Source organism: Diabrotica undecimpunctata, chromosome 5, assembly GCF_040954645.1.
Source record: "Diabrotica undecimpunctata isolate CICGRU chromosome 5, icDiaUnde3, whole genome shotgun sequence".
In the NCBI taxonomy this organism is placed as follows: Eukaryota; Metazoa; Arthropoda; class Insecta; order Coleoptera; family Chrysomelidae; genus Diabrotica; species Diabrotica undecimpunctata.
The window spans coordinates 114215565-114324434 of NC_092807.1; the positions used below are offsets into that span (position 1 = coordinate 114215565).

A 108870-nucleotide genomic window follows, 5' to 3' on the forward strand; every position below is an offset into this window, starting at 1 on the left:
TATATGGGACTTAACCACAATTGATTGTAATGAGAAATAAATTTTACATGTTTATGTTTTGATCTTTAGATTTTGATCCAGAAAACGTTTTTGCTTTTTTTAATTCATTCCTCGACTTAACTGTAAACATTTTTGAATTTCTAATTACAATTTCTACAAATTTCTAATTTCTCATTGGTTTGACTAGAAGTTTCATCAATTTTACGGGACATTTCCCTGATTATTTTCATAAGCACTCATCTGCTGACTGGAATTTGACTGTCGTATGTTGTCTCCATTCTCGATTTTTTAAAACTACTAGAACCTTCCGCTTGTCACGCAACTTCTTCACTATAAAATGTTTTAGCAACATCGTTGATCTGAGAGTCGCAAATTTTTAAAATAAGTCATAAATAGTCTGTACCGAAAACCAATATATATATATATATATATATATATATATATATATATATATATATTTTCAAAAATGACAAGGTTTTTTTAATTTGGCTAACGTGCTAATCTGACCCAAGAACCTTTTTCCGGGCTTAGGACCGGCAACAAGATCATTGAGGTATTATGTCAATGATCCTGTAGGCGGAGTTAAAAAACCTGGACTTAACGAGATGCAAAACTACTTCGCTAAAATTAAAATTTTCAACAAAAAATAAAATAATACCTTTAAAAAATTAACAGAGTTTTATAAACCTGTCTATATGTTTAATTTATCTATCTTAATAGAACTATTTAATTCGTATTACTTGAAAGATATCATTCATATACTAAAACAGACAAATTCCGCAGTACTTCCTCAACACGCCAATATATTAACATTATAAAGACTAATCTACGGTATAAAAGATCTAAATGAAATTAAACGCCTCTATAAAAAAAAAACGAAGAAAAAAAGTGTTGAAATTGCTAACTTGCTGCACAATTAACTTCCAATATATTATATTAAACGTAACAACGTGACTAAAATACAATGAATGACAGCACAAAAGACATATCAAAGATATAAGGTAAAAGTAGAACTGACAATTAACAAACAAGAAAAGAAATTCACATATTTAGAAGACTTAGAATAAATTGATAAAAACTCTAGAAAACTTTTCGGATTTTTTTCGGAAATGAAAGACACTACACAAAGAGCTGAGATAACTGATATTCCAAAAGTTTGGTATATCGACGTTCCAGGGTTTATCACAAAATAATTTTACCTCTTACACATCCTTACGTAAAATTTATTTTGATAAATTTAAATTATTTAATTTGATTTGAGCAATTTTATACATATTTTGCCTTTTTGTTAGTCCTTATATTTGTTTAGAAATACACTTCTTGGAGAGAATAGTGATACATATAATTTGTAATAATTCTTCAATAGAAGTAGCGCTATCAATAACTTCGAAAAAAACAATTTGTATGCCACTAGAAGACCAACAATAGCTCAGAATGGTCATCAACATTTCCTGGAATTTAGTGCCTACAATTCTGATACTCTGGCCTTTTGGCTTTGAAATTCTGATAGAGGTAATGGATTTTGACAAGAGCTATGAATCATGCTGATGCAGTACACAAGTTTACCTGTTATTTACAAGGTCATAGCCTTGTCAAAATCCATTACCTATACTTAACTATAGAAAGGTATAGTATTCTGATACTTAAATCAAAATTAATCGAGGAACTTTTTGTATTTTGTTATTAAATAAAAAATAAATGCTCTTTTGTGTTTTTATTAATATCGGTAGATAACATATTTTGTACTTTAGGAAATAAAATAAATAAAACGGTTAATATAAAAATAATTGCATATAAAAATTTCGTTATTATATTTCTATATCAACTACAGATTGATTCTATCTACTACTACTACTATCAGTGCTTTCTTTTCTTCTTTGGATACGTAAACATTTCTTGCAAGGTACTTGTCTAGACCAACACTTCATATGATAGCAAGTGCCACATTTATCACATCTAGACACAGATCTCATCTGCCATGGGAATATCACCTCATCTGCGCCACAGAATTCGCAGATAAAGCCTCGAGCTAGGCATAGCTACAACAAAACAAATTTTAAATAACAATATTACTAAGTAGGCAAAAGCACAAGCTGTGTTGCGAGCTGTTAAAAACGCGAGGTACTAAAGATGAAGTAATAAAATAGAGCTAGCGTGCAACCCCACTGGTTTGAAGTATCAGTTGTGTGATGTTTTAAAGCATACGCCTATATATAGTAATAATATACATATTATCACTTGTCAAACCAGTGTCGTTGCGCGCTAACTCTAATTTGTTTGCATTTTGCCAACTCCAGTTTGCATTTTTCCGTAAATTTATAAAAATAAAAAGTTGTATTAGGACAATTTGGGAAGAAGTTAGTCCTTTTTTAAAATGACAGCAGTTTTGATTTAACATACTTTAAGGTTTTAATGTACAAAATTTGAAAAAGATTGCCTTTTAATGGAATCGTCCACAAAGCTTCAAAATCTGGTCCTCACAATCAGCCAGCTTTGAAACTCGCGACTGACGACTTACTTCTCGTTTAATATTGTTGACAGAAGCTGTACATTGTCGAAACTTATCAATCAAGTGCTGTACGTATAGGTAGATTACATTTTTGTTTGGGTGATTTTGATTAAAAATTCTTGTCTTTGGCAAAATTTTTATTACAAAAGTTAATGGCAACTATTTCAATTCTTTCTTCTTTGGTTTAAACAATTCTGACAGTAGGTGAACCCGATCTTCTAACAACAAATAAGTTTATTTTGATATTCGTTCGGATGTTCTTTTGTTTCTACTATGTATTTTCATCAATTAACTTGAAATTACTTTGCTTGAAAAAACTACACTTTTCTGTTTTTGGATTTTTGTCAAAACATTTTTTTTTGCTTACTTTTAGGGAGAGTACAAATTTTCGTTACAATATTATGTACCCGGTGTATATGACAAAAAAAAATGAACAAAATGGTAAGACACACTGGAATATTAAAAACAACTAAGGGGTACAGAGGAAAAACCAATATAGTCCAAAAATGAAAAAAATCCGGTTTACCTTTCCACACTTTCTGTTTGTCGTGTATTTTATCTTGACAAATCGTCAAGGGGAACAATAAACGTAGTCCTTAGATATTCAAGGTTTTAAATATCTATTGCAGGGGAAAAACCAACACAGTCAACATGAAACATGGAAATAACCTACACAGTCCATAAAATTCGTTATTACTTTCACGCAGGTCATCGCAGCTGTGTTTATTAGTTGTTGCTTCGACACGTTTATTCAAGCTTGTTAAGTTGTTAAGTATTCAGTTTTAAGAGTCTCTGTTAAAAGTTTTAGTGTTTTAAAACACATGGCCGTCTTAGAGATGTTGCTAAGAAGCTATGAGCCTCGACCTTTGAAACCGATCAAGACCTTTGAAGACTGTCAAAGTGCTTTCAGAATATTTCTATTGCCGAACAAAGTGATTTAATAAGACAGTTTAATAACATTGGTCGTGACAATGGCAATTATGCCCAAAATATTTACTTATCTGGACTTATCTTATTACGACCTTTGTTTCAACAAAGGCCAAGGAAAAACGAAAAAGATGCTAGATTGAATGAAAGCTTCTACAAATAAAAAGTAAGAGTTATTAGAAATGGCAGTGCAGTAGAGGTACCAGTATGTTTTAAAGCGTTTCAATCACTGTTTGGAATTAAAGCCTTCCAATTACATACAATAACAACATATTTAAGAACAACTGGCAATGCGCCGATCGATAGTAGGGAAAAGCATACCAATAGACCTCATAAGGTAGATCAACAAATTAGTGAATTGTTATTGCAGTTTTGTGGCTGATTACAGGGACGTAAAACGCACTACAGTTTGAAGGACTCTGATAAACAGAGTTTACCTCTCGGAAGATATGAACGTTAAAAGCTCCTTGAATTATTTTGGACTAAATATCCCCATATTGAGATGTGTTATGAAACATGCAGGCAAATATTTGTGTGAGAATTTAACATCGCCTTCGGTTACCCAAGAACTTGAACGTGCTGTTGGTGTGACAAGCAGAAAGCCAAAATTATTGAGCTTGACAGGAAAATTGCCGTTTCAAGAGTTGATGAAAAAGTAAAGATAGATAACGATATCAGTAAGCTAGAATTTGACAAGACACTCCATTTGAAGATGGCCGATTGGTTTTATGAATTAAAAAGGCGAGCAAAAACTGAAGCTAGAAAGTCATGAACTATAGAGACTATCGCTATAGACTTCGGAAAAAATCTCCCTACTCCGAATCTAACTTCTGCTAAAGTGTATTTTAGAAGACAGCGGTCATTCTAAATTGCGTTTCAATTATGTACACGTACACGTTGTACATCGCAAAAAAGGGGTCAGATGACGTTGCCTCAATGCTCTATCATTTCTTTAACACCTACCTGGATCCTGCTGTTAAAAAACTTTTTGTTTGGCGACTCTTGCGGAGGACAAAACAAAAATTACACTATCATTCAGTTCTTCCACTACGTAACTGTTACACGAAAAATATTTGACACTGTGATAATTACTTACCCAGTGCGAGGCTATTCCTTCATGCAACCGGACAAAAACATGGGATTGATCTACAAAACTGCAAAGGCTGAAACACCTAGTGCGAGGCTATTCCTTCATGCAACCGGACAAAAACATGGGATTGATCTACAAAAGTGCAAAGGCTGAAACACCAGATGGCTGGAGAGAGGTTGTAGAAGCCGCGCGAATCAAACCACATCTGTTTGTTATTGAATCATGTGAACAAATTACGTTTAAAGAGTGGGGTACAAATTCGTTAACTGCTTCGATGACGTCGTTTTCTATAACAAGTGGCCGTAGTATTTGTGGTTGCGTACCTATTTTCATCTATTTCGTTTTGTTGGTGTTTATTATTAAACCCATTTTTGTGGCCGCTTCCTTTAGTGCTACATACGCCTCTCGTGCTGCATTTTCCGTTCTCCCAACAATATTGATATCAGCATATGCTAGGATTTGCACAGATTTGTTATATATTGAACCGGTAGTTGTGATTTGTGACGTACGTATTACTTTTTCCAGAGCTAGATTGAATAGTATACAGGAGAGTGGGTCTCCCTGACGTAGCCCGTTATTTGTTTTAAAATATTCAGAGAGTTCCCCCTGGATTCATACTCTGCATTCAACTTTTTCAAGGGTTAGTTTGGTTAGACTTACCAACTGATTTGGTACTCCTAGGTCTATCATTGCTCTAAACAATTCTCTTCTATTTACAGAGTCGTAGGCTGCCTTGTAGACTATTAATATGTGGTGCATGTCTACACCTTATTCCAGTGTTTTCTCTAGAATTTGTCTCAGGGTTGAAATCTGATGAATTGTTGACTTACCACCTCTGAAACCAGCCTGGTATTGTCCTATTATTCGCTCTGCATGTGGTGCCATACGATGGCATAGTATATTGGAGAATATTTTATACGCTGCATTTAGGAGCGTAATTCCTCGATGGTTAGAGCATTCAAAGATATCTCCCTTTTTGTGTATGGTGCAAAGTATTCCAATATTCCAATCACTGGGAAGGGACTTCTGTATCCATATTTCTTTTATAAGCTTGTTGTAGCGCTATTATGATATCGTGGCCACCTTCTTTATATAATTCCGCTGGGAGATTATCTATTCCGGGTGATTTGTTTCTGGCTAGTTTGTTTACAGCGTCTTTAACTTCCAAGATCGTTGGTGGATCCTCCTCCCTCTCGTCTGCTCCGCTTACCTCACAGCTTTCGTGTTCCGGGTTTTCTTCTTCTTCCTCTATATTAAGTATCTGGTTAAAATATTCCGTCCATCGGTTTAGTACGTCTGTTCTTGTTGTTAATAGATCGCCATTCAAACTTCTACATTGATTTGTGTTTGCCTTAAATTATTTTCTGTTGATGTTAACTTTCTTATAGAATGTTCTGAATTCTTTCTCTCTGTTGAGGTTTTCTATATATTGAAGTTCCCTTTTTAGGTGGTTTCGTTTCTTCATTCTGTGTATTTTGTTTTCTTCTCTTCTCTTTGTCTGGTAATTCTCTATACTTGTTTTAGTTCGACGGGTAAGCATTTTTGCATAGGCTTCATTTTTTTCTGTGTGTTCCATTAATCTACGATAGTCGATATCTTTCTATAAATTGTTAAGAAGTATATTGTTTATGATATAAAAGAACATGCTTTTAGTTTTATGATTATTCTCAAGCCGTGTTTTGCGATGAATAAATAAATAAAAAGTACAAAAATAATACATAAATAGTGTAAAGTTTACAACGCTTTTTAAAAAACCAATTCAATTACTTTCTGAAAACAATGTTTTAACCCCAGCATCATCTTAAAGGTGCAGATTTTCTAGGAAACACTACCCTACCTGACACTCGGATGTATGTTTGCAACATATATCCACGAGAAATTTGAGTTTTATGATTAATTCTCCACTGCGAATTTTACATAAGTCATCCATAGAATACATGTCTGGGTCTGCCAAAGATGATCCCATACTTTCTTCTAACGTTGCCCGAATTCTGTAAAGAAATATGCTCAATAAATTTTAAAGAATTATTCAGAGTGATGCTAGAAATAAAATAGTTATAATCGTTTTCATCGTTCTTGACGTGTGCGTGTAAAAACACTTGCAATAAGTTGTTTCATCTGTCTTTCCTTGTCTAAGCTCGATTCGTTTACCTCCTCCAGTGGCGGAGCAAAATGTAGCATGTCAAACGAAATAATAGTTATAAAAGAAAATTATAAATTATTTTTCATTAAATTTCTAATAACGGAATATACGTATAAATTGCGAAGAAGTATTTTGAAATATACCCAAAAAAGTGTTAATTATTTAACCCACTTTAATTAAAAAATGATACAGTTTTTTTAAGTTTTAAGCACTGTAGCGATTTCTGAACTGTTACAACGTACTGACCTTGATTAATTAGCTAATCAGTCAGCGCCTTCACTGGAACTGTCTTCATCATTGGAATCTTCCGCCAAATCGATGATAATCCTACTTTCATTTTCATCATATGTGACCACTTTTGCCCAGTCGTCCTGAATTAATTTTTCAGTATGGTTAACACAACTCGCCCACACTGCAGGTGTTGCCTCAGCTAATGCATCGCCCCAAACTTTTTTCACTGTTTCATCTCCACGTCCATGTTCTCCAATATGACGATCATATTATTGTTTAGAAATGCCCCAGACCAACTCAATCGGATTATATTGACAGTGATATGGAGGCAATCTCAAAACCTGATGCCCATGTTCTTGGAGTAGCTCGTCTATAACGTACCTGGTATTTTGTGGTTTATTCTGGCGACAAAGACTCAATAGCTCTGCCTTGCCCGAATCGGTGTCAAAAATTATTTTTTTTCGCTCGTAACCATTCTTGTAAGTCCGATTTTTTCCAACTGGCATTCGGTAACTTTTCTATTAAAGAGCTATGGTATGAGGCATTATCCATAATAATTAGAGATGGTTCCTCCAACATTGGTATCAGCTTTTCGGAGACCCACTTTTTAAAAGACTCTTTATAAGACTCATGATAGTCTGCACTCTTCGATTTCGTAGAAAACAGTAATCCAGCATCTTTAACAAATCCTTACCTACTTCAGGCATGTAAAACAACAAAGCGTTTACCTGTATTTTCGTGTCCTTTTCTGATGCTTTTCACACAGTCATCTTGCCAAGTACGTTTATATGCCCCTTTTAGGAATATCCATGTTTCATCTAAAAAAAAACGAACTGAAGTGGGCTTGGACTTAAAAAATTTCTCATATAATGCCTCAAAAAATACAGTCGTTTGGAGACAATACATGGTTTCTCACAAGCACTCGTCTACTATTTTCTAGTTTGTATGAAAACCCACAATTTTTCATAAGACGCCACAAACTTGTATCAGAACCGTCATAGAGATGCTAGTTTCTTAATTGTGTATTTAGAACTTTAATTGTAACGTGCTCTCCTTTTGCTTTCATGCCATACAGTACATTTCTAATCTCTCCTTTTATAGTATCGCTGACATCATTAGTCTTTTTTTTGTACATTACGTGACTCTCCTGGTGTAGTAAGAGCTGCCCCTGTCTTGTATTCACTCTTTATTCTTGTCACTGTGCGAAGACTGATTTTCAAAGCGTCCGCTACTCGTTCATGTACCGATGATAACGAAAGCAAAGGTCCGTTGTTTTCTTTTTCTTTTTTAAAATACTCCAATAAATGAACTACACATTGTCGCATTTCTCCTGTTATCGTTTTTCCCGGCATTTTTTTTATTAAATAGAACAATAATTAGTTATTCACAACAAAAAATAATAAGTAAAACTGTTCGGAACAAATTCCAACAATGACTGACTAAAATCGACTAAAACAACATAAAATATCAATGGTAATTGCTACAATTATAAACCTATTAGCCAGCTCATTCAAGAACAATGCCACAAGTCATTATTGCAATGAGTATCGGAAGAGAGAGAGTTAATTTATAATAAACTGGAATTTTTAAGGTGTCGAGAGTATTATTTTATGTAATGGAATTCCACACAGTAAGAGCTCAAACTATTAATTAATTAAAAACTGTTTACTTATAAAAACTATTTCATCAGCTACTTCAAACCTGCACAGATCAGGGTAACATGTTATAATAAAAAAAAAACACGTCACTGCCAGCTATCTGTATTCGTAAAGAGGCCGAACTTATCACCGACACCGTATCGGCCAAACGCATCGGTGTTATTGCTACAATACTGGGAGACGTGAGTGGTCTGTTAATTCCCTTCTCATCGCACTTTACCATGAGGAACGTGACTCGCACAATTGAATTACGCATCTGTGTATCAGAGAGAGACGAATATTAAAAATTCCGTAGTAGCTTATTTCAGGCACACGCCAAGAACGATGAAAACGAGTATACTAGTAAATAGTCACTGGTGAGACAGAATTAAATGAAATATTTTAAAACATATACCGGTCATTTCGTGAGGCTTTAAAAGAATATCTGTAAGAGTTAAAAAACAACTTTCATTTTATATTCTTCTTAATTTTTGGCAGATATCGTTTAGATCAGTGGTATCAAACATTTTGTGGCGCATCGCCCTTTTCATTTTCATTATATGCCTAATTTTAATATTAAATGTAATGTAAATATAAAGCAATTGTATTATTTTAAACAATTTTACCGGCCACTCTAACACATATAATGAAGTGAAATAATTAACTAAGATTATTGACGCACAAACATTTAAAAATAGGAGTATCTGTTTACATTTTTAAAATTGGACTCTAAAAATGAATTTTTGAGAAGCTGAGCAAGAAAACTAAATCCTTTCTCAACTACATATATTGACGGGAACGAGATAAGACGTGGTTAAGTTTTTCTCTACGGTTGTGAGTCCAAAAAGTTCACTTACGCTAACTCGTAACACGATTTTCGCCTCACAGTCATAATTCAGATGTGGAAACTCCGTCTGCAAAGAGTTATTAATCTTATTCACAACTTCAACCGAGAATGGATCTAGAATCCAATCCGGACTTTGTAACTGCCAAATTTTGATTATATGTCCGTTTTTAAGTGATGAAGTAAAAACTAAGATTTTGCCTTTTGGGACTTCAGGAGTCTCGTTAACTGACACTTTTTAAGGGCCGGAAACTGAATAAGCTCTTTGTAGCTCACATATACCTAGTGAACATCAAACTTGGTGATGAATGATGAAACAATTCCTTTGGCCTTGATAAGATTCATCTTGTTTCCTTAAAGCCTTATATTGAGTTCGATAATTTTTTCAAAAATATCTGTACGGTACGGTAGTTCCAACCTGTTGAGAAACTCAGAAACGGTATCAAATAATTCGAAGAAACGGCGTAAACAGTTTTTTTAAGAAAGCCACCTCACGGCCGTGTGTAGAAGTAAGAGTTCGAATTCCTCATCATTTTCATGGCAAATTTTTCGGAACATACGGTCATTGAGGCCTTTGATCTTTTTGATACCAGTAATAACCAGTTGTAGGATATCATGTAGGACACTACTTAATTTTTTGGCAGCTAAATGTTGACGATTGGTACAGTGAATAGTGATGATCTCTGGCACTGCTTTCTTAAGCTTGGCTAAAAACCTAGGATTTGGCCTCGAATCAACACAGTTTGTTTTCCTAAAAATAATCATGTACCACTTTAAAAATCGACGATTCTTTCGTATCTATTCTAGCAAATATTTCCTCAGTAATTTCCTTTTGTTTATTGATAAATCTCACATAAAATAATACAACTACTAGAAGTACAGATATACGACGTATATGCACAGTGAAGAACATCAAGAACTGGGTAAGAAATAGAAGAATAGAATGTAACGATCATATAAGCCGAATGACAATACATAGAATAGTAAAGACGGCAAGGGACGGTTCCTCAATAGGAAGACCACGAAAATAATGGAACGACAACTTACTGGAGGCACATTGAAAAACAGACAGAGTTATGTCTACATAAAAAGAAAAGGAACTACTTTATGATCAATTAAAATTGAATCATCGATCTACAAAGCACATTTACTTTTTAATCAACTTGGTGAGTTCGGATTCAACGTCCGTGGTCATTTTGTCAATTTGCCAGGAAATAATATTATTGCTCAAAGGAACCGATAGACTTAACTTATTACTAAGACCTAGCTTACTAAGGTCTAGCATAATTTCAACATTTTTTTCTGTTAGCCGGTAAAACAAGAGTTTCGCCAATTGTGTGAGATGTGCTTCACCTTATAAGAAGCAAGAAGACTTTTGTCAAGATCGGCTGCTCGTTTTTTAAATAATTCAATCACATTAAGCCGTTAACAGCTTTAGCTTTGAGTTGTTGAAAGTAAGAAAGTTCTGTACTCACTTGTCACTGTGTACTCTTGATAAATGGTCTTTCATTCACGAAAGCTTCATTGCTTCATTACTAGTCAATGTTTTATCGACTAAATTCATGATTGTAACAAAGAAGCTATACACCGATGTGAATTTAACCATAAATAATCAGCCAGTTGAAAGAGTTGCGTCCTACAAATATTTAGGGGTTAGCTTCACTGATACTAATGACCAGGCAAGAGAAATCAAGAGGCGAATAGAGATAGCGAGACAATCGTTTGTCAAAATGAAAAAGTTCCTGTGCAGCCGGTACATAAATATAAACTTAAGAACGAGAATGTTAAGGTGCTATGTTTCTCCGTTCTGCTGTACGGCATGGAAGCCTGGACACTGAAAAAGATAAACATCAAAAACATTGAGGCATTCGAGATGTGGTGTTACAGGAGAATGTGGAAAATACCATGGACAGAAAGAGTAACAAATCAAGATGTTCTGCTGAAGATGGGGAACTGAGATCTGAGTGAACTTGACCTGATTATGGGTGTAGCCTCCCTTACATATTCATTCTTCATATCTGCCCACGATTGTCTAAAATTCGCTTTTCTGTGCCATGTTGTACCGGTTTGTTTCCTTATGTCATAGTCTTATCTTAAATTTGGACTTCTTTTTGGTCTCTGGATGCCTCTTGGATACCACAGTGTAATTCTACTGGACCAGTTATTGTCAGTTCTTCTCGCTAAATGTCCCGCTCACTGCCATTTTAGAGATTTAATTCTATGGATTACATCAATAACCTTGGTTTTCTGTCTGGTCCATTCTATTCTTTTTCGATCTCTCTTTGTTATACCTAACATGCATCCATTGACCTTTGAGTGACTTTGAGTTTCGATATTGTATCTTTTTTTAATGTCCAAGTTTCGCAGCCGTATGTCATGATTGGTAATATACACTGATCGAATGCTTTTTTCTTCAGGTTTTGATATAAAATCGACACAGAAACATCTAATATGACATCAGTCTCGTAAAGTTTGAGATTTTGGCAATATATGGACGCTATCATATGAATGCTGCTTGCATTTGAAGTAAATAAAATAAATTTAAATCGATAACACATTCGTGCTCTGATAATACCGGTTAGTTGAATTTGATAGTTTTAGAAAAAAAAATGTACATTTATTTTAATTCTGCAGAATGTTTTTCATATTTCATTTGAATCCGTCTTGTATTTATTGCTATTACATTTTTACAATAAAATGTAAACTGTTTTACTTACTGTTCTGCATATCTACAGGTTAATATAAAGTCTTTTAAATAGTGCAGACCTAATCTTAATTTTTTATAAAATTCGAGACTTTTAGACATTTTCCCTATATTCTTATTCACTGAGAATATTCTGAACAGAGGATCTGTATACATTTGTTCCAACAGTCGATACGAAAACGTCGATACAGGATAACTGCAACAATAAAATATGATTTTTGCATATTTTAAATAAAGTAACTTGAGCAAAAAGGAGTAAGAGTAACATTTATTTTTTATTTTCATATATTTACAAATTCTCATCAACCCAAAGGTTATTAGCGAGAAACAAATCTTTACAATATTAAATATTAGATATTTACAAAATTAATGGCCTTTAAGTAATTTAGTATAACTGTGAAGAAACAATTTGCACCAAGTGCTTTCTCGAAACAATTATCTGCTTCTTCATTACCTCGAATTCCAATATGTGTATATTCCAATATTTTGTATATCTATAAGGTTTTGTTTGATTTTTCCTAAAATGTGGATCAGTCAAAATTATGTATTTCTGTTGTGGTGATGATATATATGTGAGTGCCCTATATATGGCATATAGTTCTTCATTACGAATACTGTAGTGTATTGGCAACCTCTATTTTTGGCACACATTAGAAGATATAACTGCTGCTCCCACAACATCTGTTGATTTTAAAGTATCTGTATATATTTGAGAAAAATTTGTATAGTTTGATAATAAGTTTTGCAGATTTTGATGTATTAAATTATGGTTAGTACAGTAAACGCCGCGCATAGGAAAATCCAACTTCGGGCATGTGGCGTGTGCCAACTGTATCCGAAGAGGTGGACAGTAGCGTGATTATGCTTTTTACATTAATTAAGGCACCGAAAGGTTAACGCTGCACTACTGACAGAGTGGATAATTATGTCAACAAGGCGATCGGATCAGATCGACCTTCGTAACTGGCGCCTACTGCAGTATGAAGTTAAGGTAGTTATTATTTTAGGTATTCCCGATTTCCACGGTGCAGCAGGTTCTAAACTAACGGGAAAGCAGGGAGGTAAGGTGATGTTAGAGATGAGATCCATTTTGATTCGGTGGTATAAAGGTTTATGTAGATGTGATTTATTGGAGAAAAATGATGATAATAGATTAAGGTGATCATATTTGAAGGTGTGGTTATTAGGATTTGCATTTTAATTAATTGCGTAGTTTAACTTTAAGTACATTTTTCTCTAATAGAGTGATGGTTCAGCTGCTTCGCAATACAGGCTTTCTATTAATGTGGTTCTGAAAGCTCCCAAGATAATGCTGAGTGCAGTATTGTGGATTTATCTAAAATTTTAAGGGAAGAGCCTTAGCCTATGAATATGCTATCGCACCATAATCTAATTTAGATCTGATTAGTGTTCTGATTTCCAAAACTTTTACATTTTTTCGAACTAGGGGATTGTTATACAGATCACAACATTGTTTTATTGACCATACAACACAATGGCAATCGCTGTGACATGTTACACGTTTCCACCTCTGTATTCATTTCACAGTAGGTACGAATTGTCGTAATTCTCACATTGACATTAAAAATTTCAAACGAAGTTCTGAAAGAATAAACAAATAATTAATAAAATGTCTATTACGTTGTATACCGTCCAAGAAAAAGTGCAACTTGTAACATGCTACTTTCAGGGTCATTCGATACGCGAAGTAATTGATTTATTTATTATTGCCTTCGAAAATAGACCCTCCCCAAGTGTAACAACCGTTAAAAATATCATTAAACATTTTTAAACTACGGGATGTGTAAACAGTTGTAAAAAGTGTCATGAAGGTAATGAACCACGTGTTAGACCGGTCGATGAGGAGCGTCAAAACAGGGATATTGATATTTGTGCTTTTGTGGAAACTAGTGAACCCTGCAATAGTGTACAAATTGCTAGGGAAGTTAACGTGAATACCCGAACTGTCCAGCGAGTTCTCAAAAGAAATGGGAATCACTGTTTTAAGATACAACCAACACAAGAACTGTTTCCGGAAGATATTTTTAGGCGGATGGAGTTTTCTGAATTTATGTTAGATAAACAGAATGAAAATGTACACTTTTTAAAACATATTTTATTTCCTGACGAATCTTTATTTTCATTACATAAAAAACACAATCCATCTGTTCCAAGGTATTATTCTCGGAAAAATAAGCACCTCAGTGTAGCAGTGCAAAAGCAGCATCAGGAAAAGTTAAATGTTTGGACTGGGATGTTCGGTGACCATATTGTCGGTCCATTTTTTATCGATGGAAACCTAAACGGGCACATACAGAATGAGATCATTCCGGCAGTTCGACGCCTTCCCTTTAATTTTCAGGAGGTTTATTTCCAACAGGATGGGTGTTCGGCTTGTAACTCTAGAGTAACTATTGACTTCCTCAATCAAACGTTTCCTGATCAACTGATAAGTACACGTGGTACAATTAAATGGTCCTCTAGATCCTGTGACTTAGCGCCTAACGATTTCTTTTTTTGGGGTTTTCTCAAAGAAAACATTTATAGGCATCAGTTTGAAAGGGCCACAAACCTAGTCGAATTAAGGGCAAAAATACTTCATTTCTCTGCAAGCATTACACCAGCCCTACTCCAAAATATGAGGAGAAATCTGTATGACAGACTTGGTTACTGATTAGCACAAGTAGGTGGAATATTTGAGCCCTTAATTAATTAATCTGCTTTCCTAATTTTTATTTTCTGTTAGGTACATTTTACGAAGTTTGTGGGTTCTTAATTAGGTAGTATTTTTATGTTTAAGTTTGGAAGAATTTTATTGTTTTTTTTTTATTTAAAAGTACAAACGATTCTTATTCTGATTTTTTTTCTTCTTTCTTGTCTATTGTTATAAGCTTTGTCTATAAAATTTGTACAATTTTCAGTGACAATAAAGCATATTACTTATTTACTTACTTACTTATTTGTATTGCTATCAAGGCTAAAAAAATTAGTTTTAGAGCATTATAATAAATATACTCTAGAGATGGGATTGCAATAAATCTTAATTCCTATGGCCAACAAAACAATGTTGTTATCTGTATAGTGAGAGTGGAGGGTGATTTTATATTATTATACGACAAAAATATGAATGTATTGAGAATGAATACCTAGAATGTGAACTCTAAATATGAAGCAGATAAGAGGTAAGGTCTGCAATGAAGTTCATTATAATGTAGTAAATGAGACAAAATAATCTGGATTTATCGAAATCCACAGATTGGGTGATGACCTTATGGTTTAAAGTGAATCGTTGTTCAGCGATTCATTTTTTAAGTTTATAAATAAAAACGTCACTGAGTACTAAATCAGGTGAGTATTATGGGTGTGATAATAATCCAAATTTCAATTCCCCAGTTTTAGCTATACGCGTGTTTGTCTTAATGAAACATATTTTTCCATTTTTAAAGGACATTCTTCCTAAGTTTCTTCTCTGAACCGTTGTAATAACGATAGATGATAGACTCCGTTTAAATTAAAACCATCATCGCTCCGTCCGTGTACGATAAGAATGCTATGCTTCCCTTATCGGTCACTCCTAGAGTGCCACATTCCGTTTTTTTCTTAATTTAAGTTTATGATCCTTTTTTATATTATATTTTTATGTCTACGATTATTAGATATTTTATTTATTCTATTACTTGTACCCCTTTTGCTTAAATCTTATTTCTTGTTACCTTTTAAAATCCCATTTCTGAATGACTTTTGCCGGAATGAGAGCTACCTGGTTTTTGTGACATCCCGTACAAAAAAATCTACCTAAATATTCGCAATATCGAAATCGGGATGCGTATTTTGGTGCTACTCGCATGCTACATCCAGCACATCTGTAATTCTGTTTCGCAATGATATCTTTCCTTCTACAACAAAAACATAATATTAAAAAAAGATAATTATATACAATAACATTTTTAGATGATAAAATTAAATCAACGCTGAAACGTATGAAAACTCTTCCACGTTTCAATTCTATTTTCGTGTGACATCTCTTATATTATCATGAAAGATCATGAAAGTAATTATCATGAAGCTAAGATATCGAGTATGCGATGTTCCATATTATAAACCTTCCAACTCCCTCTCTCTCTCTCTCTCTCTCTCTCTCTCTCTCTCTCTCTCTCTAATGGCGCTACAGCTCAAGTCAGATGCCTCCCCCAGCATTCCTTTCATTGGCTGCTCTTCTCCAGTTATCCACCCTCAACATCTCTTTAGCACCGGTCTTCATTTCGTCTATCCACCTCTCCCTGCCGAGCGACGTCCCAACATAGTTACAATAAGCTATACTAGGTGTTCTGTAATTATCCATTCTTATAATTTGACCTGCCCAGCGCAATCTTTGTATTTTTGCATCATTAGCTATAGAAGGTTCTTTGTAATATTAATATAACTCATAGTTGAATTTTATTCTTAACATCACATTGTCGCAAATCGGTCCCAATATCCTTCTCAATATCTTTATTTCAAAACTATTAATAAGGTTTATTATTTTTTCTGTAATGATCCATGTTTCTGCACCGTATGTTGCTATTGGTCGTATGATGGTTTTATATATTTTGAACGTTACTTTATGGATGTCTTTACAACCAAACACCTACAACAGAGAGAAGTATGCTTTGTTAGCAAGCATTATCCTTTTCCGTATTTCCTCCTCCTCCTCCTCCTCGCTGCCGTTACAATTTCAATATTTGCGTCGTCTATTGACAAATTTTTGAAGTTTCAAATTTCATACATACAGAGTGGACGAAAAGTCGCTTTACCGAAAACAATTTAAAACAAAATTCAATTTCAAAAACATAATTTATTTCAACAAATGTTCAAATTATTTACCTTCTTGTTCAATATATACATTACAGTCAATCGTCAAAATTATTTTCAACTTCAGACAGAATTACGAACGATTCTGAAAATTCCACTTTCCTGTCAAAATCATCTTCATGTAAAGCTTGCAGAAGTCGTGGGCAGTAGCTTCTCAATTTGAACTCCCTCATTATATCTTGAAGACTTATGTCAAGGCATAAGCAGCATGTCCAGTTTTAAAGTCCGTCTTCTGGTAGATACGGTGGAATTTTCAACAACACTTTCCGCAACTAACTGTAGATTTGCTTATGAACGTGAAGTGCGTGGACGACCACATCGAGGTAAATCAACAACATTGACAGTGCTCTAAAATCTCTTGTTTAAATTAAATAAGGCCTGCCGTGTTGGCGGCACAGTTTTCGGTTTCTCCTCAAATAATTTTCTTACAACAGCGCTGTTTTTTTTTTATAATGGCGGTGTAGCCTACGTCTACACTAAGCCATCGCGTTCACTCTTTTCTTATTAAGTTATAAATATATTCTAATATTTTCGAAATGGCACTATTTTCAGTAAAGCGACTTTTCGGCCACCCTGTATATTAAATACAGTTGGAGCCAGTAGATCTCGCTGTTTTAGCACCTTAGTTATCTAAATTTGTTTTGGACTCGAACTTAAGCTTGTCTGTGTGTCAGTTTGGCTTGAACTAATTTTATCAGTTTCCTTGGTATACCAAATTGCCATAGGCTTGTCGAAAATCTACAAAGATTCGGTACATACACATATGTCCAAAAGTTTGGAATATTGGAATATTTCATCTTTTTATCGATTTTTATATATAAATTCTTCTGAATAGTTAAATATAATTTTGTTTTAATTCTCAACAATACTAAATAAATCTTTAAACCAGATAAACGATAAGCAAAAAAATGATTTATTCTCTTGGAGTGAAAAACTTACAATGTACAACTTACATTTAAAAATAACTTAGTATAGAAAAAAATAATTTTTAATAAAACTAATAATTAGTATTTCCTCCATTTGTCTGTATTCATGCCTGTAGGCGATTTGGCATGCTGCCGATTAACTGGTCGAGCTGGGCTTGCGAAATTTTCTCCCATTCTTTACGAGCAGCATCTTTTAGTTCTCGAAGTGTAATAGGGGGATTGTTTTGCTTCTTAATGCGTGTTTTGAGAATGTCCCAAGCATGTTCAATAAGTTTCATGTCGGGGGAATTCGAGGGCCACTGTAATGTAGATATTCCTTCTTCTTCCAGAAAATTGTGTACTGCTGGTGTTCGATGAGGAGGTGCGTTGTCATGCATAAACACAAATTCATCACCTACTGCCCTTCGGAATAGACGTACGACAGGATTTAAAACTTTCTCGATGTACACAGCATCAGTGGCTCTTCTCTCTAGAACCAGCAGTGGCGTCCGTGTACCACTCATAATAGTACCCCAAACCATAATACTGCCACCTTCAAATGGGACACGCGGTTGGGCTGTTTCTAATCGAGCTTGTCTTTCTGGGGCCCTCCAAACCAGTGTTCTTCGCGAATCAGATAGCAAGCCAATTTTTGACCCATCAGAGAACATCACGGTATTCCAGTTAGGACCATGATACACCATTTCTATAGCCCATTGCAACCTTACTATTTTGTGTTGGTAGGTTAGTTTAGGAACACGTAGCGGTCTTCTACGATACAAATTTACCGCATTTAGTCTGCGTGTTATTGTTTGGCGTGAAATATTCAGTATTTGAAGCCTAGAAAGTTCTCTGGATATATCACTTGTAGATTCCAGACGATTTCTGCGAGTTATCAATGTTATTTGCCCGTCTTGAGATGATGTTGTATATCGACTTCTACCACTTCTGGGACGATCCTTGACGTCATTTGTATCTTAGAATTTTTTTTTAATTTTCGATACAGCACTCTGAGTAACATCAACAATATTCGCGATATAACTTTGACTCAAGCCCTGTTGTAACCAAACAATTACTCTAGATCTGTCAAAATGAGATATCACGTTTATAGGCATTTTTAAACGGCTCAATTAAAATTTAAACAGAGACTGAAATAATGCGTAAATACGCTAATCAGTTAAATGTGACCAAAATCATACAAAAGCGAATCAAATTTTTTATCATTTTCATTTAAAAACGCTCTAGAATGAATATCAACAACAGTTTTAAAACCACCATAGGCGTAGATACATTATTTGTACGTATTCCAAACTTTTGGACATGTATATATATATATATATATATATATATATATATATATATATATATATATATATATATATATATATATATATATATACCGTGCTTCCAGGTTTTAGCGAACATGTGTTTTAAGTTGATAGTCCTGGTCTGAATCTGGCCTGGTAATAATTTATGATTTGGTTCAATCTTCTTGTGGATTTGGGCATAAAATTGCTTTTTTCCTGTCTCCTGGAATTTCTTCTATGTTCCACACGTCTGTTATTAGTTTATGAAATCTATCTGTCAGTGTGTGTCCTCCAATTTTGAGAGTTTAAGCTGGTATGTTGTCAATAGCTTCAATGCTTTACTGGCATCCATTATTTCCTGTCTTGTGGGTAAGTATGTTAATTCTATACTCTGGTTCTCATCTTCTGTTATCTCAAAATCCGCCACTGATGTATTTTTTGTAGTTACTCTGTTAACAGATCCTCAAAGTAGTTTTTTCAGCCTGTTTTGATTGCTGCATCATATGTGCTTCACTATTTCTAAAAATATTAGTGCGTGGTTTATGTCACTCTCTGTAGAGGGCAAGGAAATGAATCAGTAAAGAGCCCAATGCATTATGAAAAAAGGAAAATGCATTTAACAAAATGCATTTCGAAGTGATGAAAAATGATAATCTAACTTGTAATTCGGAAATAATCGACGGAAATGAGTTCAATGTAACTACTCGGGGGTTTTGGGTTCGCTGAACACGAATATCATGACGGCAATGGCCTCCGAGGTATCTGGTGTACCTGGGCCCCGTCTCCTAGAGTTTTGTGAAAATTCGATACAAAAGCTGTACAAACTCGTTCGGGGGGTTTTAGGGTTGTGGAACACTAATATTATGTCTTCTCCTTTAGTTTGATGGATATTAGATATAAAATCAGTGCACACTCGTTACTCGGGGGGAGGGGGTTAGAGTCGCTGATCACGAATATCAAGACGGTGATGGTCTTCGACGCCCCTGTTGCCCAGGACAGGCCTCGCCTCCTGGGGTTTTGTGGAACTCTAATACAAAATCAGTGCAAACTCGTTAACTGCTGGGTTTTCAGTTACCTGACTACGAATATCATAACGGTGATGGTCTCTGATGGACAAACTACAAGAGACCAGACCTCTCCTGTACCGCAGGTGCTCCGCAAACTATAGACGACATTATATTAGCCCAGCGACCCCAAAAACCACAGAGCAAGGAGTTTGCACTGATTTTGTATCGAATTTCCACAAAATTCTGGAAGCCAAGGTGGGCAGCAGGTACCTCCCACATTATCTCTGATATAATATTATTGTTTAGCGATCCCAAAAACCACCGAGTGACGAGTTTACACTGATTTTGTATCGAATTTCCACAAAACTCCAGGCCCAGAGGCCGTCCTGGATATTAGTGTTCAGCAAACCCAAAAATTCCTAATGTAATGAGTTTGCACTGATTTTGTATCGAATTTTCAAAAAATTCCAGGAGACGAGGCCCTAGGTGCCACGGAGAACATCGCCGTCATGATATTCATGTTCAGTGGCTACAAAAACCTCCGAATAGTAATATTGAACTTATTTCCGATTTACAAATTTATTTTTTTTCATCACTTCGAAATGGACTTTGAAAAATGCATCTTCCTCTTTCAAAAATACAATTTTATTCGCAAAATTTACTGACACTCATACGAATCGAATACAAAAAGTTTCATTGAGATCCATCCTACTGCAAAAATTTGGTAGGTTTATTGCTTCAGAGGCGGTAAATCGACAATTCATCAGATTGCAACACTGAGATTAGAACAAACACTGAAATATGGCACTGATCCTCATCAGATATTTATAGACTACAAAGCAGCCTACGACTCTGTGAATAGAAGAGAAATGTTCAAAGCAATGAAAGAGCTACCAAATCAATTGGTAAATTTAACAAAACTAACTCTTAAAAAAGTTTAATGTAGAGTACGAATTCAGGAGGAACTGTCTTTTCCTGTACTTTAAAACTGTATTTTAAAACAAATAACGGGCTGCGCCAGGGTATTACAGGAACAATATACAGGCTCTCTCCTGTATATTGTTCAATCTGCCTCTGGAAAAAGAAGCTGTATGAGAGACGTATGTAGCATTAAAAGAATCAGGTACAAAAATGAGTTTAATAATAAATACCAACAAAACGAAGTATATGAAAATAAGCACGCAACCACAAATCCTACAACCACTTGTTATATAAAACGACGATCGAAGCAGTGAATGAATTTGTACACTGGGAACGATACTACCGCTGAATTTGCAAGGCCAACAGATGCTATTTTGGGCTCAATCTCCGCCTTAAATCCACAATTATATCGAGAAATACAAAAATAAAACTTTACAAAACAATAATACGCGCAGTCCTAACATATGGATAAGAGATCTGGCCTCTAACAAAAAGTAATGAAAACATGTTTTTATGTTTCGAAAGAAAAATACTAAGGCGAATCTATGGAGCAGTGAATGACAATGAAGTGTGGAGAAGACGATAAACTTCGAACTCTATAGAATATACCAGGAACCAGATATCGTAAAACACATTAAGATAGGACATCTGAGATGGATAGGACATGTAATGCGGATGGAACAAAATGACCCAGCTAGAAAAATGCTCCTCAATAACATGGATGAAGACATGAGAAATATGGTATTACGTGCTTGGCGGAGGATGGTGATGGCTAAGACCCACGCTTGGTTGTAAAGCCAGAATGGTGATGATTATTGCTTCATTGCCTCGTCTACTGAGTTGTTTATTTACTTATAGGAATTTATATGCTCCTCTAGTGTCACCCTGATTGAAATCCTGCTTCATTTTTTTAGTATTTGGTCGTTTTCATATCTTTTCTTCTGCATATTTTGTCTGCCTTTCTTCATTCTTCTTCAAACTTTTCGCGCATTTCTCGTGTTGTTCTTTCTCTGTTGGTTGTTTGACCATTCAGTGAGAGCCATGTGGCCTTGGATGTCTCGTTTAGGGAAAAAGGTTGGGCTTATGATCAGTCCCTTCTTGCTAGCAGCTAAGTCTACTGCATTCATTCTCATTAGTTGTATCGTAAAGGTTATGCTTATTCTTACCCAAGTATTCGATATGGTTTCCAATCTTAGCATTCCTGTCTAATATTATGATTTTCATATCATTTTTTTGGTGACTGTACGCGGTTTCTAGATTTTGATAAATTATTTCTTTTTTTTAGGTCTTTTTCTTCAGTAGGCCAGTCAGTGAATGTGATAATTGTAATACATATTAAAGAACTTTGATTTAATTCTTAATTTTATTCGCCTTCTAATTTAATTTTATTTAAATTGAATATTGTTGAGATTATTCTTCCCTACCTTCTTATATGCCAATATAGGGCATATAAACTGTACAAACTGTTTTTGAACAACGGGATTCATTCCTACATATTATTACCAAACATATTATTATTAAGTTTAAAGAGAATTAAGAATATATAATTTTTAAAAGGAAATGAAATGCTACTTACATTGGAGTTGGATGTAAAGTAAAAATTATCTGTGCTCTAGGTGGAGCCCATTCTTCAGTACCTCTTAAAGGAGTTATGTGCTCATCAGCACTGTCGGGACTGACGGGCCAACTCTTCGGTAATGGTAACAATGCCTGAGGAGCATCTTTTTCGGAAACAAGCCATTCCAAATCAGAAGCTCTAAAAATAATAGTTTAAAATTGCATTATATAAGAAAACTGTATAGGTTATAGGGCTAACAATCTCATAGTTGGATTTAGAAGTTTAAAAAAAAACAAACTGAACAAAAATTATTTTCTAATAGTAGTATATATATATATATATATATATACATATATATATATATATATATATATATATATATATATATACATATATATATATATATATATATATATATATATATATATATATATAATATATACTTGTAGTGATAGCCAAAAGTCCCCCTCCCCTCTCGTATCTTTTGAACGGTTAGATTTATAAATTGTGAAATTTGGTGGGAGGAAATAAGTGTACGTAGGCTTCTCAATTAGTTATAACAGGTGACGTAACAGTCATCGGTGAAATTACAGAGCCACTGTGACCGATAATTTAAAATTAGAGCTTGTGACATGTGACACTCGTTTGAAAGGTATTGAAAATACCTATCCAATGATACTAATTTTGTTAGGGTTTAAGCTTATTTTGATAAAAACATTAAATAAATACTATTGCTAAACTCTTGTTTCTATCTTCTATCTATATTCTTCGACAATTCGTTGTTTCAAAATGTTAATACTGGCTGTGGCGTAAATCTTAGATGTCAAGTACCCCCACAGAAAAAATCTAATGGTGTAAGATCCAGTAATCTACGTGGCCATGCTGTCGAACCTCGTCTTCCAATCCATCTACCATGATATTCTTTATCTAGGTAACGTCTTACTGAACCATAATAGTGTGCAGGAGCACCATCTTGTTGAAACGTTATATCCAAGTTGCCGAATTCATCTGGATTATTTTCCAGAACTTGAAGACTTAACGGCTCAATGAGATGTTTTGTAACATCTCCAGATATACTTCACCGGTTAAGTTAGCATTGAGAAAAAACAGGCCCAACTATGTGGCTTCCCAAAATACCTGCCCAAACATTTACTTTTTTTGGAAATTTGTTTGTAGTTAATACTCGGTATACTGTTCTTTGACTGATTTCACGGATAGACGAACTTGGGATGTAGAGGAAGTAGGGTTCACTAACATTTCTACAATTATGTAAATTTTTTTGTCATCACTAATTATTGGTCGACCAGATCGTTTAACTTGTTGAACACTACCTATTTCTTCGAACATAGGGCGATCCTGATACCTCTCATTAAAAAGACGTTTCGCTGCATGGAAATTGTTTCTACATTCACCAATTATTAAGACAACTGCTACTTTGTCGGCTACAGTACTTACCATTCTGCCTATGTAAACATTCAAACGTCTCGTTAAACAACAATTAAACTAAATATTCAAGGTATAAACACTTTTGCAAAAACTTAAGCAAAATAAAAACAACTAGAAAATTGAAAAACGTCAACTTTTTTGACAAATACCCAAAGGCGGACGTTAAAATCTTTATTAATTAAATGCGAAACTATAATTTTAGTAGTTATTTAATTTATTCATCAAAATTAGCTTAAATCCAAACAAAGTTAGTATGGTTGAATAGGTATGCTCAATTCCTTTCAAACAGATATCACTTCTGCCAATCGGTCAGATTGGCTGTGTAACGTCATCTATCAGTATTATGTCAGCTGTTATGACTAGTTGGGAAGCCTACGTCCATTTATTTCCTCCCTCCAAATTTCACTATTATAAGTATAACAGTTCAAAATATACGAGAGGGAGGAAACTTTTGGTTAGCACTGTATATTTATAGGTAGACTATGGTACAATTTAAACTCCTTACCTCGGTAACTGTTTATCACTAAATTTGCTAATAAGAGAGAGAGCAACTCCTTCTGCAGAGAGTATGTCTGAAGAACCATCAGGAGCACCACGAATATTTCTTCTCATAAGATCTGCTTCAGAGTAGAGAGATGCCATAGACATAGAGAGACCTGAGTTTTCCTCCAAATTCGAAGTTTCATTTATTTCGAGTTCTTCTACATAATCGGAGCTAGAATCGTCTGTTCCGGAGGCTGTTGAAGAACAAGGGCTTACAGTGGTGGTTGCTGGAAAACACAAAGGCAAAAATACTCAAGTATCTATATGGACGATTAAATTTGCAAAAATTGTTGGCTAATTTTTCGAAATACCTACAAAATCAATGTTTATTTAAAAACTGCATTTTCTAGTTAATTTGATGATGCCGATTCGATTAAACGAATCCGAGACTAAATCCCGAGATATCGACAATCAAAAACCCTTAAAAACAATCCGGCCTTTACATGCTCTTGAGTGGGCTAGAACGTAAACGTTAAGGTCAAGCTGGGCCTAAAATAAACAGGATGGATTGTTTTTATAGCCTTAAATAAACTAACCTAACTAAACCTTAGCTAATCTCACCTAACCTAATCAAACTGACATAGTCCATTGCTAACACAATTTCATAAAAACAGAGGATAAGCTGCTTAAAAATGAACGAGGTCATCAAACCTAACCTAATCTATCCCAACTGATCCCGTAGAATCTAAACACATTTCTAGGCGTCGATCCTCATCTTCTTTTGTAACTAATCAAGCAAATATTGACGTTTGAGGAGGGGCACAGGTTCGTCTTGATCGAAGTCATAGCATATACAATATAGCAAGGTAACTGATTTAGGAAAAATAGTGAGAGTATTGCGGGACGACTGCGATTATTAGACCAGTGGGGGAGGGGCTATGATGTAGCGGAATTGTGCTATCCACGCCATTATAAATTGCATTATAACCACGCTCTAATCATCTGGCGTTTTAAAAATAGGATATAAAACAGTGGGTTGTTAAAATGAAAGACAATAAAATGTATTCATCCAAAAAATCAAATTGATACTTTCTGTGGCCAGTTGAATGTTATTAAGTAAGATAAATTAAATAATTAGTTGGGAAAAGGGAAATTAAATGAAGAATCATTGATAATTTATTTTTATCAACGCTACATTGAACATTTTACGAACTTATGAATAAAATATGGTACTACATGCAAAGCTGCCTTTACGCTAAACATCTTTTTACTCTCTTTTAGTAGACGTGGCAATGAAGCAGTAAAAAGTCCAAAATCTACCAAATTTTTGCAGTAGGATGAGTCTCAATGAGACTTTTTGCATTCGATTCGTATGAGTGTTATGAAATTTTGTGAACAAAAAGGATATGAAATGAAATTAATTGAAATGGTCCTATCCAAAATTATTGAGAGACTTATAAAAGTCCGACTTACGTCCTTTCTCGTTGAAAACAACATTTTATCACGAAGTCAATTCGGCTTTTTATCTAATAAATGTAGCACTAAACAATAATCTTTATATTGCCACTGTTTTTTGTGACTATGTCAAAGCATTTGATTGTATAAATCACGACATTTTGATAAAAAAAAACTAAATTTCGAAGGTATTTCTGTGAAATTCGAGGTATTTCTTTGAATTGCTTCCAATCTTACTTGAGGAATAGGAAACAACTAGATGATGGTCTTCGATGCCCCTGGTCTCCAGGACGCGCCTCGTCTCCCGGAGTTTTGAGGAAATTCGATAATTCAAAATCAGTGCACACTCGTTACTAGGGGGTTTTTGGGGTCGCTGAACACTAATATCATCTCGGCGATGATGTACGAGGCACCTGGTGCTAGACGGGCCTCGTCACCTAGAGTTTTGTGAAAATTCGATACAAAATCAGTACAAACTCGTTGATCACGAATATCATAACGGTGATGGCATCCGACGCACAAACTCCTCGATACTAGCTCTCTCATGAGCATAAGGCGCCACGGACACCATCGCCGACATGATATTAGTGTTTAGCGACCCCAAAAAGCCCGAGCAACGAGTTTACACTGACTTTGTATCAAATTTTCACAAAACTTCAGGAGTAGAGACCGTCCTGGGCATCAGGTACCTCGCACAGGATCGCCGACATGACATTAGTATTCAGTGATACCAAAATCCACTGAGTGACGAGTTTGCACTGATTTTCTTTCGAATACGAAACCCGTCCTGGGCACCAGATGCCTCGTTGACCATCGCCGACATGATATTAGTTTTTAGAGACTCCAAAAACTCCAGGAGACGAACACTAGGTGCTCCAGGTGACTCAGAGAACATTGCCGTCATGATATTCATGTTCAGTGTCCCCAAAAACTCCCGAGTAGTAATATTAAACTCAGCTCCGTCAATTAGTTCCGATTTATAAATTTATTACCAATTTTTCATCACTTCGAAATGCACTTTGGAAAATGTATTTTCCTTATTCAATAATGCAATTTTCATTTCCACATCATCATTTTTATTCACGAAATTTCCTCACACTCATACAAATCGAATTCAAAAAGTTTCATTGAGATCCATTTTACTGCAAAAATTTGGTAGATTTATTCATATTCATTATCACTTATATCTATACTCACCTATAGATGTAAGTCTTTCATGCTAGAATCAAACATATTTTAATTTGATAATTCAATGACCAAAAATATTATTTCAGACGGATTAAATCAAGAAATGAGATAAAATTATGTATAATAACAAAAATTCCATCGATAAATTTAAGATTTTTTAGCATTTAGCGCAGCTAGAACTAGAAGAACGCAAGGAAATAAATTAAAGTCTCGCCTCGATATTAATGAAACAAAGATAAAACAATGGGATGTGGCACTCTGGGAGTGATCGAGGAAAGGAAGCATAGCTTTCTTATAGTCTACACACAATGGAGCGATGTTCGATTCGATTGTATTTCATTTTATGTAATTAATTTAACTTTATTAAGAAACACGCATGGGACTGCGTTTACTACTCCAGGTAGTATATGGTCGCGCGATCGTTTCATTTTATCTTTTCAGTCGCTTTTATTTTTGTCATACCTGTGCGGGATCCACCGCTTCGTCCGTAGCCCGCGAAAAGAAAGCTATACTTCCAATACAGGCTAAAAATGATGCAGATCGGCGAATAAACAACTACATGTTAACGATCTACGAAGAGATGTGAAAGAGAAATTAAGATACCTCGGAGCAAATTAATATGAGACGATCAACTGTATACACGCATTACAAGTTCTAATCAAGAAAAATCGAACAATAATGTTAATGCAACTTTTAGAGAAATCTATAAATCAATTAAGAAGTGACCAGACTGAAAATGCTTCCAAAAAATAAATAGAAATATTTACTTACTATCGGTTTTGCCATCGCTCATCAAACTACAGGACAATGATTTTTTCTGCTTCTCCAAAACTCGTTTAGTTCTCCTTAGCCTAATCTTCTGTTTCAAATCCATTATCTCCGGATCACTCTCATCCATCTGTTCTTCAGCTAATCTAAAACTTTTCTTACATCTAATTTGTTCCATAGCAGAAATAATAGCTTCCGAGACACTAAAATGTGCATTCTCTCGATCCAACTCTGCATTGGCTCTAGCAAATTGACTAGAAGTTAAAAAAGACATTAAGCTTTGGCCTTTGACTGGTTTGGGAAAGTAGCCTGTCGCCATAGGAAGGACGCTCATTCCACCATCTTCGATGAATGTTTTTCTTGGTAACTTTTTGTAATCTTTTTCACCAGACATAGGCAAAAATGAGTCTACCATTGACAACGGAGATTGCGATAAACTGAGGGGTGATTTGGTTTTCATATCAGATGTTGATGCGGTAGAACTAATTAATTCATCGTTTATTAAAGTGGTTCCACTACTTTGTGAGCTGCTTAGTGAGGGTGTGTATTCAACTATGTTTAAATTATCTATCAAAACATGTTTTAATCCAGAAGCTTTCGGTAAAGTATTTTGTTTTATTTTCTTGGAATTGGACTTTCGGGGATGAGGTTGTAAGGTTTTGTAATCCACCTATAAACGATAAATATGATTTTGTAAATGAAAAAATACTGAAAAAAACTGCGAATTTTAATATATTTGACAGGTGACAGTTAAAGCCATTTTTACATATTAAGAAAATATTTCATTTTGTTACATTTTTTTCAAAATAACATATCGTGAGACGAACCTATTTATTTATGTTTTAATATATTTAGTATTTTGTTCAATTTACAGTTTCCCACCTATCTTTCTATATTTCTGAATCGGTTTCAGGGACTTAGTAAATGCAGTGGCATTGCTTTAAAAGAAAAAAATATGTATTTAACATGTGCGAAGTACCTACATACTAGATCGGTCGGCCACTATAAGAGCAGCAAAAGGTTATCTTCAAGGTATTTTAGTAAATAGTGAATGACGATCTTTTAACAAAACTTAAATAGGACTTCAACAGAAAAAGGACTTTCAATAATTCCTAATACAACGATACTGGTTTAATTTACAAATAGGACGAAATTAACAATTCGATTTCCGACCATGAATGGAACAATACAATCATCCTCCGAAGAGGTTAGGTAGCTCGGAGTTATCCTTGAAAGAAAACCTAAGACTTCAACAGAAAAAGGACTTTCAATAATTCCTAATACAACGATACTGGTTTCATTTACAAATAGGACGAAATTAACAATTCAATTTCCGACCATGAATGGAACAACACCATCATTCTCCGAAGAGGTTAGGTAGCTCGGAGTTATCCTTGAAAGAAAACCTACGTGAAATGCTCACCTGGCAAATATTGTCACTGAAGCAACAAGATGTCCCGTAGGCTTTGTGACAAAACATGGGGTCTGAAACCTAAAAGAATGTATTGGTTATACATAAGTGTTTTCAGAGTTATAGTTACTTATGATGCACTAGTACAATCGAACAAAACGCAGCAAAAGGCGATGGTAGACTTTTAAAATGTGCAAAGATTGGCATGTGTAGTAATCACATATGCAATGCGATTGTTCTTCACTATCGGTGGCTTAGACATAATGCTGATCCTCCTTCCTCTTATATACATATATTGTAAGGAGGATTGCTCTAGTGGAGAAGTGCCATGTAGGTACAGGATTATGTATATTGGAAAGGAACTACAACTTTAAAGGGATTTTATTGTTTCATATGATCAATGGACCGTCAAATATAAAAAAACCGCAGAGTGTTACTATTTATAGGGGTGTGTTTTTGAGAAAGGGGTGAATTAGTCCTTATGGGGTGAATTTGGGTGAATTCAACAGAAACATCTACAGAACAGTTATTCAAAATTAAACTTCCGATCGCAATATCACCTTTTAAAGTCAAAAATAATTTTTTTTTGACAAAATTATATTAGAAAAAAGGAGCAAACAAACAGTAACAAACGCGACTTTTCTTTATTGTCCCATAACTTTTTTCCACGGGGGTATAGGTATAGGGATTACTTTACATAAAAAAAAAACTTATATCCTTTCTCTACAAAGTGACGTTTGGTAGACATCTTTAGGATTTAAAGTATCTGAGATACTTTATTTTTACACCCCATTTTTGGGCCATTTTCTCTATTTATTCGCAAACATTGTTCTATAACTTTTTTCTACGCAGATTGAGGTATATACATTTAGGTATATGCATTATCAAATAAAAAAGGAAGCTCATTTTCTGTGCTTTAAAATAGTCTATTGTAAAATATTGTAGAACTAACGGTAACCAAGATATGGTTCGGCAAATTGTGATGCTTGCAACGATTTGAATATACCTAAATGTACAAGGAAAGAATACTCCAGTCGTCAGAGACGTTAATGTCACTGAACGTCTAAAAATCATACGAACAAGCTGAATTTTGCTAAGAATGACAATTCTGAGACCCCAAAAAAGTTTGCCACTCCTACCCCTGGGCTTCCTCCTAAAATTCCCCCTCGTATGGGTGGAAAAACGGAAAACATCGATTTACCAAGAATATATACGCCGTAAAAAACATATTTCAATCAAGAAATATAGCTGAGATAATTTTTAACAAAAATGTTAATTAGCACTTTTTGTGTAGAATGAACTGTTATCTCAGAAAGAACTCTTAAAGCAACCAGCGATGTTAAATGTTAATTACGCACGCGAAATCAATTTTAAATATAATTTGTATCAACTCGACGGTAAAAATTCGATATCTTTTGATCAGAGGGTCCTATCGACAAAAATTTAAAATGGTTTCAAAGGTAAAGCGTGCAGCTTACGTACAAAATTTTTGCATTTTACCGCAAATGAACTCAGTTTTTAAAAAGGTGTTAAACAGGTAAATAAACGTTTCACGATTTTAACCATTTTTTACGATTCTCATGAAATCAATAAAATTTGTCACTGATATTGACTGGGTATCAAAAAACTCTGATCAAAAAATATCGAATTTTTACCGTTGATTTGATGGAAATTGTATTGAAAAAAATGATTTCGCACGCGTAAAAACATTATTTAAAATCGCTCGTCGCTTCAAGCGTCTGAGAGACCGGCTTATTCTACACAAAAAGTATATTTTGCGTTAAGATAATCGTTAGTTTATAAAAAAAAAAGTATTTTTAATGCCGTAATATAATATTAATTTAGAGCTTACCTTTAACAGGGATGGGGATATCTTTTTTGAATGGACGGGAGTATTGGGCATAGTTTTACTATCTGAACATGGCCTCTTCTTAGTAAGTCTCCGCTGATCTGCTAGCAAATTAGGCATGCTGTGCCAAGTTCTTATTTTACTTCGAATGTTGATTTTATTTGTTGCTTCCATTAATTCATCACTTACACTTTGAACTGTTCTTCTGCGAATATTTATTTTTTCAGCATATATCTTCTGCATGTGATTATCAGGAAATGATGAACATCTTCTATGAACTTTTAAGAATTCTTTAGGTTTTTGTAGAAATAAATAAGGATTAATCTCGGACATCAGACTAGCTTGGTTTCTCTCCACAGCTCTTAAACATATCAGAGTAGCTTCTGCATATTTTTCTTGAGTAAGAAAGGCATAAGATTGGTAACAATTTGATAAGTGTGTTTTATCAGATAGCAGCCATGATAGTTTTTGTGACAAAGAGTGGTTTTCTAGACTTCTATATAACCAAATAGCTGACTTGTCGTTTTTTAGATGTGGAGGAATATGGGGACGGTACTCACAGTCTACAGACAAATATGATTTGGAGGTTTCTGGTTGCAACCACTCTAATCCTTGAATGAATTTATAGTAACCAATCTCCTATAAAGAAAATATATAAATTAATATAAAGAATTCAGACAATGAAGTGAGCGGAAATGATACAAGGATAAAAAAATTTGACTCAACAATGACTCCAGTACTACATTTTGTCCCAAATTTACTTCAGTTAGAATTATATGAAGAATTGCTGTCAGTGTGTATACATTTTAGTTTTTTGTTGTATATCAATTTTACAACTATATTATAACTTCTTTCTTCATTCTAGGGAAAATTTTTTGTTGTTTATTCTTCTTCTGAGAGAGTCATAGTTACCGGGTCTAGGGGGTTGGTGAGCTCCCCAGTCACCAAAGTTCAGTGTCTTATTTTTCTAACAGATGGAGCAGCCTACTCCAGTACCTCAGCGTGATTGTAAACCCTCCAGTTACACCGGCCTCTGAAATAAAAAAAAATGCGGCAAGCATTGGAACAAGATATCACAACTTATAGTGTATTTCTAAGAGAAACTATGACCTTATCACTATGCAATGTTCCGGACTAGGCGAACATGCCTCTTGTTTTGACAAGAGGCTCTTGCGCAATGGGCGGTATTAGAAGTCTGGAAACCACAAGTAAACCCAGACCCCCTACCAACTCAACAAATCCATGTCAGCAACCTAAACCTGCCCCTCCCAGATGGTGAAGTCTGGGGATTCCTGAATGTGAATGAAGAACTGATCAGTCAGTTGGCTGGTATATTCTGTAGGACTCTAATATCCTTATATGGCCAGGAATCTGTATCGTTCATTAAAGTGAAATCCTCTAACAACAACCTTGTATCGCAACATTTTTAAAATTAATATTTTCAATATGTAATCTAAGGGTTAATAGACTTTGTAGGCAATGATTAGTTTAGAGCACTCAACATAACCAAATATATTTTCCTCAAGGTAACACTATGGTGCCATTTTTTTTTGTAAAATATGTATATGAATGTTTAAAAAATAAAGTTACTTTTAGAAATTATAATTTGTGTTATGAGAAACTACAAGTTTTGAATAAGTATAAAACAGCATTCATAAATATTTTCTGTTACTTTAAATGCAGTTAAATATTATTTGACAGCACTTTTCACATCTTGTCTATTAGGACCTTCTTATTATTAGGTGCGAATGGTCAACCATTTCTATTATATACAGTAATTTAATTAACACTATTTATTTTTGATATCATTTTAATTAATTTTATTGTATATGCAATTAATAATTATCTTTAATTTAATTAAAATCTATGAATTTTTATATAATTTCAATGCGTTTCTATAATATTATGTGACAGTATGAAAAAACTGAAGATATGGCAAGTCTGACACTATTTAAACTTACATTAAATGTCAGATATAAGCTTGGTTATGATTGGTGCTAAACTAATCATTGCCCGACTTTGCTATGTAATTAGTTTCAATTACTTATTAAGATGTTTTCACTGATGATGGTCTGATAAGGCCGAAAAAATGTTCTGAAATTTTTAATCCTTTTGGATAACTTCAAATTTTAATAAATATATTCCATTATAGATCAGAAGTTTTTACTTCATTGTAAGTTTTTTTGAGAATACATACTTTTTTTTTTAAAGATACTTTTATTTTAATTGATGAAGTTTTATTTTCTTAATAAACTGCATGTGAATATTTTTTTGTTTAAATACTGGGCATGAGCACATAACCTTGGTTATACAGTAATTTCTAGCCACTGAAACACAAATTTACATGACAGATGGGACTGGGATCAGCAAACTGAGTATACCAGTAACATGTTAAAAAACTGAACTGTTATGGAGAGACACACTTATAACCATCATCTTCAAATAGCATTGGACACTTTAAAAAATTATTCAATTTACAAATAAAACCTAAAAGAACGGATTGATTAGATAGTCTAGTTCAATCAACATGTAGATTATATTGTAAATTACTTCAAAATATAGGTTAAACTAGAAGTAGGTAGAGAAATCTTACTTATATTGAGTCCATAAAATGAGATCATACAATTTTTGTTTAAAATACATCTGTGTAATATACTTTTAATAGCATTAATAATAATAAATTTCCTGTACACATAACAGTTCCAGTAACATATTTCTATCAAATTATCCCACAATCATTACTATTATTTTCTCTATTAGTTCACAATTAACAGTTTTTAAATACTGGTAGTCAATTATCATATAAATGACACAACTTTTAATGGGGACAAATGATTTAGTAACTTACATCTTCGGAACCTTTATATCCGTGAAAATGAAAAAGACAGAAAATATTTTATTTCACGTTCAAAGCGTCTATGTACCTATTGATACGTATTTCGCTTTAATAAAGCTCATCAGAATAGTTATTCATAGCCGTTCTTAACGTGAAAAATAAAATTCTCTGTCTTATTAGAAGTAACAATAACATGACTTCGTTATGGACGCTTAACTATCTTTCGTTTCGAAACTATCTTACCGATTTTTCTTTATATCCGTGTTTGAATATTTTATCCACTATATTATGAAACCTGTTTAGTCCACCAAAAACTGACCAAACATTTGCCACTTGGGTCATTAACAATCCTTCAACTGTGCTTTTTAAATCTCTCAGTAATTGCTGATATTTTAGAGTATATTGTGATGATTCGTTCATTTTTATATTAATTATAATTTAGGAACTACATATATTGGAAATATTAATGAAACATGGTAATTACTACTAATCTAATTTCCTTTTTGTTTAAATTAAAAATATACTTCTCAACTTTCAAAACACCCATTTTTGTTTTGACATAGAACTGTCACTGTCACTCTATTATGATGAATCAGCTGTAATTAAGGCATCTTTTAATGACTAGTTTAGAGTTCAAATAGAAGTTAAAAAACTCCAAGCTTTACATGTTTTGATTTATTTTCAAGTTGTAACAAAATTGTTTGTACATAACTTGTTTGTTTCTGGTATTAAGTCTATTAGTACAAATATAATTCTCAGACAATTTTATAAATATAAATTGTTTTATTAAAAAATGCCAGGGTGTGTCATATATCTCTCATATGTCTGGAAATATGTCATAACAATAACTGATAACAAGACAAGATAAAAATGTTATGATTAGTGTTGTGAAATATTTAGGTCTACAGATTATTTATTGGTAGTAAATTTAAAATGGAATCTAGAGAAACTTCTGAGTTACAACAACTAGTCTCCAGTGATGCAGAAAATGAAGATAGTATTACTCAAGATGAACATGAGAGCAAAATAGTTTCCCCAGTTAAAAGCAGTAAAGTGGTAATGCATTAAAAGGATTAAAATTATTACTTTAAAATTTTTGTTAATCTCTCTTACACCTGTCCTAATACTATTTGTTATTTCCTCATTCCTCATACATATCATTGACAATCCTGGCATAATTACCAGGACTCCTTTCTTATTGAACATCCATCATAAAACCTCTCAAGAGGAAGTGAAGAAGAATCCCTCTTGAATACAAACAATTCATCAAGATAGACAGATAAGTGGAAAAGACAAATTCCAAAATAACTAGGTGGACACAAATTGTGGTGTGTAGAGAAAAGTAATAATAGAAGTGGAGAGATGTTAGTTTGAATACCAATTGATTTTATCAAACATGCTTAGCCGATATGTCAAGAATAGGATCTAGGTATTTAAAGAGAAGACAGTCAAGAATTTAGATGAATTAGGTGGATCAAATCAAAGCAACAATTATTTGTGGGTTTCAGGTTTCAAGGTAGAAGGATATTGAATTAATGAAAAGGAATTGTCCTGGCAAAACAGGAGTAAATATTAGAATCAAAACAAAAGCATACATAAAAACTATATTTTCAATTTAATCACAGCAAGTTCATCATGTGTATATTGTTGGATTTATTTATTTATAAACTGTTTTTAAACTTTCAGATATCTTCTTCGGGTAATACAAGCAGAAGTTCTGTAGTCCATAGTGCTAGAAGAGGGGGGAGTGGAAATGCAGCTGCAGGTTCAAAAATTACATTTGTTAATGAAAGAAAAGTTAAAGAGGGTGCCAAACCAACTACAGTTAGAGCTAGAAATCCACATAAAGGTAAATTAATTGGAATAATGATTCCTAAAAAGGTATAAGCAAAAATATTGTTGAAATTTTTAAACTATACATTTTAAGACATATTCTGAGTAGACCACTCTTATTGAAATATAAAAGGTAAATTGAACTTAGAATCAAGTTTTCTGTTTACATTCTATTATACATGTTTTAACCCTACATTGCGCTATTTTTTGCAGTTCTTGTGAAATTTTACAAAACAGTTATTATTTTTGTTCAAACAAAGATGTACATCAAATTTAGAACATTTTATGAAGGATACTGACTTACAGGTTGGTAATTTATACCTGTGTCTGGCTTCATCATATGTAGACCAGTGACCAATGGAGTCAGTCCTGATGTCTTTTGTAAACGAAGCTTATGTAAACGATCATGATTAGGATGATCTCTTGGTACCATCAAATTATTGTCATTAAAATGTAAATATTGACAAATTTTTTCGAATCTTTTTTGAGACATAACTTCTTTTATCTGGGGAAGTCTGAAAGCATTGGACCAGTAGCTTCTAACGTTTGGCATTTTTACTAACGACATGAATATACAAATGCCAACATATTGTTTTATATCATTATTAGTAAGCATCACAGGTTTACTAAGATTAATTTGTGTCGAATACAAATTAAGATTGTGTGGTGATTTTTTCAAAAATACTATCATCAAATAAATACTTCAAGAAGCTATAAGATGTTGACAGGTTAAGAATATTTTCAGGAAGCTCGGAATTTCCCCTGAAAACTGAAAAGTCTTAGTTCGGAATTAAATTTTTCGTAGGCCATATTATTTTTGAATACTTGTCTTTCAATTCCTGTGCTTCCTTTTTGGTATCTATGGTTCGATAGTTCACCATCGATCTCATCCTCACTATCCGTCAAATTGAGGATTGCTTCCTCAAGTTCTTTTTGAGTAAGAGGTCTGAAGCAGCGAGACATTGCTAAAAACCTACAAGAAAGTATATTTAGTTCAAGCACAAGCAATTCAAAAATAACCCACAAATATTTCAAATACTTACACTCATGCGCAATGTGTCAGATATATAACAACCTATTTCAATTCCTTTCTTAGCCGAAATATGAATAGTATTTTTTTTTAAATAAGAAAACGAAAGAAAATATACCTACCTTATACAAAATAGATAAAATTCCAACACAATATCTGGTAAATAAACCCCACAAAACTAAATTATTTGCACAAGCTTTCGCACATGCTAATCGTGTAAATGCTGATGCAAACAATATGGTCCGTTATTTCATTGAAAACAGCTTTAGACTAAATTCGACATTATTATCATTATAGATAAGGTTGTAACAGAATGTACACACTGCGCAGGGTAGCCTTAAAGGTATTTAAATTGAAAATAACTGCTTTGAAATCGAGACGTGACATATCTGTTACACTGCGCAGTATAGGGTTAATATAAACTGATAACAGATTCAGTTTTGAATGTATTGAACACAGTTTTACATGAATAAAATGAAGTCAATATATAGGACATTTCCTGTGAAGTGGACAATAAAAGTGGTCATGAAATTTGTTCAAATTCCAGTCAGTTGTACTTCTATACTCCAGAAAATATAAAATGAAATAAGTCAAATGCGTGAACTCCTAAGTTATTGTATCATTTAGTATTGTATCTATGAGTTTTACTAAGAAGCGTGCCAGTAGCGGAGAATTTATTTTGTCTAAATCTAACATCTAAATTGTCTAACATCTAATATATATCAATATAATCTAAAAAACGGGTGTGGCAGTCCAGTGGGACTGCCGGTAGAAGTTATACTTCTATACACGGTTCGCCGTTAAAAATTTATATAGGAGTCAATCTGCACAATCATTACATATGAAATGCTATAGGTAAGAGAGAGCAGAAAGAGAAAAAGAATTAGTTATATAGGTATATGGTGCATCGTTTGCTGTATATAAACATTTGACCTGTAATAGGAGTATAGTAAATGAAGGATTGTATCAATATTTTAATGAAAATATATATTTTTATTTTTATATATGTATAAAAGGAGTTGAATGCAAAAAAAATTTTACACATACTCTGCAGTAAAATTCATTGTTTATTTTGTAATAATATAAAAATTTTAATACAATAAATACACTGCAACATAATTCAATATAATAATACAATATAAATTAAAATGTAATATTCATAAGTATTTAAAACTGCCAATATACATAACTTACTTTACGAAGATAAACATAACATAACATAAGATATACATAACTCTGCAGTAAAATTCATTGTTTATTTTGTTATTAATATAAAAATTACAATACAATAAATACACTACAACATAATTCAATATAATAATACAATATAAATTAAAATGTAATATTCATAAGTATTTAAAACTGCCAATATACATAACTTACTTTACGAAGATAAAAATAAAAAACCAACAACTCGGATTATGTTGTAAATTTTCATTTTATTTTAAAATTTATGTTTTTTGCGTATATTACATATATTTAATAAGATTAACGTGTGGTTTTTAAATATTTCAAAAATAAAAAAAGGAAATTCATAATTGGGATTCGAACTCACAACCACCAGCGTATGAACCAAACACGTAAAGGATTTGCCAATTAGACATGACACTAATGGATTGCAAAATTGACAGTTCTCGGTAAAACAGTGATTATTTTGAAATACAAAAGCCTAAAATAATTAACGTTTAATTTTAAATAATACAAAACATATCACATACATAATAATATTAATACATATTATATTATATATAATATTATATATTTTTATATATACAATATTATATATAATATTAAATATATATATATATACAAAAGGAACATTTTTATTCTCAAAAGAGGAAGAGAGAGAAAATATATCTTCTGTCTCTCTCTTACTCATTATCTTACATATGTAATGGTTTCACAGATTCACTCTCATGCAAATTTCCAACGCCGACCGTGCGTATAGAAGTATAACTTCAAAAAAATTCGGTCAGATTCAGGAATTCCATCTTCTTAGTGTTTCTTGCTGTTCTGTCAATATATTACCATCTTTATCTCTTTACATCTCTTGTTTGAATTCTTTTCTGCTTTTGTTCAGTTTCTGGTAACATTTTCTTGTCTCTATTGGCTCACTTAGTTCTTGTAGTTCTTGAAATTCTCTGTTCATATTTTCTCACTTCTTTCTGTTTTGGATTTCTCTTCTTCTTTACATAGACATTTATATTCCTCCTCTGATTGTCGAGTTATGTGCACCTGCTGCATCAGTAAATATGCTCTGTTTTATCTTTGTTATAATCGGACATTCTTCGCCAAAACAATTCGTTTTTCTCCTTTGTTTACCTTCCATGCCTAGTAATTCGTCAGCTGCTTCTTTCATGATTCTATATAATTCTTGTTTGGAACCTATTTCCTTTTTTAAATGTTTAAAATTCTGGCCCTTACCCTACTTTCGACCCAGTGGTGATCAGTATGCGTGTTTGCTCCTCTTCTGGTGCAGCATTATATTCGATTGATATATTGAGTCTACAATAGCATACGGGGATAGATTGATATTAAACTAGCCTTTGATAGATAGCGCTACTTGATACCTAATTGGTTTCGGTGTTGACATTTGCCATTCATGACATGACCTCTGTCAAAATTTTAAGTTTTAAAAACAATTAGTTTGGTTTTTACAGCCGTCAAAAGCAAGCAAATTTTGTGTTTTCGGAGAAATGGAAAAAGTCGAGTATCGTTCGGTGATTAAGTTCCTCCAAAGGGTAAAACGAATGTGCAAATCAAAGCCGACCTGGACAAAGTTTATGGTGAGGTTGCACCTTCGTTAGCAACAGTAAAATTTTGGAAAGCTGAATTTGTTCGTGGTCGTACGAGTGTTTTTGATGATGAGCGTCCCGGGAGACTAAATAAAGTGATCACGCCAGAAATGATCAACAAAGTCCATGACATGATTATGGCAGATCGTCGAATTAAGCTCCGCGAGTTAATAGAAGTCCTAAACGTTTCCTACGAATGCGTACACAACATCATTCACCATCATTTGGACATGAAAAAGCTATCCGCGCGATGGGTGCTGCGTTTGCTGACAATTGATCAAATGCAAAAACGTGTGACCACTTCGGAGACGCTTTTGGCGATGATACGGCGCGATTTTTTTCGCCGATTTATCACCATTGATGAAACCTGGGTGTATTATTACACATCGGAAACCAAAGAACAGTCGAAACAGATACCCAGCGAAGGGCATCATCCACATCGACTACTTGGAAAAAGGAAAAACAATCAATGGTGAGTACTACGCAGCATTATTGGATCGATTCGATGCCGAATTGCGTCGAAAACGCCCCGGTTTGGAACGCAAAAAAGTGCTCTTTCACCAAGACAATGCACCGACTCATCGATCGGCCGTCGCCATGGCAAAATTACACGAATTGGGCTATGAATTGGTTGAACACCAACCGTATTCCCCAGATCTTGCCGCCAGCGATTTTTTCCTGTTTCCAAGCCTAAAAAAATGGCTCGGAAGACGCCGTTTCGCAACAAATGATGAAATCGTCTCTGAAACTTCGGCCTATTTTGAAGAGCTCGAGCAAAAGTACTAATCGGATGGGATAAAAAAATTGGTCAACATCGTCTTACTAAGTGTATCGAGCTAAAAGGGGACTATGTTGAGAAATAAATCGATTTAATTCCAAAAAACTTGTTTTTTCTATCAAAGGCTAGTTTTACATCAATCCACCCTCGTAAAGATAAGGAAAAGTAGAGGACCCAGTACTGAACCTTGTGGTACTCCGCATACAATGTTTTTGTGACTAGAGTCGTAACATTTGCTCCAATTATTTCCTATTCCTCAAGTAAAATTGAAACCAATTCAAAGAAATACCTCGAATTCCATAGAAATTTAGTTTTTTTATCAAAATGTCGTGATTTACACAATCAAAAGCTATGGCATAGTCACAAAAAACAGTGGCAGTATAAAGATTATTGTTTAGTGCTGGATAGATCTCATGTAGTACAGAAAACATAGCATCGCTGGTACATATATTAGATAAAAAGCCGAACTGACTTTGTGATAAAATGTTGTTTTCAACGAGATGGAAAAAATTAGAGATACGTGATGGAAAAAGTCTGCTTATAGATGGAATACTAAACGATACATTGACAAAAATAAACGTTTTTATTTCAACACAATACAATTACAATAAAAAATTTTAATACCAATAGCTAGTACTCTTTCTATTAATAGACTAAATATCCTTCTGAAATAAAAAGGATATACTAATTTGAATATTTTCCATCTTTAGGTATACAAGTCAACTTCCGCTTAGTCGGCACATTAGTGATTTGAATGAAAACGTTTTATAAACTAGATCTAATATATTATTATTTTTTTATTATTAGCAGAAATATAATATTCTATTGTTACAATGTAAAGTGACCAGCAAGGAAACAGATTTTCTTACGCGCCACCAATCTAATTCAATATTTCCGATAATTCATGATGGGCACGTGATTTCGGCTACAGTTCACCACTTACGGCGCGTGATTTTGGATGACTAATTTCATTTTTTATTTAACAGACTATAGATGGTATAAAATTTGCACTTTAACCAGTACATCGCTGTGTCCTTTTTGCCTTACAACCGGCAACATAACAAAGTGATAAAACATTTATTTAAATGAAAATATTCTTCATTTTAATATAATGATTTTAAAGAATTATTTTTTTATGTAGCTTTAATTTGCTTTATATTTAGTTTTTTTTGCAAAATTTTTATTTGGACTTTTATTATACTTTGATTATTGCATTATGTACACATATCTTTAGTTTGCAATACATATTTCTTTTAATTTTATTTTATTTTGGTTTATTTCTTTTTCTTTTATTTTTCGTTTAGTAGAAAACCCTCATAATTCAGATACTCGTCATCATTCTTTTGTCTCCCAAGTTCCCGACGTGCGACATATGGAGAGAGCCTTGTTGGGACTTTTGGCAGACTTTCATTCTGGAAAGCTGCGAGCCTTCGGCAGTGGTTGTACCATGGAGCAAATGACCAACATTAGAGAGCAACAAGAAAAACTTGCCAAGCTGCATTTCGACCTAGCTTCCGCCACTGTGCCTAGTTTGAATGAAGAGGACATTCAGAAATCGCAGAATACCATGAGCCAACTTATACAGAGGTTAGAACAGTTAAGTGATTCGATTGAAGGGTTGCATAATACATCCAAGAAGTAGTTTTTCTTTATAAATATGTATAGTTCCTTAGTTAATCTTGCCATTTATGTGGATTTTATAAAACACCAACTATATTTATATGGATTCATTCTCTATTAAATTTTTAAACATGCAATGCAAAAACGTCCAGCGTCTGTTTGATACCTATCACCTAAGATATTATTAACAAATGTTTAATGTTCACTAAATATTATATGAAACGAAGGTCAGGTGCTAATAAAAATACCGTTGTCACACAAATTATTGAGCGTGAAAGGAATTACTAGTCTTCAATACAAAAAAAAAATTATAGTTATAATAATGTATAACAAAAGATATATGCGAAAAAATGAAGAAAGTAGAATATGACAAAGCAATTTTTAAAATATTTTGAGTATAACTGCACTTTGTTTGATCATATTTGTTCCTTCTATCTCATTTAAAAATCAATAAATGACCAAATTTACTTCTAGGGGTCATTTAACGACAACACATGAAATTTATTAGTCTTTCCCACACTCTTTCTGTCATTTATCCCACTTCCATAATTCTATTTAATAAACCTGTTAGCCAACGTGTCTCTCCACTTCCCCTGAAATATCATCTGGTCCAACTGTTTTCTTTCTTTATTTTTGGAAGGGCTTGAACAACTTACCTCCTTTGTTATTTTGGTGACCATTGCTGTTACTGTCTTCATTAGCTGCATTGGGTTTCGGTCAAATTCTATATTTAATAAACTGTCAAAATACTTTTCCATTGCTTTTTGACATCCTTTGCGTGAACTAGTATTATATTATTTTCATTTCGGATGCATTAATCTGATTAAAATCTTTTGCTTTATTTGCTCCATCTTTGGCTATTTCCTATTGTCTCTTCATTCTCAAACTTCTTTTCTGGGCTCTTTCCAAGTATTTCTGAAACTGTTTTTTAGTGGCATGTCTGAGTTAATTATTATGTGTACACGGGATTAAGCCACAATTATACACTTTTTTAAGCCAAAAGCATGGCTGTTGCCTAAAAGACTTTTACCAAGTAAGTCAACCGTCAATTTTGAAAAATAACCTCCTCAACAACTTGTTGGTTATACTCTTTTCACATAATTCTTAAAACTTTCTCTTAAATCTTTTTTGAAAACGATTTCTGGAGCGGAAATCGAAACGTCAAATGTTAGTTAAAAATGTAATTTTCATTACAAACAATTGGGGCTTAATCCCATATAAACATTTATATTGGTGTAATGCTGTTTCTAGGTACTCATAAAAATCTTCAATTTCTTCATCCGAGTGGGTAGTGGTTGGAGCATGTCTGGATTACCTTAAGGTTATATCTTGCATTTAGTTTGAATATGAGGTATACAATCCTCGGGCTTTTCTATTTTGTTTGTATTCTGTGTATAATGAATCCTACTCCACCATTTCATGTGTCCTCTTCTCTTTTAAAATGAAATGGGTATCCTAATTTAAGAGTAATTTGGGTTTTTCTTCGTCTTATTTCTGTGTATTATTTTATTGTTTTCAGCTCTTCCTCTAATTCGATCAGGTCCGATATAAGAGTTTTCACATTGTATGAAATAATATGCATTTGTTGCTCTTTATAGTAGACTGATCTTCTTTAAGTATTCTTAGCACCCTCTGCTCTAACAGCTACCTTAGTTGAGGGGTGTTGAAGCCGCCGAACACTGAAGGGCGTTCAGTCGTTTCCTCTTTCATGGAAAATAACTTTTGGAATCTTTAGAATTTAAAACATTGCACTTGGTTAGTGCGTGTTGGTGAGGTGGTTTGGATGTGAAACGGTTTGGGTTTAGACATTGTTTTCAAACTTTTAATAGAAAACATTTCGTGCAGTATAGGAAACAAATAGCGAACGAAAAATTGCAAATGACTGGCACAATTATTGCTAGGTGATGTCAAAAATGGTAATGAGGTAATTAACATTGTTATGCAGGTTGTGTGGCACATTATTAAAGTGACAAGAAACATATATATTTAGAACATTTGCTGTAAAATATCCAGTGGATTAAGGATGGACCTCAAATATATTAACTGATCATTAAAAAAAATGAGACCTGGTAGAAGAACATCGTGGCTATTAAACTCGAACACAAATATTTGATAAGGCACATGAGGTAAACTTATTTCAGTAATTTACACAAATTGCTAAAAGTAAACACACGAATCTCGCGATTTCTTGTGGAGGAATGACAAGTGGAGACATTGCCATTTTACTGGGTTATGCCTAATCATAAAATCAACATACTGTAAAAAGCTATAATAAAACTAAAAAATATATATAAAAATTGTATTTTATTTATTGCAATACAAACTTTATTTTGTCACTATTATTAATTATAATGAATCCAGAATTTATTTTATTTATGTATATATGTTTTTAGTAAAATTTTACATTGAGGCTTTTCATTTTAATTCATGTACCCTTTTAACATAAATTCTTATGTAATAAAACTAATAAAAAGTCTTTCAATTATCTTCTTCCTCTTTGTGCTGGACCAGGATCTTGTCTCCTATTTTCTGAAATTAAAAAACAAATGGTTATTTTATATGTACAATAGAATCCCACTAATTCGACACCATTAAAAACTAGAGACTGCTGGATTAGTGGAATGTTCGGATTACCAGATGATATGGAAAAATTCACAATAAATAAAATAAAGCAATTCATCAAAGTAAAAGCTGCATATAAGTATTTGTGTTAATGTTCTACAACCTACAAGTTTTTTTATAACTGTAACATATCTCTTTCATAGGTAACTTGATGACATCTGATCCTCTCCTGGTCAAAACTAACCTCATGAAACCTGCTAAAACAAAGAATATCTGTAATTTGTAGAACAGATTATCATAAGGCAAATGGGGAACTATTTCGCTATGACCCAAAATATTCTAGAGTTAAGTAAACTATCAACAACTAATGAAATTGAGACAGGGATTTCACAAATTAAAACTCGTCTTCAAGAAGCTTTCTCTCTTATTATTCCAAACACCAAATACAATATCCAACACTTCCTCCTAGAATTCTCGCTAAAATCTAAATTAAGTGCAGACTCATCAGAGAGTATAAAAAATATCGAGATCTCCTCGTCAAAACAGAACATAACCGTCTCTCGGCATCGATCAGGTTGAAGGTTAACAAGCTGAAACATGAAGTGAGTTACTGTTGGCCTGGACTACCGAGATTGTGAAAAATTCTGGAAATAATTCAAAATCCCAACCAAACAAAAAAAGCAAAATGAGTTTCCAGCTGAATTCTTAATTTGGCCGGACCATCTAGTTGGTGATCGTCCTCTTCATCTTCTCTCCGGAATGTTTCCAGAAACAAATCTCTCCAAACTATTGTCACCTCTGCGAACCATGTGACCGAAATATTGCAGAATATGTTGTAGACATTAGATTTGTAAAGTCACAAAAACTAAACTGGCTTGGTCACCTAGAAAGAATGCCAGATAATCGAGCTGTAAAAGTAGTCCAGAGATGGAAGCCCCAAAGAAACAGAACAAGAGGAAGGCTCCGTAAAAGATGGATGGACGACAGAGAGGGATCTTAAAACCATGAACATCAAGCAGTGGAGAAGGAAAGTATCCGACAGGGCAGAATGGAAGAACACTGTTAAGCAGGCCAAGACTCACAAAGGGTTGTAGCGCCATTAGAAGAAGAAGAAGAAGATGGTTAACAAATGTTTTACCAAAATAAAATTAAATTAAATAAAAATAGATAAAATTATGTTTAATTAAATAAAATTAAATAAAGGTAAGGAGAATTTAATAGCATTAAATATAATTAAATAAATTTAAACAAAATTAAATAAAATTTGTACTGGGCGACCTCTTTTTCTTCTTCCTTGGGGATTTCACTCTAGAGCAGTCTTTGCAATACTGGAATTATTTTTTCTTAGTGTGTGACCAATCCAACCCCACTTTCTGGACTTTATTTGATGTTCTACCCTTTTTTGCTCAGTCAGGTGTGGTAGATATTCATATAGACATTTATTAATAAAGACCTGCAGTTTATCTGTAAGAGTTTTTGTCACTTTCCAGGTTTTACATCCATAGCGTACAACAGACATGACATTGGACTGGAATATGTGGATCTTTGTCCTTGTAGTATATTCACCAGATCTCCAAACAGGGTTGAGCATGCTGAATGCTTGTTGAGCTTTTCATATCCTCATACGAATGTCATCCTCTGTACCTCCGCTTTCTGTTATGATACTTAGAAGATACATAAAGTAAAATGAGTGACTGTAGATGGCAATTATTGATTGGATCTACCATCACATGTGACTGGTAAAATCACTAGTAACTAATAGTTAAATTGTTTTGTGTAGCTACATTCAGAAAGCACCTGTGAGATCTTTCATCCTACATGGTTATAAAAGTATGTACCTCATAACTTTATTATTATTATGGCAAATTTGTTATTCTTTGTTATCTTGTATTATATTCTATGGGTATGAATGCAATTTTATAACCTATACACAAGGCACCAGAAGCAAAACCAATTAGAAAATGTGACTTTAGTTGGCTGACATTTGACTTTGAAATCATATTTTTCTACCCATGAAACAGGATTTTCAATGTAGAGATAGGAATACTATACTTACTTGAACTCTGCCTTTCTTAATGATTAAATTAAAACATAATATATACTTACTTATTCTGGTTTCAGCCGCGCTAGAAGCAGTTACAAATGTTCGTTGCAACTTTGATTTCTTTTCCTCCCTATAAGATTTTGCCACATCTTTAGAAAGTTCAGCTATTCGAATCATTAATTTCTGAGGATACCTAAAAATCACAAATTGTTAAATGAATAATTTTGAAACTTATCTAACTTACATGCAACCCATAAACTCAATGTTGGTAAAAGCCTTTCCCAAAGCAACTAAGTAGTCTTCACTGAAGTTGCCTTTATGGGCTTCAAAAAACATCTTCCTTAATTCCCAGTGATGCTCTGGTTCTGTATCATCCTTATATTTGTTTATGTCCCAGTCGGTTGGATACGTCTTGGTCATTCTGATTTTACAAAAATATTAATAAACTTATAATTTTAATCAAATAACATTAAAATTCAAAACAATGTGGATTGCTTTCAATTGGTTTGTTTTGATGTGTTCATTTTCATGTATTTTTGCTGTCATGCTGTCTGTCATTAGTCATATGTCAGGAGAGATGATTTTGTCAAAAATGTGGAGGTCACACAATCGATGCACAATAATTACAAAGTAAAAGCGGAAAGTCACAATGGTTTGGCTGTATATAAATAATACCATAATATAGTCGGTTCGCTATTCCCAGTCCGAACTGTCTAGTGAATTTAGTAATTATTTTTTTGCGAAGGTGGAAATTACTGTACAACCAAGCACAAGTACTCATAGCCAATATTAATAGTAAATAAAATAATAATAAATTTATTTATCTGCACCATATAATAAATAGTTATGTTAAATTATAACAACTAAAATATTTTTTTTAAATATATACTACCCAAAATTTGATAGGTTTAGTATACACTTCCACTATTTAGAATAATTCTTTTTTTTAAGAAAGAAGTCTTCAATAGTAGGTTACTTGAGCTATTAATACTGAGAAGTAGGAATTGTTATTTTGTAGGTTTCCGACAATGAATCTGTCAAAATATGCCCGACCGAGCTAAGCGAATGGAGTATACCATAGCCATAGCCGACTGATGTTACGATCAAAGAATAAAGACGCTTACGATGTTACCCTTTCGAGCAGGGAAGATGTACAATGTATTGTATGTTCCCACCATGATACTATGACTAACAAGATAGGATCTTCCCGTAGCACAAAATCGGTCGTGTTCGCGCATGCCGTCATTGGAGATCAGATTTGAATTCTTGTTAAAGTTAAATGGGATTTTTATGCATTCTGTGATGAAATTATTTAATTAGCAAAATAATAATATTAAATAAAGGTTTAATAATTACAATAATCGTACACAAAAAGATATCTACAAACTATTTAATAAAGATTATTTATTGACACATACAAAAAACTGACATTACGAACATGCAAGTCTCCAATTACGTCACGACTTATGCGCAATATCTTATCTTCTTAATCATAGTATCATGGTTCCCACCACAAACCATACATACTCTAGGTATGTATGGTTTGTGGTTCCCACTTCCCTTTATGTTAGATCTAACATAGAACTTGTCATTAATGTATTTAAACGATGATTTAAATCATATTTAAATTCACACTGATTTTCATGTAAGAAAAGGGTTTCTACATCTGTTTACGTTTACGTAGCTAGTTTCAAATACTTTTAATGTTTCTTCACTGCTAATACTGGGCCGAAAACGATTTAAAGATTTGTAATCCTTTTGAATAAATTTTTATTTTATTTTTAGTAAACAATTAATATACCATTATGCATACGAATATACGAAGTTCTTAATTCTATGTAAGTTGTTTATATTTTATGTACAATATTATTTCTGTGATTTTATGAAGCAAGACAAATAAGGTTACACTATTGTCGTAGAGATGGCAGCGAAAGTTGTTTCAATTTATCGACTAATGACGTGAGGAAGCGAGGAAAATATTGGGTGACCTTGTAATGTTTGTAAATAACAAGACACGTTGAGCTGTTTTTGTGTTGATTGAGTGCTTTATTTGCAAGTTTTAGAAGTTGTCTTTAGAAATTAATTACCACAATGAATTTTGAAGAAATGGCAGTCATCGAAGAACACAGTGTTTGCGTAAGTTAGCCATGACAACTAGTTTTAAAGTAAAAATTAAGTAATCATTTGTATCACACCATGGTCTGATGATATCTAGGCATGCTCGTCAACATTCTTTTCTCGTTTGTTTCAGTAATCAATAATTTCTAATATGATTTTGGTAGTCATTAAGTAGATATAACAGTAATCAAATTCCTGTCTATAAAAGTTGTTATATTTTTGAAAAATTCTATTGGCATTCCAAATTAAATAATTTAAAGAGGCACTGCTTTGGGTGATAGCTGTAGTGCGCATGCTCGAGAGCAGAACAAAATTTAAATTGAACTGAAACTGATAATGATTAAATTATGTCAATAAAATATGTTTGATCATCTAGTAAATTTGATAACATGAAAAACTAATATAAACAATTGAAAATACCCATTGTAGAATTGATATTTTCTGAAAAAATAATTGTTCTGGTGTCAAAGCAGTATTTATTTAATATCTGTTAGAAATATGGGATAGATTCAAATTTTTTATATTTTATACATAATACAGAAAAATTGTTACACGTTTTCTTGATAATAGTAAATAACCTTTGTTTGTAGAATAATAAAGTAAAAGGTGTTTATCAATGGACTATATTAATGGTTGAATAATATTATACTATACTTACTTAACTTTTACTGTTAATTGAAAATTGTCTGAATCATTTTATGTAATTAAATTGCCATTGGTTATATTTTTTAAAAGGATGATGGTATAATATATTGAATATTAGGGAATTGTTACAGGCAGCATGAAATGTGGAAGTGATTCTTCTATATGTATGTTTCCTCTGCCTCAAATTATTTTTCCTACACTGTCGAGCATAAAACTAGTTATATGTAATTAATAAATATTTTGAAGATATTTTAGAAATTTAGGGGATTGTAAAATTCTCCTCTAACATTAATTTGCACACACTTCATTAATTCCCATTTTTAATGCTTCAATATCTGTAAATATTTGGACATAATAAATTTTGCATTTTAGATGCCCCCAGATAAAATAATTGTTTGATCCCAATCTCGGATCACTTCTACAGTTAGTCCAATCATATAATTATGAAATGTATTTTTAAGAAATTCCTTAATATCCTGACTATTGTGTGCAGGGCAGCCATCCATTTAAAAATGGCTTCTTAATCTCAAGTTACTTTTGCAAGTCTCTGTAAAATCTCTTCTTGTAGCAAGTCAAAAACTTTTCAGAATTTAAATTTTCCTTATGAAAAATGGTCCAATAATATTGTGTTAAAATATTCATAACCATACATTTATTTTTTAACAATATTGGGTATTGTTTCAATAGTATCCTCAGGCTTTGTTGTTGACCAGGTCCTATAATTTTGAACATTTGGTTCATTATTTAATGTAAATGTACACTCATCGCTAAACAAAATTTTTAAAGAACAAATTTCTGCTTGCATTAGCCTTCTCTAAAATTTCATAACAAAATTCTGCTCCTCTCTCAGCATCTTCTCTTAAGTTCTCAATGACATTGAAATTTCTAGGAGTGGAATTCATTTCTTTTCAAAATTTTTAAGGCTTCCAATAAAAATAGTAAATTATGGTAAAATGTCACAATCAAAATAGCTTCAGGTCAACATTAGGATAAAGCAAATATACATTTTGTTTAAATAATGAAGAAATGCACAGTGAACTTCAGTCTGTTTTATTTTACTTTTTTACAGCCTGTCTGCAGACGAACAATGAATTTCTTTGGTATTTTGACTTGCTTAGTTGAGATAGTCGAACTTGAAGTTGAAATATTAGAACACCTACATAATATAACCAATCACAGAAAGCATTTTTTGTTTCTGTAAATGTTATCGTTTATTATCAAAATTGTGTACACTATTTAACAAAGATTTGAACTTGGTTCTGTTTTCTTTCCAAATAATGATAGTGATAGCTGTTGCAAATGCCTTTAATGAACCAAACTTGATATAATTATATGTAAATGTGATAATAATCTAAATCTTTAACTTAATTGATTATTAATAAATAAGTTTATTTTATTTATTATGTTTGTGTGTTTTGTTTATGCACCTGACTGTAACCAATTGGCCAATTTTATTTTATTGGATGCCCGAAAGGCCCCTTCTCCAAACAATCTGTATACAGCAATAGAGATGTTGATCAAGTGTTTTCTAAAATTTTGGAGCATTTAAGTAGTAATATTGCTGAATAGTGTACACAATTTTGATAATAAACAATACAGTTTACAGAATGAAAATGAAGCACTAAAATATTTCCTAAAGTTGTTAAAATTTTTATCAGTTAACCCTGAGTCTCCTACTTTTTGACAGTTACTTACCAACAGTAGTTTTAAGTTTGCCTTATTTTATTTGTTCATAACTTTTTACAATAAGCTAAAAGCGTCCTTTAGAATACCTACAGATCCTATTTTGTATTTAAAACGAAAACATTTGAAAGACATTTGAAGTATTACACATCGGCTGGTAACTACGGTTGTGAGTGCAAATTTATGTGGTAAGTATAGGATCTACTTCAATACTTGGGATTTGGGATACTAGGATTTGGTGATACCGATCAAAAATACCACAGGGAGACTATGGATTAAGTAACTATTTTGATAGTCAGAGCATTTTTTGCATCAATAAGAACAAAACATGGGCCCACCCTGTATATATCTATTCCATTTTCCATTTTAGTTTTCTCAATCTGCTAGTGTTTGGTTGAATATCGTTGGTAATGAATTTTCTCTTTTATATTTTTATTTTAGCATTTATTTAAGCACTTCTTCTTCTTAGCCTTCTATAGTTCATTTTTTTACATAGACCTCTCCTAACTTCTTCCATCGATCTTTATCTTGGGCAACATTCTTTCAAATTGTTTCGGTTAGTTATTCTTTTTATGTCCTCTACCCATCTCATCTGTGGTCTTCCTCTTTGTCGTCTACCTATGTAAGGTTTCCAATGTTGTATTGTGGCATTACAACATTGATCTTTTTGTCTAGCTGTGTGAAATGGAAAGCTCCATTTGAGTTTGGCAATTTTTGTTGTGATATCCTCAACTTTTGTTTTTGATCTTACCCAGTTGTTCCTCTTTTTATCTGACAGTTGTATACCTAACATTGCTCTTTCCATTGCTCTTTCTGCTCCAAATCCTGCCCATCCAGTCATAATCTTCTAGTTATTTCCGCACCTTGATTCTTTTTGTCAAGTTTCAGAAAATGTCCTAGGTAGATATATTCTTAGACTTGTTTTATCTCATTGCCATTATATAGGCATACCACAATCTAGAATGTGACCGCGAAAGCCAGCCTGTTCAACCGGTTCGTAATTATCCATTTTGTAAGTTAACCGATTGTTAATAATTCTTAAAAACAGTTTGCATACTTTAGTGAGCAACGATATAGGTCTACAATTCTTTTGGCCACATTTGTTCCCTTTTTGTGTAAGAGTATTACTAGACTCTCATTCCAGTCTTTAAGGATTTTGCTATTATGGAAACATATTAAATAGCCCTGTTAGTATAGGGATTGTTACTGTCTTGCTTGTTTTCAAGAGTTGAAAACTCTTGAAAACAAGCTCAAATTACTTACTCAATTACTCAAGAACTAGTATTCGGCTAGTTGTTTATTTTATACTCAGTCAAAGGCCTTCTTCAGGCCAATAAAGCAAATTTACGCATATAGTGTGTCATCCATAGTGTCATGTGATATCTCGTATGTCGCTATCCGTTCATTAATAACGAAGATGCTGTGTGGTGTCCTTTTGGCAGCCTTTGTTTTCTTTGTTAGAGTTCGATCAGTGGTTTATTTCGTACTCAGCCTAAATCCTTTAAGTCAGTAAATTAAAATTTGTCTTATAATAAATCTATTTTTATCCATAGTGCCCTATGATATCTCGTATGTAATGCCATTTAGGCATTCAGGGTAGCGAATATGGTATTTCAATATATTCCCTACCTCTTCTCCTTTCCAATGATGTATCATACGTCACGATCCGACAAACTATTATACCACCACCACAAAACGCTGAAAATGAAACTTAGCGTTTCCTTATGGAATTTTACATGAGAAATGAGGCAGAAACGGTATCCCTTTTATGGGTATATCTTTTGTTATATATATATATATATATATATATATATATATATATATATATATATATATATATATTATTTAATTTTATGTAATTCTGTTTAACTTGATTCAATTTTATTTAATTCTATTTAGTTTTAATTTAATTTTATTTTATTTTGATAGTAAGTGAATGTTTATCTTACCCAATGATAAATTATACACATAGATCTTTTTTTACAATAATTATAGTACCAATAGTTTGAGCAATTTTGCGAAAAAATTGTAGTAAAATTTCTGATTAACAATATTTGAATCATCAATTTGTAGAATGAATTAGCAATAAATCAACCGTATCGTTTCAAGAATAAAATATGATTGAAATGTCAGATGTTGGTAGGTCAAATTTCTTTCCTAGGTGGCGTCGTTACCCTACTGGGTAAACAGTATGCCTTGTCGTCCTAGCCTTTTATATAGGTAGCTAGCGAGATTGTGTGATATCCATATATTTAAACTCCATCACTTGTTCTATTGTCTGTCGCTCCATCTCCAATTTACATCTATTTAATCTTATAACCATGCATTTTGCCTTTTTTGGTGAAATTATCATTTTAAATTTTCTGTAGGCTATATTAAATTAGTGAAGCATACATTGCAAATCATCTTCGTCTGCATGGCAGACTGGCTGAATCGTTGGCTCAAAGGGAGAGAGAGAAACGGCTTGAGCTGTAACATACTCGTTGTGTATATATTTATGTATCTCTCTTGCGTACAATAAGTGGATAACGTCCGGTAATTTGAACCTGTCAGGTCCGCGAAACATAAATATGCCCGTTTGTTGTATTTTAGTTATTTCTCTTGCACTTCTTCTTCTTCTTGATGTGCCTATCCGTTACGAATGTTCGCGATCATCATGGCAATCTTTATCTTATCTGCAGCAGCGTGGAAAAGCTGCACAGATGTTGTATTGAACCAGATTCTGAGGTTCTTTAACCAAGATATTATTCTTCTTCCTGGACCTCGTTTTTCAAATATTTTTCCTTGCAGGGTGGCTCGAAGGAGAGTATATCTGGATTCATTTCGCATAATATGTCCGAAGAACTGTAACTTTCGAGATTTGATGGTGGTCAGTACTTCTCGATTCCTATTCATTCTTCTGAGGACCTCCTCATTTGTGACTCGGTAGTCCACGGGATATTAAGCATTCTCCGATATAGCCACATCTCAAATGCTTCCAGTTTTCTGCACATATTTTCGTTCAAGGTCCACGATTCAACACCATAAAAAAGGACAGAGAAGACGTAGCAACGCAGCATTCTTACTTTTGTATCAAGAGAGAGGTTGTGACTCTTGAAGATGGCCCCCATCCGATTGAAGGTGGATCTAGCTTGCACTTGCCTCATTGTAAATATAGCCTCGGTACACGATCTTCCCAATCTAAAACTCTGTTGTTGTTCTGCTAGTATTATAATTCATTCAGTTTATTTGTTATCACTTTGGTTGTCGATATTAAGGTTGTGTTTAATAGGTTGATTGTACACAGGATACAGGCTGGTTGGTTTAACTGGGAGCGAATGAGCGGGGTACTCTGCGATCGAAAAATCGGGAAAGCGCTGAAAAGAAAGATATACAAGAGTGTGGTGAGGCCTGGGTTGGTGTACACTGGTGAAGTGTGGCTTGTAAAGATGATTCAGGAAGGAAGATGGAGTAGCTGAAATGAAAATGTTACAGTGAATGTTGGGTAAGACTAGAAGGGACAGTATCGGGAACAACTTGATTAAGGAAAGAGCCGGAGTGGGGTGACTACAGTCACAAAAAAGATTCAAGAACAAAGCTGCAATGCAATGGTCACGTCTGATTATAGAAAAAGACCGAAGAAAAGACGGAAGGACTGTGTGGAAGAGGACTTAAAACACAAAAGGTTTTGGTGAAGAAGATACGATGGCCCGAAATGAGTGGCGACTAAGAGTAAGAAACAGCGATCTCTTAAAAGGTAAAAGCTAAGGAAGAAGAAGAAGTTTAATAGGTTGATTCCTCTGTAGTTTTCCTGGTCTGATTTATCCCTTTTCTGAATAGAGGTATTAGGATACTTGATCTCAATTCTTGTGATATTCTGTTTTGTTCTATTAGTCTTTGAACAATTTTAATAGTTGTTGGGTCAAATCTGGTACTCCCTGCTTTAGGAGGTCGTTCGATGTTCTATCATCCCCCGGTGATTTTCTATTTTTTAATTTCCATAAAGATTCCTTTAGTTCTCCCTTCTGAATATTTATTTCATCGTTGTCGTCACTTTTTGTGTTAATGATTCATTCTCGTCATCTGCAGCAAATATGTGTCGTTTTTATAAGTTCGTTCATCTCTTTTCTTTGTCCTCTGATCATTCTTCATATTTCTTTTTGTGTTCCGTAGAAGTCGTGTTCCCTTTTTATTTGTCTAACTAAAGTATTTGTTTCGTTTGATTCGTTTATAGTGGTTGTATGCCTGTTGTGTTTGTTGTGTTCTGTATTGTAAAAAGACTTTCTTTTTTCTTCACATTTTGTCTTCACTTGCTCTCTAAACCATGAGATTTTCTGTTTCGATATGTTAGTGTTTGTTACTTTTCTCTCCAAGTGCTTCTGTTGCTGCGTTAATGTTAGTTCTTAGTTTTTCCCATCTTTCCTCGATGTTATTGTATTCTAATATTTCATTCTCAGCAATCTTCTGTGACATTCTTTTTCTATATAAGTATTCCGTGGATTCCATATGTAGCCCTTCGACTCTGTTTTTTCGAATCTATCATGGACTTTTGTCCATGATAGAGTTATGTCCAAATATAAAGAAAAGTCGACAACCTAACTAAATTTGCAATAGAGGTTGTTTGATTTATAAAAAAGAAAACATGCTGCATCGTGCATCAATTTATATATGATTATTGGCCGACGACGAATATTTCTAGCCACATAAACTGTACCACAACGTTTACTCCCTCTTTTACATTATGGAATGTAACGAGTTCTGGTGTAGTTGTATTACGAGCATTTTGAGTTGAGCACATTTCGTCCATAGCGATAGTTACAAAGACTTACAAGATGCCCTGGAATCACCGACCCAACTTAGTCCGTTGGAGAGTTCAAAATATAGAAATCCTCATGTTTATCGGATCGGTATTAGCCTGAGATATCGTAGCGTATTAGATGTAATAATGAAGCCGATTTTACTTGGTAACAAGGCATTAACATACCTACCTAAACTTTACAAAAAATGGTTATTTTGCCAATACCTCTGGTTGATGCTGATAATGAAAAATAAAAAATTCAGAAATTGCTTTAATAATAAAATACAGTTTTATACAACAACAAATGCAAAATGTCATGTCATGACGACAGCCCTGGCGTTATCTTCATCGTACTGAAAGGAAAGGGTCAATCAATATCTAAATCTAATTAATAAGTGGAATATAAAAACTAATTTGACACATGTGTAGATAATCTCATGTTAGATTCCTAACAAGCAAACTAATTGTTAAAATGTGCGTAGGTTGTTACACTCTATAAAACTGTTAAAATTATCCGCAGTTACATAAAATTTTAATCCTAAATAGTGTTTTACATGTTAATTAAATGGGTGGTATTGCTCTCTCCCTCTCTCGCGACTCTCGTCACTACAAACAACGTAGTAGTACAACTTGTGCTGTGCTTGTGCCTAACTTATATCGAACGTTGCCAAATGTTATACGTTTTTCTTCGAATTTTCGATTAAATTAAATTTTTTAATAAAGAGGTTAAAATAATTCTACGTTGATCGTGTGGTAAATTATAAGTTTAATGATCGTTTTCAAACCACGCGACATTCGCCGGAGATACGGATGGTTAATAAATATACTGAAATGTATCCAGACTTATTCTCATATAAGCATAAAATCTGTCTGAGTGTTGTTTCCCAAGCTCTTTAAATAAGTGATGGTATTCTCCTAGATACTGCCTTTTTTATTTATAGGATGAGCCAAAAGCTGGCAATTTAAAGAATTACAAATAATCCACTACTTTTTACTTGAAGACATACATTCACTGTCGTCACTTCTGTTACTCATGTACATAATTTTACAATGTAAAAAAGCTAACATTCCTGAAACACATGTCAGAAACCGCAAAGGACACTGAAAGGAAGGTATCTTCGGTATGTTCTGCCCGTCATCGATATGAACCTCGACCGCGACTTCTACCGCGCACATCCATGTATCTTCGGTATGTTCGTATCGTTAGGTTCGAAAAATCTGACAGGCAGATCACATGGAAGATGTCTTCTTAACCTTCGCTGGACGGGATGACTCATTAGGGTTTGAACCAAAGCGTTTGGGTGATTTTCTATGCGTTCGTCATACTTTTGGGAAAAGTAGGATATTTCTTCTTTTGGCAGATTTCATTTTAAGATCACGAGCAATAACACTGTTAGTTACGTAATATGATAAACATAAATAAAAAATGAAATGTGTCATGCGCGGACGCGGTTTACCCCTAAAAAGTCGATTAGAAAGGGAATATACCGACTAAATTTTTTTTTTCATTTCTAGCGCGACAAACCTTTTTTATTCGAATCTATATATTTTTTCAAGTTTAAAGTTATTTTTTTTAATGTGTGCCGAAAATTATTATTAACAAATAACATAACAAAAAACAATTTCCCGAATCGCCTCGAGTCAAATTTTTTAGACTTATTTCATCGAAGTAAATATTTTTCTCTCTTGGTAATTTTGTAAGTTATTTGCGATTTTTAGTTGAAAAAATGACTTAATTAGTTATATTTAGGATTTGTTTTCTAAAAAACTACTAATAGAATTACAAAAACTTTATAATCTTTAATCCTTCACGTATAAGTAAGAATATTTTCATAAGGATAAGTGGTTTCTATCTTGCTAAAAACATACTTTTAAATTCAAACATAGATTTGTAAGCGCCGTGCTCCTGTATCACCGCAACCGCCTCTAGTATTGGAATTGGGTCTTTATATGCCATTTGAGTTGGCATTTTAACTGTGACATTGCTTGTTTTTGGAATGGAAACATTGAAGGTACTCCATATCGCATCATTAATGTATTCACTAGTTCGAATACTGCCGGGAGCATCAACGTTGTAGACAAAATGATGCAATTTGGAAATTAAGAACGAAATTCGTTGGTCCCTTGTTAACTTCTGTGTCTCGGTCGACGCACATCCAGACTTATAATACCTAAGCTACCAGTCTTTAAAATTTATAATACTTTCCCTTTTAATTTCACAGACCGTGAATAGTTACTTGAGGTAACAATGATTTCCGTGTACTTATGGATGTCATAAACTCGGTCAAATTTTCTGAGGTTTCTTTTAACCCTTTCGCTACGAGCCAAGTATCGGTTGCGCGTTGCTCATATACGGCGCCGGAAAAATTTTGCACTTCGCGATCAAGACGGCCACTCAGTAGTTTACATTCTTTATATTGAAGTGGTTGAATCGTTTTTCGTTTGTCGGCAGTTTGTTTATATTCGTTTTATCGAAGTAGTGGAATTTGTTTTCGTAAAACTTCAAAAACGGTATTCAGAAAGTACGGCGTTAGGGTGGGTGATGTGCTGACGCGTATGTACGGCATCAGTATAGTGTATTTGTGGATCGTAACGTACATGAACGATACTAGTAAGCAAGATGGACAATGTAGAACGTACTATTACGATTATAGCTCTTCAAAAATGTAAATACTTAAAAATGTACGGTGACAGAATCTGAACGATGGAGATTAATTTGCGTAATAGTACGGCGCTCGCTCATCAAAGCTGCAAATGAAAATCGTACTTTTACAGCAACAGTATCGAAAGGGTTAATAACCCCAAAAACACGGCCACAGGGAAGATATGAGTGACCTCGAAGTGGGAAAAATTGTTGAATTTTTTAAATCTGCCTGTATCCGTTAAAGCCAAACACATTCTTGTAACGCATTCCAATATATTTTTCAATATAATCTAATAGAAAGCTGCAGACTTCATTCGGGCTTTTTCGTGCTTCTGCTTCGTGGTAAATATAAAGAACGGATTTTCGTGACTTAATATTGGTGATGCAAAAAACATTAACGGTAAGCTGCGATATATAAAATAGGTCTTGTACATGAATTGCAGGAAGTTGAAGGTTCTGCATAAAATCGAAGGCGATTGCTTCTACATCATCTCTTTGAATGCATTCCTCAACTTGATCGTGTAGGGCAGTGTAAAATTTTTTACTTCGGCGGCAGTGTACGACTTAATCGGCAACTTCTACTTTTTTGCTGCTTCACCAAGACTAGGGCTTTTAATTTTTAAATTAAGCTCCTCACAGACATTGCATGTGTCAATTTGTGGCCTACCAAAATGTAGATTAAAATTTTCATGAAAAAATCATTGTAGTAACTGTATTTTACTGTACTCTCAGAATACTTTTTAATAAATAATTCGTGCATTATTTTTATATTAAGTTTCGCATCTAAGTACTTAAATTTCTCACCAGAGTAATGGAACTCTTTGACTGGAAATGTACGGTATTATGTGGCTACGGATAAGTTCTCTAGTTCCAGCATCATTAATGTTTCCTTTTATATTTTTCCCCTTTTATCTGTAGGTATTACACCACATACCACAAGTCTTTTAATTATCTTTAGCCTTTCTCTTCCAATGGCGTGAATATTTCAAAAAGCACCTTCGCATATCTTTTTTTAGTGTCATCAACATTAACAAAGAGCTTATAACTTCTTCTCCTATCTTTACCTACTTCATTACGTTTTCTTCTTCTAGACACCTCCATTACTTCTATTAATCCTTGTAGATATATATCCTGTTCGTTTTTTTGTTGTCATACCGTAAAAGTTACCAAAAATAATGTTTCTTTGATCTTCGTTCACTTTTTCAAAACATTTGAGTAGACACCTAAAAAATGTATTTTACAAACTTAAAAATATATTTTTATTGTCTTACTTGCACTGAGGTCCTATTTGCTTTGCTTCCATGGCCTTATTTTTGCAGCTAATATATGTTTGCCCTTTAACTCTAGAGTTTCTGATAACATTACGCTGATATTCATCCGATTTTCTAATCCTCTTACGCCTATTAGTAGCAGGCTCTCCATCTTTAGTGTTTTCAGCACTGGTGGTTGGTTGATCGTTGTTCATAATAATATTAAAATATAAACGTTTTTCTTCCAATATACAGATAGCTTTTTGTAAGCAGCAATAAGATCAAACAATGGACAGTGGAAGTGTGACGTCACAACTGTCAATTACTTTCCAAACAAAAGTTGAAATGCCCAATCTCAAGACTTTTTAATTTCTATAAAGTTAACATTTTGCTTCCTCTGCTGCTTTTTCTTTTAAGTATAGTGTTTTTTACGATAATACCATCATAATTCAGTGTTCTATTTCTATGAAATATAGTTTAAAAGTTTAAATTAAAGACATTCTAACCTTACTTTATTGATACATGCATTTTATTGTTATTTTTATAAAACAACATGCTTTATTATTTACACAACCTTGTAAAATTGTTGTAGTAACTATTAGAATACTTAGATATTGCAAAAAGCGGAAAGATTCTGTAAAAAAATGAAAAAAATAACGAAAAATACAAATTATCCACACTAAACAAGGTTTGTTTGGAAAGTGAAACTGACAGATGTCAATAAAATCTACGTCATCACTTCCACGGTCCATAGAAACACTATGAATTTTTTAGGTTATGGACAACTGACAATTTAGTGCAGAAACAACCTTAGTCCGGGACTAAGAATCGATATAAAATCAACTATGCTTACGGGATTTGTATTCTGCATTAAATTGTGTGTAACCCACAGAAAAACATGTTGGTGTTATAAACTTAAAATCGTCAAAATGTGACTTGTTTCTGCAATAAGCGGTTCAATTAAAGCATTTTTTCAACAAAACAAAACAATTTCCGGTCCACTTGGAAAAATAATAATAATAAACTTCCAATGAAACACCAACCAAAAGACAAAAAAAAAAGATAAACCCAAACTACATATAGATATACCAAAGACATAAATAATACATTTTTTAAATTTCATTGCCAGTCATTTATTGCACGTTTTCATTTGGGGTCAAGTAAAGTTCCATTGTACAATTTAAGTAATTGGTAAAATTGTGAATCAGGTTGTATAAAGTTCTTATAAATGGAACAAAAATAAAAAAAAAACAGCTTGTCTACAGCATCACTATTTTTGGCATATTTCGTTAACTTTTTATACTGTATCTATATTTTATATTGATCAAGATATTTATATATTCTTGTATTGGAGTTTATTTTTAAATTTTATTGCGTTATTTTTAAAGTTTTTTTTAATTCTTAATTTAATAAATATCTAATCTTAACAAACTACAATAAATTTTCGTAAAACATCTGATTACTGATTGGTACTTAAACCGGCAACATAGTCACGTAGTAAACAAGCCGCTGTATCCATGTTGCAATTGTACTGCGCAATAGGTTGGCGCGATGTTGCCGCGTGCTTCTATTTATTTTCTTGAAATCCTATATGGAGTACGTGCAACTGCGATTTTTATAAATATATACGCATAATTTTGAAGTATGGTGTGCTAAATATAGATTTATACAGGGTTGATTAACTACGAGTATTCATGACTTTGTATTAATGATCAAATTACTCTTACATTGTACAAGATTTGCTGTTGTGCTGAAATTATTTATGAATAAATTCTAATATTTTTTAATTTATAATGGGATCTAGATCGTGCAGACATACTATATAATTACAATAACTGCACAACTATTTCCAATATTTTTACAGTTTTAATAGGTATGTATATTTCAAAGAATATCGGTTAAATTACTATTCTCAATGTGAAATGAAAATTTTGCATTCATAACGTTTAATAAAATACAGAAATAGGCAACAACCTTTGACATCTATAAATTCCTGTGATCAGGGCTCTGATTCTATTTCATTTTGATGTCGAAATTTAAAAGCGACTACGCCATGACAGTCGCAATCTCTAGCGATTCTCATTTATTTCGATTGTAGTTAAAACTGGGGATATTTACTTTATCATTTTGACACTGCTGAAAATTTGGGTTGGCCCTCTTGTTTATTGGCTGCACGCTGCACAACGATTGTTGAATGTTTGTTTTGTTTACGTTACATGAACGTCTTTTTTTTCTTCTTTGAGTTGTTAAACCAATTGTTATAGTGGCCATCCTCAATTATATTTTGAATTGAAAGAAAATGGATGGAGAGGCTCTTGGTGATCGTGGCACTAAATTGTCTGTGGAGCAAAAGGAAATCATGGTGGCTTTTTTGGAGGACCATGCTGATTTTGCTAAGGGCAAACTCCTTGGCCATGATGGCAACGAAAGAAAAAAGGCGATGTGGGAGATCCTTAAGTTATAACCACTAAGGTTAATATAACCACTAAGATTTGACTTAGTGGTTATATTCTAATATATTTTTAAATTTACTGCAGCTTAGTAATACTTACCCTAAACATTTTGGGTATCCTAGAGGCATAAACACCATCCTCCAAATATGGTTCTAATACCCTTATCAAATAATTTGCAGCTTGTTTATTAAGCCGGAATTACTGCCTAAATTGAGCATCATTTAGTGAAAAAGGATTTTGAGTATCCCGTAACATTCTTCTTATCCTCTGTTGTGAGCGTCGGATATCTATCCTCTCTAATTCCTCCACAACCAGCAAATGTCCGTAAAACGCAGCCATATTAATACTTTTTGCCTCAGTTTTCCTTGCAAGAATCAAAACACAACACCGCCTAAACTAAACATAAGTTCACTCCTCCCAGTCCAGCCAGTCATGTCAGATTAATTTCGACTCAAAATGAAATTTCAACCACTTTCTTGAAGTTGAAATTAATTTCGATAAATCGAAAATTAGTGACGTCGTTTGGTTAGTTCAGCTGAAATCCACAAGGCTCGCAAAGTCGCATTTCGACGTCGCCATATTAATTTCGACATGTTTTGAGTCGAAAACTCAATTAGAATCAGGGCCATGTTGTGTTTTTATTGTTGTGGTGTTTTTATAAAGTGTCTAGATTTTCGATATAATATTATGGTTTAATCTAGTTCCTCATATACTTTAAAAGTTAATCTAAAGGAAGATTGTCATGGTCAATCACTGCAGTTTTTGTCGTGTCGTAGTCTTGACTTGTCGACATAGTCTTTAGTCGATTTACCAAATTTAAATATATTCTTAAATATATCATCGATGACTTAATATTACGAAATTTTATTTTTTTAAAACTTAACAAGAATTAGTTACCATGCATGATACTATAACAAAAAAGGTATGCTCACTTGCCGTTCTAATTTTAATCGACTTTGCGCATGACGTCATAGAGAGACAAAGCCACGGGACTTGTGTGGATCTTATTTTAACGATGCATCACGTGGCAACGTTGTTCCATTACTGTAATGAACAACTTCGAAACTTAAACAATTAACGGTAAGTATACCTCGATGCCATATCTTGCACTAAGAAGTCATAACAAGTTACTTTCTGTGAAAACGTGGTTTGAAAATTAATTAGTAATTTGTAAAATTAATTAAAGAAATATATGAATCTTCGATTTGATTGTGTGTATTACAAACAAAATAGATATTGCTACAAAACACAAATTAAATATAAAAGACCGGTAAAATGTAAATAATTTGAAATATAAGGAAAAGCAGGTCATACTTCAGACTTTATGAATATCATTTAGACATTTATTTTACAATCTTCGTGATTTTTCTCTTGCGGATATTATAATTATCTTTAATATTTTTATTTAGAATTAGTATTTTAAGATACATTTTACATATAAAAAAAGTAATTTTACATCTTCGCAACATTTACATATTTTGCAGATTCTATTAGGTTTTTTAAATAATTTTTAGTTATTTTTAATTTGTTGCCATTATAACTACTAAAAATATGTTCCAGTTAACTAGATTTAGTTACAAATTCCAGTGTTGGTTTGAGTAAACCACCCACAGAAACGTGGTTTACCCAAGTAAACAATTTATCGTTAGCGTCCGGAATATATCCAAGTATTTCTTTTTTTTTTGTAACTTAAATGCAATGAAACCGGCTAAATTTTCCAATCCATCCCGTTTCAGGTCTTTTATATCCGAATTAATAAAATCTTGATGACTGTCAATTAAATCTTCAGGGTTAATTTATGTATCACCACTAGGAATGTTTAGCGAGGAAAAGATCTCTTCAGTGACAATTTCATAATTAAATATACTACATATTAGTAGTAATATTCCACTATAGTTTTTTTTAAACAATAGTCAGCTTCTGTAAAATGTTTTGATCATATTCTCGCAGTTTCTACATTAAATTTGTCTCGCTGAAAACACTTGAAGACCCATATTTTACGCATTTGTTTGTCTCTAGGAAACACAAAAAAAACGACACTTCGAAAAAGATTTGCTTTTTTTATTATAATTGGTTAAACAACCCACCACTGCGCAATACATTATGGCAACCAAATAATTAGTCTTCTTTATAAAGTAGCTACAGGTAGTCGAGAGGAAGTTGCGTACGATATATAAATTAGGTGATATTAACACAGTAAACTGAATGTTTTCACCACAAAATTTATATACCAATATAATATATAAAGTCTTTACTACATCAATGAATAAATAAAAATCTCATTCACTACGTTTTGAAGCACACAGGATAGCAACAGATAGAGCATTTAACTTGGCACCATTAAAGTTGTCTCGGGTTTACGTCACAGGTGTGCGAGAGAGATGCAAGAACATGCGCGTTGACTTATCTTGTTAGTTCTAGTATCATGGTTACCATGTATAATAAAAAAACACAGTGTTAAATATGAAATTTTTGATTTTTATCCCAGAGAAGAGAAATTATTACTCGTAACGATTTACTACTAAACTTTTTCTGAAATATAATATCATTCCCAATTACATACATATTTTGAAGTATGGATTCCCAACCAAAGTCATTGGGGTCCAACAGAAGCCCTTAGGGCCATCTATATTCAAAACGGGATAATGAACAATTGGTTCGACTGGGGGTCCATAATAGACTATATACCAGCGATTCGATTTCTTTATATTTACTGGAATCAGTATTTTTTAAATCATTCACATTAGCTCCTATTATATGACTACATTCCTAGACTCATTCGCTATTGCAGAAAACGTATGCACGGGTAACATCTCAGTGAAGTCAACCAAGACTCAGTCGAAAATACATCGTCGAATTATTATTGGTGGACACGTTCTTTTTTATAGTCTTCATACATCTGGCTTATGTGTGGCTCAATTACATGAATAGTTGTGTATTCCTACACTTTCTTTTAATTCATTAGAAATTGTTAAATGATAATTGTGTTTCCCCCGTTCATCATTTACAACAAATTCATCTCATTTTTCTTGTATCATTTTTTTCAAAAAAAAAGGCATGATTCACGTTCCTGTCAGCTCTATTTCTCGTGGGATATCTATAAGGAGGATTTATCGAAAGCAATACCGTAAAATAAAATTTATTCTGTGGTAAATATTGCCTTGAGACCAATAGTTTAAAAAAAACTGTTCTCTTTCTAGTTGGGTGAATTTTGTACAACATTTTAATCTGCAGTTGTCACCGCAAGGTTGCTGAAGCTTTCTAGATGGCACGTTTTTCAACTGGCATGGGGCGCTTTCGGCAAACTAGCATATATCTTGAAAAACACCTCCATTCCTATAAACTTAAAACAAAAGGTATATAACACATGCATACTACTAGTTTGTACCTAGACAGTAGCCCTTACCAAAAAATCTGCTAAAAATTAGAAACATCGCAAAGAGCAATGGCACGAATCATGCTTGGAATATCCCTGAGAGACAAGATTAGAAACACCGAGATAAGACGTAGAACGAAGATTAGGGATATTGTGGAAGAAATGACTAAAATGAAATGGCGCTCGGCAGGTCACGTAGCCCGATATAATGACAACAGGTGGACACGGAGAATTCTAGAATGGAGACCAAGGACGACAACAAGAAGCATGGGAAGACCTCAAAAAAGATGGGTAGATGACATAAGAACAGTGGCAGGCAAACAGTGGATTAGATTGGCGCAAGATAGAGAAAGATGGAAGCAATTGGGAGAGACCTACATTCAGGAGTGGATGGAAAACGGTTGACAAAGATAGGCCTGACCGGTGTTTCTCAACTCCCTGGTAACGTTCCTTTTTCATTTTTGAGGTTTTTCTTTCTTTGGAGAATTTTCACTATCATTTACCTTGTTTGTTTAAGAAGAAGGTCTGGTTGAACATAAAGATGAGCTACTGTCGGAGTATTTTGGATCTCCCTCGGAATTATCAACTTCACTCAATGGTGAATCAGAACTATCACTGCTACTCATCAAATCATCATCATCATCATTAGCCGTTTTGAGACCACTGGTGACTATAGGCTCCCTGTAGATAATTCCAATGTATCCAATCTTGAGCACCTTGAATTCAGTTGTGCTGATTGCCCTTGAAATCGTCTGACCACCTTGCTGGGTGACGTCCTCTATTACGATAGCATCGTAAGTCTCCATTCTAAAATTTTCTTGGTCCATCTTCCATATCTGACTCTGGTAACATGTCCTCCCAAGTTCTATTTCAGCGTTGTAATTCTTTTAATTGCATCCGTAACACTAGTTTTTCTCTTTCACCGCTACTATCTGTAGAATAAAAAGACAGGTTCATTAAAAATTTGATGTCCAATATATTGAATACTAATCGTATGTAGAAGGTACTGGCTCTTTGTTAATCTCCAAGTGATGTTCGTCAATATTAAGTAGAGTATAAGAGTATAATTAATTTCTTGTGTGTTTTTAGATTCATCTTTAGCCAAGCAAGTTGTGTCAGATTCATTAGCTGTACTTTTCGTGTCGTAAACTTTCCATTCCCCAGTTTGGTTTACTTTCTCAAATCTAAAATTTATGTATTTAAAATTAGCACAAACTTATATTTTGTACTAAAAATATATTAAATATGCTTACCTCAGTCTAAGACTTGATGCAGCTAGCATTTTTCCCTCTGAAAGTTCCAATATGAATCATACAATAACAGCAATCTCAAAAATGTCACTATTGAACAAAAAAAATTATCATAACTTTTAATCCAATAGCGGCACAACTCAAAAAGTCACTATTGCAGCAACTAACGGTTGTGCTCGCAAGATAATATGACAATGTTGCGCACAATTTTAAGCAAGATCTGTTCAAGGATAGAGATAGCAAGATCTGCATTTCAAAAAATGGCTAAGCTATTCAAATGCCACGATTGATCAGTAGATCAGTACCCATAAAAATCAAGTAACTACGATGTTATATGTCCTATATTGCTGTACTGAGTGCTGAGTTTTTGCAATTTGCAATCTACTCTATACACAGAGTGGATTCTCACAGACGCTACCTGCAAGAAAATTAAGGCTTTCGAAATGTGGCTTTATCGCCGAATCCTGAAGATATCCTATACCGACCACGTTACTTACTAATCAGGACGGTTTATTAAGAATGCAAAAACTAAAAGAGGTTCTCTCAGTATTATTGCGGTAGGTTTTCTGACCATACTCTCTTCAGATTTATTTCGGCAAGTGGTTGGGTGATAAATTATTTATCAGTTCGTTGTTGTGATCATTGGTGCGATTTTTATATTTTACTGAATGATTTTTTGTTATGTCCTTGATTAATGGGATGTACAGATCATTGTGAAGTGTTTGGTTAGATATATACCAAGGAGCTTTATTTATCATACGGAGTATTTTGGATTGGAACGTTTAGTAGTATCTTCGTATTTGAAGGTTAACTGCAGCCCCATAGTTTTATTCCGTATGCCCAAACTGGTATGAGTCTAGCTTTGTACAGAAGCTATACTCTTGAATATATATATATATATATATATATATATATATATATATATATATATATATATATATATATATAGTCCTTCTAGAAAGTATCCGGAAAAACGAAAGCAGAATTATAATTTTACGGTATTTGTTTCTATCATTTGACATATAAAATTTCAACAAATAATTCATCTCATTTACTTATACAATCTCCATTTAAATCTAAACACTTAACTAAACGTCCAGAGATACATCCGAAACTAGGTCAAGGCCATAATTTTTCGGTAATGGTGTTCCAGGCCTGTAAAACTGACCGAATCAAACCTTTTTTTATCTCGTGGTGCTGCTCGTAGCACTTCAATCTTCATTAGTCCTCATATGTTTTCAATGGGGCTAAGATCTGGAGATGCTGCTGGCCACGGAATTGTTGCAAATTCGTGTTCTTGCATCCAAGATTGAGTATAAACAGAAGTATGGCATCTTGCATTATCTTGCTAAAAACGATACCTCTGGATATAAAACATGAGACTTTTCAAAAAGAAAACCATTTAGGATGTCACAATATTTCGCACTATCAACAGTACCATTAACTATGCAGAGAGGTGTAGCGCCACGCTGAGATATTTCTCCCCAAACCATTATTTTAGTGGGAAATTTGGAAATTTTAACGGTTACATTTTCTCTTGATAGGACTTTTAGATGCTTTGCACCAAGCTGGAAACAAGTTTCATCAGATATAAAGACATTATTAAAATTATCTTCTCGAAAACGTTGACAAAAATCTATTCTTCTTTTCCTTTGCAGAGGGGTCATTGTAGGAAAGCATTTAAAGTATTTCCGCGAATCTTACGCGGTCTACCCAAAACTGGTCTATGTCTCATATCTACGACATTTTTTATCCTCTTTATTGTCTCATACATTGCCCTTATTGCGAGTTCAGTCAATTGCACTAATTTTTTAACGTTTCGGACACTCTTTCTATACAAATATTCCACCACTTTCCTTTTTTCTACTTGTGACATTATTTCACAAATCTTAAGTCTGTTTACAAACAACAATATTTGACAGATGGTGTCATACGATATTGTCCATAATCTACTATCGGCACAACCTACTTGATGCATTACTTTTGTCTTAAAATGTTACAAAGAGGAAATTTATTAAAATTAGGAAAAATATAAAATTCCGGATACTTTCTAGACGGACTATATATAGTTCAAGTATGTATAGACATACTTGAACTTCATTCAAGTATGTATAGACATACTTGAACTTGACCATACTTTGATGGTACCTTTAGTTTCTGTCGCAGTATTTTTATGTGCCGTATTTTATAGTCCTTTAAAGTACACTTTTATTACTATTTATTGCCAATAAAACGTGATGATTTATCGTCTTTTTATTATGTTGTGTAGTTTGCCGTAATAATTTGATATAACTGAAAAACATAAATAGACATTGCGATTTTAGTTCATTATAAAAATTAAGACGTAGGATTACGACTAATTATATTCCAAAATGACCATTAAACAGAACGTGCTTAATTGGAACTATGGCTAGTTGTTTTGTTTACGATACGTTTTTTTTTTCTTCTGTAATTTATATACAATTGTTATAATTAGATGTAGCTGTTGGCTGTGCCATTTTCATAGACAATATTCAAGATTATTTTCAGTACAAATTAAAATCAGATTGCTCAATATTCACAGCTGAATTGGGACACAGCTTCTCTAAACACATATATACCAACAGACTAATTGTAGATGCGCTTGAAAAGCTAAGGATCCTAACTTCTCTAAAAAGAATTGTTAACTTTGTGTGTGTTAAGGGTCACTCTAATATTCCAGACAATGAAAAAGTAGACCATTTGTCTAAAGACGCTACTTTAGTGGTATAGAATACAACGAGTTGCCCAAATGGGATTTAGTTTCAGCTAGGAAGAAACATGTTAGACTTAATTGGGAAATTGAGTGGCAATCCTTTACTAACAGTAGCAAAAATACATACTGCAGTATATATCCAACTCATCCATCTACTCCCCCAAATGACAGAAACTCCATCTCTCGGAAAATTTATGCTATGTACGTTAGATGCCTTTTTAGATATGCTACATTAAACGCTTACCTATATAAAATAAAACTTTCCGAAACTAATATATGTGAATGTAATGGCAGTTATGACGACCTTAACCACTGGATGTTTCAATGTCGGTATAAATCAAGAAGCCATAAAATTTTTATTTCAAGCCATCTCCCAACAAAAAATCATACTGCCGCAGAACGGTGCTTCTATTCTCTATTTAGATTATTAGATCGATTTTATGGGCATTTTTCAAACGTACCAAACGGAAAATCTAAACTGCTTTTTTTAGTGTTGTGTGAATCAGAAATGGTAGGACATTAGTTGTTGTATTTCTCATTGTCTTTCCTTTTATGTCATTTACCTTTAACCGTTTACTTAGGTAAACGGTTCAATTGAAATCATATTTCAATCAATCACATAGAACATGAAAGATCTTTTGTGTATTTCCGTTAAATTATTCGTCATCCCTCATGCTCGCTTATTGGATCTTTTTTGGTCCTTGCCGAGCTTCATCTGGATGTTGCTACCTACATATCTGCAGATCTTTGCACCTATGGCTTGTAATGGTATCTAGATCCACCAAGATGTTTGCGGCAGTTTTGTTTGTTGGTTCCTGGTGCATTATCGACCTATGATAAGCTAGGGAATGGATGGTTACTCCCGTCAGAGCCCCACATGCCCAGAGAATGCTAATGAGACCTGAATGACCACGACGAAGGAGCTCTCCGCCACAAGTGCTATGAGACTAGTAGACCATACTCTTTTAACATTAAATATCGATCGAGGGCATGCAACCAAAAAATGTGAAATTCTTGAATAAAATTGTTGTATGGAAACACAGACCATTATATTCTTTGTAATTACATTAATCTATCCAAAAACAGACAGAGACAGAGTATCAAATACAATAATTAGGAGAAAAACTGGTGTTACTGACGCAGTTCAAAGGAATACAACATTGAAATGGAACTGGGCGGGGCATGTTGCCAGATTAAAAGATGGAAGGTGGACGAAAAAAATTCTGGAATGGAGACCTAGACACGATGCTTATCGTAATCGAGGACGTCCTCCAACAAGGTGGTCAGATGACATCAAGCGCATTCAGCACAACTGGATTCAGTGTGTTCAAGATAGAATGCATTGGAATTATTTACGGGAGGCCCATGTCCAGCTGTGGACTCAAAACGGCTGATGATGATCCAAAAACAAAAGAAATCTAAAAAGAAATAAATTAGGAAAGACAGCCTTGTATGTACATACTTAATCCAGGAAGTTTAAAAATTAAAAACTTAGTTACTTTATTATTCCCTTTATGCGCTGTATTATTCATAATAGACCCCCTACATGATCTAGTTCGTTGAGACCAGGTTGTTAAGGAGCTTTTAAAAAAAGTCTTCTATTAAAAACAAAGCTTTTTGACTGTTCTAGGCTTGTGTGACTCACCCTGTACATTTAAATATATTTTAAAAAGAGCATATTTATATATAAAAGTCGACTAGTCTCTGCGTTTTTTATCATATCATGATTATTCTCTTTGCCTTTATCCCTATGCGGGGTCGACTTCCCTAATTACATTTCTCCACAAGTTTCTATCTCGAGTCATATCAATATTAATACCCTTACCGACATGTCCTGCCTAAGCGTCTCCCCAGGCCTTTTTTGATCTTCCTCTCCTAGTACTTCCAGTCTCAGCGTTTTTTAGAATTGTTTGAAATAAGGACAGAAACAATTTTATTCCATAAATGATTTCCACCCTATATATAGGAATGAAGTTTTTTGAAAAATATTTGTTTTATTTCTTGACGAGTGTCTTGTATACTGAACATTTACTACGGGAAGCAAGCAGGAATCAGTTGAGAATCATAACAGGCTACTCTACTGGACATTCAAGTCCGGCCAGGGGACTCCTGCATATATTGAGACTATTCCATACTTTGCGTGACTGCGAATCACACAATTGCAGCGGCAATTACATTTAAAAAAAAAATTATAAATAGAAAACACATCCTTCTCTTTTTATAATTTTGAACCTTAAATTTGGAAACAACGCTGATTATAAAAGTAATTATTTTTAGTACCTAATTACCGAAGATTATCTGTATTTGGCGAAAACGTTTTAGAAAATTTTTTTGCGTCGATTCAATACACGTGTATCACTCCACGACTCCACAGATATTTTTTCGCCGTGGCAACACAGCATGTGCGTTCTAATATTCGACGAGCAGTCTCTCGAAGCTGATTTCCGATACTCTGCTTCTGCTTTGCCGGTCGCGTATTCTGTTGTGTGATTGTTTGGTTGTGTTGTGTGTGGAAGTATTTAACTGCGTGTTGCGCCGGCTTAACTACGCATTTTCCATCGGTAAGCTATTTTAATATTTAATTCTTTGAACTATTCCAATATTATTCTTAAACAGAGCTTTTGCCCACATTCTAAAATTATATTAGATAAATCAAATTGATGCGATAACTGCGTTTCTGTTTGATGCACTTTCTAAAAGGGCATTGTTAAAAACTTTGGAGACGTGACAGTTCTTGCTTTGCAACGCATTTATTGTATTTACATTTCGCCTTGACTGTAAACAATTGGCTTGCATCAATAAAACTGTTTTTGTAGTTTTGAATAATGATTGAATATTGTTTTTTCTATAGTTCTACCTGTTTCGCTGTAGGTGAAGGAAATCGAGTATAAATACGCATTATTTGTTACTGACCAAGGTTTCTACAGCGAACGTTGAGGTTACAGCGTATTACTTCATTATTTATTATCTCTTTTTGAATAAGAAATTATATTTGTTCGCATTGAAAATTATAGTGAAACAGTGAGCACACATAAATTTTGCGTATTTTTCGTATGAAATTATAATGCATTTCAATTAACTGATCAACTTTTGAGAATTTGGAGGAAGTATATATTTTTTTATAAAGAAGTCTTTATAAAATATGATTTTTATTTAATTTTGTCGTTTAAATCGTTAAGGAGGATTTTGAAGTATGTATAAATATTTCCCTCCCACAAGGGTGAACGGTTTTCAACTGTTTTATTTTAACAAGACTTTCCAATGATTTTTATATTCACATTTACCATATTATTACCATCCGTCAGGACGGATTTGCTTGAAAATTTGGATGTAGGTTCCTCTTACCCTCTACTTCACTTTTGGACTTGAGCCCATGGTTATTTTTAATTGAGGAGTGAAAGCCACTCGTTAAAACATACGTTCAAAAAAAAGTCCTAAAATGGATAAATTGTCAAATTTTAAGCAACTTTTGGTCTATAGAGTTTTTTCACCAGGTCAATACTTTTTGAGTTATTTATGAGTGAACATGTTCATTTTTCAAAATAAAAACCACGTTTTCAGACGGTTTTTCACAAATAACTCAAAAAGTATTTTATCGAAAAAAACGTTCTTAGTAAAAATGTATACCTATATTATTATATACATTATATTATATAATAATATAAAAAGACAAAAAATGGTGTACTTAAGAAGTCTGTAGAAACAGAGGTGTAGCTCATGAAAAGTAGGTTCTTATTTGTCAAATTCCAAATTGAAGATTTTCTCGGAAAATAACCAAAAAATGAAGCACGTTTTGGGGAAAACTCATCAAAGATTTTTGGAAAGTGTTTAAAAACTTTTTTTAAGTTTGTAGCATCAAAACTAAGCGAGTTACGCTTAAAATAAAGTTAGTCCCCTTTTTTTGGTAAACATCGTGAAAATCATCCTCTAATTAGCACCCCAAATGAAATTAATCGTTATCGCTTTACAACTTACTTTATTTATGTATTATTTATATGCTATGTAAGTTTCACCGGTTTAAAGTGCTTATTTTTGAAAAAAAAATGTTTATAGTAAACAAAAATTTTTGAAAAAAATTTGTTTTTTAATTTACTTCGTAGCTTAAAAGTTAACCAAGGTATGAGTTAAAAACCAATCACATATTTTAGGAGAAATCAGAAAGCCTATACTGGATCATTGTAAGATACACATATTTGCTATCAAGGCACGGACACACTTTCACCTATCCTTACAAAATAATAAGGGTTGTTTTTTAAGTTGAAATAAAATAAATTCATACAATTTCGATTAAAAAAAATTGTAGGTATTTATAGTTTCAATGAAAAAAAAAATACTACAACTATTCGAATTTCTTCGCGAGGGGTGGTTTTTATAAGGGTATGAATTATGTGATACAAAAATTAAAACATTAAAGAGATCTAAATTTATTGTCACTGTATAATTAAATAATTCCAAACTGCTTGAATTTATAATTATATGATTTTTTTCTAATAGGGGTCGCTTTCACCCCTAAAAAATAAAAAGCAACTAACGCTACAAGAGAGTAAGCTACTAATTTTGAAGTAGGCAAAGTATTTAATAACGTTGTTTTAACACAATAACTAATCTAGGGGGTGAGATTTAGGGATTAAATTGTGATAAAAACTTAAATTATGTTAATTGACATTCATTCACTTCATTAAAAAAGATTTAAATCAATTACCCGCTTAATTTCCAATTTATACGATTTTTTCTAACCGGAGGTAGTTTTCACCCCTAAAAATAAAATGCAACCAAAGAAACAAGTCCAAAAGTGAAGTGGGGGTGAGTAAAACCTAAATCCAAATTTTCATGCAATTCGGTAGGGACACGGAAAATTACACGAAGTCGCCGTATTTCACGTTCAGTTACGGGCCTAAAATTTCAGACTTCATTCAGTCATCCACCTTATGTTTCCTTGTTACTTATTTTTCCGTTTTTTCAAATATGTTCTGTTTCTCTAGAATGATAGTTGTTTCCCGTTATATCTTGTAATTATGTGATTCTCCAATCTTAATTTGTAATTTTGTTGGATTGGTAGTTCAGTCAATTACTTTTCTGGTCCATCTTATGTCTTTCAGTCTCGCTATGTGACCTGCCTAATTCCATTTCAGCTAGGCTATACGTTTGACGACATCACTGATACCTTTTCGACTTTTCCTTAAGTCTTGATTCCTTATTTTGTCTTTTTTTGCCACGCCGAGAATTGATCTTTCCATGCGCCTTTGTACCACTCGCATTTTTAGTGCTGTTGTTTTTGTGAGCGTGAGAGTTTCTGCTCCGTATGTCATAATAGGAAGAACGCATTGGTCAGATGTCTTCCGTTTCATAGCTATCGGGATGTTGCTCTTAAAGATGTCTCTTAGTGAACCATATGCCGCCCAAGCAAGTGTTATTCGTCGTTGAAATTCGCAGGTCTGGTTGTCCTTGCCTATTCTGATTTCATGACCAAGATATATGTACTTTTCTGTCAATTCTACCACTTGTGTTCGCTGGGAACTAAATTTGTCATAAATTTGGTCTTACTGATGTTCATTTTTAGACATATTTTTGAAGATACGTTTTCTAATTCTTGTACCATGGATTGGTAGTAACGGCGTAATATTTTTCTCTTATATATAGATTCTTGGCATTCTTGCTAATATCAACGAATATAGGCGCATATGCGTCTATAGTCGTTGCTAAGAGAGACGCATATGCATCTATATTCGTGGTTAATACTAACAGTTTGTTTTAGACGTCTTGTCATGTTGTCATCTTTTAGTATGGGTGTAGCTCTCCCACTCATAATTTTGACCAACCTTTTAGGATCATGGACGTAAAGGTGGTGTTAGGTGCTCATGCTGGGAGTCCTTTATCTTCATTATAATACGCCTAGCAACAACCATAGTTTAATGGAAATTCAAAAAAATTTGGGGATAAACAAAAAAAGTTTGAAAACTGTTTATACATTATAAATACTTTTGATGCCATCATGAGTATATTGCACGGAATAATTTATGATGCCAAAGACATCGCGATATAATAACATTGTTATGGGGACTTGGGCTGGTTTTCCCCCTTATGCTAGGGTATGGTTTTTATAGGTTTTAACTTTTCTATATTCAGTTGATCATCAATATTATTAGGGGTGCTGCAGGCCTCAGAGAGCCTCGATTTTCCCCTGACCAAACCGTTCTGTTACGGCTTAGATTGTCTATTTGCGTTGGGAGCACCCATCTTCTCTGCATCTTGCGTCACCTCGTGTCTAAGCACGTTAGCTTTAGTCTTTCTTGTTTGTTGTCGATTTTGTAGGGTAGAGAAATATAGTTTTTAAATTTAAATTTAATGTCTTCTTGAATGAAGGCTCACCTTCATTTGCTTGAATTTGTCTATCGTACAAAGAGGATGGTTAGCCCACTCTTGCATTCTTTTACGTATTTATGTATTGAACAATTTTGGCCTATTCCACAATTTCGTGGGTTAGCCCATTCTTGTTTTCAAATTTTTGTTATTTTCTATAATGCAAAATCACCTTACTGGAGAGATTTATGTTATAATATCCGGAAATGTTGGTTAGACCGGTTTTGCTTTAAAACTTTAGGTCGTTAGAAGTGATTGAAATCTATAACTCAATTATCAACAAAATGTTGGTTAGCCCACTCTTGCTCTCATAGCCTCAATTATGAAAAAGTCTGTTAGATCTGCTATTTTGTTAGGATCAGTTGGCTAGTATGTTTGCTTCCCTGTGGATATAGCTTCACATTCCCAAATTGTGGTTATGGATAAATGAAACTTGTAAAGGATATACAATATGGATTTGTATATATAGTATTGAAATTATTTTCTTATGGCATTTTTATGTTATCTACTAGTTTAATGGGAAACAACAACAATTTTGGGTGAAAATACGTTTATCTTCATGTTTCGATTTCCACTTCGTACTTTCTCTTTGGGAACGTATTTTCAATAAACACTAGCCATTTTTTTTTATCGTATAGATATAGAAAAATATAGGTTTTAAATCGCAGGATAATACTATACAATTAAAAAAAATGTCGCGTAATTTAGAAAAGGTAAACTGGTTTTAAAAACGTAAAAGTTAAGGAATTTAAAAAACGGCTAGACATAAACATATTATGTAGGTAGACGTCTCTAAATCAGGTTTTAAGTATTGAATTTTGTTTTTTTCAATTTTATATAAAAAAAGATATAAATAATAGTCGTGAGCTTTCAGAAGTTCTAGGTCGGATCATTAATTTTTGAGCCGTCGTCGTCTTACATTTTCTTTAGTGTTATTTAATTAATAACTATTATTTAATTAAAGATTAAAAATTAAAAATGTATAGGAGTGATAATGAAAAATGAAAATATTTTTTTTATCAAAACTCATTGTAATAGATTAGTAATATTAACAAAACCAGCTTATATATTTTAATTCTAAATTACACAAAAGAAAAATTAATAAAAATGTAATGTCATAAAAATGTGTGGAAAAACCGATCCAAGTCCAGTTCTGGTTAAAAGCCTGCAACTAAAAGAAGAATTTATATAAGCTGTAGAGAAAGAAACGTGCATTAACCCCTTCGCTGCCAAACTTCATTTTTTAAATTTTATAACGCCTACAGGTCAATTTTATGTTTTGAACTTGAAAAATATTCAAAAAATTCTAAAACTCTTCACAATAGCCCTGGGTCTAAAAATTTTTTTGTTCCAATATTGGAACATGGTCATAAGTATGTAATAAAAAATCAACAACGTCAATTTAAACTTAAACATTTATTGATAAAAAAATGTTAACATTTTGAGAAGATCTATTTATTTTTTTCACGAAAAGATTTGAAACAATTATTAATAGGATATACATTAGTTTTACAAATAACGTATCCAAAAGTTGTGTTTGTTTTACAAATTTTGCATTTGTTTTGTTTTAACCCTCCATCACTCACGTGTTAGATTTTATCTAACATATGGGTATAGGTCAAATAAATGAGTCATTAGTACGTGTTGGTTAAGTTTATTGGCTATTAACTCACAAAAAACGATAAACTTATATTTTTTTACAAAACTGCAAAAAAACTACTAGGTAAACTAAAAAAATATACACATTACCCTAGAACAAAACAAAAAGGAAATAAAATCAGATTTTTTCCTCTTCTAGGCAATGGTTGCAAGTAAAATTTGTTAAACCAGTGTGCTCTTTACCTATCGGCAACTTACAGTTAGTACAATAATGTTGGGTAAACCTGTTCTTCCTTAGAGGGCAAAAAGAACATCTTGGTTTTATAGTTGGAGTTGCCCCTTGAGAAACTGATGGCTTGTTTCGGTTATATTTTGGATCCTGCGTTTCAACTGAAAAGGCAGATGTGGGATATTGGAACGTGGTTGAAGATGGGACATTAAAAGTTGCTTGCCAGCTCCGCAATGTAGCTTCTTCGAGATGTTACAATATTAGTGTTATTGTTGTAAATTATTTGGCTGTTTATAGTTGAAATATTTAGTAGTCTGCAAAAAACAGTGAAGTCCAGCGATTGCTAAATCGAGTCACCGAGTATTCTGCCTTCATTTTATCAACAACATCCACTCCGCCTTTTGTGAGGTTGTAATCAGGAATAATCTCTGGCTACATGGTATGCTCTTTGCTGTTTTCATCAATGAAACCATCGCTGATGCAAACATGCTACTACATAAAGGTCTTCCTTTTACGTTTGTTAACTCAGGGGGAATGTGTTGTTTGTTTTTCCGTAAAGTACCTATCGCTGTCAAGCAATGGTCGTTCAATAAAGAGTTGGCTAAGGGTACAGAGGAAAAGTAATTATCCGTAGTTACATTTCGACCGGTTCCACTTATGGGTCGTATAAGTCTTTTTACTACACTAGATGCATCGTTGGGTAGTTGATATGGTACTTCAGGTTGTTTACAAGGGTAAATTTCGAGATTTTGTGTGAAAAATGTTTTAGCGTCCACCAAGGCATAAATCTTGATTCCGTATTTCACTGGCTTATTGGCTATATACTGCCTAAATTTTCGTCGACCACGGAAAGCTTCCAACTGTAATGAATTTTATTTAACTGCTTTCTTTATTTAATTTATAATGTCTTTATTAATTTATTATATTGTTCCTACTTTAATTTATTAAAAAGCACGATAATTTATATAAGTTTATTAATCACTAAAAATACATAATTTATTTAAAGGCGAACGTAACAATTAAATCGCGACCGCGAATCTTCAAAACTAACTGTTCCTCCATATAAAAAATGTTTTATTTATATACATAAATCGCCGTTATCTCGAAAAGTCTTAAACCTTCTTGAGTAGACTGGACGGCGAAAACGGTAAGGGCAAACTGGATTTCCCATCGACTCGCCTCGAACTTTGTTTTTATAGCGTCATGTGTCAGGTAGAAATGATCTAGAAAAGACTCGAATGAATAGCATATCAGTAATAAACATATTTACCGTTTTTGGGTCAGAATTTATCGTAACACAACATTACATATATGGTCACATAGAACCCAGGAGTGTATGCAGCTAAACAGTTAATGACAAACATTTCATATATTTCTCGAATGGGTGCAAGATTATTAACTGCCGAATTTTCTTACCTCTTAGTGGCTTGAATTATTTGGTGAAATCTTTTCTTGGACATAGTAGCTGCAAAAAATATCTGGAGCTTTGCCATATAATTTCCAGAGTTCATCAGTATTTAAACGTTGCGCTCTCTTTACCCCAGCAAGGAACAAAAGTCCGATAAATGCTTACATTTCCTCGTAGTCAACAGCAGGACAATCCCCAGAGCGAGTATAAAACACTTTCATCATATCCAGTTTTTGATTTGTATATTTTACAATATTGATCATAGCATCCGAGAAAAACAATTTCCTGCATTCTAATATGGTTTTGGCGCCTTTTGCTTTTACTTTTACCCCAGATAAGTTCGTAACAATATTACAAGCTTTGGCCTTACCTTTGGGAGTGTGTTTCTTATGTTTCAACCATGGTGTTTTATCTTTGCCATAAAATCTTGGATAACCATCATCTTGGCCGCTTTCTTCCATGGCACCTTCAGGATCACTGGGTAGATCTGGTGTAGACTGCTCAGAATCTGTATTGTGGATACTGTGTTCAGAACGAACATCACTTAAGTCCTTATCAGAATCTAGTGGTTCCACATCGCTAACTATCTCTTCATACCATTTTAGTAACTGGTTTTCCATTTTATTGTCCATATTTACTTGCAATAAACCAAAATAGCGCTTATAATAAAGGATGTTCAGCAATCGATAGGTATTTCACTAAAAATCTTACCTTTTATGATAATATAACTTTTTTTAAGTGATCTCTCTAAAAATCAACACACGCCAACACTCGCGTAGTTAGTCTGCTGTCTGCTATAAGATAATAGGTACTCCCACCATTATTTAACATAGTCTTATTCCAGTCTTGATAGGAGTATTCCTGGTTGCAGAACCCAAAAGAAGCAATATTTCGAAAATTATGGCGAAATATTTAAAAATGTTAAATTTTTTCTAACGGTGCGAGTGATGGAGGGTTAAGGAAATTAGGTAATGCAGAACCGATATATTTTGTTAAACAGATCCTGGAATTTTTCGTGAAAGATCTAGTGAAATCCCAACCAGCCAACTGATTTACAGGTAAAAATGGATTCGCAATACGGTTTCTTACACAATAAGAGTAAATTAAAAAACGCAATGACTTCAGCGTCATTCCATAAAATCGTTTGTCGAGTTCTTTGCAATGCTGAACTATTTCGTTTTCTTGTATCTTGGTTAGAACTGCTTTAAATCTGCCTAAAGACTGGGCACCATTTCCTTTTTTCAACCTTTGCCGTAGTGTCGCTTTATGAAATCCCACTTTTTTTGCTGTCTGACGTATAGAAACGCCATTATTAATAAGTACACGAGCTTCGCACAAAATAACTCCTGTCAAAGGCTTGCGCTCTGATTTTCTTTTGTAGTTTCTGGAAAACAGGAACCAAGATTTAGATGAATTATTGAATATTTAATTCCGAAATTAGTAGAAACAAAATTAATTTATGATAATGGGGAAAATACGCATTCATAATTTTGTCCCATAACTCTCTTGTATTTTTGCCCCATTCGGCAATACTGTCAAAACAATCTGTTGAGATTTTAGGGACCTAACCTTAATCGAAAACTCTTAACATAATAACCCACAATGAAGCAAAGAAAACACCCGAATAAACTAATTCAACGAAAAATGAGAATTTGATTTCATCACAACTTAAAATATTGAAATATTGAAAAAGAAACTGGTACTGATACGAAAGAGCCCCAGCCGTCGTCAAAATCAGAATAGTCAGTAATTTCACCTTCAGACATTATTCCCTTCTCAAAAATTAAGATAAAAAGGAAACGAACCAGGAAAAGTTTGAAGTCAACCCTACTAACATCGACACCTAATAAAGAGCAACTTTTAGAACAAGAAGAAAAGGAAACAGAAAAAGAAGAGAAGAAGAGGAAAGCATTACTGAAGAAGCAAAAGATCAAATCTCAAAGTGCTAAAGTTCGTGCTAGAAAAAAGGAAAATTCGTGCTGTCAGTTGTGTTCTAGATTAACGGATTAACGTTTTGTATTTTACGTTTGGTTTTTTTTCAATAAAGATTTGTTTCAGATTATACATTTTGGTCTTGGGGCACTTGCGTAGTACTGCCCCATTTGTAGGGACAAGAGTACGCAAATGAAGATTTTTAAAAACTTTTTTTTTTCATTTATCAGTGAACTTAAAGAACTAGGTACTGTCTTTACTTTAAATGGAAAAACAATATGTAAGCTCTCCCGTAATATCATTGGGAAAGTTCTAAACTGTTATAATTTCTGAAGACGATAGATCAAGAAACTGCGTGTTTTTGCCCACAGCTACCCTAAAGAAGCTACAATATAATGCTTTTTTCATAAAAGGTACCTTTTACAAAAGGTATTTCAAAAATTAAAAGTAGCGAAAAATTCACGTTTTTGGACGTAATCGTTAATTTTGCATTAACTATTGGGTAAAATTTCATGTAGCACAGCTCAAATTAAAGCTTTTTTTATGAACTTTCATTCATAATTGTGCTCATTTCATCCTAAGATATTGATTTGATACAATAAAAATAATCAAAAACACCGTTTTTGTACCTTAAAAGCTCCACAAAAAAAAAATAACCAACAGTTTGAAGTTGCGAATACTCGGAGGTGGCTCCAGGCGTTACATTTCATAACGCTGTGCTGGTTTTAAAAATTCACTAATTAATGCGCAAAATTATTCATCTTTGTCTCTACAAGTTAGACAATAATACTTCTACATTAAAAACTACGTAGAACTACTACCTGTTTTTAAATGTATCAACTAAACACTTAAATTTATGGGCTAAATTTATGTGTTCAAAGCAATTATCTTAATTGAATATTTTAGTCTAGAGTTAAAAGAATGTTTATTTAAAATAATTTAAAGTGATAAGCAAAGTCGATTTTGCATGTATATTGTCTATCTAACATCCACTTTTCTAAGTAATGGACTAAAATAATTCCGTCGGATCCCTGAACATAGCCTTTTCTTCTGATGAAACAGTTTCTGCCTTTTATTTGTGAAAGGAAACCTTTGGTTTGATTTCTGAAATATACATGTTTCATAGACGGTTGTGGTAAATCTCAAAAAAATGTTCGATGCTTTGGTGGACTTTTTCACTACGTAGTTGATCATCTCTGCCCATACACGTTTAAATTATGTATCCCAGTTTTAACCATTGCAAATGAAGAAGCGGGTTGTAATAGTGTTGAATTCCGCTATGCTTTGATTTCGTTTGGTATTATGGTAATTTATTTTTTGTCACTGTATACAAAATTAACTCCACTTCGGTACCAAGTTGTTCTTTGAAGTGCTTAAGCCATCTGCTTTGTATTGCGTCACAGGTACTAACTGTCCATTTTTGTTCCTATACAGGGTGGTCCTTAAGTAATTGTACAAAAAGAAACGGTAGATTCTACACTTTAAAATATTACGATTTAAGCCAAATTGCTTTAATAAAATGTTGATATTAAGAAAGATACAGGGTGTTAAAGTGCAAAATAAAAGTGTTATTTTTTGCTATAACTTTTATGTTTGTAAACATTTATGTATAAAAATTTACAACTGGGTACTTTTAAATATGAGAAATTATAATCTGATGCAGACTTTGATGTAACTGATAGAGGGCGCCACTTGTGCTACATATGTGGTATAAATTTGCCCGTAACTTTTTTGCTCTTTAAGTTACCTGTATTTGGGATAAAAAATATTAAAGATACATTATTTTAACAAAAAAAGGTATACTTGTTAATAACTTCAAATCTCAACAGTTTTCGAGATAATCGCATTTTAAAAATCAGCTGCATAATTCTGATCTAAGGCAATTACTCCAGGCAATGAAGAAAAAATAGACAAAAACATTAATACTTCTGAATTTTGGTACAAAATACCTTTAACTAAAGTTAATAGTTAACGAAATATTAAATAAAATAAATATATCAGCAGGATAATTAATAATAGGATTTGACAAATTAACAGAATAATAGGATTTTACATCAATCATTTTACGTTTTACGTTAAATTAAAGTCATAATCAAAAAATTTTCTTTACAAACCAAATTAAGAAATAATTTAACTAGATAACATAACTTTTTGTCAAAATAAGTGTTCGATATGTCCACCAATTTCTTTAATTCATTTGTCAATATATTCCATAAAAGATCGTCTCATATTAAATAGTATCATTGGTCCTAAAGAAACTGCTGCAGTATTTATTTCTTCCCATAGTTGGTTGCGAATGTTTATGAGATTCTTATAGACACGTTGTTTTAATGCGCCCCATACACCAAAATCAAGCGGATTAAATTCGGGGCTAACGAACTAATATTATGCTGAACTCAATTGCCTGTGTGTTTACTATATTTATAACAATATCGGTTATTAGGACAACGATGATGTTTTTGTAAAATTGCTGAGTCTTTCAGGTTAGATTTGTAGCAAAAGTATTATGAAACAGGACACATGTGTGTTATTCAATACCTGTGCTTTGTCCTAATAAAAATGGGTAAACAATTTACGTAATGAACAATAAGTATTCTTATTCAATATCTCATCACATTGCCAAGGAATATGACTACCACGACCAATCCAACGTTCAGAAAAGTTGTATTTAAGTATGTTCTAACTGCCTTCTCTCTAGAATGTGGTTGTGTACCATCTTGCATAAACCACATATTTTGGGGTTTCAGCATTTTACAATAGAGAAAAAGTAATACAACGCCATTATAGAAACTTAAGAAGCGATAACAAAGCGAAATTGTAAACATGATGACGGCCAACGTCTGAATACGGATACGGCACCTAAAGAAGAAGATGAAATATCTTTTTTCCAATAAGACATTTAGCATATATAACAAAGCATTTTGTGATGTTACATTATCATCTTTAAGTTGTTTTAATAAGAATGAACTATGAATTATTATGCTTATCTACAGGTATTCAGTGCTTTACCGCACAAATATCAAACTAAGAATTATTGTGCAGCTGACTTATAAAATAAGTTTATCTCGAAAACGGTTAAATTTTAAGGTTACTAACAATTATATCTTTTCTTTGTAAAAATAATGTATCTTTAATATTTTTTAACAAAAATAGACCTAACTTAAAGAGCAAAAAAGTTAAGCGCAAATTTATGCCACATATGTAGCATATGTGGCGCCCTCTATTAGTTACATTAAGGTAAGTATAAAATTATAATTTATGATACTCAAAAGCATCCAACTGTAAATTTTTGTCCAAAAATTTGTACAAACGTAAAAGTTATAGAGAAAAATAAAATTTTAAATTTCCACTTTAACACCCTGTATTTTTCTTAACATCCACATTTTATTAAATCAAGTTAGCTTAAATCGTAATATTTTAAAGTGCAAAATCTACGGTTTCTGTTTGTACAATTACTTAAGGACCACCCTGTATACACATCGTCATCTGTGGTTTGAATTCTTCTACTGTCTTACTTAGGATGTTATAAAACGTTCTAGTTTCATTTTTTCCCTTTAGTAATTGAAACTCATACATAATCTGGTTTTCTAAAGTCCGCTTTTTTCTTCGATGCACGCCTTTTTCTTTTTTCCTGAATTATTTGTACGTTTGCTCTCTTACTGCCTGTATATACCTAGTCTGTATTCTGTGATTTTATGCGTAACCTCTAACGGTGTGATAAAATCTTGTAGTTGATAAATAGTCTAATCGTCATAGGTTTGATCTCTAAAAACGAGACGAACAAATTGGAGTTTGCTGCGGATATCAATTTTGGGATCCCAAAAAAGTTTGCCACGCCTACCCACGTAGGCGGGAAAACGGAAAATATCTATCCACAAAACAATAAAGAAAAGTATTACATAAAAACGACAAACTAAAGATGTGCCAAGTGCCTCCCTATTCTTTAATTATCTGGATTTGGTTTTTACCTCTTCTTAAATCTCAGCTATTTTTGTTTAATAATCTAGTCTAATATTTAAAAGCATAGTTAAATTCTCTAATGAACTTACAAATAATCACAGTACTTTTTTAATTACAGGAAGGGCCTGCCCGTAAGGAATCAGGAAAGCGGGGACGAAAGCCAGGCAGGAAATCGGCTGAAAAAGTGGACATGAAAGCCAAATTGGGTGAGTGCTATATTTTCACAGCTCTCTAAACTAGTTGTAGACAGAGTTGTGAAAGTCAACTACAGATTGCTTTAAAATCAAAAATGTAAACGAACGCTGCAAATAAGTTTAGTTGAAAATTTGTAATAGAAAAAAGAGGTACTCTTCTGCTAATTATTATCACCGTAACATTCCTTGTCCCTCGGCAAGAAGATAAATAAACTATCGTAAAACTTCACTAAATTTGGGTCAATAGTGTCTCTGATCATAAAACACTTCGGCTTAAGGTTGACTGAGCTAAAACGGCAAAGGTATTTACAGAATACAAAGGCTGATGTCTGCGGTCAGGTACATCAAACGGGGACTGTTCCCACACAATTGTCGCGTATCCCAGCAGGTAAAGATGAAACTAGAAATTTCAGATAGACGCTAGAAGCCGCACGATTCGGATTACAAATTTCAGTAATCAAAGACAATAATTTGTACTTTGATTGTCTCAATCACAATAACAGGGCGTTGTATTAACAGATCTACAGCAAGACAACGGGGCACACAGAATTGACATCAAAGTCAATAATAATAATGGATAATTTAAATCAGAGGGACAGTTACAAGATAAATGGATAATATAAGTAAATTAACTACCGCCTGGTCGAACTGACTCGTTCGGGAGCTGCCACACAAATGAAGTGAAGTGAGATATTTCGGTAGGCCTTAAATTTTGATCCAAAGAGGGGGAATTCCGATGCTCACACAAGATTAGCCCTAATTATAAATTAGGATAGAGAACCGTTTTGAATCAAAGGGACTTTCTTTTTTAACGATATGTTGCGAGAGAAAACACAGCGGTGGCCATATGAATAGCTTTAGTAAACGGGCAAAGAATTCATTGAATAAGTTCTTGGACGATAAGGGCTCGCGAGCAGACAACGCAAGCAAGCAATAGGGATGTTCACTAATTTTTAAATATTGTTAAATTCAATAGGTTATAACATATATAAAAACATAGCAAACATAAAATTATTTAAAAATATATATTTCTTAAGATAAATCAATTCTTAATTTCAATTCTGATGGAGGCTAGAAAAACAGCTCCTCGCAGCGAGGCTACGGTGTGTGACGTCAGCAGTCGTATCGACAACTTGTTTTGTATACGTATTTACGAAGTGTGACCAGTTCTTTAAGTATTTAATCACCGATAATGAAGCCAAATAAGTGGTGTTTTGTTCCTGGGTGTCTAAATACATCTAAAAACAATTCTGAGAAGATTTTTATTATAGTTCCAAATAATTTAACACCATATTCACTTAAAATTGTCAAACCACAGGTTTTTATATCTGTACCTCGGAGGGATACAACACTATGTCCATTTTTTCAATTTTGACACTTACAGACTAATAATTAACTTTGATAACTTTATTTAAAAGAATAGAGCACTAGGTCCTAAACCATTTGCTGATAAAGAAAGTGACCTTTAAAAGAACACCAAGGCCATTTTTACTTAGAGGGATAAAACACCATGTGGACTTAATGTTTTGTCCCTCTAAGCATTTGAATTACCGCCGCGCATATCTCTATGATGAGAGGTAGACTGTTAGTGATCTAATAATACTTTTGCCATTTATGGTGTGTTTACAGTGGTTTGTTACTAATAATAAGAACAATGAAGCATAATTCTCGTAGGAGAAAAAAAGTTCTGCGAATTCTTCTACTGAATTTACAGATAAGCTACCTTTTTGCTCATTATTTTTAAATTATTAAAAAGCATAACCTCAAAAGGGTAATGTAGTGATTTGATACCAACCTTAGACTAGAAATATTATTAAATCTTTTACAACCAATATTATACGCCTTGTTTAATTTCAGAATCAAATAATACACCAAGCAATGATGTTTTAAATGAAGAGCATATTATTACAGATGCCTTGAGTTTTGATAACGAAGATCAGTCTGATATAGACAAAAGTTCTGATAAACTATTCGTAGTGGAAATGAAATAAGATCTGCATTACTAAAATGGGCAGATACCGTCATTCCTGACAGTAACATAGAAGAAATCATACTATGGTCTTACAAATGTTACGGCCAGAATAAAAATGTTAGCATTAATACTTGTTTAAAAAGTAAAAATTATCATCCAGAAGTTTCTACTAAAGAGTAATACCCACATGGAGGCGAACACTGTCCATGCGCTGATAGAGCGAAAGAGAAAAAACTTAACATTTCTATTTACACGCCCTGGGACTGGCAGCAGTTAGTCAGACAATCCTTGATTAATAGAAAATAGACATTAACAAACAACAAGTTCTTCTGTCAAGCTGTGTTTAACTGCAAGTTAAATAAAACAGCATTGGAACTCTGTTTTTAAAAAGTAATTTTCATGACGAAAACCGGGAGATTGACTTTGTTAGGTTTCGAAGGCGACACCTTACATTGCCAAAAGATTTGCAACTGGTATCACAAAGTCCAATACTTATATCACAACAAAAGTATAACGATCTATTGGCATTACTGTCATATGTTCCTACATTTTGCCATGATTTTTATCAAAACTTAAAGCATACCTACTAGTAATACTAATAGTGACTATCCAGAAGGAGACTTACTTGAGGATGACTGAGTGGTTTGTACCTAAAATGCCATTTTGGTTAAATACATAGATGTATTATTTGTATTTGTAAAGGTAAATTGTATGGTTAAATAAATTTTATCAGTAAAAGTCAAATAGGATTGTAGTTTTTATTGAATACCCCATACTAATTCTTACAGTACAATAACTTTATTAGATGGATACAACACCATGTCCGTTAAAAGGGTTAAAAAACACAGGAACAAATTTGTTTTTAATTATAACAAATGTATTATGTAAATAACAATAAACAGAATGTTCTATTAAAATATTGTTTCGATATCTCAATAAATAGCTGCAGCAATAATACTTTATGGTGAAAAAAAGTTTAAAACTGCTCTCCTGTAAAGTTTTAAAAATGAACATAGTGTTGATTCCTTCCGAGGTACAGATATTTGCATTTATTTTTTTTTTCTAACTTGCATAATAACTGCCTTTTCTAGTTTTTCCTCTCTTTGTAGCAAACACCACTTATTTGGCTTCATTATCACTGTATAAATACTTAAAGAACTGGTTACACTTCGTAAATACGTATACACAACAAGTTGTCGATACGACTGCCGACGTCACACACCGTAGCCTCGCTGCGAGGAGCCGTTTTTCTAGCCTCCATCAAAATTAAAATTAAGAATTGATTTATCTTTAAAAATGTATATTTTTAAACAATTTCATGTTTACTATGTTTTTATATATTTTATAATCTATTGAATTTAATTGAATTTAACTATATTTAAAAATTAGTGAACATCCCTATTGAGTCGTTTCTGTTAAGTCAAGAATCTTATGGGCACAAAGAGTGGCCAAACTACGGTAATTAGAAATGAGGGCACATGGTACGTCTCGTTGATTTGTTAGCCACAAAATTAATTAGTGTAAGCGTTACTTACTGTTCAGAAAATTTTTAGGAGACGGTATAACACTAGACGATCGCTGTATGACAAATTTCTGTAAAAAGAAGTAAATATGAAGAACCAAAGAAAACTCGCGTTTCTAGAAAAATATTGTGTTAGTTTCGACCACTGGTGAAGAAGTACATATGAAAAAACTTGAAATAGACTTATGAATTAGTCCGAATAATTCATTCAATGCTGTGGGTTATGATTACAATCATTATTTCCTGTTAAGGTTATATTAACTATGCAATTATTTGATAATTGTTTACTCTTAACAAATATTATGCGAATTGTCTCTGAATAATGCATTTCTTTTTCTATTAATTATTACTATATTTCTCATATAATTAATATATTAACAAAGTTTCTAGTGTAGTAATTAATCTATGTTTGTTTTTTAGAACGTAGTAGACAAAGTGCTAGAGAATGCCGAGCTCGTAAGAAGTTGCGCTACCAATATTTAGAGGAACTTGTAGCCGATAGGGAGAAGGCAGTTTTCGCACTAAGAAAAGAATATGAGCAGGTGAGAGTAAAGATCCGTTTGGAATAACACGCTATTTTTTTAATTTTAACTGTTTAAATATTTGTTTTGTCACTGGAAATGTACAGTGAACTCTACAAAGCTTATTGGACGTATTTAAATAAAACGAGCGGTTCTAATTTATTTAAGATTATTTATTTATAATCTTAGATCACGATAATGTCTTTTAACCAACTCCTAATAACAGCACTTCCATATAATATACTCGTATATTGTGAATACCGAACTTCTAGAGCTATCGGGAGTACTCCACCTCTATTCGCCTATTGTGAACGGTCGCCTCTCCGTATCTCAGTCGCTATTTCGAACGTTCTCAAACATGTGTCCTCATTCCAAGAGATGCATCCGTTATATGAGGTACGTTGAAATTTGCATTTTCGGTACACTGCTCTTCTTAGATCTGAACGTCCCGATCAGCAACTCTATATGTAGGCCCAGGATGACGTATCTGCAGGACTCTTCAGCTCTGCATAAACCTCTTAAGAAGAAATAACAGTCAACTGTCTTTGAATGGCACGACTTCTTCGGGTTAATGCAACACGCAGTAATTCGTACGCAGGTTTCTCGGAAGATCACTTCAAGCATGCCTCTGACAATCTTTCAATCAAGATTTTCTAGAGGATGGCCTATCTTTGATAAGGCCAAATTAGTGAGAGCACGCAATATGTTGTCTTAGCTTGACCTGTCTGTATAAGACTTCCTAATCATCATATACAGCAAAGACTGAGGGCCATCTTCTAATCCCAGTACGCTACCAACTTTAGGATGCTGATAGTTTAACTCTTGCAAGCGACCGAACTTCTTATTGAATACGGACGAGATTCCTTTACTAGACCTTGGGCAATACAGTGGGCTAGAAAAACTTTTTCCGGAACACTAAATAGATCCTGTTGAACTTCTGTGGTCACGCCTAATCTAGCACTCTTTCTTTCTGTGTAATTTGACATAAATTCCTTAAAGCTTGGTCGTCGGTCATCATTTATCTCACGTTGAAGGATTCGTACTTCCTCCCTTTCATTTGAACCTCCATATGGTGAAAGACGATTTATATAAAAAACTTTTGGTTTACATTTTGGCAACTTCTTAATTCGGTATATTATGTCATTTATTCGCTTTTTAATTTTATACTGATCCTCCCATTGTTTTTGCAGTTTAGGAGACGAGCCTTAACGACGTTGTGGATTAAAGCCAGACAATATCACCTCCTTCAAGCTATCATTCTTGCATCGAGAATCATATTGATCTTTCATTCTGTCACTGGCTAACTGGATGTGTTGTCGGACAAGTTCATGAATGTTGTTTATTTTGAGCGGTAGGCCATTAGAAACAAATTAATGTGCTGGTCCCAATCTCTTATTGTTGTTCAGATACAACTTTAAACAGGTGTTAATCCATCGTTCAGTTCATCCTCTCGACCATTCCGTCTGATTGAGGGTGCAGGGTTGTCGTTCTGATCTTACTGACACCAATCGATTTACAAACGTTCTGGAAGAAGGTTGACTGGAAGTGTCGCCATTGGTCTTGATTTGGTATCGCATAGGTCTCAGTCCATTTCGTAAAATAATCCATGGCTACCACGATATATTTATTTCCATCATTCGTTTATAAAAACGGACCTGCAGAGTCGATTGCTACTCTTTCCATAGAACTACCAACATTGTACTGTTTCATGTATGCCGTCTTTTTACCAACTGGACCATTACTGCTTGCACACAATTCACATTTACGGCACCATCTTGCATAATCTTTACAGCTCCCTCAATAGAACCGTTCTCGAATCATTTGCAGAGTCTTGGTAATACCAAAGTGTCCACCTGATGCACCGTCATGCAACTGACGCAATACTTCTGACACTTAATTTTACAATCATTTTTTAGGTATTACAACCAAACATTGCCTTGGCTGGAAAAGTCTTACGTCTAATCTGTGACAAAAAATCTGTAACATCCAGAGATTTTTAAATATATATCCAAAGCTACCAGGCGAACTCAGCCTGAATAAAATACATATCTTGGTAAAACCTAGATTATTAATAGCTGTTTGAAGCTTAGCACTAGGTTAGCTTTTTTGTATACTGTAAGCCTAAGCAATAGCAGATTACCGTGCGATGCTACCAAGCTGCACTAGTGGTGTAGTTTAGGGGGAAAGTACTGTGCAGATATCTAAGTAAAGATAAAAAGTGGTTTCTGTTTATATAGAAAATATATATTTTCATTGTCAGATTTCTGCAGATGTTTTTATTTAATTCTTTTCCCTTGTTATGGCTTATGCACGTTTTTATACTTCCCTTTTATTTGATTTATTGCATTTTGAAAACTGGTTATACATTATGAACGTTATTTTTCAATTTTTGGAAACTTACAGGTTGTCCAATGACATATACAGTAAATAAATATTTAAACAGTAGTAATCAGAAATAAAAGTGTATTCATTGCATATAAGCAAATTTATGGGTTATGATCTAAAAACTGAAAAGAAATCTACCTCAGAGCTCCATTTATCTTGATCGTTTTGTTTATTCAGTGTTAAATATTGTTTTCAGAATTAATTAATGTCTTGGGTTTTATTACTGTTGAGGAGATTGATGGATTCAAGATCGTAACAGGTATTATTCATACAAAATGACTAAAACTATAATAAACATAATAAGACTAGATGCATATTACACATGTTATCAAAATAGATTGAAAAAAAATGTAAATACAAAAATTAACACAACAAAATTCAAATAAAGAATACGAAACAACACCACAGCGGATTTATTCGAAGTAAGTTCCAACCCTTGGTTAAGAAAGTATTCTCTTGCATTGTACATAATACAATCGAGGTGCTTCCATGCGAATTTGTTTTTGGGCTTTTGACTGACTTGGTTTACGTTTAATGTGTCTGTGTGGTCTAACCTTCCTGGAGTTTTCATAATTTTATTATGGGAGTCACGTTATTGAATTATTTTACAAGAGGGTGAACAACCTAAAAATTTTTTTAGTGAATTTCTTAGGAATGTCTTAGATTTTGTTGTACGGAAAACCCTAATTTGTGTATTTTATACATTTCAGCTATGACTTGTATTGGTTAATTTTGCAATTTTTACAATCTTGCTCTTCTACATTTGCAAATTAATCTATTTTGTGAAAACTTAACTGATCTTGTATAAAATATATTTTTATTTGTTTTAGTACATTTTTTGGGCAAAGGAAATTGATGCCGGCAGAATTCCAGAAGGTATTCATGAAGCACTTGAGGAACTCAACTTAAATCAAGAACAAAAGTGAAGTGAATATCTGATTGTGATAATTGGGAAACTTTTTAGTTTGAAAAGCGTTTTCTTTATTGGGAAGCCATGTATAAGTTTTATATTTATTGTTTTTATTGCATTACTTGAAAAATATATTTTACGTGTATTTTTACCTTTTTGTTGTTCCTTGTTAACGCTATTAAAATCTGTGATAGCAGATTAATCCACTAGTAGTTAGGGGGTTAACCCACTAGCCATCAGAAGAGACTTAAAAGAAAAAAATATGTTCGTTGATCATATAACAATACCTACAGGAACTTATGGAGGCAATCACAATATCAAAAAATGGAACAACTGTAGCAGACAAATAAACAAGGAACTAGTTAGATATGGAGATCTGCTGCTACACTGAGAAGGCTACATCTGATAAATCGTGGCAAACGTCATAAGTTATATGACTATTTAAAAATTGACTATCAATTGCGAAACCTATAGCACGTATTGTATTAAATGCAATCTATAAAATATACCCCTAAATTATTGACAGTAAATTACAGGTATTACAGAACTCAAAGAAGTAAAACACGGTTTTAGAAAATGCAGGTTTACTAACAATAATCATTATAAAAGATATAGAAACACTAAGGGAAACCTAGAAAGGCACGTTTTGCACACGTGCAAGCAGCATAACGTTTTCCAGCCCTTCTGTAAACCTTATTTCGACCATCTTGACCATAAATTGATACACTCGTCCAAAATACTTTTTGATAAAAAGAAATACTTTTTTCCAATCGTCTAGTCCAATTAACCCTCTATTGCATAATGGACCCAAACGGGAACTCAATATATAAAATGTCCATGAGTATTTGCTATCGACAATTTTAAGCGCGTACACATCTTATTCCCTTTTGGAAACGTTCATTCTTAGATGTGTATTGTGTGTTGCCGATATACCCACCGGTTATTTCAATAAATAGCAGTTTTGTTTGAAGTGACCTTCGAGTAAGTTGTTTGTTTAGCACGTGTATTTTATTTTCAAATATCAGCTAAAAATAAGGTAAGTTTGATCAATAAAAATTATATACGCGTTTAGTGTAAGTTGTTGTAAGGATCTACTGATATATTGAAATAATAAATTTACTTTGTTGTTGTTAGAATTTGCCCCAAATTATTACTGTTCCCGTACGGGAACATTGTGTGCTAAAAGTAAATTTTGAAACTGAAAAAATTTAATATTTTATAGCTTGTTTTTATCAAGTTGGTACTTATTTAATGCATTATTGGTTTAAATAAATTAATTTGAATAAACCTGAAGTAAACTTTTTTTTTCAGAAAAAAAATGGATGAATTTGAAAGTATTCCACCAACATCGTTTTACAACAATAAAGCAAAAACTATTCAGCCCTATAAGTTACGACAGATTCCATCTGAAAGTGAAGATTCGGAACTATCTGATGAAGATAATGTTGAGCCGTTAGCTGCACAAACCACCCGGCCCAGAGTAATCATTGACAGTCAAGAAGACTCTGATAATGAAGATGATAATTTATCAACCGATGATTCGGATACTGAACTACCTACTAAACAAAAATCTAGCAAAAAAAGTCAAATGACATGGCATCCTTCAAAAACTGTGCGAAATATAGATGAACTGCATTTTGAAGGTAGTGAATTACTTCCAATCAACATATTGCAGCTCAACTCTCCTTACAAATTGTTTAGTTTTTTTTTGACACCAGATTTTATAATTGAGGTAGTTCGACAAACTTGTATATACAGCGCTCAAACAAATCCACAAAAGCCAATTACCACATGTCCTGTAGAAATTGAAAATTTTATGGGGATATTGCTGTGGATGTCTCTAATAAGACAACCTACTACAAGACGCTATTGGGCTCCGACAACAAGAATTTCACAAGTTGCAGATGTAATGCCTATCAATCGTTTTGAAACAATCAAAAGGTTTCTTCATTTTAGTAATAATTTAGAAAATACGCGCAGTCTTGACAAAATAGCGCCTCTGATTGAACAAATAAAAAGATCGTGTTTGCAAATACCTTTAGAAGAACACTTATCTTGTGACGAACAAGTTATATCGTTCAAAGGACGTTCGAGCATGAAGACATACAATCCCAAAAAGCCTCATAAATGGGGATACAAGATGTGGGTTCTCTCAGGAATCTCAGGATTTTCATATAATTTTGAAATTTTGGCTGGAAAAGATGGTTACACAGAATTACCGAATGAAGTAAATTTGGGAGCTGCTATATAGTAATGTTGTAGTTCGGTTGAGCAGAGAAGTACCATCCAATAAACATCACAAACTCTTCTATGATAATTATTTTTCAAGCATACCACTGGTGTCATATTTGTCAAAACGAGGCAAACATTTTATCGCAACAATCCGTACAAATCGAATTCTCACTTATAAAGGTTGGCAAAAGAAGGAAATTAAAAAATTACAAAGGGGTAGCATTCAGGAACACTCTGGCACGTATGAGAATACTGCAATACATACAGTCCAGTGGTGTGACAACAAAATTGTGTCTTTACTATCAGATTATTGTGGAACTCGACCAACAGCCAAAGTGGAAAGATTCTTTCGCACCGAAAGAACTAGGAAAGAAATTGATTGCCCAGACATTGTACAACAATACAACAGGCACATGGGCGGTGTGGATCTGCAAGATTCCTTATTGGGATTATATCCAATCAAAATCAAAAGTAAAAAATGGTACCACCGTATTTTCTATCATATGCTGGATGTACTAGTAGTCAATGCTTGGCTATTAGACAGGCGAATTAAAAAACAAATTGGAAAAACTGAAGAGATTATACCACTGCTGAATTTCAAAACAATTCTAGCTGAACAACTAACTAACAGTGGTCTTTTACAAAAAAGAAAAGTAGGTCGTCCTAGAAGTTCTACACCCGAACAACCATCCAAAAGAAGATGCATTGAACCTAGACCCAATATATATGTACAAACAGATCAGTTTTCACACTGGCCAAACTGGACTGTAAACAGGGAAAGATGTAAGTTGATAAACTGTAAAGGAAAATCAAGGGTCCAGTGCGAGAAATGTAAGGTGCATTTATGCTTTCATTCTAAAAGTAATTGTTTTAAGAAGTTTCACAATTTGGAATAGTGTGTTACTGACAATACATCTATCTAATGTGTATGACAATTGGTTCTAATAAAAGTTTTTATACATACTGTTCCCAAATGGGCACACATTTTTTTTTTCAAAAACTGGATCATTTTCAAAAAACTATATATATCGGTGAATTCTACATACATCTATTAAGAGTAATTTAATATAATTTTATTTTATTTCGTCAAAAAATAAAATAAAATAAATTCATGCAATAGAGGGTTAATTGACATGTGACTTTGTAAGCAGCATTAAGCAATGGCCTCTTTGCTGGATTGCAAGCCATCTAGCCCTGTTCCTTTAACCTTCGTCGAACAGTAGAAAAGCTGATTACTGGTCCTTGGGCTTGCTGAATATGACATTGGGAGCATTCTAGCAGTTTGTAGCAATGTAGCAACAGTATTCACGCTACCTTCTCTGACTCCTCTTGGCATCCACTTCACTGTAAAGAGATCAGTGTACCACTAAGATATCTGAGAAACTCTTTAAAACACCACAATAGTTCACACAATTCGCAAAACAATTAATTTCGTGAAGCTTCGTTGATTCGTAAATGAAACCAACTATGGTTTCATAGGTTTTGCGATTTTGTTTATTCTCTTTACAAACTAGGTCTAGCTTCTCAGTATACGCGGTTATTCATTTAATTTAGTTATTTGGTTATTCAGCGCGTGCTGAATCGTTAAACATGCTATAATAATGTTGTGTAATCATGTAATGTTTATTAGATTGCTTCCATCAGGAATTCCATATAGTGGAACTCCAAGGATAGTTTACCCCCTGCATAGGGTTGAATAACTCGAAATCACTGAATACTCATAATTACTTTATTGGTTCTCTAACTACAATAATAGAGAGAGTACCCAGCTGACGGATGACAACACTAACTTATACTGTTAACTCTTTATTCTTAATGATCTACTCCCGTTATTTTCCAGGTGTTTAACTCACGTGCGCTTATTTATGCATTCATGTTTTACTAATATAATTTGTAGTATATTAGTCGAATTATACAATAAATTCATAAATTTAATAAGGAAAAATTAGGAGACATTAACGGACATACAAAGAGAGACTTGTAACAAATATTTTGACAGAATCAGGAATATAGTTTTGCGTTCGTTTCAATCAGTTAATACATAAGTAGTAGTTCCCAGCTCGATACATCAGACACAGAGCAAGTAATAAGTATGGCTCTTACAATCAACGAATTTTTAAATATCGCAAGCAAGATGTTGCAACACCATAACTCAAACAAATTAGAAGCGTTGTAGAAGAATCCCGTGGACAGCACATATATCTAACGAACGCGTGCTAGAGACCGTGCACAAAGAGCGAGAATTGATCAACATCATCAAAATGAGAAAGGTCCAATACTTAGGTCATATAATGAGAGGACCTAAATATCGCTTACTCCGGTTAATCATTCAGGGCAAAATCGAAGGAAAACGTTGGGTCGGAAGAAAACAACTGTCCTGGCTGCGTAACATCAGACAATGGACAGGTCGAACGGTCGAGGAACTGTTTCATCTAGCTGCCGACCGAGAATCATTTCATCAGTTTGTCAATATGACGATAGCCAACGCTTGAATACAAGCACGGCACACAAAGAAGAAGAAGAAGCAAGGTGTTGCCCAGCGAGTTTGATTTAAGCGCAGGTAAACTGCAGTCATTTTTAGATACATTATAACTCCTTGAGAAAATAGCGATATGACACGAGGAAACAGCGATAATATTAATAAAAACAAGATTAACCAATAAGGCCAGAAACCTTATAACTACAGAGGATATATCCCAAGAATTGCAGAGGCACTGAAGAGAGAGTCGACAGTCCGAAGACGGTAATAGCTAGATTGGCGAAACAAGGACATAAAGATGCAGCGGTTTATGTATCTGAAGTTGAAGAACTGGCAGAACAGCTAAAAGTTGAATACATAGCGGAAGGAATGCCATTGGAAATAGCGAAAAAATATACAACGGAAACTGTAGTTGCAACAATGAAACGCAACGTCAACACAGAAAAAGCTAAATTAATATTGGAAGCATGTAACTTCACAACCACGCACGAAGTAATGTCCACATTTTTATCGATCGACGCGACAGAAGATAGCACATAAGGAAGAGTGTTAAATTATAGGACACATTACGAAGCTAAGAAATCAGTATAGGAGAGGATATCACAACAAATATGACAAGGGGAGTAGACCTACCTTTGAACAACAGAACGAAGCAAAGGGAAACCAACGAAACTATACACACAGAGGGTATAGACAATACAGCAACCAGGCATATAGGGGAAACCAGAGAGGCTAATAAAGAAACTGAAGGCAAGATTCAAATGGAGAAACATGGAAAAAGACGTAAGAAAATACATTAAACAATGTCATAAATGTCAAATTAACAAACCGAAAAAATGCATGTCGAGGAATTCGCGATATCGGACACTTCTTCAAAACCATGGGACATAGTGTACATAGACACGATAGGTCCATTCCCTAGAAGTAATGAAGGCAATAGATACTTGTATCACAATGCTGTGTGAGCTGACGAAATACGAAGTGAGTATACTAGTGCGCAACAAAGAAGCCGAGACAATAGCTCGCGGAATTTTCGATGATTTTATACCAACATACGGAGTCATGAAACAAATCAGAACAGACCAAGGCCCAGAGTAAAAAAATGAAGTAATGCACGAACTTACAAAAATGCTAAAGATAGAGCATAACTTCTCAACGGTGTACCACCCACAATCGATTGGAAGTTGTGAGAAACTACATAGCAGATTAAACGAGTACGTGAAATCATTCATAGATGAATGACAGAAAATTGGGACGTGTGTTGCAGAATGTTCACACACTGCTACAACTCAACCCCTAATTTTAAATAAGCTTAAGGTTTTTAAATTTTTAAACTGAAAAAGGATTTTAAATTTTTAAACTGATTTGGGTTACTTATAAAATAGGAAACAATGGGCTATTTTAAACTGTTGAATTCCTGCTTTACTAATTATTTTACATCAAAAGCCATAAGAAATTATTTGTAGATGACTGCAATCTGTATCGAAAACAAATGTTAAATTTGTTCTACGAATTATACATATTCCAAAATTTTGCAAATTAAATACCTTTGCCAAAGTTGTAGAAGTTAGGCCACATTAAGTACACTTATGTGTATAACGGGTTGAGTTTGGTCACAATTAATGGCGTATAATAAATATAATTTTTACAATTTACTTACGTCATCTTATAATTTATTATACGTTATTGGTCACAATAAAATAGGTAACAATATTTGAATTGATAAACTGCGTTAGGCTTTCACGGCCATTGTCTAACTTGTTAAACTGTTTGTTCGGGCTGTTAGGCCGTTGTCTTCTGAGATTAATTCTCGACGTTTCGCCAACACTAGGGGTTGGCATCTTCTGGAGATGTTACTGCTTCGCTTGTAACCTGAAACTGACACCGCGTTGTACTACGGAGGAATATTTATATTTCCCACTCGCCTACCCTCCACTGGTTTCGGCTTGAGGGGGCGTGTCGTCGTTCGTAGTAGGTTTTTTTTCTTCGTGTTTGGCGGGAAGGGTGTTTGTGGATTTTAATATTGGTATCCATGTCTTGTTAATTTTCAGTCCTTCTTCTATCCGATTAAAATTATTTGGGTGCTTATATATTTCCACCGCTTCCCGATACAACCGTGGGTAGTACTGTGAAGTTTTGTCCAGCATCTGCGTTTCGTCAAACAGTATTCAATGCTCTCCGCTTCCCAAAGCGTGTTCGGCCACGGCAGATTTGTCGATATGTCTTAAACGACAATGTCGACATTGACAGTGCCCTAAATTGACACTGCATTATCTCTAAAAGGCTCTAAGAGGCAAAGAGTGAGACCTGCATTATTGTCAAATTTTATAGCAAAAGCTAGTAGTTATGCCGAAAGATAGTTACTGGAACACGAAATACATATGGTACAGATTTAGATAAGCAGGCAAGTCTACTGGAGGAAATGTCAGAAATGGTCAATTCAATGCGGGTTGGTAAATATAAAGGACTTGTTCCATTTCAAAAAGGAATATTGTATACTAATAGATCTTTGAAAGAGTTACTTCCTTATCTACAAGCAAAGTACAACGTTAACTATGTATATTTTAACTTCCAGGTTGAATCAAGACGTGCTAGAGAACTTTTTTTCTTATATTCGACGAATGGGTGGTGCAAATGATCATTATTCGCCAATATATTTTAAATATAGATTAAGGTGGTATATTTTAGGAAAACATTCGGAGGAGATCTTTACGATATTATTGAAACTTGTGAATCTTGTGTAATTAACAGCTCAATAGAAAGTTCTCAATTGCCAAGCGATATTTCGGAGTCAGAATATATTTGCTTGACACAAAAAATGATGTCTAATTTGATAGAAAAAACTGAAGGTTTTAAATAATCTCAATCTGAAGAGGACAAAATACTTCAAAATACATTGATAGAAGGTTATTACTTGGAGGAGTCAATTATGAGGTGAAAGAAAAAAATTATCTATTTGAAGTATGTTGCTGGTTTTGTAGCATACAAATTCGAGTATAAATATAGTTTAGGAAACCTTACAAAAACTTATAGGACATATATGGGACTAGATTGGCTACAGAGAGTCTCTAGAGGTTCTCTTTTGTACTCAAACGTAGAATTGTGGGAAGCTACACTAAAAATGGAATCATTATTTTATACAATCCATGGAAGCTCTTTATAAAAAAAAACTAAAATCTTTCAACGGCTGCACAGAAAACTTTAGCTCAGTTTGTGAATACCACGATACCATTTGAGATACTCGTATGTCTCAGTAGGACACGCAAATATATAAGATTAAGAGAAATGAACAGACAGATTAGTTTCAGTAACTATCACAGAAAACTCGACAAAAAAATATTAAAGTTTATTAACTTCAAAAAATAAATTTTAATAATGTAGTATAAAATATTCAAAAAAAATCTTTATTATGAATTGTCGGCCGGATTATTGGAACATATTAAATTAAGCTAATGGTGAGAAATGCAACTCAAAGTTCGAAGATATTTTGTAACACATTCATTTAAAACAATTTTCTCTAATTTTAAATGTTAATTAAGTGATTCAGAAAGTGTTTTTAATATTTAACCATTCTACACACTTTGTTCAAATTACACGATTTTGGAAATATTCAAGTAATGAATTTGACCATCGAAATATTTATAAAATAGAATTAATTTTTATGCTTATGATTTGAAAAGACATTATTATATTCCTACATTATTATGAATATACACACTTTATGTAGAGAAACGTTAAAAAAAGTTGTTTTATTTTTCAATAATCAGAAGACCTATACCCAAGAAAAAAAATACATATTTATATATATATATATATATATATATATATATATATATATATATACCTATATACATATATATATATATATATATATATATATATATATATATATATATATATATATATATATATATATTTGATTGCCTATATATTTGATATTAAGCGACTAACAGAGCAAGCGTTAGTGTTCTAATAGAAACGTTGCTTTGCACTTGACGTCACACAGTGCGAGAGAGATAGAGCTAGCGTGCGCAATAGCGTACCGGTATTTGTGTATCGGGCATCTCTAATAGTTTAGGTCTTTAGGAGATACAATCAAAAACATAAAAAAACGTGAAGGTACCGTGGAAAAATATAAGTGCATACTAAACCCTCTGGCTCCTTGATTAGATAGCTATGATAATAATCAACCCCTGATAGGAAAAGAAATTACCAAAACATGAGGAGTTTGTTAGAAGTGCTATGGAAGTCGTACTTTTTTCTGTATGTATTCTAGTTTATTTTTTTTTTACGTTTTACCTGCTTAACCTGCCTGTTCTATCTATCTAATTAGCCTTCTTCGGTCCATCTTTGGACATATGCCTCCCCAATCCTTTTCCATTCTTCTCTGTCTGTCGCTACAGTCATCCACCTAGAGCCCACGTGCTTCTTGATATCATCTGCCCATCTTATTTGAGGCCTTCCTCTGCTTCGTTTATATTCCCACGGTCTCCAACTTATAAGAATTTAGTTCCATCGGTCTTCTTTTTGTCTTATATTGTGTCCGGCAAATCTCCATTTCAATTTTGCTATTTCTTATCTAAAATCCTTCACTTTTGTTTTCTCTCTTATTCACTCGTTTCTTTTTTATCCATTAGTCTTATGTGCAACTTTTGTCTTTCCATTGCTCTTTGGGTTTTTATGATTTTGTCCATGTTTGCTTTTGTAAATGTCCACGTTTGGGAACCATAAGTGAGAACAGGGAATACGCATTGATTGTATACTTTGGTCTTAAGATGCTGTGGATATCTTTTATTTTTAAGAATGTAGCTTAGTTTGCCAAATGCCGCCCATGCCAGTCTAACTCGTCTTTTTATCTCTGCTGTGTGGTTTTCTTTGTTAAGTTTTATAGTTTGACCCAGATATATATATATATATATATATATATATATATATATATATATATATATATATATGTAAAAGATAAAATCTTTTAGCGAAAGCTGCTATCGCTTTATTAAATTAAATGGCCAAATATATGGCCTAGGAGGACAAATTCGTTAAACTTCCCGTGTTCGAATCGGTATTAATAAAGTGTTATGATCATTTCGGCCTATCCCAGCCTCATCAGACACTTGAGCTGATACAAATTCAAACTCGGAAAGTCCAACGCTTATCCAAAGCTTATCACGGTGAGCTATTTATTTATAACAATTTTTCCACCAATAAAAAATTTCATTTTTATTTGAAACTAATTTATTTTTCATTTATATTAGGCAGGTTAGGTTAGGACAACACTTGAACCATCTAAGGTAGGCTGATGACATCGCATTGATAGCCGATAAAAAAGAAGAATTATTTGAAATAATGAAAGAACTGGACGTAGAAGCTGAAAAATATGAATTACAGCAAGACCAAAATCATAACAAATACAGATGAAGACATCACAATGAGGATCGGACAAGATGACATAGAACATGTTCAGGATTATATATATATATATATATATATATATATATATATATATATATATATATATATATATATATATATATATATATATATATATATATATATATTAAATGGCCAAATATATGGCCTAGGAGGACAAATTCGTTAAACTTCCCGTGCTCTAATCGGTATCAATAAAGTGTTATGATCATTTCGGCCTATCCCAGCCTCATCAGACACTTGGGCTGATACAAATTCAAACTCGGAAAGTCCAACGAATGTCTCCCAAAACTTCACTACAACAGTAGTCAGCTTACAAAGGCGCCACCTGCTTTGGCGGCCGTGAACGAAAACGATATGATAATATCGTTTTCTGTATCCTTTGCGCTATGCGAAATGTGTAAAAGATAAAATCTTTTAGCGAAAGCCGCTATCGCTTTATTAAATTAAATGGCCAAATATATGGCCAAATTCGTTAAACTTCCCGTGCTCGAATCGGTATCAATAAAGTGTTATGATCATTTCGGCCTATCCCAGCCTCATCAGACACTTGGGCTGATACAAATTCAAATTCAATTTATCTTTTACACATTTCGCATAGAATACAGAAAACGATATTATCATATCGTTTTCGTTCACGGCCGCCAAAGCAGGCGCTTTTGTAAGCTGACTACTGTTGTAGTGAAGTTTTGGGAGACATTCGTTGGACTTTCCGAGTTTGAATTTGTATCAGCCCAAGTGTCTGATGAGGCTGGGATAGGCCGAAATGATCATAACACTTTATTGATACCGATTAGAGCACGGGAAGTTTAACGAATTTGTCCTCCTAGGCCATATATTTGGCCATTTAATATATATATATATATATATATATATATATATATATATAATCCTGAACATGTTCTATGTCATCTTGTCCGATCCTCATTGTGATGTCTTCATCTGTATTTGTTATGATTTTGGTCTTGCTGTAATTCATATTTTTCAGCTTCTACGTCCAGTTCTTTCATTATTTCAAATAATTCTTCTTTTTTATCGGCTATCAATGCGATGTCATCAGCGTACCTTAGATGGTTCAAGTTTGTCCTAACCTAACCTGCCTAATATAAATGAAAAAATAAATTAGTTTCAAATAAAAATGAAATTTTTTATTGGTTGAAAAATTGTTATAAATAAATAGCTCACCGTGATAAGCTTTGGGTAAACTTTTTACTGTGATATTGTAGCATCAATTTTTTTCGATTAAAATAAGATTCAGCTACAGTTAACAGCACCTACCTCCTCCATCGCTTCCGTGAGTTTTAAAGCCAGTCGATTTTGTGGATCACATTTTGAAGCTTTGTGGACGGTTCCATTAATCGGCAATTTTTTTCGAATTTGGCACACTAAAACTTTAAAGTTTGTTCTTTCACATGACGCTAATTAAATGTCTCAATTGTTTTTAATAAACCTGTCAATTTTTAAGAAAAAGAGACTAACTTCCTCACAAATTGTCCTAGGAAAACTTTTTCTTTTTTAAATTTGTAGAAAAATGTGAGCTTTCCAAATATAAAACATAATTTTCCTGCAGGGAATAGTTAAAAAGTTATTGTAATTGTTTATAAGCAAAAAAATCGTTGTTTTGCAAAATGATTTTGCAAGATTTAAAATAATTTTTCTGCAATTTTTAATAATCTTGATAGGATAATCATTCTTATTTTATAGGATATGCGTAGAATTACTGCAGCTTTATCATTTTCTGACTTATGTTGTTACAAAAAAAATTTATTTGGGATAAACAAATAAAACAACTTTTAAACAATTTGATAGATCGCGTTGAAATTTTGATCATAATTTTAATCACTACAATATCCGTGTAATACAACACAACTACAACATTACGTGTAATATGAAGATTCTAAGTTCATTTTTAAAAAAAGTTAATAATATTTTTATAGAAAACCGAAATTTCTTACTTATTTTGAAATGTTCTAAGCAACAAATAAGGGTAAAAACAATAAAAAAACGCCGTTTTGAAGGTTTTTATATGACTTATAAGTTTATTTCTCTTAAATTTGTTTCAAATGTTTCACTTTTTGCTAATAAATGAAAAAAAAAATATGAAAATTTACCGTTTTTTAACCTTAATTTGTTAATAACTAATTAAGTCCAAAAAATCGACTGCAGAAAACATACAGGTTTTTGTTACAAAGGTCCATATTACTTAAAACATGCCTGACTGGGTAAGTGTCACGAAAACAGTCTTATTTCCCTGGCCTAATATTGTATGTATATACAAAATACAGTGACTACACAGGAAGTCCTTAACAACCCGAACATATTTGTATAAATGTGTTTTAAGTCTATTTTAAAATTTGCACATATAATGTGTTACACGACAGCAACAAAGAAAATAGAAGAAAAAGGTGGCAATATGCGATCATCACGATGATTACCGCAGTTTCCGTGTCTCTCTAGTAGAGAGATCAACATCCTCGCATTGACTTTCAGTTTTCAGTAGTTTATAGTCTAAGAGATGACGGCACTAGTTAAATTTAATTGTTTAAAATACTTTTTCTTGTAACAACAACCAAAACTGGCAAAGTATCATAAGACGAAGAAAAACAATGCAGAGAGAAAAAAACTTAAAACTAAATACATTTATACATATTTTGATTTCTATAATTTTTTGTATTGGAGTCAGATCTATCTTGATTTTGTTTGCAAGTATTTCTTGGAATAGTATGTCATTAATTGTTCGTGTATTTTTAATTATTAAATGTGTAATTTTTTTTCTACATTCTACATTTTTAGTCCAGTCGTCAGAGAGTTGACCCCTAAAAATCATACGAACAAGCTGAATTTTGCCGAAAATATTAATTTTGGGACTCCAAAAAGATGCAAAAAAGTTTACCACTTTTACCTCCGGGCTTCTCTCTAAAACCCCCTGCTTAGGAGGATAAAAACCCAAATAAATCGATTTACCAAGAATCCGTACGCCGCAGCAAAAAATTTTTCAAATAAACAATGTAGCTGAGGAAATTTATAACAGAAATGGTTATTAGCACTTTTGGTGTATAATGATCGGTTCTCTTAGAAACAACGCATGAATCGACCGTCGATTTTAAATGTCAGTTATGCACGTGGAATTAATGTTCAATTAAATTTTTTATCAGCTCGACGGTAAAAATTTGATATCTTTTGATTCAAGTATCCTATCGACAAAAATCAAAATGCGTTTTAAAGGTAAATAGTGGAGCCTTCGTATACAGTTCTTATATTTCATCTCATATATCAACTGCCAAACCCGTCTATACAGTTGTGTCGAGTAAAAACCTTACTTAATTGGCCTCCAAACACAACCTTCTATGATCAATAACAAGAAACAAGCCTATAGTACATTTGAAAATTATTGATAGCACAAATTTTATAGCAAAAGTCTTAATACAGGGTTGGTCAATGCAGAACAAACGTAATAATTGACATCTTCTCACCTGAATTTTCACTCGACTTTAATATGACCACCCCGATAAACCTCAAATACAATACATCAAAAAAAAAAAAAAGGAAATGAGCAAACCCTAAGGATTAAGCAATAACTGAACGCCTCCGTGACGAAGAAATATTACAGAAATACTAAATATCGAGTACTAGCGTCATATAAACTTTAGTAATATAAATATATATTTACATACCTAAATACATAAGTTGTGCTCTTCCGATAAGGAGGCATCATAATCATCATCAGTTTCTTTATTTCCCGCCTAAGCATTATTTTTGATATGGAGTCAGATACTAGTTTACGAACGTCTTGAAGTTTAAATGTTAAATTTGTTAAAATGAAGTTTAAATGCATTATTTTTTGTGGCACATCCCTTCATTTGAGCCCAGATTAGTTCTATGTGGTTAAGTTCACAGTGATAAGGTGGTAATCGCAACTCCATGTTCTTTTGCTATTTCATCTACACTATACTTCTTAAATTTTGTTGAATATTGTTTGGATAGCTGCAATAACTCTTTTTTGAATAAACCTTTTGCTGGAACTACTATTTCTTTGGTTATTAGCCAATCCAATAGTTCTTGCTTTCTTCATTTGGTGTTAGAATAAATCTATCATTTGACTGACATATTCTTCAAAATCATAAGCAGTAATTTCTTCATGGTAGTCGTTCGTAGAATTTGAAATAAAATCTAGCGAGCCTACATCAATAAATCCTTTATCTCATCTAATACGAGTGATAATTAAACGGCAACCATTTGGAAATTTTAAGCCCGTAAACAAACCTTCTATAAATGCCTGACGAGCATTTGTAACTAGTTTATCTTGACATGAATCTTATGAATCTCTCATAAAAACCAGCTTAACCTATGGTACAGAGACATGGAGACTAACAGAAAGCAATAAAAGAAAACTCGAAGCAACAGAAATGGATGTATTTAGACGATCACTTCGAATATCTAGAGCAGACAGAATTAGAAACGATGAAATAAGAAATCGGATGGGGGTAGATGGATCACTGGCAACAGACATAGAAAGGAAACAACTTATATGGTATGGCCATGTTCAAAGAATGCCAGAAACAAGACTACCAAAAATCGCCATGAAATGGATACCACCAAATCGTAAGAAACGAGGAAGACCAAAAAGAACATGGAAGGAGGGAATAACAAAGGCAATGAGCTCCCGAGACTTGACCGAAGAACAATGGAATGATAGAAATTCGTGGAAATTAGGCATCGGACAACGACGCAAGACGTTTTGAAACCGATATATATATATATATATATATATATATATATATATATATATATATATATATATATATATATATATATTATCTTGACAAACTTTTTTCACAAAATCCCCTTCATTTATCCATGTTTCATATAAATAAAAATATTTTTGCCTTCTCCACAATTTATCTTTTTTAATGTTTGACAAAGATTCTTCTTCATTAATGTCTACTAAAGTTTATCCAAAGTAGGAACCTTTTTTTGTAAATAAAATGCATGAACTTTTCTTCGAATCGATTGTTTCACAGTATCGTCGTTATAAATGGGGTTTCTCCTTGTTGACGTTTTAGGTGCTTCTAAAATACTTCCACTCTTTCGTTGCTTTAAAAGTCTATAAATAGTTGCTTCTCCAACTCCGATCATATCTGAACACTTAGAAAACATACTCTGAACAGTACTTGTAAAATGTTTATGTGCAAGAGGATCATGTACATTTAACACTAAAGTTTTCATTGGACGGTAAAATGATACTGAGCGAAGATGCAGGTGTCCTTACACCTAGTCCTGATGCCTTTTTTTCGCGCACCAGTCATAGGTCGCTGGTTTTTTCCCTTGGGGAATAAGTTTTGTCCTTAGGGAAATAGGTTCACTTTGTATACTTCTTTGAAGGACCACCCAGAAAACTGGGACAAATGAAAGTTTCGAAAAGAATGTTTTAACAAGTCTATTTAAACAATTCCAAGAACGTATTTTGGACGCCGATAACTTGCTTATGATAGTTGATTTATAAAATTTAGTTTGAATTTATGTGCAAAAAACTGGATAACTTGTCGGTGATACAATATTGACACGAACTGAGTAAACTTATTAATATACCGGCTGTGTTAAACTTTCTGAGGTGCGGCTAGCGCGAACAGGAGCCTAGCACTCATCCAATGCTGGATTCGAACTGGTCCACGCACTACCTTGATCACTACGTTAGTAAATCGTTTCTTAAAATTCAGAAATCGCACCCCCTAACCTTCGACGTATATAAAGGATATGTTTTCATTTAAAATACCTTCGAATTTCCTTTCATTGGTAAAATTATATGAGAAGGGTATTTTGCAACTTTCGTTAATGTTGTAAATTTTCGAATGACTCAAACCGATAATTTGGAAATCATTAATCCCTTCATTGTTATGATTCTTTGACGATTTTAGAAGCTTATGTCTAGAAAGTTAATCTGAACTAAAATGATTCACAATCTGCAAAACACGTTCTGCCGCCAGGATATTTTAATTGACCCTCTCCTTTTTGCAAATTGTAAATATTTTGTACCTGTAGTTTTGTACATTGTCTTTGTATGCATACAAAGACTTA

The 108870-nt window shown here is 33.3% G+C and overlaps 4 protein-coding genes across 8 annotated transcripts; 2 read left to right on the forward strand and 2 right to left on the reverse strand.

Annotated features, from left to right (window-relative positions):
* Window positions 1–1705: 1705 nt before the first annotated feature.
* Window positions 1706–34490, reverse strand: Rubicon (run domain Beclin-1-interacting and cysteine-rich domain-containing protein rubicon). Of its 2 annotated transcripts, XM_072532559.1 has the most exons (10): window positions 34322–34490; window positions 34083–34093; window positions 31238–31873; window positions 27978–28644; window positions 24586–24850; window positions 22653–22832; window positions 15799–15981; window positions 12099–12281; window positions 6364–6517; window positions 1706–2039 (listed from the first exon to the last, which is right to left on the reverse strand). In XM_072532559.1, the coding sequence occupies exons 1-10, from the start codon at window positions 34488–34490 to the stop codon at window positions 1839–1841; spliced, it is 2649 nt and encodes an 882-aa protein (XP_072388660.1). In that variant the 3' UTR covers window positions 1706–1838. The 2 variants fall into 2 exon arrangements, with proteins under 2 accessions (XP_072388660.1, XP_072388661.1); XM_072532560.1 differs by lacking the exon at window positions 34083–34093 and having other exon boundaries at window positions 34314–34490.
* Window positions 34413–44536, forward strand: LOC140441687 (coiled-coil domain-containing protein 28A). 4 transcript variants are annotated; one of them, XM_072532565.1, is made up of 3 exons: window positions 34413–34546; window positions 35757–35919; window positions 41811–44536. In XM_072532565.1, the coding sequence occupies exons 1-3, from the start codon at window positions 34544–34546 to the stop codon at window positions 42146–42148; spliced, it is 504 nt and encodes a 167-aa protein (XP_072388666.1). In that variant the 5' UTR covers window positions 34413–34543; the 3' UTR covers window positions 42149–44536. The 4 variants fall into 4 exon arrangements, with proteins under 4 accessions (XP_072388666.1, XP_072388664.1, XP_072388663.1 ...); XM_072532563.1 differs by lacking the exon at window positions 34413–34546 and adding an exon at window positions 34691–35126 and having other exon boundaries at window positions 41862–44536; XM_072532562.1 differs by lacking the exon at window positions 34413–34546 and adding an exon at window positions 34694–35126 and having other exon boundaries at window positions 41814–44536.
* LOC140441688 (uncharacterized) lies at window positions 44412–47272 on the reverse strand. Its single transcript, XM_072532566.1, has 3 exons — window positions 46977–47272; window positions 46795–46925; window positions 44412–44655 (listed from the first exon to the last, which is right to left on the reverse strand). Exons 1-3 carry the CDS (start codon window positions 47150–47152, stop codon window positions 44609–44611), a joined length of 354 nt encoding a protein of 117 aa, XP_072388667.1. The 5' UTR covers window positions 47153–47272; the 3' UTR covers window positions 44412–44608.
* Window positions 47273–48708: 1436 nt separating this feature from the next.
* On the forward strand, window positions 48709–92805 carry REPTOR-BP (REPTOR-binding partner). The gene is made up of 4 exons (XM_072532567.1): window positions 48709–48868; window positions 85269–85356; window positions 89259–89380; window positions 92575–92805. The coding sequence occupies exons 1-4, from the start codon at window positions 48824–48826 to the stop codon at window positions 92668–92670; spliced, it is 351 nt and encodes a 116-aa protein (XP_072388668.1). The 5' UTR covers window positions 48709–48823; the 3' UTR covers window positions 92671–92805.
* The last annotated feature ends 16065 nt before the right edge of the window (window positions 92806–108870 follow it).

What these genes read in the sequence shown, in the direction of transcription:
- REPTOR-BP (XM_072532567.1), top strand. Translation starts at nt 48,824, where the DNA reads ATGAATTTTGAAGAAATGGCAGTCATCGAAGAACACAGTGTTTGC. An exon ending in GGACATGAAAGCCAAATTGG is followed by an intron (nt 85,357 to 89,258) that starts GTGAGTGCTATA and finishes TTTGTTTTTTAG; the next exon opens with AACGTAGTAGACAAAGTGCT. An exon ending in TAAGAAAAGAATATGAGCAG is followed by an intron (nt 89,381 to 92,574) that starts GTGAGAGTAAAG and finishes TATTTGTTTTAG; the next exon opens with TACATTTTTTGGGCAAAGGA.
- LOC140441687 (XM_072532561.1), top strand. Translation starts at nt 35,004, where the DNA reads ATGGAATCTAGAGAAACTTCTGAGTTACAACAACTAGTCTCCAGTGAT. An exon ending in CAGTTAAAAGCAGTAAAGTG is followed by an intron (nt 35,127 to 35,756) that starts GTAATGCATTAA and finishes TTAAACTTTCAG; the next exon opens with ATATCTTCTTCGGGTAATAC. An exon ending in AGCTAGAAATCCACATAAAG is followed by an intron (nt 35,920 to 41,810) that starts GTAAATTAATTG and finishes TTTTTCGTTTAG; the next exon opens with TAGAAAACCCTCATAATTCA.
- LOC140441688 (XM_072532566.1), bottom strand. Translation starts at nt 47,152, where the DNA reads ATGACCAAGACGTATCCAACCGACTGGGACATAAACAAATATAAGGAT. An exon ending in ATTGAGTTTATGGGTTGCAT is followed by an intron (nt 46,926 to 46,976) that starts GTAAGTTAGATA and finishes TGTGATTTTTAG; the next exon opens with GTATCCTCAGAAATTAATGA. An exon ending in CGCGGCTGAAACCAGAATAA is followed by an intron (nt 44,656 to 46,794) that starts GTAAGTATATAT and finishes TTTTAATTTCAG; the next exon opens with AAAATAGGAGACAAGATCCT.
- Rubicon (XM_072532559.1), bottom strand. Translation starts at nt 34,490, where the DNA reads ATGAACGAATCATCACAATATACTCTAAAATATCAGCAATTACTGAGA. An exon ending in TATCCCCATCCCTGTTAAAG is followed by an intron (nt 28,645 to 31,237) that starts GTAAGCTCTAAA and finishes TATCGTTTATAG; the next exon opens with GTGGATTACAAAACCTTACA. An exon ending in AGTGATAAACAGTTACCGAG is followed by an intron (nt 22,833 to 24,585) that starts GTAAGGAGTTTA and finishes TATTATTTTTAG; the next exon opens with AGCTTCTGATTTGGAATGGC.